The sequence below is a fragment of the Phyllobates terribilis genome, unplaced genomic scaffold, assembly GCF_046119375.1.
Source record: "Phyllobates terribilis strain yellow unplaced genomic scaffold, ASM4611937v1 Scaffold_35__1_contigs__length_13245226, whole genome shotgun sequence".
Classification (NCBI taxonomy): Eukaryota; Metazoa; Chordata; class Amphibia; order Anura; family Dendrobatidae; genus Phyllobates; species Phyllobates terribilis.
The window spans coordinates 9,543,296-9,683,066 of NW_027362795.1; the positions used below are offsets into that span (position 1 = coordinate 9,543,296).

The 139,771-nt window shown below is 46.5% G+C and overlaps 1 protein-coding gene and 1 pseudogene across 1 annotated transcript; both read left to right on the plus strand.

Annotated features, from left to right (window-relative positions):
• Nucleotides 1-9,647: 9,647 nt before the first annotated feature.
• Nucleotides 9,648-116,739, plus strand: LOC141182642 (uncharacterized; annotated as a pseudogene).
• LOC141182684 (zinc finger protein 667-like) lies at nt 107,104-107,692 on the plus strand. Its single transcript, XM_073660835.1, has 3 exons — nt 107,104-107,277; nt 107,355-107,478; nt 107,571-107,692. The coding sequence occupies exons 1-3, from the start codon at nt 107,254-107,256 to the stop codon at nt 107,690-107,692; spliced, it is 270 nt and encodes an 89-aa protein (XP_073516936.1). The 5' UTR covers nt 107,104-107,253.
• Nucleotides 116,740-139,771: the final 23,032 nt, after the last annotated feature.

Here is a 139,771-nt window from a genome sequence, read left to right on the forward strand (position 1 = left end):
GTGTCTCATCATCGTCCACCTCTTGTGACAGTTTCCCACCGTCGCCTTCGTGTGACCGTGGCTGCTCAAATATTTGGGCATCGCTACACGTGATCTCCTCTTGCCCCGCTTCAAGTGGACCGGGCGAGAGGCCCGAATCTATAAATGGAAAAGTGAACAGCTCTTCAGATTGTCCAAGTGTGGGATCAGTTGTCTCTGGGTACTCGGCATGGTGGGAGGAAGGAGGATCAGGGTGAGGAATATGAGGTCCAGACTCATGGCTACTGAGACTTGACCGTGTGGAAGACAGGGTGGTGGTGGTGGTGGCTAAGTGACTGGAAGCATTATCCGCTATCCAACCAACAACCTTTTGACACTGATCTGGGTTCAATAGTGGTGTGCTGCGGTCCCCTAGAAATTGGGACAGGAAGGTCAGGCGAGAAGATGTGGGTGTTTGTTGTGGCACAATTTCGGCTTGCCCACGGCCTTGTCCTCGGCCTCTGCATGTACCATTACCATCACGTCTAGTTCCCCGTCCCTTGCCACGTGCCTTGCCCATTTTAAATGGAGGATAGTATCTTCCACGCTCACTACAAATGACTGAGTTTGAAGCGAAGTTATATGTGATCGGTGTGATGGAGAAAACAGAGTTTTAAATACCTGGCCTGTAGGTAAGTAGTGTGAACAGCAAACTGCTGTGAATTGCTTCACTGACACACTGAAAAATGGAGGCCAGAAATGGCAGTATTTTCTGACAACGTATATGTGATCCGTGTGACGGAGAAAACACAGTTTTAAATAGCTGGATTTCTAGCGCTCTAATATGGAAAGGACCTGGCTGTATTCTGCAGTGCCAACAAGCAAATGGCGCAGAAAAACGGTGTTCTCTGGATTGCTTTATAAGCAAATAATGAGGATTAAGATCCAAAGAAAAGTATTCCTGGCCCCTGAGACCTGGGCCTTTGTATAGAAATATCTAACAGCAGCAGAAGGCAGAATTGGAATGGAGCCTCTTGTGCTATATGCACTGCAGTCTGCTATATACACTGCCTGCCTATACACACTGCCTGCCTGATATCTCTGCAGATGGATTAGTCCTCAGAAGGACTGTTTGTTGAGATGGATATGTGTAATGTGCTGTTTTTCTCCCTACACTACCTAATGCACGATCAAATCTCTCCCTAACGCAGCAGCAGCTCTCCCTACACTGTCTGATCCGGAGTGACTGTGATGAGCATGGCGGCGCCAGGTCAGATATAGACCTGATGACGCTGTGCGGCCAGCCAATCACTGTAATGCCCACAACCAACATGGCTATGGCATTACAGTGCATGGCAGGCAATCCCTGCATGTTCATTGGCTCTGTAAAGAGCGCCAAACATGCAGGGAGGGGACCCGACTTCCCTCTCGACCAACCCGGAAATACTCGGTGAGCGCAGAGCATCTCGAGCAGTGAGATACTCGGGCAAGCACCGAGCAGTAGCGAGCATGCTCGCTCATCACTAGTTGTCATTAAGATTTAAAAAGAGAAAACACAGAAATGTGACAGTAAATGGCTTCACCCAACCAATAACCATGAGTGGAGAAAAAGTGTTTTTGTTATCATTCATTTTCTCTGAAACAAGGCCAAGAAAGGAAAAATTCTGCCGGGGTATGTAAACTTTTGAGAACTGTATATGCGCCAGCCCCAGTGTCTCCTATTCTATATACTCCAGCCCCAGTGTCTCCTATTCTATATACTCCAGCTTCTTCTGTGATGTATATGCTCTAGCCCCAATGTATCCTGTGATGAATATACGCCAGCCCCAGTGTCTCCTATTCTATATACTCCAGCTCCAGTGTCTTCCGTGACGTAGCTAATGTTGCCCTAATGTCTCTTATGCAGAGGCGTCGCATGATAAAGCAGTGGGACACAAGCTCCCTGCCCTATCACTATCTCTTTCATATGCCACAGATCGCCATAGGCCTGTGGTTAACGAGATGTCAGCATACTCACGCAGGTGGCTCGGTGACATCATTGCATCGCTCTGCTCTGCAGTCCCGCCATGGAAGAGGAGACAGAGGCCGTGATGTAGGGAATCAGGATTAAGTGAGAATAAACTTTATTTTTTTAAATGATCGGGCAGTGGAGCCATCCTACTATATATCTGGAGTAGTGGGTCCATCATACTACATATGGAGTAGTGGGGCCATTATACTATAAGTATGTGGGGCAGTGGGAACATCATAGTATATACAGGTGCATCTCACTAAATTAGAATATCTTCAAAAAGTTAATTTATTCCAGTTCTTCAATACTGTTTCAGTATGCTCCACAATCATGAGGAAGACTGCTGACTTGACAGATGTCCAGAAGGCAGTCATTGACACACTCCACAAGGTCCTAGAGTTCCAATTTTCATTTGGAAATCAAGGTCCCAGAGTCTGGAGGAAGAGTGGAGAGTCCACAATCCAAGCTGCTTGAGGTCTAGTGTGAAGGCTCCACAATCAGTGATGGTTTGGGGGGCCATGTCATCTGCTGGTGTAGGTCCACTGTGTTTTATCAAGACCAAAGTCAGCACAGCCGGCTACCAGGACATTTTACAGCACTTCATGCTTCCCTCTGCCGACAAGCTTTTTGGAGATGGAAATGTCATTCTCCAGCAGGACTTGGCCCCTGTCCACACGGCCAAAAGTACCAATACCTGGTTTACACATAACAGTATCACTGTGCTTGATTGGCAGCAAACTCGCCTGACCTTAACCCCATAGAGAATCTATTATAGAGAATCTATGGGGTATTGTCAAGAGAAAGATGAGAGACACCAGACCCAACAATGCAGATGAGCTGAAAGACAGCTTTTGTATTGAAGAACTGAAATAAATTAACTTTTTGATGATATTCTAATTTAGTGAGATGCACCTGTATATGGAGCAGTGGGACCATCATGCTATATATATGGAGGAGTGGGGGCATCCTACTAAATATAGAGCAGTGTGTGTGTGTCACCCCAGGCCTGGATGCCACAAACAATAATCTGTTTCTGAAAGCAGGAGGGAGGTCCCCTGGTTAGGGACAATTAGCGTACAGCACCTCCTGTCCCAGGCCAGCAGGGGGAGCTGGCTGCCCCTATAAAAGCTGGAACTGGGGGCAGGGTTAGAGAAAACTGGACGACCTAGCTCAGGAGTGAGACTAGTCCCAGAGAAGGAAAGACAGTTCAGCTGTAGCTGAGGAGTCCGTGAGGCAGAGGAGAAACTGCAAGCCAGGGACAGAGGCGACGAGAGCCGGTCCTGGCAGAGAACCAATCTACCGGACATTGGGGTCCGAGGCTGTCAGGGTTACAAGCCCAGCAGCAGAGAACCAACCTGCGAGGGATTTCAGGTCCCTTGGCCTAAGAAGCCTGGAGGCTCCGCCACACAGAGGGACCAGTACATCGAGGAGCAAGCAACAGGTACCCAAGGCCTGAGTCGCAAGCCATACAGGAGAGAAGTACACGGCCAGTTCAGGGACGTGGGCTATTACACCACGAAAAGGGGGATAGTCAGAAAGAGCATAGAGAGAACGGTAGGCCTACACACTCACCCTGACCAGTGGGGCTCGCCCGAATGCTCTCAGACACCCAGGCCCATTCCTAACCGGTACTGTTGGGTCATTAATAATATCTATAATAAAGACCCTGAACTGTTTGAAGCGGACTCTGAACTCTTACTATTGCGACCTGCACTATCACCTCAAACATCCACCTACACTGCCCTGAGGCTACACTCTTCCCGTGGGGAGTTATCCTACCCCTGTGCTGCACACCAACACCATCCTCAGCGGTCTGCCTTGCAGCGGCGGTTATCTCCAACCGTAATCCACGGGTGGCGTAGTCGGACATTCAAAACACTGATAAATAGACTGCCACCATTTGGTCTGACCACCCTGAGCCACGGGATCGGGTTGCCACTACTACCCCCATCAGCACCGTACACTAGAAGGCCCGGTTCCGGGTACCCCATGGCCCAGGGGGCGAGTCAGCTTTGGCATAGTCGGCAGAATTGTGACCAACCCGCCACAAACGGGTATTGCGTGCCTGGAAAAGACTCTATACATATCTGAGTGAAGTTTCCCGCCATTCGGGGCCATTTCCCGCCAATCGGAGCCATTTCCCGCCATCGGGCGCCATCTTCGGGACGCCGCGCGGGAAGAAGAGGGGCGTGGATGTCCAAAAACGCGTGAGACCTGAAGCCCCGCCCTACGCTGAGATGCTGCGCAAGGTCCTGGAAGGAGATCCAGCGGATGCCAACGTCATCACCGAGCAACGCAAGGTCCTCGCCCAGAGCATCGCGAGCGGAGCCGCGGCCTACAGAAGAGGATCGCCAGAAGGTAGGCCACGGTTAACTAGGGGGGAGGAAGATGTCGGACGCGGAGGGACCCTCTACCACCAGCGTAGCCGCTGCAGCTGTGATGCCGTTTTCCATGCCCTATATTCATAGGCGGATTATAATGAGGGCAATCCGGGCGACCGCCCAGGGCCCCGAGCCTGCAGGGGGCCCGCGGCTCCAGGCGGGGTGTCTAATGCCGGATTGCCCTTATTATATGTGCGGGCTGCCGCGGCACATAGCGGTAGCAGTGGCGGGAGGGGGGGGCCCGGACTGCTCCCCTAGCAGCGGCCGCCGCTACTTCTTCATCGGCCGGGCCAGCACTGCAGCAGTTAACTTCCCTGTGCTGGCCCGGCCGCGTCACTGCTAGGAGACACGGCCCTGTGCGCGGCTGTGTCTCCTAGCTGTGACGTCACGCAGTGCGCCCCGGCCTGCAGTGCTGCACCGGAAAAGAGAGAGAGCAGGCAGGAGGAATTGAGCCGGGGGATGGTGAGTGTGTGTGTGTGTGGGCAGATGTGTGTGTGGGCAGGTGTGTGTGTGTTTGTGGGCAGGTGTGTGTGTGTTTGTGGGCAGGTGTCTGTGGGGGAAGGTGTCTGTGTGGGCAGGTGTGTGTGTGTGTGTGTATATATGTGTGTGTGTATATGTGTGTGTGTGTGTGTGGCGGGGGGGGGGGTGCAGAAATTCAATGAACAACTCAGGTAGCTAACAACTTTTATCTTGTATTTCTCTGCAGGATGTTTTGCTGATCTAACCATGGCCTCTACATCTCGCAGAAGACAGTGCTCAAATGATCCAAATATTTTTTGTTACATCTGTGGAAACTTTACTGTGAAGACTCAGAGGCGCAACATTACTGACTTTGTTAAGAGGGTGTATTTTGGGAACTTCAAAGTAAAACTTGGAGACCAAGACAAGCATTGGGCTCCTCACAAAGTGTGTAAAACCTGTATTGAGAGCTTGAGATCATGGTCTCAAGGAAAGAATGCTAAACTTCAGTTTGGAGTTCCTATGGTTTGGAGAGAACCAAGCAATCATTTAGAAGACTGCTATTTCTGCCTTGTTGATGTAAAAGGTTTCAATAAGAAAAACAAGCAATATTTGCAATACCCAAGTATGTCTTCAGCTATTCGACCAGTTGCCCATAGTGAAGACATACTTGTTCCAAAATTTACTGCGCTTCCAGAAAACGTTGACACAGATCGCTCCTCACATTGTTATACTGATGAAGAAGACAGTCCAGATATTTTTCAGCCATGTGATGAAGATTGTGACAAACCAATTCTGTTTACTCAGTCTGCTTTGAATGATCTGGTTAGAGATCTTTATCTACCAAAAGAGTCTGCTGAACTATTGGCTTCAAGACTACAAGAGAATCGAATGTTGAAACCTGGTACAAGTGTCTCATTTTATCGCAACAGGGAAGCAGAACTGCGGAAGTCCTTCCATTCAGATGGCCAGCTTGTCTATTGTACTGATGTTGAAGGGCTACTTCTCTTTATGGGACTTCCAGCAAATGATTCAAGGGATTGGAGGCTTTTTATTGATAGTTCCAAAAGAAGTTTAAAATGTGTTCTGTTACACAATGGAAATAAGTATGGCTCTGTACCAATAGGTCATTCTGTAAAACGTAAAGAAGAATATAAAAACATCAAGATTATTCTAGAAAGGTTACAATATAATGTTCATGGGTGGTTAATTTGTGTTGATTTGGAAATGGTTAACTTTCTTTTGGGTCTGCAAGGAGGGTACACAAAACACCCTTGTTTTTTTGTGCTACTGGGACAGTAGAGCTACAGCAGAGCATTGGGTGAAAACTGAATGGCCTCAGCGACAGAGTTTGGCATCTGGCGATAAGCATGTCATCCATGATCCTCTAGTGGATAGGAAGAACATTGTCTTTCCTCCCTTGCACATAAAACTTGGATTGATGAAGCAGTTTGTCAAAGCTCTCAATCACAGTGGAGAATGCTTTAACTATATACGTTCAAGTTTTCCTGGTCTTAGTGAAGAGAAGAAAAAGGCTGGAATATTTGATGGACCTCAAATAAGAACACTTATGAGAGACCCAAATTTTATCACATCAATGAATGAGACAGAAGAAAGAGCTTGGAACGCATTTTGTAATGTGGTGCAGAATTTTCTAGGGAATAAGAAAGCAGACAACTATGAAGAGATTGTGGAAGAGCTACTAATGAGTCTGCGAAATCTTGGATGTAGAATGAGTATCAAGATTCACTATTTACACAGCCATTTGGACTTTTTTCCAGAGAAGCTTGGGGATGTGAGCGAGGAACAAGGTGAGCGTTTTCATCAGGACATTAAAACAATGGAAGAACGGTATCAAGGCCGGTGGGACTCACATATGATGGCTGACTATTGCTGGAGCTTGATGAGAGACAACCCAGAAGCTGTACATCACAGATCAGCCAAGATAGAAAGTTCAAATAACTGCCATTTGCCATTCATCTGTGTGCCATATATATGTGTTTTTATATTTTGTAGCTTCATTCTGTAAGTATATTTGATTTGCTGTACATAGACTTTGTAATCTTTGTTATTCCTTGATTAAAAATATACAAAATGTAGTACCAAAAATCACGTGTTTTTATCAAAAAACATTCAATAGGAGTAATTTTCATCAAAAATTGAAAATATCTCGAAATCCTGATGTGATAGCCAAAAACGGAGTTCGTATTCGTAATCAGCAGCCAAAATTGACTTAAAATAGGTTTTAAAACCTTTTGCCAGAAAAATTGCGTTGACCAGTGAATCAGTTATTTTTTTTATTACATTTTTTAAAGGGAAATTACAATAAAATGTCCCCAATCCCTTTTTCCCTTCTCCCAATCCATAATGCTGGGGTAAGATTATCTCTACAAAGACCCCTGTACAGGAATATTAGGGCTCCAGCGACATCACATCTATTATACAGAGAATAGCGCTATCTCCATAGCTCTGTACACAAGGACATAGAGACCAGACAAAGTCCTCATATTCAGGCAGCTTCTATTCTACTCCAACCCTCTTTATAAGAACAAGATCAGAGTCTCATTATACCGAGCAGAGAAGCTCCAGGGACAAAGACCCCGTCTGCTCCTAACACGCTGGGGGGTCCGGAGTATCCAGCCACGGGGCCCGGATTCTCTCATTTGTGGCCCCAGCGTTTCTTGTAGAATAAATCCCTTTCTCATCCAGTCCTGTAGTAATGACTTTGTTATCAGGTTTTGTAGGAGGGTTCGTCTGACTCCATCTTATGTTATCAATATCTGTGCGAGAAACAAGAGACGTCCGAGTGCAGTTTTACCGAGTGTCCAGTGTCAGTTCTTCTACATCTGATAAAGAGCCGCGGTGTCTCCCACCGAACCTAGGAGTATACAGCTGTATACAGCGTACACACACGGCTCCGCTCCATACACACGGCTCCGCTACATACATACCCGGCTCTGTACACACACAGCTCCGCTCCGTACACCTCGTACACACACGACTCCATATACACACGGCTCAGTACACACGCGGCTCCGCTCCGTACACCTCGTACACACACGGCTCCGCTCCGTACGCCTCGTACACACACGGCTCCGCTCCGTACGCCTCGTAAACACACGCGGCTCCGCTCCGTACGCCTCGTAAACACACGCGGCTCCGCTCCGTACGCCTCGTAAACACACGCGGCTCCGCTCCGTACGCCTCGTAAACACACGCGGCTCCGCCTCGTAAACACACGCGGCTCCGCCCCGTACGCCTCGTAAACACACGCGGCTCCGCTCCGTACGCCTCGTACACGCGCGGCTCCGCTCCGTACGCCTCGTACACGCGCGGCTCCGCTCCGTACGCCTCGTACACGCGCGGCTCCGCTCCGTACGCCTCGTACACGCGCGGCTCCGCTCCGTACGCCTCGTACACGCGCGGCTCCGCTCCGTACGCCTCGTACACGCGCGGCTCCGCTCCGTACGCCTCGTACACGCGCGGCTCCGCTCCGTACGCCTCGTACACACGCGGCTCCGCTCCGTACGCCTCGTACACACGCGGCTCCGCTCGGTACGCCTCGTACACACGCGGCTCCGCTCCGTACGCCTCGTACACACGCGGCTCCGCTCAGTACGCCTCGTACACACGCGGCTCCGCTCAGTACGCCTCGTACACACGCGGCTCCGCTCCGTACACCTCGTACACACGCGGCTCTGCTCCGTACGCCTCGTACACACGCGGCTCTGCTCCGTACGCCTCGTACACACGCGGCTCCGCTCAGTACGCCTCGTACACACGCGGCTCTGCTCCGTACGCCTCGTACACACGCGGCTCTGCTCCGTACGCCTCGTACACACGCGGCTCTGCTCCGTACGCCTCGTACACATGCGGCTCTGCTCCGTACGCCTCGTACACATGCGGCTCCGCTCAGTACGCCTCGTACACACGCGGCTCTGCTCCGTACGCCTCGTACACACGCGGCTCCGCTCCGTACGCCTCGTACACACGCGGCTCCGCTCAGTACGCCTCGTACACACGCGGCTCTGCTCCGTACACCTCGTACACACGCGGCTCTGCTCCGTACACCTCGTACACACACGGCTCTGCTCCGTACACCTCGTACACACACGGCTCTGCTCCGTACACCTCGTACACACACGGCTCTGCTCCGTACACCTCGTACACACACGGCTCTGCTCCGTACACCTCGTACACGTGTGGCTCCGCTCCGTACACCTCGTACACACACGGCTCTGCTCCGTACACCTCGTACACACGCGGCTCTGCTCCGTACACCTCGTACACACGCGGCTCCGCTCCGTACACCTCGTACACACGCGGCTCTGCTCCGTACGCCTCGTACACACACGGCTCTGCTCCGTACGCCTCGTACACACGCGGCTCCGCTCCGTACGCTTCGTACACGCGCGGCTCTGCTCCGTACACCTCGTACACACGCGGCTCTGCTCCGTACACACGCGGCTCTGCTCCGTACGCCTCGTACACGCGCGGCTCTGCTCCGTACACCTCGTACACACGCGGCTCTGCTCCGTACACACGCGGCTCTGCTCCGTACACCTCGTACACACGACTCTGCTCCGTACACCTAGTACACACGCGGCTCCGCTCCGTACACCTCGTACACGCACGGCTCCGCTCCGTACACCTCGTACACACATGGCTCTGCTACATCCACACTGTAAACCCCTCCTGACCCCACACATAAACTTCAGCTCATCCAGCACCATGACAACCAGCACAGCAGAGTCCTGCATCCACTGAGGCCCCTGATCATGTGACCCCTGACTCCTCCCCTCCTGTGACCTCATCACAGCTCCTGTGCGCACGGAGCAGCCATATATGTGGTGGCGGCTCTGCAGGTGGAGGTATGTGGAGACCCCATTACTGGGCGCAGGGGGCATTAACCCCTTCAGCACGGAGACTCTTTTGGGGTCTTGTGTTGCCCCTTTATAAGAATCATAAGGTTTTTGTTCTGTTTCCTGTAATAGATACATACGACCCAACTATGGAGACAGGAAGGAGGAAACGTATTGTTCTCATAGTACAGAACCCCTTTACTGCCCCCACAGTGTAATGCCCCCATTATGCCCCTTATGCAGGATGTATGATGCCCCCCACAGTGTAATGCCCCCATTATGCCCCTTATGCAGGATGTATGATGCCCCCCACAGTGTAATGCCCCCATTATGCCCCTTATGCAGGATGTATGATGCCCCCACAGTGTAATGCCCCCATTATGCCCCTTATGCAGGATAGAGCCTAGAGAAAATGGAGTAGGACACCCAAACAATCAGAAACAAGGAAAAACTTATTTCAATTTAAAAACACTTTTATTAGATAGAAAAATTAAAAGAGTTTCCTTTTCAATATATATATGTGACACTAATAGAAAGAGGTCATACAGGGTAAGAGAAACACACATAGCAGTTACGGCAACTCGTTTGTGGGTCCCCCGGGAGAATAATGCAAAAAAACCCCGTCAAAGGGTACAAGATAGCATAGTGTGTATGCAATGTATACCATTATAGGGCGTAAGTAAGAGTTCAGAGTCAAAAAACAAGAGAAAAATGGCCACCACTCAGATAAGAGAAATAATGGCCAGGATACAGAGACAATGCATAGTATAGGACTCACCCATGGGGACTAGGGTAACCACGTGGCCGTACTGCAGCCCCGACGCGCGTTTCGCGTGGCTTCCTCGGGGGACTGTGGTTGTGGATGGGGTGGGCACCTTTAAATATACCTCAGGATGCAGCGCTGATTAGTGCAGCGCATGTGGAGCGACAACATCCCCCCATACCGCGTCACGTCCGGCCAATTTCCCGGAGAAGCGCGGGCAGCGACATACTAAAATGACGTCACCGCCCACACCTCCCACGTACGGAAGCCCGACGGGACGCGGCCAAGGGAGGGCGGCGCTGCACATGCGCCGCTCAGCCGCCGCCATGGCGGGTGAGGGCAAAGAAAAGGGCAAAAAACATACATTGCTGCGAGTTGGATGTGGGACAAGATATGGACACGGTGAGTGTCCCATTCATGCCTAAACAGCACAATAATATCACCATAAGTATGCATCAGTGTGAATAAAACAGGGAGCATATTTGCCCATACATAGCGCAGCAGTGGTTATCACATTTACACAGAACGACAGGGACAGGCAAGTTTAAATGTATAGTGTAGTATATATTGCCAAATTGAAGGCATGTGGAGAGTCCAGTAGTTGCACAGTTGTCACCATTCACGGGAATCGTGTCATCAAGAGCTGGGGTGCATGATAAGTAACAATAAATTGGCTCCTAAGAATTATTTGTAACGATGAATATTCATAAGCACTATAGGTGCCCATCCCACATTCGTCCGAAACTCATCCTAAATAGTGCGGAGGTATAGATGGTGGTGCCTAAATATGAAGAAATGATAAAGAGAACAGAAAAATAAATAAAAAAATAGAAACATATATAATACTAAAATGAAAATCCACATTTAAAAACGAAGGAGAGGAGAACTCACAAGAATGAAGAGAAACTGTTGTATTCATTGAGACCGCCAGGGGTCACCGTATCCAAAATCGCAATCCAGCGGCACTCCAACTGCGCCAAGATGCGTTTGTAATCGCCTCCCCTAGTACCCAAATGTACCATATCGATACCAATAAACTTAAGGAGGGAGGGGTCGCAGTTATGGCGCAGTCTGAAGTGCCGCGGGACAGTCTTAAGTGTTGACACATCCAACACATCCTTTGCGGCCACCACATCCCTAACGTGTTCCCTAACACGAACCCGGAATTCACGAGACGTGAGTCCCACATAGTTCAAATTACATGGACAAGTGGCCATATAAATAACGTGTGTAGAACTGCAAGAGATGTGATGGGTGATTTTAAATTCCCTGCCATGATTGGTGGAAAAAGATTTAGCCCTAGTGATATTACGACAGGCCATGCATGATCCACAAGGATAACATCCCCCATCGCGATTTAGTTATCCCAAATGGGGTTGGCGTAGGGACCACATAGTGGCTCCTGACTAGTGAGTCCTTCAAACTTTTTCCTCTTCTGGCTGTCATTAAAGGTCTGTCAGGTAGGATCCTGCCAAGCACCGGTTCCGTTTTGAGGATGGACCAGTGCTTCTCAAGGATCCCCCGAATGGTCTGCCAGTGGCTGTTATACGTTGATATAAATCTTAATGGAGGATCTCTTTCATACGATCTACCAACACTAGTCAAGAGGAGATCACGTGGGGTCCCCTTATCACGTCTGTAGCCTCTCTTAATGCTCCGTGCACTGTAGCCCCGTTCCTGAAATCTTTGGCGCAGGTCCCGAGACTGAGACTCAAACGCCATATCGGTAGAACAAATGCGTTTGGTTCTAAGATACTGTCCAACAGGAATGGCCCGAATAGTAGCCGGTGTATGGGCTGATGTTGCATGCAAAAGTGCATTGACCGATGTTTTCTTACGAAACACGTCGGTCTGAAGTAGGCCATCCTGCTGGACAGTAATACCGATATCCAAAAAGTCTATGTGGGTAGAGTTCCATGTATACGTAAGTCTGATGTTCATTTGATTAATATTAAGAAAAGTAATGAAGTTGTGAAGCTCAGCCTCGGAACCCTGCCAAATAATAAAAATGTCGTCTATGTATCTATACCAGCACTGCGCATGGGAGGCGGCGCACGCGCCATCGCCGAGAGCCTCCCTCTCCCAAAAACCGAGAAAGAGGTTGGCGTAAGATGGCGCACATGCCGCACCCATCGCAGTGCCACGTTTCTGAAGAAAAAAACGGTCTTTAAATGTGAAAAAGTTGTGGGTAAGTATGAATTCCAGTAGTTCAAGGACCAGTGCACGAAGTGAGGCATCCAGACTGCTAGTCTCAAGAAAAAAACTTACTGCACGCAATCCATCTGTGTGGCCAATGCTGGTATATAATGATTCAACGTCAACAGCCACCAGCAGACTACCCGGATCAAGATATACACCATCAATTTTACCGAGGACATCTCCAGTGTCCCTGACATAGGAGGGCAACGTCTCCACAAGTGGATGTAAATAATGCTCAATAAATTTACAGATAGGGTCACATAGCCCTCCAATGCCAGAGACAATGGGACGTCCCGGTGGGTCCAAGAGATTTTTATGAACCTTAGGGAGTAGGTAGAACGTGGGAACTATTGGGTGTTTGGTACAAAGGCCATCAAAAACTTTTTTAGGGATAATGCCCTGTTCATATGCCCGCTCCAAAATGTCGAGAAGGTCGGCACTGAAGGATATCATGGGATTATTAGGTAAAGTATCATAGGACGCACGGTCCCTAAGGAGTTTGAAGGCCTCCTTTTCATACTTCACAACCGGCCAGATCACAACATTTCCCCCCTTGTCCGCAGGTTTAAAAACTACATCTTTAAAAGATTGTAGTTCTTTCAAAGCTTCTTTCTGTTGGATTGTAAGGTTGTGGTGTTTGGGTCCACCCGATAGGGCCCTAAGGTCCCTACTAACCAATTTATTAAATATCTCCACCTGTGGGCAGAGGGAGAAGGGGGGAAATGTGGTAGATCTGGCCAGAATAGAACACGGGAAAGTACCTGTGTTAACGGAGTTGCCCTCTCCCTCTAGCTCTTCCAGAGCCGATAGAGCCTCTCTCTCCAGGGTCGTGTCAGGATTCATATCAAACGTTGGTTTCATGTGTAATCTACGTAGAATTACTTTTCTAAGGAAAAGCTGTAAGTCCTTCAATACTGTGAAGAAATTATAACCGTTAGTCGGAACAAAAGTCAATCCCAAAGAGAGTACTTCAATCTGGCAGTCAGAAAGAGTGTGTGTGGACAAATTAATTACCTCTAATTTATTTGGTTTTGATTTTTTCTCCAGAGAGTGGGGGGGTGTCAATTTACGTTTTGAGTAGGTTTTACCCCTTAATTGTCCATGCTGTTTGTCATTCACAAATTTAGTGCCACCGACATTGGATTGATTACTTGTGGAGGTCCCTTCATCCATAGAGGATAATGATGACACTGAGTTCCACCGATTCTCCCATGTTTGTCTATTGGGGCCCTTGTGTCCTCTCCACTTGTAGACCCGTTTGGAATTAAAATCAGAGAGATCCCTCTGATATTTTTTGGTTTTGGTAGCCACTATTTCCTTTTCCCACTTCACAAAATCAGAATCCAAATCAGTATTGAATTTATTCCATCCCTCAGGGGTCAATTTAGTAGATATCAAATTTTGGAGACGATCAATCTCTGTCTCAATAATTTGTAAAGAAGACTCATTAGATTTGATCAAAAGCTCCATAAAGCCCTTGGAGCATACCGAGGACAGTTTTTCCCATTGGGTCTTTAGTGCATCATCATCAAAGTTATGTGCTGGAAAAACCTGGATCCGTAGACCCCTGGGGATCAGTCCCCTAATGATGTAGCGCTCAAGAAACGCTTTGTTCCACCAAAGGCGGATTTTTTTGTTATACAGGGTTCTCAATTCATCAAGTAAGTCCTCATTCTCCCTCGTATTTAAAACCACGGTGGTTTCCTCCCCGAAGACCTTATTAAGTTGCGTGAGCCACGTCTGCTCACGTATTTTGTGATCCATCTGTTCAGCTCCACACGCTGTGAAAAGACACAGTATCAGCAAATGACAAAAAATCCTGAGGTATATTTAAAGGTGCCCACCCCATCCACAACCACAGCCCCCCGAGGAAGCCACGCGAAACGCGCGTCGGGGCTGCAGTACGGCCACGTGGTTACCCTAGTCCCCATGGGTGAGTCCTATACTATGCATTGTCTCTGTATCCTGGCCATTATTTCTCTTATCTGAGTGGTGGCCATTTTTCTCTTGTTTTTTGACTCTGAACTCTTACTTACGCCCTATAATGGTATACATTGCATACACACTATGCTATCTTGTACCCTTTGACGGGGTTTTTTTGCATTATTCTCCCGGGGGACCCACAAACGAGTTGCCGTAACTGCTATGTGTGTTTCTCTTACCCTGTATGACCTCTTTCTATTAGTGTCACATATATATATTGAAAAGGAAACTCTTTTAATTTTTCTATCTAATAAAAGTGTTTTTAAATTGAAATAAGTTTTTCCTTGTTTCTGATTGTTTGGGTGTCCTACTCCATTTTCTCTAGGCTCTATGTTCGATTAAGGAGTACCCTGTTTATTGTACTATGCATCATGGTGTTTGATCCAATTTTTTGCCCTTATGCAGGATGTATGATGCCCCCACAGTGTAATGCCCCCATTATGCCCCTTATACAGGATGTATGATGCCCCCACACAGTGTAATGCCCCCATTATGCCCCTTATGCAGGATGTATGATGCTCCCACACAGTGTAATGCCCCCATTATGCCCCTCATGTAGGATGTATGATCCCCCCACACAGTGTAATGCCCCCATTATGCTTATGTATTATGTATGATGCCCCCATTATGCCCCTCACAATGTGATGCCCCCATTATGCCCCTTATGCAGTATGTATGATTCCCCCCCACACAGTGTAATGCCACCATTATGCCCCTCACACAGTGTGATGCCTCCATTATGCCCCTTATACAGTACTAGATGGTGGCCCGATTCTAATGCATCGGGTATTCTAGAATAGGTATGCGGCCGACCGGGCGCAGTCAGCAGAGCTGTGTTTAAATTTTGAGCCAAAATCGCTGATTGGTCGAGGCCGGCAACCGTGACCAATCAACAAAGCGGTGTTAAAATTTGGCGCCTATATCGCTGATTGGTCGAGGCCGGCGGCCGCGACTAATCAGGAGAGCGGGATTTAAATTTGGCGCCAATAATGCTGATTGGTCGCGGCCAGTAAACGTGACCAATGAGCAGAGTGGTATTTAAATTTGGCGCCAATTATGGTGATTGGTCTCGGCCGAGACCAATTAGCACAGCGGTGTTTAAATTTGGCACTAATAATGCTGATTATTCGAGACCGGTAACCGCGACCAATCAGCAGAGCGGTGTTTAAATTTGGCGCCAATTTCGCTGCTTGGTCGCGGCCGGCCACCGCGACCAATCATCGAAGCGGTGTTTAAATTTGGCACCAATATGGCTGATTGGTCACGGCCGGTGGTTGCGACCAATCAGCAGAGCGGTGTTTAAATTTTGCGCCAATACTGCTGATTGATCTCGGCCGGCGTCCTCGACCAATCAGCAGAGCGTTGCTTAAATTTGGCGCCAAAATCGCTGATTGGTCGAGGCCGCCGTCCGCGACCAATCAGCAATTTTGGCGCAAAATTTAAACAACGCTCTGCTGATTGATCGCGTCCGTCAGCCGCGACTAATCCGCGATTTTGGGGCCAAATTTAAATTGGGCACCAATAATGCTGATGGGTCGCGGCCGGCGACCGCGACCAATCAGCAGAGCGTTGTTTAAATTTGGCACAAAAAACGCAGATTGGTCACGGCCGGTGGTTGCGACCGATCAGCAGAGTGAGGTTTAAATTTGGCGCCAATACTGCTGATTGATCTCGGCCAGCGACCGCGATCGATCAGCAGAGCGGTGTTTAAATTTGGCGCCAAAATCGCTGATTGGTCGCAGCTGGAGTCCGCGACCGATCAGCAGAGCGTTGTTTAAATTTTGGGCCAATCTCGCTGATTGGACGCGTCTGGCGTCCGCGACCAATCAGCAGAGCGTTGTTTACATTTTGCACCAATACTGCTGATTGATCTCGGCCAGCGACCGCAATCAATCAGCAGAGCGGTGTTTAAATTTGGCGCCAAAATCGCTGATTGGTCACAGCTGGAGTCCACGACCAATCAGCACAGCAGTGTTTAAATTTGGCGCCAATCTCGCTAATTGGTCGCCGATGGTGTCCGCGACCAATCAGCAGAGCGTTGTTTAAATTTTGCGCCAAGCTCGCTGATTGGTCGCGGCTGGCGTCCGCGACCAATTAGCACAGCAGTGTTTAAATGTGGCGGTAAGATCGGTGATTGGTCGCGGCCGCTATTTAAATGTAGCGCCCAAATCGGTGATTGGTCGCGGGCAGCGGCCGCGACCAATCAGCAGAGCGGTGTTTAACTTTAGCGCCAAGATCCCTGATTGGTCGCGCTCTCCGCACGCGACCAATCCGCGAATCGTATTGGTGAGGAGCAGGGAGCGGAATCGTATTAGTGAGGACCGGGGAGCGCCGCTGCCTGTGCGGGTACTTCCGCTGCGAGAACCCGGGACATGAGCGGGCGCTCGGAGCAGAAGTATCCCGACCCGCAGCGCCGCTCCCCGGTACTCTCTTCACACCCTAGCCGCTGATGTCCCCACAGTATCCTCATGGTGTTACAAAGGTCCGGACATTTGTTTTAAAAATCGGTGATTGGTCGCTGGCGCTACCCGCGACCAATCACCGATTTGGGCGCCAAATTTAAATATCGGCCGTGACCAATCAGCACAGCGGTGTTTAAATGTGGAGCCAAGATCGGTGATTGGTCGCGGCCGATATTTAAATTTAGCGCCCAAATCGGTGATTGGTCGCGGGCCAAGACAGTGACCAATCACCGATTTGTGCGGCAGATTTAAATAGCGGCCGCTCCCTGGTCCTCCCTTCACACCCTAGCCGCCTGGATGTCAGCGGCGCTGCCTGTGCGGATACTTCCACTCCGAGAACCCGGGACATGAGCGAGCGCTCGGAGCAGAAGTATCCCGACCCGCAGCGCCGCTCCCCGGTCCTCCCTTCACGCCCTAGCCGCTGATGTCCCCACAGTATCCGCATGGTGTTACAAAGGTCCGGACATTTGTGTTAAAAATCGCTGATTGGTCGCAGGCGCTGCCCGCGACCAATCACCGATTTGGGCGCTAAATTTAAATATCGGCCGCGACCAATCGCTGATCTTGGCTCCACATTTAAACACCGCTGTGCTGATTGGTCGCCGACGCTGTGCGCGACCAATCACCGATTTTGGCGGCACATTTAAATAGCGTCTGCGACCAATCATTACAGCGGTGTTTAAATCTGGAGCCAAGATCGGTGATTGGTCGCGGCCGATATTTAAATTTGGCGCCCAAATCGGTGATTGGTCGCGGGCAGCGCCCGCGACCAATCACCAATTTTTAACACAAATGTCCGGACCTTTGTAACACCATGCGGATACTGTGGGGACATCAGCGGCTAGGGTGTGAAGGGAGGACCGGGGAGCGGCGCTGCGGGTCGGGATACTTCTGCTCCAAGCGCCCGCTCATGCCCCGGGTTCTCGGAGCGGAAGTATCCGCACGGGCAGCTGCGCTGACATCCATGCGGCTAGGGTGTGAAGGGAGGATCGGGGAGCGGCGCTGACATCCAATTGGTCGCGGCCGCTATTTAAATCTGCCGCACAAATCGGTGATTGGTCGCTGTCTTGGCCCGCGACCAATCACCGATTTGGGCGCTAAATTTAAATATCGGCCGCGACCAATCACCGATCTTGGCTTCACATTTAAACACCGCTGTGCTGATTGGTCGCGGCCGATATTTAAATTTGCTGCCCAAATCGGTGATTGGTCGCGGCCGATATTTAAAGTTAAGCACCCCTGTGCTGATTGGTCGCCGACGCTGCCCGCGACCAATCACCGATCTTGGCTCCACATTTAAACACCGCTGTGCTGATTGGTTGCGGCCGATATTTAAATTTGGCGCCCAAATCGGTGATTGGTCACGGGCAGCGTCGGCGACCAATCTGCACAGCGGTGCTTAACTCAGTGATTGGTCGCGGTCTTCGGACCCGACCAATCATCGAATCGTCTTGGTGAGGACCGGGGAGCGGCGCTGCCTGTGCGGCTACTTACGCTGCAAGAACCCGGGACATAGCGGGCGCTCGCAGCAGAAGTATCCTGACCCGCAGCGGCGGGTCAGCGGCGCCGGCGGTCCTTCTGCTGCTACCGGCCGGGAGATGAGCGCCTCGCGGCGCTCATCTCCCGGCTGCATCTCCGTCCCGCAGATGGGTCCAGCGGTCGGGTTCCTTCTGCTGTTGCCGGCCGGGAGATGAGCTCCTCGCGCCGGTCATCTCCCGGCTGCATCGCCGCTCAGCTCCGTCCCGCAGATGAGCCACTAACGGCCGCCATCTTTTTTCAGAAATCCCGCGGCGCTGATTGGCCGCTGGCGGACCAATGAGCGACGCGGGATTTCCTGGACAGACAGACAGACACACAGACAGACAGACGGGATAAGACAATTATATAGTAGATGTATGATGCACCCACACAGTGTAATGCCCCCATTATGCCCCTTATGCAGTATCTATGATGCCCCCACACAGTGTAATGCCCCCATTATGCCCTTTATGCAGTATGTATGATGTCCCCACACAGAGTAATGTTCCTATAGTACCACCTTCCCCCCACACACACAGTATAATGTTCCCATAATATCGCCTGAGGTCCTGCAGTTGGAATAAGTCCTGAGGTCCTGCACGTGGAATGATTCCTCTGGGATTGGTTTTCCCTTTGCCTGCTCCCCTACATGTAAACCCTCAAGCATGTATGCATGCATGTAGGGGAGCAGGCCTTACCAGATATCGAGGCTTTGTACAGTAATATACCGCATGAGGATGGTATCAGAGGAGTAAGACATTTCTTGAAATCGAGATCAATAGAGTGTAGCAGACATAATGACTTCATGGAGGATCTTTTAAAATTCACTCTTGTTCATAACTTCTTTCTTTTTGACAGGAAGTTATTCACTAGCTCAGGGGTACTGCGATGGGGAGCCCCTGTGCCCCCTCATATGCTAACCTAGTTTTGAGCTGGTGGGAGAAAACCACAATATTCTGGGATGATCATAAGTGGTAGCAACCATATATTGGGGTATGGTATAGATATATTCACGACATTTTTATCATCTGGTCAGGGACGAGTGAACAATTTCTTGAATTTGTCAAGGAACTCAATGTCAATAGCGATGGCCTTAGAGGTACATCAGAGGTTAATTATAACCAGTTGCTTTTCCTGGATGTACTAATCAAGAAAGAACTGGATGGGACCCTAGGGACATTCATCTACCATAAACCGACAAGCACTAATGGTCTATGGAAGTGGGATAGCCACCGCTCCATCCCCCTTAAAAAAGGAATACCCAAGGGCCAATTTTTACAGTTGAGAAGGCACTGTACTAATGTCACAGATATTAATATACAGGCAATAGACATGAACACCAAATTCAAGGAAAAAGGTACCCACAGTACATTTTGGATTTCACACAATTGTTTGCAGAAAATTGGGAGAGACAGACACTCCTCCATACCTAACCAAGAGACCAAGAAAAATTTAGGATAACACAATTAATAGGAAGTTGTGATAATCAGAGTGACCATATCTTTAACCCCTTAACAACATTAGACGTACTAACACGCATCTGTGCCCTGGGACTTAAGAGCCAGACCCCTATTAGTACGTCATCGCGATCACGCGCGCACACAGGCTGTGCGGGCGCGATCGCCGCTTGGTGTCAGCTGACACCCGGTACTATGTGCAGGGAGCGGTCCCGCACCGCTCCCAGCACATTAACCCCCGCAATGCTGCGATCGAAGTCAATCGCAGCATTGCGGTGGCAAGGGGAGGTGATCGCAGATACTCACCTCCTCTTCCGGCCTCCAGCTCTGTCTGCCGTGGCTTCCAGGATGTTGCCATGACGACCCGATGACAACATCCGGGTCACCAGACAACAGGAAGATTGTTTGGACATGCGCAGTGCATCTCCAAACTATCTTCTCCCTGTCCAGCGCTGACAGCCTGCATAGCACAGGGATGGTGCTGCATTCCTGTGCCATGCAGGCGATCAGAATAAAAAAAGTGAAAGTCCCAGAGTGGGACAAAGTAATAAAGTATAAAAACTATCAGAAAGTGAAAAAAAAAATAAAAAAAAAATTGTAAAAATATATAAAAAAAAAATCCACCAAAAATAAAAATAGAATGTACCCATCAATAAATGTTATTATAAAAATAAAAAAAACAATAAAAGTACACATATTTGGTATTGCCGCGTCCGGAACAACCTGACCTATAAAACTTTCCCACTAGTTAACCCCTTCAGTGAACAAGGGAAAAAAAATAAATAAAAATGAAGCAAAAAACAATGCTTTATCATCATACCGCCAAACAAAAAATGGAATAACACGTAATCAAAAAGACGAATATAAATAAAAATGGTACCGCTGAAAACGTCATCTCGTCCCGCAAAAAACAAGCCACCATACAGCTCCATCAGCCGAAAAATAAAAAAGTTATAGCTCTCAGAATAAAGCTATGCTAAAAAATATTTTTTTCTATAAAATTGCTTTTATTATGTAAAAGTGCAAAACATAGAAAAACGATATAAATGTGGTACCGCTGTAAACGTACTGACCCAAAGAATAAATCTACCTTATCAATTTTACCACACGCGGAACAGAATAAAAAAAAAAACAATTCCTGAATTGTTGGTTTTTGTTTGTTCTGCCTCCCAAAAATCGGAATAGAAAGCGATCAAAAAATGTCACGTGCCTGAAAATGGCACCAATAACAACGTCAACTCATCCCGCAAAAAACAAGCCGTCACATGACTGTCTGCCAAAATCTGGGAAAAATTATAGCTCTCAAAATATGGCGATGCAAAAACTAGATTTTACAAAAAATGCGTCTTTTAGTGTGTGACAGCTGTCAGTCATAAAAACTCCATATGATTCTGGTATCACTGTAATCGCACGGACCCGAAGAATAAAGTCGTCTAATCACTTATACCGCATGAAGAACGGCGTAAAAAATAAACTCTCGGGTTAGGGTTGGGCTAGGGTTAGGGCTGGGTTTGGGGTTAGGGTTGTGATGGGGTTGGGATTTTTTTCAAAAGTAAGAAAAAAAGATGACGATATGGCGACTAGTGTTGAGCTCAAGTGCTCGCTACTTGAGTTTGCATCGGGTGCTCGGGTATGCATTGAGTATCGTGGGTATTTGAGTGACATGCTCGAGTCTCCGCCCCATATGCTTCGCGGCCAAAAAAACTTCGTGGGGATTGCCTGCCATGCACGAGCGATCCCCGCATGTTTTTTTTTGGGTGTCTAATAACATTGAAACATGCAGGGCAGGGACTCGAGCATGTCACTCGAGCACACACAGTACATGGTGCATACCTGAGTACCCGATGCAAACTCAAGTAGCGAGCACTTGCGCTCAAGACTAATGACAACTTATTCAATATGATGACCTAATGTTATCAAATTCTGTGTCGTACCTCTGGGTTCAAAATGTTCACTATACACCTTAACAAAATCCTTGAGGGGTATAGTTTCCAAAATGGGGTCACTTGGGGGGGAGCTCCACTGTTTAGTCACATCAGGGGCTCTCCAAACGCGACATGGTGTCCGCTAACAAATTGAATGGAAAATCGGCTCAAATTGTTAGCGGACACCATGTTGCGTTTGGAGAGCCCCTGTGTGCCCAAACATTGGAGCTCCCCCACAAGTGACCCCATTTTGGAAACTAGACCCCCCAAGGCACCTATCTAGATGCATAGTGAGCACTTGGAACCCCCAGGTGCTTCACAAATTGATTCGTAAAAATGAAAAAGTGAAAAAAAAACACTTTTTCATTTTTACGAATCAATTTGTAAAGCACCTGGGGGTTCCAAGTGCTCACTATGCATCTAGATAGGTGCCTTTGGGGGTCTAGTTTCCAAAATGGGGTCACTTGTGGGGGAGCTCCAATGTTTAGGCACATCAGGGGCTCTCCAAACGCAACATGGCGTCCGCTAATTATTCAAGCAAATTTTACAATCAAAAAGTCAAATGGCGCTCCTTCCCTTCCAAGCCCTGCCGAGCGCCCAAACAGTGTTTTTTCCCCACATATGGGGTATCTGCGTGCCCAGGGGAAATTGCACAACAAATTTTGGGGTCCATTTTTTCTTGTTACCCCTGTGAAAATAAAAAAAATTGGGTCTAAAGTAACATTTTTGTGAAAAAAGTTAAATGTTCATTTTTTTCTTCCACATTCCAAAAATTCCTGTGAAGCACCTGAAGGGTTAATAAAGTTCTTGAATGTGGTTTTGGGCACCTTGAGGGGTGCAGTTTTTAGAATGGTGTCACTTTTGGGTATTTTCTGTCATAAAGACCTCTCAAAGTGACCTCAAATGTGATGTGGTCCCTAAAATAAATGGTTTTGTAAATTTTGTTGGAAAAATGAGAAATCGCTGGTCAACTTTTAACCCTTTTAGCTCCCTAAGAAAAAAAAATTTTGGTTCCAAAATTGTGCTGATGTAAAGTAGACATGTGGGAAATGTTATTTATTAACTATTTTGTGTGACATATCTCTCTGATTTAAGGGCATAAAAATTCAAAGTTTGAAAATTGCAAAATTTTCAAAATTTTTGCCAAATTTCCGTTTTTTTCACAAATAAACGCAAGTGATATCGAAGAAATTTTTCCACAATCATGAAGTACAATATGTCACGAAAAAACAATCTCAGAATCAGGGGGATCCGTTGAAGCGTTCCAAAGTAATTACCGCATAAAGTGACAGTGGTCAGAATTGTAAAAATTGGCCTGGTCATTAACGTGCAAACCACCCTCAGGGGTTAAGTGGTTAATATCCTCAGAAAACACTGCTATATACTTGTGGTCGACCCGGACCTGAGGGTGCTGTGGGATGTACTGTCAAAACAACTTTCAGAAAGGGTCGTTTAATTAGGGACCGTTTAGTGCATAGTTTCTATTAAAAAAAACTCCACCGAAGGGGACTTGGCTAGATAGAACAGTTTGCGGTTTCTTTAGATGTGGAGAACGTTGTACATGTAATTGGATGAGACCATGTAAATCTTTCTCGAGCTCCTCCACGGGTAAAACCTTTTTTCAGAGGGATTATTCCAACTGTAAAACGTCAGGACTTATATATATGGCCACATGCACTTGCCCCCTAGATTATGTATGCAGGACCAAGAGGGAGTCTAGGAGGAGGGTGTGGGAGGGGGAATTTGGGTGATATACACCATGGTCGGGACACTCCATTAGTGAGACATATGAACAGTGTACATCGATGTGAAACCGGAGACATCTTATGTATCATTGAGATGGTTAAACCTAATGTGAGAGGAGGTGATCACAATAGATGTATCCTCAAAAAGGAAAGTGAATTTTTAGATGTTATTCACTAGCCACTCAATGAGCAAATTCCCTATGCCTGTTTTGTATGAATACAGCCCCATTCTGGATTACATTTTTGGATTTTATACTCTACCCATTGCTACTCCGTTCCCTGTGAATGGGGTTCACATATTGTTGTACTTCATCGAGATATTTGAGCTTTTATATAAGAATTATTTCTTATCAGTTATATCACACACATATACTATTTAGTAACTAACAAGTGTGGTGTTCCTTGTGTATCTCTAATTATACAATAGGGATCAAATTTGACCATTTAGGAATATACTGTGGTCCATCATCCCTATTTTATGTAGTGATATTGTAGATCTACATGCTTATTGCATGATGGGAGGATGAGCTATTCTTGTTTTTAGTCTCCTATCATGCTGATCTCAGAGATGGGACTTTTCTATATTGCTGGAACGCAATCCAAATTCATTATGCACTCCAGCATGGAACTCATGCACAGTCATACATAGGAGACCGTAATGCTCTCCAGCATAGAATACACACATCCAGGCATGCGCAATCGCTGACAATGACCCTAGATGCGCTCTGGCATGGAGTGCATAACTACGGCCATGCGCAGTGTTAGACATCAGGCGTTTGCTGGATCTGAAATTGGGTCAGAATCATCAGTGGATTCTGTGGTCTCCCATTCTGGTCCAGCCAGGGCAGATGCTGCTCAGCATCACCATCAGTCCCAACGCCTAGCTAGTGCACGAGATGTACAAGCTGTCTCTCGGGTCTTTGTTCCTAGTAGTGTTAAGAATAGGTTGCGGAGGGGAACATGGCTGCTACAGCCTAAGTCCAGGGTGAACTGCACTGAGCATGCCCGTGACATGGCGGACTGTGATTGGTGGTTGGATGTCAGGTGATCCGGTGACCTGGCACCGCCTGATTGGTCGCGGGTGACGTCATCAGTAGTGCGACCAATAATACGACTGTGGGCAGGGCTTAGTCTTTAAATAGCCCGACCACAAACATGGTGCTCTCTGATCATTCCATTTAGGTTGTGCTCTTGTGTGGACGCTTGTCTGTTTGGGCTCCACGTGCTCCCTAGCTGCTCTCTCCGTGACCTTCCGATGCCAGAGTTCGCTCGGGTGATTAGCACAGGTCGCTTAGGCAGGCTTAGCTGTGTTTAGGGAGGTAGTTCCCGTTTGGCATTCTGGCTCCGGCAAGGGGGTTGCTATACACCCCGAGCAGACTGCGGGGTCCGTATCCCTGGCACTGCCTGCTAGCCACTTGGAGAGTTAATCCGCAGGCTGGTCACACACCGGCTGGGAGCACGTACACTCCGGCGTGAGTCATACACACCTCCTAGCGCCTGCTGCGTAGCCTCTGTGCAGTCAACAGAGCTACGGCTACGTTATTTGTCGCACATCTATCGTGCAGTTAACGGAGATAGTGCGAATCCCTTTTCCCGTCCCGGTGTGTAGTAACACTGGAGGGATTTATACTTTAGTTGGTTGTTTTACATTCTTACCCGGTAGGTGTTCGGCTGCAGTCTTCTAGGCTGCATCACGGACCCCGGGTTCGGTTGCTTTCCATTTTAATAAAGTTGTTGCAACCGTCCCCTTAACATGCAGTCCCAGGTACGAGTGGCACGGAGGCAATCAGTTTATCTGGCGTTTCAGTGTAAAGTGCGTCACTTCCGGACATGAACACTAGGGGATGGACATTATCAGACCTCTAGCGCATGAGAAGTAGCGCAGCCACAATACATTATTATAGACATACTCCATTCTATATATCCTATGACAATTCACCTCTAGGAATGGGAATGGGTCTCCTAGTCTGGGGAGGGGTTTTGGATGAAGTGGGATATTTATACATGGACATATGGCTATTAGGCACACTATGCTGAACATCATGAATTATCATCCCTGTATCAAGCCTCCTGATGAAACTAGTGGGGAAATGCACTGAGGTGGATTATTGAAGCATTCTCTGGTGAGTACCATACCCTTTCCATTTATATATAGCTTGAGACATATCTGATCCTATTTAATGTATCAGTGTATTTTTTATATATATCAGGGTTAACTAGGGCTTCTGAGGTACAGCCACCAGTGAGCACAGGTGCCATTGTCGTTCCTTAGAGTGCCAACCTCCGTGGCTAGGCAGTATCAGCTTTGTTTAGGTACAGGATAGGGTAAGGTAGTGACTGTATCAATTATTCAGCAGCATCATTGCTTACATCTGTTTATATAGATCCACAACAGTATCTCGGACCTCCCTCTCCTTCCCCATCATCACAGTTTCAGCGAGATCCACATTCCCGTGACGGTGATACCATTGAATAGAATAGTGAATCAGGAGTTGAAAGCTCCCTGATCCACCATTCAGCATTTGTCTGTGAGTCTGAGACTCCGTGCACTGCAGCCACAAACACGTCACTACATCACGGCTGTATTGTGGAGACTCAGTTTGACCAAGGTTTCTGACCTTAATTAGCCGTTGTGTTTTTGCTGCCAAGAGATTCAGAAATGTTGCCGACATTTCTGCACCAAATACTCAATGTGCACACATACCTTAGGGTTATGGCTTGTTCACTATCATCATAAGGAAAGACCAGGTGATGCAAATTTCCCAGATTTATAAAAAGCCAGCCTCCTCTAACCTTGTGCCCAAAAAAACGCAGCCATGGGTTCTTCTAAGCAGCTGCCGAGCACTCTGAAAATGAAAATGGTGGAGGCCACAAAGCAGGAGAAGACCATAAGAAGATAGCAAAGCTTTTTCAATTTGCCCTTTGTTACAGGGCTTTATTCCGTATATTAATTATTAATGCCAGCCTTGGCTATCAATAACCAATATCCGGCTAATACCTCACATGTTACGTACACTGATTCACATGCTATAAACTATACTGAACGGCGACTAACTGAGATGAAACCGCGTACCAATGAAAGATATTTATTACACACAAGTCTTCAGTTATTATACTACTAATTACCGCACTAACACAGTACAAATAATAATATATAATTAGCCCCACAGTACCCTAATTATACTTCCCACCCACTTACCTAAAAACATACATACATTAATAAGAGTCCACCGCCCATCACTAACTATTCCTACAGAGAACAAGGGGTTAATAGCAGCGATATTTAACAGAGTCCAGGTACTGTGAGGCTGAAGATCCTGCTTGAGGGTGACCACAGTTGCTTGATGGTAGGAGAGTGGGTGCTGCAGCCTGAAGGAACGCTGGGGTCATGTGGGGTGAAGAGAGGCAGAAGATCAGGTCAGAAGGTGAGCAGCAGAGTGTGACAGGCTGCCCGCTGCGGCACACAGAGAGGACATGGAGAGAGGAGGAGGAGGAGGCCATGGATGAAGGTGCTGCTGCGGAGTACAGTGCAGGACAGGAGCAGAGCTGAGGCTGGAGAGCAGAGGAGATGAAGCGACTGCAGGCAAAGGATGACACAGAGAGGAGGAGGAGGCCATGGATGAAGGGGCTGCTGCAGAGTACAGTGCAGGATGGGAGCAGAGCTGAGTCTGCTGAGCAGAGGAGATGAAGGGACTGCGGGCAAAGGATGACACAGAGAGGAGGAGGGGGCCATGGATGAAGGGGCTGCTGCAGAGTACAGTGCAGGATGGGTGCAGGGCTGAGGCTGGAGAGCAGAGGAGATGAAGCGACTGCAGGCAAAGGATGACACAGAGAGGAGGAGGAGGCCATGGATGAAGGGGCTGCTGCAGAGTACAGTGCAGGATGGGAGCAGAGCTGAGTCTGCTGAGCAGAGGAGATGAAGGGACTGCGGGCAGAGGATGACACAGAGAGGAGGAGGGGGCTATGGATGAAGGGGCTGCTGCGGAGTACAGTGCAGGACGGGAGCAGGGCTGAGACTGGAGAGCAGAGGAGATAAAGGGACTGCAGGCAAAGGATGACACAGAGAGGAGGAGGGGGCCATGGATGAAGGGTCTGCTGCGGAGTACAGTGCAGGACGGGAGCAGGGCTGAGGCTGGAGAGCAGAGGAGATGAAGGGACTGCGGGCAGAGGATGACACAGAGGAGGAGGGGGCCATGGATGAAGGGTCTGCTGCGGAGTACAGTGCAGGAAGGGAGCAGGGCTGAGGCTGGAGAGCAGAGGAGATAAAGGGACTGCAAGCAGAGGATGACACAGAGAGGAGGAGGGGGCCATGGATGAAGGGGCTGCTGCGGAGTACAGTGCAGGATGGGAGCAGGGCTGAGACTGGAGAGCAGAGGAGATGAAGGGACTGCGGGCAGAGGATGACACAGAGAGGAGGAGGGGGCCATGGATGAAGGGGCTGCTGCGGAGTACAGTGCAGGATGGGAGCAGGGCTGAGGCTGGAGAGCAGAGGAGATGAAGGGACTGCGGGCAGAGGATGACACAGAGGAGGAGGGGGCCATGGATGAAGGGTCTGCTGCGGAGTACAGTGCAGGACGGGAGCAGGGCTGAGGCTGGAGAGCAGAGGAGATAAAGGGACTGCAAGCAGAGGATGACACAGAGAGGAGGAGGGGGCCATGGATGAAGGGGCTGCTGCGGAGTACAGTGCAGGATGGGAGCAGGGCTGAGACTGGAGAGCAGAGGAGATGAAGGGACTGCGGGCAAAGGATGACACAGAGGAGGAGGGGGCCATGGATGAAGGGGCTGCTGCGGAGTACAGTGCAGGATGGGAGCAGGGCTGAGACTGGAGAGCAGAGGAGATGAAGGGACTGCGGGCAGAGGATGACACAGAAAGGAGGAGGGGGCCATGGATGAAGGGGCTGCTGCGGAGTACAGTGCAGGGCTGAGGCTGGAGAGCAGAGGAGATGAAGGGACTGCAAGCAGAGGATGACACAGAGAGGAGGAGGGCGCCATGGATGAAGGGGCTGCTGCGGAGTACAGTGCAGGACGGGAGCAGGGCTGAGGCTGGAGAGCAGAGGAGATGAAGGGACTGCGGGCAAAGGATGACACAGAGAGGAGGAGGGGGCCATGGATGAAGGGGCTGCTGCAGAGTACAGTGCAGGACGGGAGCAGGGCTGAGGCTGGAGAGCAGAGGAGATGAAGGGACTGCGGGCAAAGGATGACACAGAGAGGAGGAGGGGGCCATGGATGAAGGGGCTGCTGCGGAGTACAGTGCAGGACGGGAGCAGGGCTGAGGCTGGAGAGCAGAGGAGATGAAGGGACTGCGGGCAAAGGATGACACAGAGAGGAGGAGGGGGCCATGGATGAAGGGGCTGCTGCGGAGTACAGTGCAGGACGGGAGCAGGGCTGAGGCTGGAGAGCAGAGGAGATGAAGGGACTGCGGGCAAAGGATGACACAGAGAGGAGGAGGGGGCCATGGATGAAGGGGCTGCTGCGGAGTACAGTGCAGGACGGGAGCAGGGCTGAGGCTGGAGAGCAGAGGAGATGAAGGGACTGCGGGCAAAGGATGACACAGAGAGGAGGAGGGGGCCATGGATGAAGGGGCTGCTGCGGAGTACAGTGCAGGACGGGAGCAGGGCTGAGGCTGGAGAGCAGAGGAGATGAAGGGACTGCGGGCAAAGGATGACACAGAGAGGAGGAGGGGGACATGGATGAAGGGGCTGCTGCGGAGTACAGTGCAGGACGGGAGCAGGGCTGAGACTGGAGAGCAGAGGAGATGAAGGGACTGCGGGCAGAGGATGACACAGAGAGGAGGAGGGGGACATGGATGAAGGGGCTGCTGCGGAGTACAGTGCAGGACGGGAGCAGGGCTGAGGCTGGAGAGCAGAGGAGATGAAGGGACTGCGGGCAGAGGATGACACAGAGAGGAGGAGGGGGCCATGGATGAAGGGGCTGCTGCGGAGTACAGTGCAGGACGGGAGCAGAGCTGAGGCTGCTGAGCAGAGGAGATGAAGGGACTGCGGGCAAAGGATGACACAGAGAGGAGGAGGGGGCCATGGATGAAGGGGCTGCTGCGGAGTATAATGCAGGACGGGAGCAGGGCTGAGGCTGGAGAGCAGAGGAGATGAAGGGACTGCGGGCAGAGGATGACACAGAGAGGAGGAGTGGGCCATGGATGAAGGGGCTGCTGCGGAGTACAGTGCAGGATGGGAGCAGGGCTGAAACTGGAGAGCAGAGGAGATGAAGGGACTGCGGGCAGAGGATGACACAGAGAGGAGGAGGGGGCCACGGATGAAGGGGCTGCTGCGGAGTACAGTGCAGGACGGGAGCAGGGCTGAGGCTGGAGAGCAGAGGAGATGAAGGGACTGCGGGCAAAGGATGACACAGAGAGGAGGAGGGGGCCATGGATGAAGGGGCTGCTGCGGAGTACAGTGCAGGACGGGAGCAGGGCTGAGGCTGGAGAGCAGAGGAGATGAAGGGACTGCGGGCAGAGGATGACACAGAGAGGAGGAGGGGGCCACGGATGAAGGGGCTGCTGCGGAGTACAGTGCAGGACGGGAGCAGGACTGAGGCTGGAGAGCAGAGGAGATGAAGGGACTGCGGGCAAAGGATGACACAGAGAGGAGGAGGGGGCCATGGATGAAGGGGCTGCTGCGGAGTACAGTGCAGGACGGGAGCAGGGCTGAGGCTGGAGAGCAGAGGAGATGAAGGGACTGCGGGCAAAGGATGACACGTGGAGCTAGAGAGGAGGGGAACAGCGGCAGGTCAGGTGGAGGCAGGCAGGGAAGTAGAAGAGTAGAGCGTGCAAGCACTGCCATTTTGCGATGACCTCCGCCCTCCTCCTGCTATGCATGCTGGACACGAGTGCCAGCATGGCGTTATGATGACATTGCATACACAGGCATCCCTGTATGCACCTGTGCGCACCCGGCGGCAGGGCGCTTTGAAGTGCGGGGCGCCCACACTGATATGATTATATCAGTGCTGGCGTCTGGACCCCTGCAGGCAGCGGCTATTGCCAGGACAAGGATCTCTTTGATCCTTTTATCCTAGCAGTGTGACTCTCTACTGACATGGTAATTAACCATGTCAGCCTATAGTCACAGGCAATAGATGGACATCTGTCCATCTTCTTTTGACATGCCCAGACTTTTCTTGTCCTGGGCATATCTGAACAGTGGGGGGATTATTATAAAGGGGGCCAACTATGTATGTGTGGAGGCACAATTATATTTATGTGCATGTGGACATATATAAGTGTGGGGACACATGGGGACATAGGCACATAAGGCAATACACTGTGTGCCAAATTATTAGGCAAATGAGTATTTTGATCACATGATATTTTTTATACATGTTGTCCTACTCCAAGCTGCATGGGCTTGAGAGCCAACTACCAATTAAGTAAATCTGATGATGTGCATCTCTGTAATGAGGAGGGGGTGCTGACTAATGACATCAACACCCTATATGAGGTGTGCTTATTTATTAGGCAACTTCCTTTCCTTTGGCAAAATGGGTCAGAAGAGAGATTTGACGGGCTCTGAAAAGTCCAAAATTGTGAGATGTCTTGCAGAGGGATGCAGCAGTCTTGAAATTTCCAAACTTTTGAAGCGTGATAACCGAACAATCATGGGTTTCATGGCAAATAGCCAACAGGGTTGCAAGAAGCGTGTTGGCCAAAAAAGGCGCAAAATAACTGCCCATGAATTGAGGAAAATCAAGCGTGAAGCTGCCAAGATGCCATTCGCCACCAGTTTTGCCATATTTCAGAGCTGCAACGTGTGCGATACTCAGGGACATGGCCACAGTAAGGAAGGCTGAAAAACGACCACTTTTGAACAAGAAACATAAGATAAAATGTCAAGAATGGGCAAAGAAATATCTTGACTGATCTTTTCAAAGGTTTTATGGACTGATGAAATGAGAGTGACTCTGGATGGGCCAGAGGCTGGATCAGTAAAGGGCAAAGAACTCCACTCCGACTCAGACACCAGAAAGGTGTAGGTTGGGTACTGGTATGGGCTGGTATCATCAAAGATGAACTTGCGGGACCTTTTCGGGTTGAGGATGGAGTGAAGCTCAACTCCCAGACCTACTGCCAGTTTCTGGAAGACAACTTCTTCAAGCAGTGGTACAGGAAGAAGTCGGTATCGTTCAAGAAAAACATGATTTTCATGCAGGACAATGCTCCATCACATGCATCCAACTACTCCACGACGTGGCTGGCCAGTAAAGGTCTAAAAAAAGAAAAAATAATGACATGGCCCCCTTGTTCACCTGATCTGAACCCCATAGAGAACCTGTGGTCCATCATAAAATGTGAGATCTACAGGGAGGGAAAACAGTACACCTCTCGGAACAGTGTCTGGGAGGCTGTGGTGGCTGCTGCATGCAATGTTGATCGAAAACAGATCAAGCAACTGACAGAATCTATGGATGGAAGGCTGTTGAGTGTCATCATAAAGAAAGGTGGCTATACTGATCACTATTTTTTTGTTTTGCATGTCAGAAATGTTTATTTCTAAATTTTGTGCACTGATATTGGTTTTCCTGGTGAAAATAAACAAGTGAGGTGGGATTATATTTGGTTTTTATTAAGTTTCCTAATAATTCTGCACAGTAATAGTTACTTGCACAAACAGATATCCTCCTAAGAGAGCAAAATCTAAAAAAAAAAACACTCCAACTTCCAAAAATATTAAGCTTGGATATTTGAGTCTTTTGGGTTGATTGAGAACATAGTTGTTGATCAATAATAAAAATAATCCTCTAAAATACAACTTGCCTAATAATTCGGCACGCAGTGTATATGCACATGCATATACAGGTACTTCTCACTAAATTAGAATATCAAAAAGTTACTTTATTTCAGTTCTTCAATACAAAAAGTGAAACTCATATTATATAGCGTCATTACAAACAGAGTGATCTATTTCAAATGTTTATTTCAGTTAAGGTTGATTATGGCTTACATCCAATGAAAACACACAAGTCATTATCTCAGTAAATTAGAATATTTTATAACACCAGCTTGAAAAATTATTTTAAAATCTGAATTGTTGGCCTACTGAAATGTATGTTCAGTAAATGCACTCAATACTTGGTCGGGGCTCCTTTTGCATCAATGCGGCGTGGCATGGAGGCGATCAACTGTGACACTGCTGAGGTGTTATGGAAGCCCAAGTTGCTTTGATAGCAGCCTTCAGCTCATCTGCATTGTTGCGTCTGGGGTCTTTCATCTTCTTCTTGACAATACCCCATAGATTCTCTATAGGGTTAAGGTCAGAAGAGTTTGCTGACCAATCAAGCCCAGTGATACTGTTGTTTGTGAACCAGGTATTGGTACTTTTGGCAGTGTGGACAGTTACCAAATCCTGCTGGAGAATGAAATTTCGATCTCCCAAAAGCTTGTCAGCGGAGGGAAGCTTGAACTGCTCTAAAATGTCCTGGTAGACGGCTGCGCTGACTTTGGTCTTGATAAAACACAGTGGACCTTCGCCAGCAGATGACATGGCTCCCCAAACCATCACTATTTGTGGAAACTTCACACTAGACCTCAAGCAGCTTGGATTGTGACCCCTCCATTCTTCCTCCAGACTCTGGGACCTTGATTTCCAACACCTTGGAACACTGAGCAAAAGTCCAGGTCTTTTTCTCCTTGGCCCAGGTAAGACGCTTCTGGCGTTGTCTGTTGGTCATGAGTGGCTTGACACAAGGAATGCGACACTTGTAGCCCATGTCCTGGATACGTTTGTGTGTGGTGGCTCTTGAAACAATGACTCCAGCAGCAGTCCACTCCTTGGGAATCTCCCCCACATTTTTGAATGGCCTTTTCTCAACAATCCTTTCAAAGTTGTGGTTATCCCGGTTGCTTGTGCACCTTTTTCTACCACACTTTTTCCTTCCACTCAACTTTCCATTAATATGCTTGGATACAGCACTCTGTGAACAGCCAGCTTCTTTAGCAATGGCCTTTTGTGGCTTAGCCTCCTTGTGTGGTGTGTCAATGACTGCCTTCTGGACATCTGTCAAGTCAGAAGTTTTCCCCATGATTGTGGAGCCTACTGAAACAGACTAAGGGACCTTTTTAAATGCTTAGGAAGCCTTTGCAGATGTTTTTTTGTTAATTATTCTAATTTTCTGAGATAATGACTTTTTTTGTGTTTTCATTGGCTTTAAGCCATAATCATCAACATTAACAGAACTAAACAATTGAAATAGATCACCCTGTTTGTAATGACTCTATATAATGAGTTTCCTTTTTTTTTATTGAAGAACTGAAATAAATTGACTTTTTGATGATATTCTAGTGAGATGCACCTGTGTATATATATGAATTCGCATACATGGTAGTATGAAAAAACATACAGTACAGACCAAAAGTTTGGACACACCTTCTCATTTAAATACTTTTCTGTATTTTCATGACTATGAAAATTGTACATTCACACTGAAGGCATCAAAACTATGAATTAACACATGTGGAATTATATACTTAACAAAAAAGTGTGAAACAACTGAAAATATGTCTTATATTCTAGGTTCTTCAAAGTACCCACCTTTTGCTTTCATGACTGCTTTGCACACTCTTTGCATTCTCTTGATGATCTTCAAGAGGTAGTCACCGGAAATGGTTTTCACTTCACAGGTGTGCACTGTCAGGTTTAATAAGTGGGATTTCTTGCCTTATAAATGGGGTTGGGACCATCAGTTGTGTTGTGCAGAAGTCTGGTGGATACACAGCTGATAGTCCTACTGAATAGACTGTTAGAATTTGTATTATGGCAAGAAAAAAGCAGCTAAGTAAAGAACAACGAGTGGCCATCATTACTTTAAGAAATGAAGGTCAGTGCGAAAAATGAAGGTCAGTGCGAAAAATTGGGAAAACTTTGAAAGTGTCCCCAAGTGCAGTTGCAAAACCCATCAAGCGCTACAAAGAAACTGGCTCACATGAGGACCGCCCCAGGAAAGGAAGACCAAGAGTCACATCTGCTTCTGAGGATAAGTTTATCCGAGTCACCAGCCTCAGAAATCGCAGGTTAACAGCAGCTCAGGTTAGAGACCAGGTCAATGCCACACAGAGTTCTAGCAGCAGACACACCTCTTCAACAACTGTTAAGAGGAGACTTTGTGCAGCAGGCCTTCATGGTAAAATAGCTGCTAGGAAACCACTGCTAAGGACAGGCAACAAGCAGAAGAGACTTGTTTGGGCTAAAGAACACAAGGAATGGACATTAGACCAGTGGAAATCTGTGCTTTGGTCTGATGAGTTCAAATTTGAGATCTTTGGTTCCAACCACCGTGTGTTTGTGCGATGCAGAAAAGGTGAATGGATGGACTCTACATGCCTGGTTCCCACCGTGAGGCATGGAGGAGGAGGTGTGATGGTGTGGGGGTGCTTTGCTGGTGACACTGTTTGAGATTTATTCAAAATTGAAGGAATACTGAACCAGCATGGCTACCACAGCATCTTGCAGCGGCATGCTTTTCCATCCGGTTTGCGTTTAGTTGGACCATCATTCATTTTTCAACAGACAATGACCCCAAACACACCTCCAGGCTGTGTAAGGGCTATTTGACCAAGAAGGAGAGTGATGGGGTGCTACGCCAGATGACCTGGCCTCCACAGTCACCAGACCTGAACCCAATCGAGATGGATTGGGGTGAGCTGGTCCGCAGAGTGAAGGCAACAGGGCAAACAAGTGCTAAGCACATCTGGGCACTCCTTCAAGATTGTTGGAAGACCATTTCTGGTGACTACCTCTTGAAGCTCATCAAGAGAATGCCAAGAGGGTGCAAAGCAGTCATCAAAGCAAAGGGTGGCTACTTTGAAGAACCTAGAATATAAGACATATTTTCAGTTGTTTCACACTTTTTTGTTAAGTATATAATTCCACATGTGTTAATTCATAGTTTTGATGCCTTCAGTGTGAATGTACAATTTTCATAGCATAGTCATGAAAATACGGAAAATCTTTAAATGAGGTGTGTCCAAACTTTTGGTCTAATATATATATATATATATATATATATATATATATATATATATATATATATATATATATATATATATATTATATTTATATATATGTGCATACATATTTTAGGACACTTATCTTTACACTCTTTCCTCAGTTCGAAATGTAATTAAGAAATGGCAGTTAACAGCAACAGCAAGGAAGACCAAGCTAAATTTCAGTGAGAGCTGCTCGTAGGATTGCTGGAGAGGCAAATCAGAAACCTCCCTTTACTGCAAAAGACCTTCAGAAAGATATAGAAGATTCTTTAGTTGTTGCACATTTTTCAACTGTTCAGAGACACCTGCTCAAATATGGCCTTCATGAAAGAGTCATCAGAAGAAAACCTCTCCTGAGTCCTCACCATAAAATTCTGTGTCAGAAGTATGCAAAACAACATCTAAATAAGCCTGATGCATTTTGGAAACATGTTCTGTGGACTGATGAGGTTAAAATAAAACTCTTTGGCCACAATGATCAAAGGTATGTGTGGAGAAAAAAGGGCACAGAATTTCAAGAAAAGAACACCTTGCCAACCATTAAGCCTGGAGGTGGATCAATCATGCTTTAGGGTTGTGTTGCAGCCAATGGCATGGGATTATTTCATGGGTAGAGAGAAGAATGGATTCAATGAAGTTTCAACAAATTCTTAATGCAATAACACCATCTGTAAAAAAAGCTGATGTTGAAAAGAGGATGGCTTCTTCAAATGGATAATGGATTCTAAACATATTTCAAAATCCACAATAGACAACCTCAAAGGCACAAGATGAAGGTTTTACAATGGCCCTTGCAGTCCTCTGATCTGAACATAATTGAAAATCTGTGGCTAGACGTCAAAATAGCAGTGCATGCAAGACGACCCAGGAATCTCACAAAACTGGAAGAATTTTCCAAGGAAGAATGGATGAAAATCCCTCAAACAAGAATTTAAAACCTCTTGTCTGGTTACAAAAAGCGTTTACAAGCTGTGATACTTGCAAAAGGTGGTGCTACTAGGTACTAACCAATCAGGGTGTCCAAACTTTTGCATCGGCCCATTTTCCATTTTGTAATTTTGACCATGGATGTTTCAACCTTTACATGCCACTGTGAGTAAAGGGAATTAAGGAAGGATTCCTTATCTTAGACAAACAAGGGCTGTAACGACACATCTCAACCTGTATGGTCCTCACAGGGATGATGGACCTTCCCATAATGGCTTGCTATACTGTTGTAGCTTTTAACAAAAGTTATGTAACGCCACATGTAACCATAAAGTTCTTGACTGCATAATTCAGGAGAAACATTCATAAAGTGTTGTGCCTGTTATCTGATATATATACTTGTCATCAAGTTCTTGTTAAGTAAAGTAAAGTTTATTTTTGGACTTTGGTCTCCTTCATTTATCTCCATACCATCTGGACTGGGCCTGCCAAGTACAGTGGCAGCATACGGTCTTCAGAGTCGGGAAATATGACTCCACCAAATTAAAGTCTGTGTTGCAATGCGGCATTGGTGGATGGAACAAGACATGATGTCTCAGATGTGCTCGATTGGATTCAGGTCTGGGGAATGGACAGGCCATTCCAAAGCATCAATGCCTTCATCATGCAGGAACTGCTGACACACTCCAGCCACATGAGGTCTGGCATTGTCCTGCATTAGGAGGAATCCAGGGCCAACCGCACCAGCATATGGTCTCACAAGGGGTCTGAGGATCTCATCTCGGTAACTAATGGCAGTCAGGCTACCTCTGGCGATCACATAGAAGGCTGTGTGGCCCTACAAGGAAATGCTTCCCCACACCATTATTGACTCACTGCCAAACCGGTCATGCTGGAGAACGTTCTCCACAGCATCTCCAGACTCTGTCACGTCTGTCACATGTGTGCAGTGTGAACCTGCTCTCATCCGTGAAGAACACAAGACGTCAATGTGGAATCTGCCAATCTTGGTGTTCTCTGGCAAATGCCAATGACCCTTTACCATGTTGTACTATAAGCACAACACCTACTTGTGGACTTCAAGCCTTCATACCACCCTCATGGAATCTGTTTCTGACAGTTTGAGCTGACAAATGTTAGTGGCCTGTTGAAGGTCATTTTGCAGGGATCTTGCACTGCTCCTCCTGTTCCTCCTTGCACAAAGGAGGAGGTAGCGGTCCTGATGCTGGGTTGTTGCCCTCCTACGGCCCCCTCCACATCTCCTCGTGTACTGACCTGTCTCCTGGTACAGTATATGCTCCATGCTTTGGACACTGTGCTGACACACAGTTACCCTTCTTGCCACAGCTCTCATTAATGTGCCATCCTGGATGAGCTGCACTACATGAGCAACTTCTGTGGGTTGTAGACACCGCCTCATGCTACTGTACCTCTAGGAGTGAGAGCAATGATAAAATGCAAAAGTGACCAAAACAGCCAAAAAGGATGAGAACAGAGAAATGTTTTGCAGAACCACTCCTTTATTGGGGGTATCTTGCTAATTGCCTATCATTTCTACCTGCTGTCTGTTCCATTTACACAACAGCAGGAGAAATTGATTCACAATCAGTGTTGCTTCATAACTGGACAGGTTGATTTCACAGAAGTGTGATTGACTTGGAGTTACATTGTGATGTTTAAGTGTTCCCTTTACATTTTTGAGTAGTGTACTTAACAGCCCCATACATAAGATAAGTGTTGGCTGAACGGTCATTTGGCAGATGGCTATTTTTCCCGACTCCCCCATACACACAAATATTCCAGCTTTCTTGGGGTCTGTATGAGAGAGTCACCTCCAGACTCCTCTAGCGGAGGATTATCTACAGGAAAAACAAACAATTAGCCTCCAAAATTGAGGATGCCAGATCCTTCTCTGCCCTGACATCATCTGTCGCGAGGCCCCCAAATACATTATATAGTCAGCCAACCCCCAATTCATTACATGCAACTTTAGTCTAATGTGTATGGGGGCTTTAAAATGTAACTCATTTGACGCTGCCTCTGTCCCGGCCTAATAGACTTTCGTACATTGCAGGTTAAGACACCATTATTAGGTATTTAAGTATCATAGTAACTAGGCAGCCTTATACTATCGAGTACTTGGGGGAGGAGGGGCATTCAGCTGAACTCTGTCACACCTTCCGAGATGCCATGTTTGCTTTTGACAGCAGCAATTGGTTAAACTGCCAGGGTTTATGTTGCAGTGGCATCTGTGCCATCCCTGCGGTGTACATCTATGTTCTGCTGCTCAAAGGATTTAATTATTTTAAAACAAATGTTTAATGTGTTAGAAAATAACAAAATTTGTCTTATGCTGTTTGCTTGTTTTTTCTTTTTATAAAAATTGTTGGTGCCAATTTTCTTTTGAAAAATTTTAATTTCTGCTTTTTTTCTGGTGTTTTTCTTGTAATATAGGAAAGCCTAAGGCCAGAAATAAACCCCATAAAAAACTGTACATGGAGACTTTGGTATCAAATAATTTCTGTCCGCAATATTTGTGTAAACAAAAAAGGTTTTCTAAATACATCAAACTTCTGTGTGTGAATCAGACATGAGATCTAACGTGATAGAAGATTACAGTCTGGGGAAGACGGGAAACATTCATATAGACGGCCGGTGGTGATGTAGTCAGTGACGGACTCTGGCCAAATATGTTTCTGGAGCCGTAGTAGAAGATGAAGATGTCGTCATCATCATGAAGTAGTTATTTCTCATGTTACGTGTAATGAATATCTCCTGCAGTTTTGCTAATGCCGATTCCAGTGTCCGTAAATGAGACGACAATTAGCAATAAGGAAGATGAGTCTATAAGAAACGTGTTCAGCTGCAGACTCCGAGGAAGAAACTGCTTGTTGGCTGTGTTCTAAAATATATTTGTTTTATTAGCAGATATAAAGAAGAAAACTAAATAGTGTAAAATAATAAATCTCCTCATATGTTTCCCTAATTATCTCCAGTAATTGTATTATTACACAGGATTTTTATGATGTTACATCTTCTTTTCATTCAGGTCTCTACAATATTCGATCTGCTTAGTGACAATCTTCTATATAAGAGAATTTTCCTTATGGACCCATCAAAACTGGATATGGATAAGGACAAGATGGCAGAGAAAATATTACACCTCACCCTAGAGATCCTCTTCCGTCTTACTGGAGAGGTGAGAGATTCTGATGACGTCACATTACATCATTCTTATCTATGGGAATAACAGATGGACAGAACTGGAGAGGTGAGGACTCTGGAAATGTCTGTAGTGAGATTTATTAATGTGTCTCTCCATAACCAGGATTACACAGTAGTGAAGAAGACCTCTAGTGAGCGCTGTCAGGACCCTGTGTCTGAGGAGTGGGCGAGACCCCTGAGCCCAATCACAGGACCTCCATCTCACCCCCTGATACATGAGGTCATCAATGACCAGAAGATCCTAGAACTCACCTACAAGATGATTGAGCTACTGACTGGAGAGGTGACACTGCTGGGACATTATACAGTAACGCTATGAAGGGATTGCAGTGATGACATTATTATTGTATGTGTCAGGTTCCTATAAGGTGTCAGGACGTCACCATCTATTTCTCTATGGAGGAGTGGGAGTATTTAGAGGGACACAAAAATCTGTACAAAGACATCATGATGGAGGTTCCCCAGCCCCTCACATCTCCAGGTAATAGACAGGACTAAATACACACGGCCTATAATTATCTGTATGTAAAGAATGAATTCAGTCCCTGTATGTGTTTCCTCCAGATCTATCCATTAAGAGGACAACACCAGAGAGATGTCCCCGTCCTCGTCTTCCACAGGACTGTAAACAAGAAGATCCCAATGTTCCTCAGGATCATCAGGTAGATGGAGAGAAGGTGTCATGAGATCTCCCCTATGATGTGTAGACGGCTGTGAAGGTCTTGTGCTCAGTCTTGTGTTATCCACCAGTATTATATGCAGGGCCGGCGTCAGCACCCAGCACACCCAGGCAAATGCCGGGGCCCTGAGCAGGCGGAGGGACCCACTCGCCGTCGGGCTCCCCGCTGCCCTATGGGAGCCGTGAACGGAGGAGAGCGGTGTCAGCGCCTGCTCTCCCCCCGCTTGCTCAGGGCCCCGGCACAATACTTACCCCTCCCCTTGCCTCCGCAGCAGCTCCTGCATCCTCCGCAGCTGCTGCACTGTGGCGTCTCAGGTCAGAGGGCGCGGTGATGTCTCAGGTCAGAGGGCCCGGTGACATCTTTACACCGCACTCTCTCCTGCGCAGTCACAGCGCAGAGCGGGATGAGGCCGCTGACGCTGGAGTCCGAAGCAGCGGCCGCAGGTGAGGAGTGAGGTGTGTATTTGATTTTTTTTTTTAATTGAATGGAGGCCTGTGGCAGTATAAGGGAGGGGGGTGAGGTGGGGGTGTGTGACATCCTGCATGGGGCATTATATGGGGAGGGTGAGGTGGGGGTGTGTGACATCCTGCATGGGGCATTATATGGGGAGGGTGAGGTGGGGGTGTGTGACATCCTGCATGGGGCATTATATGGGGGGGGTGAGGTGGGGGTGTGTGACATCCTGTATGGGGCATTATATGGGGGACTGAGGTGGGTGTGTGTGACATCCTGCATGGGGCATTATATGGGGAGGGTGAGGTGGGGGTGTGTGACATCCTGCATGGGGCATTATGTGGGGGGGGGTGAGGTGGGGGTGTGTGACAACCTGCATGAGGCATTATACGGGGGGGTGAGGTGGGGGTGTGTGACATCCTGCATGGGGCATTATATGGGGGGGTGAGGTGGGGGTGTGTGACATCCTACATGGGGCAATATATAGGGGGGTGAGGTGGGGCTGTGTGACATCCTGCATGGGGCATTATATGGGGGGGTGAGGTGGGTGTGTGTGACATCCTGCATGGGGCATTATATGGGGAGGGTGAGGTGGGGGTGTGTGACATCCTGCATGGGGCATTATATGGGGGGTTGAGGTGGGGGGGTGACATCCTGCATGGGGCATTATATGGGGAGGGTGAGGTGGGGGTGTGTGACATCCTGCATGGGGCATTATATGGGGGGGTGAGGTGGGGGTGTGTGACGTCCTGCATGGGGCATTATGTGGGGGGGGGTGAAATGGGGGGGTCTGACATCCTGCATGGGGCATTATGTGGGGGGGGTGAGGTGGGGGGGTCTGACATCCTGCATGGGGCATTATATGGGGGGTGAGGTGGGTGTGTGTGACATCCTACATGGGGCATTATATGGGGGGGGGGTGAGGTGGGGGTGTGTGACATCCTGCATGGGGCATTATAAGGGAGGGGGGTTGTGACAGCATGCATGGGGCATTATAAGAGAGGGGGTGTGTGTGACATCCTGCATGGGGCATTATAAGCGAGAGGGGTGTGTGACATCCTGCATGGAACATTATAAGGGAGGGGGGGTCTGACATCCTGCATGGGGCATTGTAAGCGAGGGGGGGTGACATCCTGCATGGGGCATTATAAGGGAGAGGGGGTGTGACATCCTGCATGGGGCATTATAAGGGAGGGGGGTGTATGACATCCTGCATGGGGCATTATAAGGGAGGGGGGGTGTAGGACATCTTGCATGGGGCATTGTAAGGGAGGGGGTCTGTGTGACATCCTGCATGGGGTATTATAAGGGGGGGGTGACATTCTACATGGGGAATTATGTGGGGGGAACAGCCTGCGTGGGGCATTATATGGGGGGAACAGCCTGCATGGAGTGTTATATCGGGGCCAGTATTCTGTATGGAGCGTTATATGGGGGCCAGTATCCTGCATGGAGCGTTTCATGGGGGCCAGTATTCTGTATGGAGCATTTTATGGGGGCCAGTATGGAGCATTATATGGGGGCCAGTATTCTGTATGGAGCGTTATATAGGGGCCAGTATCCTGTATGGAGCGTTATATGGGGGTCAGTATCCTGTATGGAGCGTTGTATGGGGGCCAGTATTCTGTATGGAGCGTTATATGGGGACCAGTACCTGTATGGAGGGTTATATGGGCGCCAGTATTCCGTATGGAGCTTTATATGGGGGCCAGAATTCTGTATGGAGCATTTTATGGGGGCCAGTATTCTGTATGGAGCATTATATGGGGGCCAGTATTCTGTATGGAGCGTTATATGGGGGCCAGTATCCTGTATGGAGGGTTATATGGGCGCCAGTATTCCGTATGGAGCGTTATATGGGGACCAGTATTCTGTATGGAGTGTTATATGGGGGCCAGTATTCCTTATAGAGCTTTATATGGGGCCAGTATTCTGTATGGAGCATTTTATGGGGGCCAGTATTCTGTATGGAGCGTTATATGGGGGTCAGTATCCTGTATGGAGCGTTATATGGGGGCCAGTATCCTGTATGGAGCATTTTATGGGGGCCAGTATACTGTGTGGAGAGATTCACTGTTTTCTGAGCTATTGTGGAATTTACAATAGATATCACTCATGTAATGTAAGAAGTGAAATCTTCGGCATTGTACTATATATATATTTCTCTGCGGTATCTGTGCATCATGAATCGTGGTATGTATTAAAGGGGCCCACTGAGACTCTTTCCCCCGGGGCCCAGAAAAACCTGGAGCCGGCCCTGATTATATGTTTTATACTTTTGTAATGAGAACGGTGGAGATGGCAGGATTAGAGCTGATCATAGATGGGACTTCTCCATCAGTCTGTGACTTTTACAATATTTGTTTCAGGGTGAAGATCTGACCCATATTAATACTACAGAGACATATGTGAGGGGTGATGAGCGGTGTAAAGAGGAGATTCCTACATATGACTACCCAGGTGAGTAGTAACCACTAAATGCAGAGAAGTCACAGATTTTTCTCTGTCACTGGCTGTGGCTGCTTTATCGGTGGTGTAGTCCGACCGTATCACAATCGTGTGATCACCATTCTTCCTCTAGACCACAACATTCTCCCCTACACAAAACTGTTAACCCCTTTCTGACATTGTCCTTAAGGTCCCTGTGCCCTGGACCTTATGGACCAGGTACGTATTATTACTACATGGCCATCGCACCCGCACACAGGCTGTGCGGGCGCAATCTCCGCCCGTGTCAGCTGATTCTGACAGCTGACACTCGGCACGCAGTGCCCGCACCGCTCCCAGCACTTTAACCCCCTAAATGCTGCAATCGATGTGATTGCAGCATTTAGCGAGTGAGCAGAGGGACAGCAGCGGGGTCACAACATCCGGGTCATGACAACATCCGGGTCACCAGCCTCAGCAAGTTAGTTTGATCATGCGCAGTGCATGATCAAAGTAACTTGTGTCTGCAGAGCTGACAGTTTATTAGTTATAGCAGTGATCCTGCACTGCTATGTCTTATAACTGCGATCAGCCTGTTGTAAAAATATATTTAAAAAATATATTTTTGCAACATATATTAAAAATAATATATGAAAAAAACCAAAACAATAAAAGCACACATATTTGGTATTTCAGCGTCCAGACGACCTGACCTATAAAGCTGTCCCACTAGTTAACCCCTTTAGTGAACACCGTAAAAGAAAAAAAAATAAGCAAAAAACGGTGCTTTATCATCATATTGCCAAACAAAAAATGGAATAAAACGCGATAAAAAAGCCGCCATACAGCTCCATCAGACGAAAAATAAAAAAGTTATAGCTCTCAGAATAAAGCGATGCAAAAAAAAAAAAAAATCATTTTTATTGTGTAACAGCGCCAAAACCTAAAAAACAATATAAATGTAGTGCGGCTGTAATCGTACTGACCCGAATAATAAAGCGATCTTATAAATTTTTCCACACGTGGAACGGCATAAAAAGAACTCCAATAAAACAATTCCCGAATTGGTGTTTTTTGTTTATTCTGCCTCCCAAAAATCGGAATAGAAAGCGATCAAAAAATGTCACGTGCCCAAAAATGGTACCAATAAAAACATCAACTTGTCCCGCAAAAAACAAGCCATCACATGACTCTGTTGGCCGAACTATGGAAAAATTATAGCTCTCAAAATATGGCGATGCAAAAACTTTCTGTGCTGCTGAATGTGCTCATATGGTCCCTACAAGACCAGGTCCAGTCTTTCTGGCCAAACTTAACATTTATGATCTACAACATTAAATGTGCAGTGAGGGCCAACTACACAAAAATTATTACACCTGCGCCATGATATATCTCTAAGCTGTGCGTGGCTGATGGCTGTAATATACATTTATTCACGCCTGCAGGAGATGTGTTGGCTCCAGTCCTGGTTTCATGGATTCACTCCACTTCATAAATTCCATTATGTTTTCGGTCCTAATGAATTCAGATTACTGCACAATCTCTCCTGAAATGGAGGCGCTAATACTTTCTCTACTCTCCTGGTCAGGACTCATAGTAGCTCCAATGGTCCACCATAAATGAGTGCAATTCTGGTTTAATGTTGGAGTTCTCCCATCATACATACGTTGTTGTTGGGGATGTAACATAGAATAAAAAAATATGTCTTTTTTTTATAGGTTTATTCTGTATGAAAGTTTGATTTGTGGTTGCATCAGCCTGCCTCACTTATGTGAGTCTGTAACTCCCTGGTAGTCTTTAAAAAATAGATCTCCATTGTCTCTTCCAAATGCCCGAGATCTAAATTTAAGACACCTCAGCTCTGCACTATTATAAAAAGTTATTTTTAAATGTCTAATATTTCTTCTTGAAACTCATCAGACAGAAAATATTGTCCCTTAGGCTGAGTTCACACAATGCGTTTTTAATGCGTTTCCGCGGCGTTTTTGCAGTTGCGGAAACGCATGAAAAACGCATGGTAGAAGGGCAGCAATGTTCCCCAATTGAAATCCGCATGTGCTGTGCCCATGATGAGGATTTTTCCGCAGCTTAAACGCTGCGCTCAAAAATCCGCAGCATGTCAATTAATTTTGCGGAAACGCTGCTCTTTTGCCGCCATTGACTTGCATTAGACCGCATGGAATCCGCATCACTGTATATGTTGATGCGCTTTTCATGCGGTCTAATGTGCGGATGGTACCCGGGTGTGGATGAGACGACTCGCATCCAGACCCAGGTACCATTAAAAAAAAAAAGAATAAAATAAAAAATATATATTCTCACCTTCTGACGGCCCGCGCTGCGCTCCTGCTTGGTTCCCGGCACTTTGCGGTTGAATGAAGAAGGACCTTCGCTGACGTCAGAGTCATGTGACGGGTCACGTGACGCTGACGTCGGCAGGTCCTTCAGTCTTCACTGCCTGTAGCCGGACCAAGCGAAGCAGGACACTGGGGGCCATCAGAGGGTAAAGTATATATTTATTTTTTGACATTCACACACTATATAAATCCATGCCGGTTGCCGGTTGCATGGATTTATATAGTGTGAAGTTGACAAGCACTTTCCAAGTGATGCTAAAATCGCTTGGGAAGCGCTTGTCAACCCGCATGCGGAAATGAAAGTGAACACCGCTTCATTTCCGCATGTCCCTGGCAGGAAACCGCATGTACAATCCGCATGTACAATCCGCATGCGTTTTTTCCTGCCAGGGAGATGCAGAAACGCTCAGGAAAAAATCCTGAGCATTTCTGCATCGTGTGCACATACCCTTACGATAGTTTAGATTCCCAAGAGCCACCGAGCCCCATACTCCAATTACCCCAGAGAGGTTTCACCACTAGTTACTCATTTTTCTCTGATGAAGACTATTGAGTTCGATCATTTCAGTAGATGTGTTATTGTCTATAGTCAGTTTTTGACTTCAGTAGTTAGTGCCCAAAATACTCTGATTTAACTCCTTCCTGCAGACAGTTTTCTGTTCCTAATCAGGGCCATTTTTCAAATCTGACGTGTGTGACTTTATCTGGTGATAACTTTGGAATTCTTCACAAAGGATAATAAGAAACAAATGGACCTTACAAATTATTTTCCTTGAATCCCACAATCCCCTATATACGGTTGTACACTACTATCTGGGCACATGGCAGGTTAAGAAGGGAAGGAGCGACATTTAGCTATTTGAATGCAGATCTTGCTTGAATAGTTTGCAGGCACAATGTATTGGGGAAACTGTTCATGGTCACCTGCCAGCTCAAAAGATGGCTACCACAAACAGGCTTGGCGCTATCTACTCCATTTTCCAGATCCCAGATATTGCCTTGCTCATCACTATTTAACCCCTCTACATGGATCTGGACTTACACAGAGACCCCCTAGGCTTGGGCCACAGTGTTACCTGCTATTCTGTGGAGTGAGATGGGATGAAGAATAGTCAGATAGCCGGGTCAGAACCAGGAGGGCAGAGAAAATACAAAATCAGAAGACACAAGAGTAGTCAGTAAACGGGCCGGGATCACAACAGGAAACAAATACACAAGCCGGGAGCTGAGCACAGAGGACTGAACCAGAGGAGAACAAGGCTGTATCTGGCAGCTTCCGGCAATATGCTTCCAGCTTTAGTAGGGTGCGGTGCTCTCCAAATGGCTGAAGCAGGGAGCAGATTACTCCAGCTGGACAGCACACACCCATACTGCCAGACTGGATGGTACTACTGGTCCCAGGCTCCCTAATCTTAGTGGCTGGACAGAGCCAGCACCGCCCAGAGCTTCTGGTTCTGACGTCTCCTCCATCACCAGCGCCACCTGCAGGATGAATAAGGAGGTGAGAGAAGCAGACGTCACAGGAGAAGATCCCAGAGGAGATGGGACCCACCATTTACAGAAGCCCTAATGTGACAAAATGTCAGAAAAACAGAGCAGTAGAAATCCCCATAAAGTGACTCCATTTTGGAAATTATAACCTTGAATGATATAATCTTTAGAAGTAGTGTGATTATTTTGATTCCACATCCTAAAAAAAAAAAAGAAGAAAAGCGAGGCGCTCCTGTGTATACCCGGTGATCTTTGAGGGGAGGAAACCGGAAAATAGATTGACTAACCTTGTGTGGTTGCGCACCCCTGCACAGCCACGGATTAAGGCTCCGGCGTGAACCGCACCCCGCACGGGTCTCAGGCTGACCGGCTGACAGAATCACATGGGGTGTGACATCACCGCGGGTCCTTGTAAACGGTTAATAAGCCAATATCTGCAGCCCCCAACCGCCCACCCAAGAGGGAATCAAGAATACAAAGTACAAAGTCGCTGCGGATTTCAATGGGGCGCAAGGTGACAGCAGGCCGGGGTATTTGTTACTCCATCATTTTTTTTATTAATCAAATGGCTTCACAACATGTTTCGGCTAATGCCGCCTTCATCAGGTGATGGCCAATATTACCACACAAGCACTTTATATAGAAGTTTAAAGAATTAACCAGCAGGTGCCAACAATTGACCAGTTAACCCTCAAATCCCCTTTCTAAGGGCCAACCTGACTTGGCTGATAACAGAGACAAAACATCAACACTAAAATAAAACTACATGAAAAAAACTATATATACAAATAAAAGAAGAATATAAAAAGAGTAAAGGCTGCATATATTCATAATTACACTCATATTAAAAACCTAATAAAAATAAATATCCACTAGATTTTTCAATTCTACATAAATTATATAACTTACTTAATAATATTTTCAAGTCAGAGATTCAGACCTTCCGGGGATAAAGTTCCCAACTTATAGATCCAATAATTTTCCCGGTTTCCAACCTTTTCTATCTATCATGCACCGTGTCAGATATATGATCAATAATCGTAAGGTGCAGATATTTTGGATCTTTCTGATCTTCTAAGAAGAAGTGCTTTGACAACTATGGAACAAATCTCCATTTCTGATATTCTGCCGATGTTTATTTAGCCTGGCGCGCATTGGTTGTATGGTGCGACCTACATACTGTAGGCCACATGTGCACTCCAACAAATATATCACACTAGATGGTGGCCCGATTCTAACGCATCGGGTAATCTAGAATATGTATGCGGCCGACCGGGCGCAATCAGCAGAGCGGTGTTTAAATCTGGCGCCAAAATCGCTGATTGGTCGCGGCCGGCAACCGCGACCAATCACCAAAGCAGTGTTTAAATTTGGCGGCAATATCGGTGATTGGTCGCAGGCGGCGGCCGCGACCAATCAGCAAGCCGTGTTAGTGAGGACTGGAGAGCATGTTTAAATTTGGCACCAAAATCGCTGATTAGTCGCGGCCGGCAACCATGACCAATCAGCAAAGCGGTGTTAAAATTTGGCGCCTATATCTCTGATTGGTGACGGCCGGTGGTCGCGACCAATCAGCAGAGCGGTATTTAAATTTGGCGCCAATAATGGTAATTAGTCGCGACCGGCCACCGCAACCAATAAGCTAAGCGGTGTTTAAATTTGGCGCCAATAATGCTGATTGGTCGCGTTCGGCGACCGCGAGCAATCAGCAGAGCGGTGTTTAAATTTGGCGCCAATACTGCTGATTGGTCGCGGCCGGCGACTGCGACCAATCAGCAGAGCGGGGTTTAAATTTGGCGCCAATACTGCTGATTGTTTGCGGGCGGCGGCCGCAACAATCAGCGAACCGTGTTAGTGAGAACTGGAGAGTGTGTTTAAATTTGGCGTCAAAATCGCTGATTAGTCGCGGCCGGTGGTTGCGACTAATCAGCAGAGCGGTGTTTAAATTTGGCCCCAATACTGCTGATTGTTCGCTGCCGGCGACCGGGACCAATCAGCAGAGCGGTGTTTAAATTTGGCGCCAATAATGCTGATTAGTCGCGGCCAGCATCCGCGACCAATTAGCAGAGCGGGGTTTAAATTTGGTGCCAAAATAGCTGATTGGTCGCGGCTGGCGGCCGCGACCAATCAGCAGAGCGTTGTTTAAATTTGGCGCCAATAATGCTGATTGGTTGCGGCCGGCGACCGCGACCAATCAGCACAGCAGTGTTTAAATTTGTCATCAAGATCGTTGATTGGTCGCGAGCAGCGTCCGCGACCAATCAGCACAGCAGTGTTTAAATTTGTCGGCAAGATCGCTGATTGGTCGCGCTCTCCGGCCGCAACCAATCAGCGAATCATATTGGTGAGGACCAGGGAGTGGAATCGTATTGGTGAGGACCGGGGAGCGGAGTTGCCTGTGCAGCTACTTCCGCTGCGAGAAGCCGGGAGATGAGCGACTGCTCGCAGCAGAAGTATCCCGACCAGCAGCGCCGCTCCCCGGTCCTCCCTTGACACCCTAGCCGCATGGATGTCAGCGCCGCTGCCTGTGCGGCTACTTCCGCTGCGAGAAACCGGGATATGAGTGGCTGCTCGCAGCAGAAGTATCCCGACCCGCAGCGCCGCTACCCGGTCCTCCCTTCCGTATGGAGGTCAGCGGCGCCGGCGGTCAAGGTCCTTCTGCTGCTACCGGCCGGGAGATGAATGCCTCGCGCCGGTCATCTCCCGGCTGCATCTTCGTCCCGCAGATGAGCCGCTAACGGCCACCATCTTTTTTCTGAAATCCCGCGTCGCTGATTGGCCTCTGCCGGACCAATGAGCGACGCGGGATTTCCTGGACAGACAGCCAGACAGACAGATGGGATAAGACGATTATATATATAGATATGACGACTGGTAGTCTGTCCGGCATCTAATCTGAAAAGTCTCCCCCGTGGTGGGCAAACTAAAAGATTTTGTTCCATTATTAATGATCCCCCAAATGACACATCTTGATGTTCTACATCTAAAGCACCCATCCCCCCTTCCTTGGTTTATATTTTTATACTTTATATAATTCTTAGTCAATGATGTGGAGCTAGGCGCTAACACATTTTTCAGATTCTGACACCTCTAATATATAATCCTTGGTTTGGCCGGCAGTTGCTTGCCCAAAATCGGATCACCGGATAAAATGAACCAATACGTCTTCAATAGGTTATGAAGAATAACTATATTGGCTAAATGTTGTAACGAGACTATACTCAGCACTCAATGGTTTAATAGTCTCATTATTTACCACAGTGGTAGGTCGGGCCAGATTCCCCTTATTGTTTATCATTTCCAAGCATTTTTCTTGGGATAAACATTTGGCTTTCTTATATGCATCACTTAATAATTTGTCAGGATATCCCTTTTCCCTGAATCTCATCTTTAAAATCCTAGATTCATTAATAAAATCCACATCTCTACTACAATTTTTCCTAATTCTCCAATACTGTCCATAGGGAATATTACGCACCCAGGCTGGAAGATGGCTGCTATCATATGCTAGGTAACTATTCACATCCACCTGAAATGCTTGATGGTGATTATCTTTCCTTCTGGGTTTTTTTGAATCAGGACGTCAAGGAATTGAATACTTAAACTGGATATATTAGATGAAAAACTAAGACCCCGGGTATTATTATTTAATTCAGATACAAATATAGATGCTTCCTCATGGGTACCGGTCCTGACAAAGAAAAAATCATCTATAAATCTCCTAAAGAGACATATATGTCTAGTATATAGATGGGACTGTACGATGAAGACAGACTCAAACCTCCCCATAAATAAATTTGCATAGCTAGGGGCAAATCTCGTCCCCATCGCACAACCTCTCATCTGTTTATATGTGGTCCCTTCAAATGAAAAAATATTATTGTTTAAGATAAACTCAATACTTTCTAATAAGAACCTTTTCTGTTCCAAAAATATAGAGGTATCTGAACACAAATAATGATCAATAGCCTCTAAACCCAAAATATGTGTAATGTTGAAGTATAAGGAACTCACAAAAAACATAATAATGATAATCTTTTTATTTATATAGTGCCAGTATATTCCGCAGCACTTTATAACTCAGACAATTTACAGACATTATCATCACTGTCCCCATTGGGGCTCACAATCTACATTCCCTATCAGTCTTTGGAGTGTGGGAGGAAGCCGGAGAACCCGGAGGAAACCCACACAAACACCGGGAGAACATACAAACCCCTTGCAGATGTTGTCCTTGGTGGGATGTGAACCCAGGACCCCCGTGCTGCAGTGCTAACCACTGAGCCACCATTCCGCCCTCCTCCTAGGGAGGTAAATCCCTCAACAAGCTAATAAAATGTGAAGAATATTTTAAATAAGATTCAAGCCTAATCACATATTTTTGTAAAAACAAATCGACATAATTTGATAAATTAGCTGTAATAGATTTTATCCCCGAAATGATGGGGTGACCAGGGGGATTGGTAGTACTTTTATGGATCTTGGGTCGGAAATAAAAATAAGGGGTCTGAAAAAATTATATATCCAAAAATCTTTTCTCTCTCACATCCAAGATCCCCTCCCTAAGGGCTCCCTTAGTTAAGTTTTTATATTCCATAAGATGGTGACAGAATTATCACAATCTAATTTATTATAATAATCAGTATCACTGAGTATCCGCAAACCTTCTCCAGTGTACTAACCCCGATTCCTCACCACAATACCACCGCCTTATCAGCTTCCTTAATAATTATTCCTTTATTCTTCCGTAAACTAGAGATGGCTTGTCTTTCTGGAGTCGTCAGGTTATCCCTCTTTTTAATACGAGTAAAAGTGCGAATGTCTTTTAAAATCTATTGCTGAAAAGTCTCGAGATGACTTCCCTTATGGTGAGTAGGATAAAAATGAGATTTACCACCTAGTGGAACATGGTGGAAACCCATAGCGGGCACATGATTTTCGACTCCATTATTAGCAAGGGGTATACTTGCGTTTATTGATTTACGTTTTTCTTCAATAATAAAGTGACGTTTTAACATCAATTTCCTAAAGTACTCATTCAAATCTACATATAAATTGAAAACATTCAAACTTGAAACAGGTCAAAAAGAGAGTCCTCTACTCAATAGTGAGATCTGACCCTCAGATAAGGTGTGGTGAGACAGGTTAAAACTGCATACCATTTTCTGCTTCTCGTCTTTTTCTCTTTCCTCAATATTTACCCTAATGGCTTTGTCTTTTTAATTAGCAAATCCTACAGGGCTGCTATTTTTTGGGATGGCTCTACCTCGCCCCCTACATCCCCGATATTTCTTTTTCTTTTTGGTTGGCGAGCTTGGGCCGGCTGAAAAAATTGGGATTTTTGTATCATAAAGGAGCGGTGTGTTTTTTTACCATTGAGAGGCGGTGCAGTTTCATTAGTTAATATTACAGCTGGTGATATCAATTATATTGAAGAAGTTCTATTTTGTGGAGGTGGTAGCTTCACTGATTTATCAGTGGAACCTTCCTCTAATGATGTATGCCCTACACTTAATGATTGAGATATTGTTGGTAAGGAATTTTGGGAATCAGGATGGATAGTTAAAATAGAAAAATCCAATGCACTAACACCCTGCATTGAGGTTGCACCAATTTAATTCATTTAACCCAAAATCAACTAGTGATGATTGCTCTGTATCATTAGAAACACCACTATCCTTATTCACCACTGGTAAGATAGAATTACTAGCTCCACCAGTGTTTGCTTGATTCTCCCCAATAGGAGAAGGACACAAAGTAACTATTGCACTGTTAGTTTCCATATCCATAGTTTGATTCCACAGGCACTTTCTGCACTGTGGATGTTGGAGAGTGAAAATTGCAAATATTCCATTTTATTACCCAACACATTGTCTCCTGGAGCACAATCTGGGCACTCACATACCATAAATTAAGTGGGTTCTTCTCACTATAGTAATGCCAAATACATGGATGCTAAATGTGGTTTGGACACACTGCAAGGCTCAGAAGTGAGGGGGAGATCTGACTTTGGGAGAGCGGATATTGCGGGATTGGTGTATGGAAGCCATGTTGCTTTTCTAGAACCTTTGAGCCACTAATAATGTGGAAACCTCTGTTATTACACTGGCAGATGATGGACCTGAGTTGGGGGCTTGTTTTTTGTGAGATGAGTAGAAGTTTTTATTGATATTATTTTCACCTACAATGGTGGAAATAAGTATTTGATACACTGCTGATTTTTCAAGTTTTCCCACCTACAAAGAATGGAGAAATCTGTAAATTTTATCGTAGGTGCACTTCACCTGTGAGAGACAGAATCTAAAAAAAAATCCAGAAAATCACATTGCATGATTTTTACTTAATATTTGGTACAGAAATCTTTGTTTGAAATTACAGAGGTAAGATGTTTCCTTTAGTTCTTGAACAAGTTTGCACACACTGCAGCAGGGATTTTGGCCCACTCCCCCATACAAATCTTTTCCAGATCTTTCAGGTTTTGGGGCTGTCGCTGGGCAACATTGACCCTGAAATGCTTCTTATGATATCACTTCTTAGTTGCCCTGGCTGTGTGTTTCAAGTCATTGTCATGCTGGAAGGACCAGCCACGACCTATGTTCAAGGTTGTTGGCCAAAATCTTGCGATACATGACCCCATCCATCCTCCCTTCAATATAGTACAGTCGTCATGTTCTCTTTGCAGAAAATCACCCCCAAATTATGTTCCTCCCACCATGCTTCACAGTTGGGATGGTGTTCTTGGGTTTGTACTCTTCCTTCTTCTTCCTCCAAACCCGGCGAGTGGAGTTGATACCAAAAAGTTCTATTTTGGCCTCATCTGACCACATTACCTTCTCCCATGCCTCCTCTGGATCATCCAGATGGTCATTGGAGAAGTTCAAACGGGCCTGGACATGTGCTGGTGTGAGCAGGGGGACCTTTTGTGCCATGCTGGATTTTAATCCATGACAGCGTAGTGTGTTACGGTAATGTTTTAGACTGTGGTTCTAGCTCTCTTCAGGTCATTGACCAGGACCTCCCATGTAGTTCTGGGCTGATTCCTGACCTTTTTCAGAATCATCCTTACCCACGAGGTGAGATCCTGCATGGAGCCCTAGACCGAGGAAGATTCAGAGTCATCTTGTGTTTCTTCCATTTCTTAATAATTGTGTCAATAGTTATTCCATTCTCGCTAAGCTGCTTGCCTATTGTCCTGTAGCCCATCCCAGCCTTGTGCTGATCTACAATTTTGTCCTTGGGATCTTTAGACAGCTATTTGGTCTTGGCCTTGGTGGAGAGGTTGGAGTGTGATTGATTGAGCGTGTGGACAGGTATCTTTTATACAGGTAACGAGTTCAAACAGGTGCAATTAATACAGGTAATGAGTGTAGAGTAGGAGGGCTTCTTAAAGAAAAACTTAACATGTCTGTGAGAGCCAGAATTCTTGCTGGTTGGTCGGTGATCAAATACTTATTTCATGCAATAAAATACTAATTAATTATTTTAAAAATCATACAATGTGATTTTCTGGTTTTTATTTTTAGATTCTGTCTCTCACAGGTGAAGTGTACCTACGATAAATATTACAGTCCTCTCCCTTCTTTGTAGCTGGGAAAAATTGCAAAATCACTAGCGTATCAAATACTTATTTTCCCCACTGTACATAACATTGTTTGGCTTTTTATTTCATATTTGGGAGGCAGAATGAACAAACAGTTGAACACCACAGTTTACTGGTTCACGCTATGAGGTTTTCTATTAGACTGTGAACTGTCATTGTCTTGGTGAATAATTCAATATTTTTACATAACTTGCCATTTTTACACACAGTTTAAGTAGAAATTTTCAAAACTATAAAATTCAAAGATATTTAATTCAAAAATAATAATTGGTTTTATTCTTGGTAGATGACTGTACTAGGAGATCAGACGGACAGCTGATATCTTCAATTTTTAAATCAGATGATCTTGAGATCCCACAGGATACAATTGAAGTGAATTCTATTACTCCAGATAAACCATCATCCCTTCACAGCAAAGATCTGTCATCTGATCCTTTGAAACACGTCCTGTCTTCTGATTCATTACCGACCACTATGGAAAATCAAAGTCACAAAATAAGCATTAAAAAACGAGTTGCTCCTAAAGCAAAGAAGCCATTTTCACATTCTGAATATGGAAATAGTTTTCCTCTCAAAATGTCTCTTCTTAAACATCAAAAAATTCAATCAGCAGAGAATATATTTTCTTGTTCCAAGTGTGGGAAATGTTTTAACCAGAAATCAAATCTCGTTAGTCACCAGAGAACTCACACAGGGGAGAAGCCTTTTTCATGTTCAGAATGTGGAAAATGTTTTACAGAGAAATCGAGTCTTATCAAACATCAGAGAACTCACACAGGGGAGAAGCCTTTTTCCTGTTCAGAATGTGGGAAATGTTTTAACCAGAAATCAAATCTTGTTAGTCACCAAAGAACTCACACAGGGGAGAAGCCTTTTTCATGTTCAGAATGTGGAAAATGTTTTACTATAAAATCAAATTTTGTTAATCACCAAAGAACGCATACAGGGGAGAAGCCTTTTTCATGTTCAGAATGTGGAAAATGTTTTACACAGAAATCAAATTTTGTTAAGCACCAAAGAACTCACACAGGAGTGAAGCCATTTTCATGTTTAGAATGTGGGAAATTTTTAACCGGAAATCAGATGTTGTTATACACCAAAAAACCCACACAGGGGAGAAGCCTTTTTCATGTTCAGATTGTGGGAAATGTTTTAACCGAAAATCAGATGTTGTTATACACCAGAGAACCCACACAGGGGAGAAGCCTTTTTCATGTTCAGAATGTGGGAAATGTTTTTACCGGAAATCAGATGTTGTTATACACCAGAGAACTCACACAGGGGAGAAGCCTTTTTCATGTTCAGAATGTGGGAAATGTTTTAACCAGAAATCAAATCTTGTTAGTCACCAAAGAACTCACACAGGGGAGAAGCCTTTTTCATGTACAGAATGTGGGAAATGTTTTAACCGGAAAGCAGATGTTGTTATGCACCAGAGAACCCACACAGGGGAGAAGCCTTTTTCATGTTCAGAATGTGGGAAATGTTTTAACCGGAAATCAGATGTTGTTATACACCAGAGAACCCACACAGGGGAGAAGCCTTTTTCATGTACAGAATGTGGGAAATGTTTTAACCGGAAATCAGATGTTGTTATACACCAGAGAACCCACACAAGGGAGAAGCCTTTTTCATGTTCAGAATGTGGAAAATGTTTTACCAAGAAATCAACTCTTGTTACACATCAGAGAACTCACACAGGGGAGAAGCCATTTTCATGAAAAATGTTTTGCAAATAAATCATCTCTTCTTACTCACCAGAGCAGTCACACAAGGAAGAAGCCTTTTTTATATTCTTAATGTGGGAAATATTTAATTTGGAAAGACACACTTAGGCTGTGTGCCCACTATGCGTTTTTGGTGCGTTTTTTGGTGCAGATTTGCAGCGCGGAAACGCTCCAGAAATGCATTGCATACCTTATCCCATGACTTCCTATGACATTCTGCAAGTTCTGTGGACATGGTCAGGATTTTTTCTGCACAGATTTTACTCGCAGAAAAAATCCGGACATGACCAATTCTTGTGCGTTTCCACATGCGTATTTGCCTATACAATGCATTGTAAAAACGCAAGGCAAATCCGCATGCAAAAACGCATCAAATACGCGTCAAAAACGCATATAAAAACCGCATGCGTTTTTCTGCCAAGGAGGTGCAGAAATGCTCAGGAAAATTTCTGGTTCATTTCTGCATCGTGGGCACTAAGCCTCATTAGCAAGAAAAAATCTTTCTAATAAGTGAGTGCGTCTTAGGGTATGTGCACACGATGCAGAAATGAAGCAGAAAATTTCTGCATCATTTCTGCATCTCCCTGGCAGAAAAAACGCATGCAGATTGTGCATGCGTTTTTCCTGCAGAATACATGCGGATCCACATGCAGATTGACATGCGTTTCCGCATGCAGATTGACAAGCGCTTTCCAGGCGATTTTAGCATCACCTGGAAAGTGCTTGACAACTAGGTCACACTATATAAATCCATGCAAACAGCATGGATTTATATAGTGTGACCCGAGAGAGTGTATATACTTACCTCTGATGGCCCGCGCTGTCCTGCTTTACAAAGTTCCCGGCTGCCGGCAACTTTGAATTGAAAGACCTGCCGACGTCAGCGTCACGTGACCCGTCACATGACTCTGACGTCACCGCAGGTCCTACAACTCACTGCAAGCGCCGGGAACCAAGCGGGAGCGCTGCGCGGGCCGACAGAAGGTAAGAATACATTTATTTTTTATTTTATTCTTTTTTTTACAGCTTTTTTAATGGTACCTGGGTGTGGATGAGACTCTCCTCTCCTCCACACTCGGGTACCATCCGCATATTAGAACAGCACCCTATACAAGCCTTTTTGTGTGCAATTCAAATACTAAGCAGTCACCCCTCCATGAAATGGTAGGTTGTGATTGTCTCATCAGTATTCTGCACCTGTGTAGCCACCATCTTTATGTGGGTTTGCTGCACCCTGCACCTTAGCTATTTGGAATTCCAAATTTCCATCCACAATGACCAGAGATGGCGGTAGCGCTGATGGTACAGAGGACGCAACATATTTTTGGGGTAGAGACTGATGAAACATTATGGATCCTAAAGGTGGGCAGCAAAGCAAGGTGGAATGCTACGGGATTGATGACTGCCACAATCTTATAAGAACCAGTGAACCTGGGACCCAGTTTCCAAGATGGAATCTTCAACTTAATGTTCCTTGAGGACAACCACACCAAGTTGTCATCACACAGGTCCGGACCCACCACAAGTCTCCAATCAGCCACACTCTTATATTTGGACCCCATCTTCTTCAAGCAATCAAGAACCCTTTGCCACACAGACATAATTGAAGATGGAAAACATTCTTCAGGTATTCCTGAAGAATGATTTCCGTTAAATGAGCTGAACTGAGGATGAAACCCGTATGCCCCGAAGAACGGGGACTTACCAGTGGATTCATAACAACGATTATTCACTACAAATTCAGCAAGAGGCAAGTAAGTAACCCTATCCTCCTGATTCTCAGACATAAAACCCCTAAGATAAGTCTCAAGATTCTTGTAAACATGTTCAGTTTGCCCATTAGACTGCGGAAGACTGCTGAAGAGAACAACAGATGGATCCTCAAATGAGTGCAATATGCCAGTCAAAATTTGGAAATAAACTGCACCCTTCAATCAGAAAAAATATCAGTAGGGATCCCATGTAATTTTACGATCTCTCTGATGAAAATCTGCATCAAAGTCTTGGTGTTAGGTAATGCGGGTAGCGCAATGAAATGTGACATCTTACTGAATCTGTCCTCCACCACCAAAATTACAATATTACCTACTGACACGGGTAGATTAGTGATAAAATCGACCAATAAATGAATCCACGGTCTACTGGGAATCGCCAATGGATGGAGAGACCCAGATGAACAAGTATCATAGAGCTTAGAACACGCTCAGACACTGCAGGTGGCTACATACTCGTGAACATCCTGAAAACGCAGAGTAAGGAGATCTGTAGTGTCTTTATTACCGGGATGTCTGGCCAAGACCGAATCATGATGTTCACTGAGAACTCTAAGATGGAGGTTCACATGTACAAACTGTTTACCTAATGAACAGGCAGGTGCATCCACCTGAGCCTCAACAACCTCCTTCTCAAGATAGGAGCATATAGATGCAGTAACCACCCATTTTTGCAGTATAGGAACCGGTTCACAATTATCTCCACCCCCGGAAAAGGCATCCACCTTATTGTTCTTGTTCCCTGGCCTATATGTAACGAAAAAGTTAAACTTGGTGAAGAATAACGGCCATCTTGCCTGTCTAGGTGTTAGACACTCTAGATATACCAGATTCTTATGGTCCGTGATTACCATAATCGGATAAACTGCCCCTTCCATAAAATGACGCCACTCTCCAAAAGCCCACTTGATTACCAAGAGTTCCCTGTTACCAATGTCATAATTTCTCTCAGCAGGTGACAGTTTTTTTAGAAAAGTATGCACATGGATGCCATTTACCAGGAGACGCACCCTGCGACAAAACAGCCCCCACACACACTTCTGACACGTCAACTTCTGCAATGAATGGCTGAGTGACGTCAGGCTGCATGAGAATCAGCACAGATGCAAAACACTCCTTAAGGTATTGAATGCTTCCCTGGCCGGACTGTACCATTTAGAAAAGTCATATCCGCCAGAGGTTTGGCCACTACCGAAAAGTTTTTATGAATTTGCGGCAGTAGTTGGCTAAACCCAAATACCTTTGTAACGCCTTTAAATCCTCAGGACAATCCCAATCCTGTTCCGCCTGGACTTTTGCTGGATCCATGTAAAAATCGTTGGACGATAAAATATTGCCTAGAAAAGGGATCTCCTCGAGAGAACATACACTTCTCTGGTTTAACAAATCATTTATTGCCTCTGATTATCTGTAAGACCTGCCTGACATGTACCTGATGTGACTCAAGATCAGGCGCATAAATTAATGTAATCTAGATAGATCATAACAAATATACCTGCCAGGTGACTAAAGATGACATTTACAAAATGCTGAAAGACGGCAGGAGCATCACTCAACCCAAATGGCATGACAAGGTTCTCATAGTGTCCCTCAGGCATATTGAAAGCTGTTTTTCACTCATCCCCCCCTTTAATACAAATGAGATTATATGCCCCCCTGAGAACCAGTTTAGAAAACCATTTTGCTGCCACGATCTGATTAAATAGGTCCGGGATGAGAGGGATCAGATACTGTTCCCAGACCATGATCGGATTTAGTTTGCGGAAATCTAGATAGGGGCGTAACCCCCCTGTCTTTCTTTACAAAGAAAACTCCCGCAGCAACGGGGGATGACAATGGTGTGATATGACCCTTTGCCGAAGTTTCCGCGATATAGTCCTTCATGGCCCGCTTCTATGGACCAGAGATTTTACAAAGTCTGCTCTTAGGCAGCTTGGCCCCAGAAAAAAGATTAACGGCACAGTCATAAGGTCGATGGGGAGGGAGTTCTTGACACCCTTGCTCCGAGAACACATCCTCAAAGTCAGGTGCCCAAACAGTGTCCTTGACAATACTTGATCCAATTTGCTACCTCCCGAGTCTGCCAATCTACCACAGCGTTGTGCAGCACGAGCGTCTCAGAACTACAGGAGAGGGCAGACCTTCTAGTACATAAAAGTCAATACATTCTGAGTGCATGGCCAACCTGTAGATGTAACCCTTGGATGACTTGAGTAAAACACCCCTGGCTCAAGGATGCAGAGTTGATGGTGATTATAGGTATGTATCTGGACAATGTATGTGGTTTGAGGCCCTGGACCTGGACGAAACTAGCGTTTTTCAAATTAAACCCGCCCCACTGTCCAGAAAGGCAGAAATTATCACCTTATTTTTGCCCAGATGGATTTCATACTCCCCTTTTACGCTGAACTCGAGTTTGATCCACAGAACGAGTCACCCCACCCAACTGCATAGGCTCCTCAGATGACTCAGACCAGGGTTCCCTTGGAGCTGGACCTCTCACATATTGGGGTGTTTCTTTATGTCTCTGGTGAAGACTGTGATCCACCCGGATAGCCAGAGACATGGCTGCTTCAAGAGAAACTGGAGTCTCCTATACGACAAGGGCATCAGTCACCCGTACTGATAGCCCTTGACAAAACTGGATACGTAGTGCGGGATCATTCCACTGAGTGTCAGTGTATCACCTCCGAAACTCAGAGTAACCCACCTCCGCTGGCTGGTCTCCCTGCTGAAGCTGACGTAGCATGGTCTCAGCCAGGGAGATGCGGTTGGGATCGTTGTATATATGACTCAGGACTAGAAGAAATTCCACCACCGTCCGGAGCAATTGGGAGTCTGGCGGGAGAGAAAATGCTCATGCTTGGGGGTCACCCTGAAAAAGCGAGATTACTATCCCCACCCATTGCTCCTCGGTTCCTAAGGAGATAGGACATAACCTGAAGTACAGCTTACAGGCCTCCCTGAAGAAAACAAACATGTCACGCCCCCCAAAGAACCTGTCAGGCAAAGCAAACCGGGGGTTGCCTGGGAGTCATGGTCCCCGGACCCAGGGCCGGCTCAAGGTTTTTCTGGGCCCCGGGCGAAAGAGTCTCAGTGGGCCCCTGTAACACATACCACGATTCATGATGCAGAGATACCGCAGAGAAATATAGGTACAGTACAATGCAAAGATTTCACTTCTTACATTACATGAGATATATCTATTGTAAATTCCACAATAGCACAGAAACCGGCGAATCGCTCCACACAGTATACTGGCCCCCATAAAATGCTCCATACAGAATACTGTCCCCCATATAACGCTCCATACGGAATACTGGCCCCCATATAACGCTCCATACAGAATACTGGCCCCCATATAATGCTCCATACGGAATACTGGCCCCGATATAACGCTCCATACAGAATACTGGCCCCCATATAACGCTCCATACGGAATACTGGCCCCCATATAACGCTCCATACGGAATACTGGCCCCCATATAACGCTCCATATGGAATACTGGCCCCCATATAACGCTCCATACGGAATACTGGCCCCCATATAGCACTACATACAGAATACTGGCCCCTATATAATGCTCTATACAGAATACTGGCCCCCATAAAATGCTCCGTACAGGATACTGGCCCCCATATAATGCTCCGTACAGGCTGTTCCCCCCCACATAATGCCCTATGCAGGCTGTTCCCCCCTTATAATGCCCCATGCAGGATGTCACCCCCCATATAATGCCCCATGCAGGATGTCACTCCCTTCCCATATAATGCCCCATGCAGGATATCACTTCTCCCCCCATATAATGCCCCATGCAGGATGTCACCCCTCATATAATGCCCTATGCAGGATGTCCCTCCCCCCCATATAATGCCCCATGCAGGATGTCCCTTCCCCCCCATATAATGCCCCATGCAGGATGTCACCCCTCATATAATGCCCTATGCAGGATGTCCCTCCCCCCCATATAATGCCCCATGCAGGATGTCCCTTCCCCCCCATATAATGCCCCATGCAGGATGTCACCCCTCATATAATGCCCCATGCAGGATGTCACTCACCCCCATATAATGCCCCATGCAGGGTGTCACTTCTCCTCCCCCATATAATGCTCCATGCAGGATATCACTTCCCCCCATATAATGCCCCATGCAGGATGTCACCCCTCATATAATGCCCTATGCAGGATGTCCCCCCCCCATATAATGCCCCATGCAGGATGTCCCTTCCCCCCCATATAATGCCCCATGCAGGATGTCACCCCTCATATAATGCCCCATGCAGGATGTCACTCACCCCCATATAATGCCCCATGCAGGGTGTCACTTCTCCCCCATATAATGCTCCATGCAGGATATCACTTCCCCCCATATAATGCCCCATGCAGGATGTCACTTCTCCCCCCCATATAATGCCCCATGCAGGATGTCACTTCTCCCCCCCACATATAATGCCTCATGCAGGATGTCACTTCTCCCCCCATATGATGCCCCATGCAGGATGTCATCTCTTCCCCCCCATATAATGCCCCATGCAGGATGTCACCCCCCGATATAATGCCCCATGCAGGCTGTCACCCACCCATATAATGCCCCATGCAGGATGTCACCCCCCATATAATGCCCCATGCATTATGTCACCCCCCATGTAATGCCCCATGCCTCCATACATTAAAAAAAAAAAATTAAATACTCACCTCGCTTCTCACCTGCTGCCACTGCTCAGATCCAGACTCCAGGGTTGCCGGCGTCTTCCCACTCTGTGCTGCCTGTGATGGCTCAGGGGAGGGCGCGGTGGAAAAATGTCACCGCACCCTCTGACCTGAGACGTCACATGGAGCGCACAGCAGGAAGACAGCGGATCTGCGGAGGCACGGGGAGCGGTAAGTATCCAGCTGCCGGGTCCCTGAGCAAGCAGGGGGAAGCGGGTGCTGACACCCTCTCCTCTGCCCATAGCCCGGCGGGGTGCCCGACCGCGAGTGGGCCCCCCGCCTGTTCAGGGCCCCGACACTTGCCCGGGTGCTGATGCCGGCCCAGCCCGGACATGATGTGTTAGGGAGCTGCAACACGACAGTGCGTAGATCTACAACCTCTAGGCTAAGTTGCTGCAGTTGCCCTGTCAGAGCTGTGATAGGATTCATGATGGATCAGAAAACAGTTTCGGCCAGAGCTAATGTCATGACTCTGTTGTCGGGTATCCCAGTACCAGGGCCTCCTTCCCTGTTCCTATCGCTAGGGGCGTCCTAGCTTGCCCATGTTCCCCGAATTACTTCTGAAGGTGAAAATGCAAGGAATTGATAATGCCAGTCAGCAGCGTTCAAACTGTGATTAACAAATGGAAAATTAGGGGCTCTGTAAAAACCAAACCATGCTCAGGTAGACCAAAAAAAATTTCGGCCACAACTGCCAGGAAAATTCAGGACTCTCTGTAAACTAGCGGTGTGGCTGTTTCAAGATGCACAATAAGGAGGCACTTGAAGAAAAATGGGCTGCATGATCGAGTCGCCAGAAGAAAGCCATTACTGCGCAAATGCCACAAAGTATCTCGCCTACAATACGCCAAACAGCACAGAGACAAGCCTCAAAACTTCTGGAACAAGGTAATTTGGAGTGATGAGATCAAAATGTAACTTTTTGGCCACAACCATAAACGTTACATTTGGAGAGAGGTCAACAAGGCCTACGATGAAAGGAACACCATTCCTACTGTAAAGTAAGGAGGTGGATCGCTGATGTTTTGGGAATATGTGAGCTACAAAGGCACAGGAAACTTGGTAAAAGTTGAAGGAAAGATGAATGCAGCACATTATCAGCAAATACTGGAGGCAAATTTGCACTCATCAGCCCGGAAGATGTGCTTGGGACGTACTTGGACGTTCCAACATGACAACAATCCAAAACACAAGTCCAAGTCAACCTGTCATTGGCTACAGCAGAACAAAGTGAAGGTTCTGGAGTGGCCATCTCAGTCTCCTGACCTCAATATCATTGAGCTACTCTGGGGAGATCTCAGGCACGCAGTTCATGCTAGACAGCCTAGGAATTTACAGGAACTGGAGGCTTTTTGCCAAGAAGAATGGGCAGCTTTACCATCTGAGAAAATAAAGAACCTCATCCACAACTACCACAAAAGACTTCAAGCTGTCATTGATGTTAGAGGGGGCCATACATGGTATTAAGAACTGGGGTATGTGAACTTTTGATCAGGGTCATTTGGATGTTTTTGGTCATTAAGATTTAAAAAGAGAAAACACAGTAGTTTGACAATAAATGGCTTCACCCAACCAATAACCATGAGTGGAGAAAAAGTTTTTTGTTATCATTCATATTCTCTGAAACATGGCCAAGAAAGGAAAAATTCTGCCGGGGTATGTAAACTTTTGAGCACAGCTGTATAGGAGCATGGAGTGGCTAACAGTGAACAGCTGCGAGCATTAGGGCAGGAAATCTTCCAGGAGCTCTCAACTGCGCAGATTAACCCCTGCACTGCTAGAAAAAACCTGCACCTTATAACATTAAGGTGAAAGTCTTAAAGAGTGCAGGAGTTGGAGGAATCATGTTGCAGTCTTCTGGATCCTGTCTGTAGGACTAGAGAAAGAAAAACTACTATAAAAACTACTATATACCAACTATCCTTGTGTTTTTTTCCTGTTCTTTTAAAGAATACACACACTGTTTTATGTTGTGAATATAGCAGTTTTTAAAGTTTTTCTTTCTCTAGTCCTACAGTGCCTCACCGAGAAATAAATTCATTACCTTCTCTCCCCCTTTTTTCTGCTTTCAAAGTATTCAGTTTCATTTGACTGGTACTTGGCATATCTACCTCACATCCACATCTATAATTTGATAGTCACTTGTCACTGTGACATAGCATCATATGATCTCAGGGGTCCGTTACGGAGCGCCTTTTTTTTAAAATTGTCCATATATTCCAGTACTTTTGAATTGTAATCCTTACTATGGTTTTGTCCTGATGAAGAGGTTTGTAGACCTTGAAACACGTTGACGCAATAAACTGCAATCATACCACATCTGCGTCTATGATCACACTTTGGATACTTGGCAGCGTGGATTTTGAATCAACAGATTCCATATTCTATTGCATCAAACCCCATTGGTGATCCTGCAGCAGCCTTCACATGCTTTACACAGCGATTGTGACTGTCACAACCCCATCAGGTGAGCGGATTTCTTAACTCCCTACACCCTTTTCCGACAAGATAAGACCCTATCTTGTATTTCTTGTCTTTCCAGTTTATCCATTTTTATTTACCAAAAGGACCTAGAAAGAGATCTCCAAATGGCAGAAGAGACCGGGTACTTAGCTAAAATGGAATAGTGTATTTCATTAAGAAGATCTACACTTAAAGAAGGTGGAACATAAAGTTTATTTATAGATAAACCTTCCGGCACACTGAATGCGCTGGCTGATATCTACCCCCAAAGCACTAAACACCACCCCCTCAATAAGAATCTAGACTGGACTTTCGTCCATCAACTCTGCGACTAGACTAAGTGACAAAGCTTCAGCCAGGCAAAATGGTCCCACCAAGCCTGTCTGGTGCTTAAGCACTTAGCAGCGTCACTATGCAACAGGTTCTTATGATCGGTAGAGACAGTCACCTCATGTCTTGCCCCCTCCAACCAATTTCTCCATTCCTCAAAGGCTCTTTTAACTGCCAGAAGCTCTCGGTCACCTATATCATGAATAGATTCTGCTTGAGTGAACTTCTGGGAAAGAAAAGCACAAGGATGTAGATACCCAATTTTTTTTCTGTGAAAGAACAGCTCACATACTAATAGCGGAAGCTTCTACCACGACAAAGAAAAGCAGATTGACCTCAGGTTGGCTCAGAACAGGAGCCCTAGAGAAAGCTGTTTGAGAGGATGAAAAGCATTTACCGCCTCAGCTGACCAAGAAGAAAAACCTATTCCTTTCTTAGTCTGTCAGTAAAAGGCTTGAGAAGGCAGAGCACTTACTGACTGCTCCACTGACTCAGCTAGCCGAGGGTGGAAAGCAGTGTCAAGTAAGGTGGACAGCAAGAGACGTGGGAGGAGAAATCAGTAATGGAAGAGGTGGGGGAGGCCGACCAGTGGGAGGCGAGAAGGAGATGAATTAGTAAAGCCATCAGTAAGTTCTTTCTCTTCTCTGTCAAATTATTTTTATTGAGTTTTTTTAGAACGGGAGGATATACATTACACACAAAAGGATCTATATAATATACTAACAGCCTGAAGAAAATAGGGGAAAGGGAACAAGGGAAAGAATAAAGAATTATAAAGAGTAAAGTATACATAGTTACACGTCCTCTGCTGTCTGGTTGTCTCGTACGTCTTTTGCATAAGATGAGACATCGGTGTATTCACCGGGACTTTTTGATACAAATTTAAGGATTTCATCCTTTATTTTTTTTATCAGGATCTGAGGAAGTGTCTTCAGAAATATTGCTTTCTTCATCCACAGGCAAATGACAGTAAATGTTATTGGAGTAAAACTCACTATATGATTATCAGGTGATCGGGATTCCTTCATCATTAATGGCAGTGTAGGACTCCTTGTATACTGGTCCTCTGTATTGTACTCACAGATATTGTAATCATATGTGTTACACGCACTCCGCCTAAGTTCAGATAGGGGCGAGACCGGTTACATGAATTTGTTGGAATCCTGGGGGAATCATTATTCCAGGTTACCATAGGCTGCGGCTTCTCTCAGGCACAGGAAAGATTCAATTGCTGACCAGACACATTTGACAAGAGTCCTCATAAACGGTAGAACAGTAACATTTAATGAGGCACAGCCAGTGCAATGTAAATGTCTCATTGAGCAAGAGGCTCCAGTAATAACAGTACAGTCTCCTTTGCAGCACAGCAGTACACAGTCTATTATCCGGTAGCACAGTACAGCACAGTTTTAATGCATACACAACCACAGGCTTTTCCTTCACAAGGACTCAATTGTACACAGCATTCTTTATCCTGCATGGAGATGGAGGGGAGGTGGGTTTGATGAGGAAGATGATCTCTGTGACACAATTCCTTCCAGTCCTTATCTTCCTGCCCAATGATAGACTTCCTGAACTAACAGTGCAGGGTATCTGACCTGAGTTGAGCTTCACCCTGGACTTGAATCCTGTTCTCTTTCCTGCACTTCTGTGAGATACAGATCACACACACCACTTCTTTCTTTGGCTGCAGCCAGAATAGTAAACAAGTTCCCCACAATCCTCCTGGGGCTCTGCTAACCACTCCCTGTCTCTTGTGATTGTGTTAACCCCTCTAGATGCTTTTGAAGCAACAGCACTACTTCTGCATGCCACATATGATTATCAGGTGATATGGATTCCTTCATCATAAATGGCGGTGTAGGACTCCTCGTATACTGGTCCTCTGTATTGCACTCACAGATATTGTAATCCCGTGTCTGCAGTCATTATTACTGGATGAGGGGACATAGATGTAAAGTTGTTTCCTATTGTTATCTGTGTCCCTGAGAGAGGTGTTATCCTCTACCTGGGTTCACATTCTGCACTTTCCCAGCCCTGGTTTACATGTGGCTTATGAATATTCCTGTCACTCATTGACTGCAGGGAAGGTCTGAGACATACCTGTGCTGGAGCCAGAATTGCTGGTGACCTGTCCTGTATGTCTGTGGGAGGACAATGTCCTAAGTCTGTGCGTTCCTCCATGTATTATCAGGATTAGAGCCAACACTCAGCTGTTTTCCAGCAGCCGCCATTGATAGAAAACACCTGCCTGAGTGAGGACAGCCGAGGCAAAGGGACTTCACACTTCACAGCGGCTGTTAGTCAGCTGGATGAGATCCGGCAGGCTGACGGGCGGAGGGATCCAACCTGCATTGGAGAGGGAAAAGCGCATGCTCGGCCTCTAGAGATGGCTAGAAGGATGGACATAAATACCAGTAATGCTATCACTAGGGGGCGCCATACTGATCATCAGAGGAACATATATTTTGAATGTGGCATCATCTGTAATAGGTTTAATTTACAAAAGCATTTCTTTACATGATACTTACAGGATTACCTATATGTTCTATGGTGGCACCACCCCTTTAAGGAGACAGCTTTAATTGCTCTTTGGAGAGTCCGTCCTCCTAATGTATACCAATACTCCTGTTTTTCGTCCACATTCTCTTCTTTGTGGAGAAATGATTTGTCTCTTGGAAATGAACTGATGCAGGGTCTTATATCTGACATCAGCTCCTGCCCAGAGCGCTATCCCATCATTCTCCTCTGTGTCTCCCTAAGCTTAATCCCCCAATGCAGTACAGACCCACAGGGAAATTAACCCCTTTTGGTTACAAGTTATAGACCTTAAGGGGAAAATTAAAGGGGAACTAAAGAAGTATCTTGTGATTAATAAAAATACAACTTCTATTTTCTATGTATGGGAAGCCATGAAGGCCGACCTTAGAGGAATATTTATAACAGAAATCTCAGCAGCTAAATCCCGAACTAAGCAGCAGGATCAATTGGTGTTTCAGGAATTGGGAGATGCAGAGAGTGCGATGATTACAGATCCAACGCCGGCTGCGCAAAACAGGCTGAAACCAGCTCAGGACCTGCTGAATCAGGGAACATTGCAGCTGCAGGAAGGAAGAAGCTGTTTCATAAGGTACAATATTGTGAAGAGGGGGATAAAGCAGGTCACGTATAATCTGTGATAGCTGCCACCCAGAGGGACTACGCTTTTATATCCAGTCTGCAGACTAGGGAGGGTAATGTGGTACAGTCCACAGTGGACATACTGAAAGTGTTGGAGGAATACTATGCAAGCTGTATACTTCTCAGGTTCAACCCTCAGAAGAACAGACCCAGACCTTCCTAGATAAAGCTCAGCTCCTGGTCCTTTCCTTAAACTCTTGGAATTTATTAGATGAACCGCTTGATGTAGAAGAGCTAGAATGGGAACTGGCTCAATGGCCAACGATAAAGCATCGGGAATGGATGGTCTTCCAGTGGAAGTATATAAGAGATATAAGGAAATATTACTACCAGTGTTATTGGATGTATACAATTTATGTTTTGAAGGTGGATCATTGCCCACGTCCATGCAGGAAGCCATAATTACAGTGTTACCTAAACAAGGCAAGACCCCCAGCTTGCTGGCATCATATAGACTCATCTCTCTTTTAACAGTAGACGTCAAACTTCTTGCTAACAGACTCTCAAAAGTAATCTCAATAATACAGCCCAATCAGTCTGGGATTATGCCAAATAAGTCCACAGCGATCAATCTCAGAAGGCTTTATATTAATATACAAGCAAGGACTGATAATATTGGTCAGAGAGTGATCCTGTCTTTGGTCCCAGCTAAGGCCTTTGACAGTGTAGAATGGCCATATTTGTGACCTACATTGCGGCAGATGGGCTTTGGTGACAAATTTATATAATGGGTGCAATTGCTTTATTCGGACTCAAAGGCCAAAATAAGAGCGAATGGCTCTATGGCTAACCGATTTTTGTTGTACAGAGGTTCCCCCTGTCTCTTATTGTTTTCAATAGCAACTGAACCTCTTGCGGCAGTAATTAGTAAAATGTCTGAGATAAATGGATTTAAATATGGGACCAAGGAAAAGAAGGTGGCATTGTTTGCCCATGATTTACGATTATTCCTTGGGGATGCTCGGGGGTCTCTGGAGAGCATGATGGCGACTATCTCTAGCTGACTTATTCCTTCCAAAGACCATACTAAGGACTAGGTAGCACTTATTAAGGGTGGAGAAATGGCCATTTGGGCAAACAGGAAAAAGAAAGGAAAATTCAAAATAATGGGGATGATCACCATAATTACAATAAAACGGCGAGGTTCCAGCAGACTGACTGATCCAACTGTTAGGCCACGGCCCCACTATCAGTATTTGGTCAGTATTTTTCCTCAGGAGTGGGAGCCAAAACCAGGTGAGGAACAACCAGAGAAAAGGTATAATAGAAACAAGTCACCAATTCTACATTTATCACCCACTCCTGGTTTTGGCTCCCACTCCTGAGAAACAATACTGCCCAAATAGTAATAGTGGGGCGGTGGCACTCAGCAAGAAGTAAGAATGAAGTCGCAACAAAACACTGAGCTGCAACAAAACACCTTAAAATTTGAGATTGATTAGTCCTTTCTGTCTGACCATTGGTTTCAGGGTGGCAGGCACAGGAAAATAAATGAATTCCCAGTTTATTACAAAAAGCTCTGCAGAATTTGGAGACAAATTACACTCCCCTATCAAACACAATGTTAATAGGGATCCCATGTAGCCGTACTTTATGAGAAATAAAAAACCTGGAGAATGTCTCTGCATTAGGTAATCCTCTGACAAAGGAACAAAATGAGCCCGTTTAATGAATCGGTCAACAGCCACCCAAAGACAGTCTTCCCACCAGACAGAGGCAAATCTGTGATGAAATCCATGGACAGATGACTTCACTGTCTTTCTGGAATTGCAATGGAGCCAATACTCCACCTGGACTGTTAAGACAGACTTTAGCGTGTGCGTAAACTACACAAGCAGATACAAAATCTTTAAATACTTATTCATAGATGGCCACCAAAAAAGCCTAGTAATAGCTTTCTGCATAGCTGTGAACCGCGGATGACCACTCATGATTAAATCATGAAGCTCCTGCAACAGACGCAATCTTAGGTACCCAACTACAAATAATTTGGACCTAGGCATGGCGAAAGGAGACGATTGGACTTTACAGATCTCAGCTTCAACCTCCAAGGATATCACAGAAACCACAATGCCCTCAGGGAGAATGGAGGTTTTGGAGGAGAAACAGAACTAAAACTGCTTGGACCCCGGCCTGAAAGTGATAGAGAAATTGAATCTAGAGAAAAATAAGGACCCTCTGGCCTGTCTAGAAGTTAGCCATTTACCTGATTCAATATACGCTAAATTCTTCTGGTCAGTGACCACAGTGATTTGATGAGCTTCTCCCTCCAGAAAATGTCTTCAAACCTTAAAGGACAATATAATAGTGAGTAACTCACAATTCCCAACAGCATAATTTCTTTCAGCAGATGAAAATTTTTTCGAGAAAAAAGCACATGACCCCAGATTGGTCAGAGTTTTGGAACCCTGAGATAAAACGGCCCTTACCCCGACCTCCGAAACATCCACCTCCACAATGAATGGTTCTTGGACATCGAGTTGGATTAGAAAAGGAGCAGACATAAAACACTTCTTCAATTTTTCAAAAGCCCCAATAGCATCCGGTGGCGAAACCTTGAGATCTGCACCCTTACGTGTGAGGCCAGTAATCTGAGAAAAAAAACCCTAAAGAATTTCCTATAATAGTTGGCGAATCCTACAAAATGTTGCAACACTTTCAGGTCACTAGGTTGGACCCAATCTATTATGGCTTTCACCTTCCCAGGATCCATCGTAAACCCATCAGCCGATAAAATGACCCAGGAATGAAACTTCCTGAACAGAAAAAAAAACATTTCTCAATTGTAACAAAGAAAGAATTCTCCCTCAACCTTTCTAATACAACACGGACATGTTCCTGGTGAGAATCCAAATCAGGAGAGAAGATTCTATATCATCAAGATAAATCACAAGAAATCTCCCAAAGTAATCAGAGAAATATCATTCAGATAGTTGTGAAATCCTGTTGGTGGATTGGAGAATCCAAATGGCAGAACAAGATTATCAAATTAAACCTCCGCTCCGTACACCTCGTACACACACGGCTCCGCTCCGTACACCTCGTGCACGCGGCTCCGCTCCGTACACCTCGTACACGTGCGGCTCCGCTCCGTACACCTCGTACACACGCGGCTCTGCTCCGTACAACTCGTACACGGGCGGCTCTGCTCCGTACACCTCGTACACGCGCGGCTCTGCTCCGTACACCTCGTACACGCGCGGCTCTGCTCCGTACACCTCGTACACGCGCGGCTCTGCTCCGTACACCTCGTACACGCGTGGCTCTGCTCCGTAAACCTCGTACACGCGCAGCTCTGCTCCGTACACCTCGTACACGCGCGGCTCTGCTCCGTAAACCTTGTACACGCGCTGCTCTGCTCCGTACACCTCGTACACGCGTGGCTCTGCTCCGTAAACCTCGTACACGCGCAGCTCTGCTCCGTACACCTCGTACACGCGCGGCTCTGCTCCGTAAACCTTGTACACGCGCTGCTCTGCTCCGTACGCCTCGTACACGCGCGGCTCCGCTCCGTACACCTCGTACACACGCGGCTCCGCTCCGTACACCTCGTACACACGCGGCTCCGCTCCGTACACCTCGTACACACGCGGCTCCGCTCCGTACACCTCGTGCACGCGGCTCCGCTCCGTACACCTCGTACACGTGCGGCTCCGCTCCGTACACCTCGTACACACGCGGCTCTGCTCCGTACAACTCGTACACGGGCGGCTCTGCTCCGTACACCTCGTACACGCGCGGCTCTGCTCCGTACACCTCGTACACGCGCGGCTCTGCTCCGTACACCTCGTACACGCGCGGCTCTGCTCCGTACACCTCGTACACGCGTGGCTCTGCTCCGTAAACCTCGTACACGCGCAGCTCTGCTCCGTACACCTCGTACACGCGCGGCTCTGCTCCGTAAACCTTGTACACGCGCTGCTCTGCTCCGTACACCTCGTACACGCGCGGCTCTGCTCCGTAAACCTTGTACACGCGCTGCTCTGCTCCGTACGCCTCGTACACGCGCGGCTCCGCTCCGTACGCCTCGTACACGCGCGGCTCCGCTCCGTACGCCTCGTACACGCGCGGCTCCGCTCCGTACGCCTCGTACATGCGCGGTTCCGCTCCGTACGCCTCGTACACGCGCGGCTCCGCTCCGTACACCTCGTACACACGCGGCTCCGCTCCGTACACCTCGTACACACGCGGCTCCGCTCCGTACACCTCGTACACACACGGCTCTGCTCCGTAAACCTTGTACACGCGCTGCTCTGCTCCGTACACCTCGTACACGCGTGGCTCTGCTCCGTAAACCTCGTACACGCGCGGCTCTGCTCCGTACACCTCGTACACGCGCGGCTCTGCTCCGTAAACCTTGTACACGCGCTGCTCTGCTCCGTACGCCTCGTACACGCGCGGCTCCGCTCCGTACACCTCGTACACACGCGGCTCCGCTCCGTACACCTCGTACACACACGGCTCCGCTCCGTACACCTCGTACACACACGGCTCCGCTCCGTACACCTCGTGCACGCGGCTCCGCTCCGTACACCTCGTACACGTGCGGCTCCGCTCCGTACACCTCGTACACACGCGGCTCTGCTCCGTACAACTCGTACACGGGCGGCTCTGCTCCGTACACCTCGTACACGCGCGGCTCTGCTCCGTACACCTCGTACACGCGTGGCTCTGCTCCGTAAACCTCGTACACGCGCGGCTCTGCTCCGTACACCTCGTACACGCGCAGCTCTGCTCCGTACACCTCGTACACGCGCGGCTCTGCTCCGTAAACCTTGTACACGCGCTGCTCTGCTCCGTACGCCTCGTACACGCGCGGCTCCGCTCCGTACACCTCGTACACACGCGGCTCCGCTCCGTACACCTCGTACACACACGGCTCCGCTCCGTACACCTCGTACACACACGGCTCCGCTCCGTACACCTCGTGCACGCGGCTCCGCTCCGTACACCTCGTACACGTGCGGCTCCGCTCCGTACACCTCGTACACACGCGGCTCTGCTCCGTACAACTCGTACACGGGCGGCTCTGCTCCGTACACCTCGTACACGCGCGGCTCTGCTCCGTACACCTCGTACACGCGCGGCTCTGCTCCGTACACCTCGTACACGCGCGGCTCTGCTCCGTACACCTCGTACACGCGTGGCTCTGCTCCGTAAACCTCGTACACGCGCAGCTCTGCTCCGTACACCTCGTACACGCGCAGCTCTGCTCCGTACACCTCGTACACGCGCGGCTCTGCTCCGTACGCCTCGTACACGCGCGGCTCCGCTCCGTACGCCTCGTACACGCGCGGCTCCGCTCCGTACGCCTCGTACACGCGCGGCTCCGCTCCGTACGCCTCGTACATGCGCGGTTCCGCTCCGTACGCCTCGTACACGCGCGGTTCCGCTCCGTACACCTCGTACACACGCGGCTCCGCTCCGTACACCTCGTACACACGCGGCTCCGCTCCGTACACCTCGTACACACACGGCTCCGCTCCGTACACCTCGTACACGCCCGGCTCTGCTCCGTACACCTCGTACACACAAAGCTCCGCTCCGTACACCTCGTACACGCGCGGCTCTGCTCCGTACACCTCGTACACACGCGGCTCCGCTCCGTACACCTCGGACACACGCGGCTCTGCTCCGTACACCTCGTACACACGCGGCTCTGCTACATCCACACTGTAAACCCCTCCTGACCCCACACATAAACTTCAGCTCATCCAGCACCATGACAACCAGCACAGCAGAGTCCTGCATCCAGTGAGGCCCCTGATCATGTGACCCCTGACTCCTCCCCTCCTGTGACCTCATCACAGCTCCTGTGCGCACAGAGCAGCCATATATGTGGTGGCGGCTCTGGAGGTGGAGGTATGTGGAGACCCCCATTACTGGGCGCAGGGGGCATTAACCCCTTCAGCACGGAGACTCTTTTGTGGTCTTGTGTTGCCCCTTTATAAGAATCATAAGGTTTTTGTTCTGTTTCCTGTAATAGATACATACGACCCAACTATGGAGACAGGAAGGGAGGAAACGTAATGTTCTCATAGTACAGGACCCCTTTACTGCCCCCACAGTGTAATGCCCCCATTATGCCCCTTATACAGGATGTATGATGCCCCCCACAGTGTAATGCCCCCATTATGCCCCTTATGCGGGATGTATGATGCCCCCCACACAGTGTAATGCCTCCATTATGCCCCTTATGCAGGATGTATGATGCCCCCCACAGTGTAATGCCCCCATTATGCCCCTTATGCGGGATGTATGATGCCCCCCACACAGTGTAATGCCCCCATTATGCTCCTTATGCAGGATGTATGATGCCCCCACACAGTGTAATACCCCCATTATGCCCCTTATGCAGTATGTATGATGCCCCCACACAGTGTAATGCCCCCATTATGCCCCTTATGCGAGATGTATGATGCCCCCCACACAGTGTAATGCCCCCATTATGCCCCTTATGTAGTATGTATGATGCCCCCCACACAGTGTAATGCCCCCATTATGCCCCTTATGCGGGATGTATGATGCCCCCACACAGTGTAATGCCCCCATTATGCCCCTTATGCGGGATGTATGATGCCCCCACACAGTGTTATGCCCCTTATGCGGGATGTATGATGCCCCCACACAGTGTAATGCCCCCATTACACCCCTTATGCAGTATGTATGATCCCCCACACAGTGTAATGCCCCCATTACACCCCTTTTGCAGGATGTATGATGCCCCCACACAGTGTAATGCCCCCATTATGCCCCTTATGCAGGATGTATGATGCCCCCACACAGTGTAATGCCCCCATTATGCCCCTTATGCAGGATGTATGATGCCCCCACACAGTGTAATGCCCCCATTATGCCCCTTATGCAGGATGTATGATGCCCCCCACACAGTGTAATGCCCCCATTATGCCCCTTATGCAGGATGTATGATGCCCCCACACAGTGTAATGCCCCCATTATGCCCCTTATGCAGGATGTATGATGCCCCCACACAGTGTAATGCCCCCATTATGCCCCTTATGCAGGATGTATGATGTCCCCACACAGTGTAATGCCCCCATTACACCCCTTATGCAGGATGTATGATGCCCCCACACAGTGTAATGCCCCCATTATGCCCCTTATGCAGGATGTATGATGCCCCCACACAGTGTAATGCCCCCATTATGCCCCTTATGCAGGATGTATGATGTCCTCACACAGTGTAATGCCCCCATTATGCCCCTTGTACAGTATGTATGATGCCCCACACAGTGTAATGCCCCCATTATGCCCCTTATGCAGGATGTATGATGCCCCCACACAGTGTAATGCCCCCATTATGCCCCTTATGCAGGATGTATGATGCCCCCACACAGTGTAATGCCCTCATTATGCCCCTTATGCAGGATGTATGATGCCCCCCACACAGTGTAATGCCCACATCATGCCCCTTATGTAGGATGTATGATGCCCCCACAGTGTAATGCCCCCATTATGCCTCTTATGCAGGATGTATGATGCCCACACCATGTAATGCCCCCATTATCCCCTTATACAGGATGTATGATGCACCCACACAGTGTAATGCCCCCATTATGCCCCTTATGTAGGATGTATGATGCCCCCACAGTGTAATGCTCCCATTATGCCCCTTATGCAGGATGTATGATGCCCCCACACAGTGTAATGCCCCCATTATGCCCCTTATGCAGGATGTATGATGCCCCCACACAGTGTAATGCCCCCATTATGCGCCTTATGCAGGATGTATGATGCCCCCACACAGTGTAATGCCCCCATTATGCCCCTTATGCAGGATGTATGATGCCCCCACACAGTGTCATGCCCCCATTATGCCCCTTATGTAGGATGTATGATGCCCCCACAGTGTAATGCCCCCATTATGCCCCTTATTCAGGATGTATGATGCCCCCACACAGTGTAATGCCCCCATTATGCCCCTTATACAGTGTGCATGATGCCCCCACACAGTGTAATGCCCCCATTATGCCCCTTATACAGTGTGTATGATGCCCCCACACAGTGTAATGCCCCCATTATGCCCCTTATGCAGGATGTATGATGCCCCACACAGTGTAATGCCCCCATTACGCCCCTTATGCATTATGTATGATCCCCCCCACACAGTGTAATGCCCCTTATGCAGGATGTATGATGCCCCACACAGTGTAATGCCCCCATTACGCCCCTTATGCAGTATGTATGATCCCCCCCACACAGTGTAATGCCCCATTATGCCCCTTATGCAGGATGTATGATGCCCCCCACAGTGTAATGCCCCCATTATGCCCCTTATGCAGGATGTATGATGCCCCCCACACAGTGTAATGCCCCCATTATGCCCCTTATGCAGTATGTATGATGCCCCCACACAGTGTAATGCCCCCATTATGCCCCTTATGCGGGATGTATGATGCCCCCCACACAGTGTAATACCCCCATTATGCCCCTTATGCAGTATGTATGATGCCCCCACACAGTGTAATGCCCCCATTATGCCCCTTATGCGGGATGTATGATGCCCCCCACACAGTGTAATGCCCCCATTATGCCCCTTATGTAGTATGTATGATGCCCCCCACACAGTGTAATGCCCCCATTATGCCCCTTATGCGGGATGTATGATGCCCCCACACAGTGTAATGCCCCCATTATGCCCCTTATGCGGGATGTATGATGCCCCACACAGTGTAATGCCCCCATTACACCCCTTATGCAGTATGTATGATCCCCCACACAGTGTAATGCCCCCATTACACCCCTTATGCAGGATGTATGATGCCCCCACACAGTGTAATGCCCCTTATGCAGTATGTATGATGCCCCCACACAGTGTAATGCCCCCATTATGCCCCTTATGCAGGATGTATGATGCCCCCACACAGTGTAATGCCCCCATTATCCCCTTATGCAGGATGTATGATGCCCCCACACAGTGTAATGCCCCCATTATGCCCCTTATGCAGGATGTATGATGCCCCCACACAGTGTAATGCCCCCATTATGCCCCTTATGCAGGATGTATGATGCCCCCACACAGTGTAATGCCCCCATTATCCCCTTATGCAGGATGTATGATGCCCCCACACAGTGTAATGCCCCCATTATGCCCCTTATGCAGGATGTATGATGCCACCACACAGTGTAATGCCCCCATTATGCCCGTTATGCAGGATGTATGATGCCCCCACACAGTGTAATGCCCCCATTATGCCCCTTATGCAGGATGTATGATGCCCCACACAGTGTAATGCCCCCATTATGCCCCTTATGCAGGATGTGTAATGCCCCCATTATGCCCCTTATGCAGGATGTATGATGCCCCCACACAGTGTAATGCCCCCATTATGCCCCTTATGCAGGATGTATGATGCCCCCACACAGTGTAATGCCCCCATTATGCCCCTTATGCAGGATGTATGATGTCCTCACACAGTGTAATGCCCCCATTATGCCCCTTGTACAGTATGTATGATGCCCCACACAGTGTAATGCCCCCATTATGCCCCTTATGCAGGATGTATGATGCCCCCACACAGTGTAATGCCCCCATTATGCCCCTTATGCAGGATGTATGATGCCCCCACACAGAGTAATGCCCTCATTATGCCCCTTATGCAGGATGTATGATGCCCCCCACACAGTGTAATGCCCACATCATGCCCCTTATGTAGGATGTATGATGCCCCCACAGTGTAATGCCCCCATTATGCCCCTTATGCAGGATGTATGATGCCCACACCATGTAATGCCCCCATTATCCCCTTATACAGGATGTATGATGCACCCACACAGTGTAATGCCCCCATTATGCCCCTTATGTAGGATGTATGATGCCCCCACAGTGTAATGCTCCCATTATGCCCCTTATGCAGGATGTATGATGCCCCCATTATGCCCCTTATGCAGGATGTATGATGCCCCCACACAGTGTAATGCCCCCATTATGCCCCTTATGCAGGATGTATGATGCCCCCACACAGTGTAATGCCCCCATTATGCCCCTTATGTAGGATGTATGATGCCCCCACAGTGTAATGCCCCCATTATGCCCCTTATTCAGGATGTATGATGCCCCCACACAGTGTAATGCCCCCATTATGCCCCTTATACACTGTGTATGATGCCCCCACACAGTGTAATGCCCCCATTATGCCCCTTATACAGTGTGTATGATGCCCCCACACAGTTTAATGCCCCCCTTATGCCCCTTATGCAGGATGTATGATGCCCCACACAGTGTAATGCCCCCATTACGCCCCTTATGCATTATGTATGATCCCCCCCACACAGTGTAATGCCCCCATTATGCCCCTTATGCAGGATGTATGATGCCCCCACACAGTGTAATGCCCCCATTATGCCCCTTATGCAGGATGTATGATGCCCCCACACAGTGTAATGCCCCCATTATGCCCCTTATGTAGGATGTATGATGCCCCCACAGTGTAATGCCCCCATTATGCCCCTTATTCAGGATGTATGATGCCCCCACACAGTGTAATGCCCCCATTATGCCCCTTATACAGTGTGTATGATGCCCCCACACAGTGTAATGTCCCCATTATGCTCCTTATGCAGGATGTATGATGCCCCCCACACAGTGTAATGCCCACATCATGCCCCTTATGTAGGATGTATGATGCCCCCACAGTGTAATGCCCCCATTATGCCCCTTATGTAGGATGTATGATGCCCCCACACAGTGTAATGCTCCCATCATGCCCCTTATGTAGGATGTATGATGCCCCCACACAGTGTAATGCCCCCATTATGCCCCTTATGCAGGATGTATGATGTCCTCACACAGTGTTATGCCCCTTATGCAGGATGTATGATGCCCCCACACCGTGTAATGCCCCCATTATGCCCCTTATGCAGGATGTAAGATGCCCCCATTATGCCCCTTATGCAGTATGTATGATGTCCCCACACAGTGTAATGCCCCCATTATGCCCCTTATGTAGGATGTATGATGCCCCCACAGTGTAATGCCCCCATTATGCCCCTTATGCAGGATGTATGATGCCCCCACAGTGTAATGCCCCCATTATGCCCCTTATGCAGGATGTATGATGCCCCCACACTGTGTAATGCCCCCATTATGTCCCTTATGCAGTATGTATGATGCCCCCACACAGTGTAATGCCCCCATTATGCCCCCTATGCAGGATGTATGATGCCCCCACACAGTGTAATGCCCCCATTATGCCCCTTATGCAGGATGTATGATGCCCCCACGCAGTGTAATGCTCCCATCATGCCCCTTATGTAGGATGTATGATGCCCCCACACAGTGTAATGCCCCCATTATGCCCTTATGCAGGATGTATGATGTCCTCACACAGTGTTATGCCCCTTATGCAGGATGTATGATGCCCCCACACCGTGTAATGCCCCCATTATGCCCCTTATGCAGGATGTATGATGCCCCCATTATGCCCCTGATGCAGGATGTATGATGTCCTCACACAGTGTAATGCTCTCATTATGCCCCTTATGCAGTATGTATGATGCTCCCACACAGTGTAATGCCCTCATTATGCCCCTTATGCTGGATGTATGATGCCCCCACACTGTGTAATGCCCCCATTATGCCCCTTATGCAGGACGTATGATGTCCTCACACAGTATAATGCCCCCATTATGCCCCTTATGCAGGATGTATGATGCCCCCACACAGTGTAATGCCCCCATTATGCCCCTTATGCAGGATGTATGATGCCCCCACAGTGTAATGCCCCCATTATGCCCCTTATGCAGGATGTATGATGTCCTCACACAGTGTAATGCCCCCATTATGCCCCTTATGCAGGATGTATGATGTCCTCACACAGTGTAATGCCTCCATTATGCCCCTTATGCAGTATGTATGATGCTCCCACACAGTGTAATGCCCTCATTATGCCCCTTATGCAGGATGTATGATGCCCCCCACACAGTGTAATGCCCCCATTATGCCCCTTATGCAGGATGTATGATGCTCCCACACAGTGTAATGCCCCCATCATGCCCCTTATGTAGGATGTATGATGCCCCCACACAGTGTAATGCCCCATTATGCCCCATTATGCCCCTTATGCAGGATGTATGATGTCCTCACACAGTGTAATGCTCTCATTATGCCCCTTATGCAGGATGTATGATGCCCCCACAGTGTAATGCCCCCATTATGCCCCTTATGTAGGATGTATGATGCCCCCACAGTGTAATGCCCCCATTATGCCCCTTATTCAGGATGTATGATGCCCCCACAGTGTAATGCCCCCATTATGCCCCTTATACAGTGTGTATGATGCCCCCACACAGTGTAATGTCCCCATTATGCCCCTTATGCAGGATGTATGATGCCCCCCACACAGTGTAATGCCCACATCATGCCCCTTATGTAGGATGTATGATGCCCCCACAGTGTAATGTCCCCATTATGCCCCTTATGTAGGATGTATGATGCCCCCACACAGTGTAATGCTCCCATCATGCCCCTTATGCAGGATGTATGATGCCCCCACGCAGTGTAATGCTCCCATCATGCCCCTTATGTAGGATGTATGATGCCCCCACACAGTGTAATGCCCCCATTATGCCCTTATGCAGGATGTATGATGTCCTCACACAGTGTTATGCCCCTTATGCAGGATGTATGATGCCCCCACACCGTGTAATGCCCCCATTATGCCCCTTATGCAGGATGTATGATGCCCCCATTATGCCCCTTATGCAGGATGTATGATGTCCTCACACAGTGTAATGCTCTCATTATGCCCCTTATGCAGTATGTATGATGGTCCCACACAGTGTAATGCCCTCATGCCCCTTATGCTGGATGTATGATGCCCCCACACAGTGTAATGCCCCCATTATGCCCCTTATGCAGGATGTATGATGTCCTCACACAGTATAATGCCCCCATTATGCCCCTTATGCAGGATGTGTAATGCCCCCATTATGCCCCTTATGCAGGATGTATGATGCCCCCACAGTGTAATGCCCCCCTTATGCCCCTTATGCAGGATGTATGATGTCCTCACACAGTGTAATGCCCCCATTATGCCCCTTCTGCAGGATGTATGATGTCCTCACACAGTGTAATGCCTCCATTATGCCCCTTATGCAGTATGTATGATGCTCCCACACAGTGTAATGCACTCATTATGCCCCTTATGCAGGATGTATGATGCCCCCCACACAGTGTAATGCCCCCATTATCCCCTTATGCAGTATGTATGATGCCCCCACACAGTGTAATGCCCCCATTATGCCCCTTATGCAGTATGTATGATGCCCCCACACAGTGTAATGCCCCCATTATGCCCCTTATGCGGGATGTATGATGCCCCCCGCACAGTGTAATACCCCCATTATGCCCCTTATGCAGTATGTATGATGCCCCCACACAGTGTAATGCCCCCATTATGCCCCTTATGCGGGATGTATGATGCCCCCCACACAGTGTAATGCCCCCATTATGCCCCTTATGTAGTATGTATGATGCCCCCCACACAGTGTAATGCCCCCATTATGCCCCTTATGCGGGATGTATGATGCCCCCACACAGTGTAATGCCCCCATTATGCCCCTTATGCGGGATGTATGATGCCCCACACAGTGTAATGCCCCCATTACACCCCTTATGCAGTATGTATGATCCCCCACACAGTGTAATGCCCCCATTACACCCCTTATGCAGGATGTATGATGCCCCCACACAGTGTAATGCCCCTTATGCAGTATGTATGATGCCCCCACACAGTGTAATGCCCCCATTATGCCCCTTATGCAGGATGTATGATGCCCCCACACAGTGTAATGCCCCCATTATCCCCTTATGCAGGATGTATGATGCCCCCACACAGTGTAATGCCCCCATTATGCCCCTTATGCAGGATGTATGATGCCACCACACAGTGTAATGCCCCCATTATGCCCGTTATGCAGGATGTATGATGCCCCCACACAGTGTAATGCCCCCATTATGCCCCTTATGCAGGATGTATGATGCCCCACACAGTGTAATGCCCCCATTATGCCCCTTATGCAGGATGTATGATGCCCCACACAGTGTAATGCCCCCATTATGCCCCTTATGCAGGATGTATGATGCCCCACACAGTGTAATGCCCCCATTACGCCCCTTATGCATTATGTATGATCCCCCCCCACACAGTGTAATGCCCCCATTATGCCCCTTATGCAGGATGTATGATGCCCCACACAGTGTAATGCCCCATTATGCCCCTTATGCAGGATGTATGATGTCCCCACACAGTGTAATGCCCCCATTACACCCCTTATGCAGGATGTATGATGCCCCCACACAGTGTAATGCCCCCATTATGCCCCTTATGCAGGATGTATGATGCCCCCACACAGTGTAATGCCCCCATTATGCCCCTTATGCAGGATGTATGATGTCCTCACACAGTGTAATGCCCCCATTATGCCCCTTGTACAGTATGTATGATGCCCCACACAGTGTAATGCCCCCATTATGCCCCTTATGCAGGATGTATGATGCCCCCACACAGTGTAATGCCCCCATTATGCCCCTTATGCAGGATGTATGATGCCCCCACACAGAGTAATGCCCTCATTATGCCCCTTATGCAGGATGTATGATGCCCCCCACACAGTGTAATGCCCACATCATGCCCCTTATGTAGGATGTATGATGCCCCCACAGTGTAATGCCCCCATTATGCCCCTTATGCAGGATGTATGATGCCCACACCATGTAATGCCCCCATTATCCCCTTATACAGGATGTATGATGCACCCACACAGTGTAATGCCCCCATTATGCCCCTTATGTAGGATGTATGATGCCCCCACAGTGTAATGCTCCCATTATGCCCCTTATGCAGGATGTATGATGCCCCCATTATGCCCCTTATGCAGGATGTATGATGCCCCCACACAGTGTAATGCCCCCATTATGCCCCTTATGCAGGATGTATGATGCCCCCACACAGTGTAATGCCCCCATTATGCCCCTTATGTAGGATGTATGATGCCCCCACAGTGTAATGCCCCCATTATGCCCCTTATTCAGGATGTATGATGCCCCCACACAGTGTAATGCCCCCATTATGCCCCTTATACACTGTGTATGATGCCCCCACACAGTGTAATGCCCCCATTATGCCCCTTATACAGTGTGTATGATGCCCCCACACAGTTTAATGCCCCCCTTATGCCCCTTATGCAGGATGTATGATGCCCCACACAGTGTAATGCCCCCATTACGCCCCTTATGCATTATGTATGATCCCCCCCACACAGTGTAATGCCCCCATTATGCCCCTTATGCAGGATGTATGATGCCCCCACACAGTGTAATGCCCCCATTATGCCCCTTATGCAGGATGTATGATGCCCCCACACAGTGTAATGCCCCCATTATGCCCCTTATGTAGGATGTATGATGCCCCCACAGTGTAATGCCCCCATTATGCCCCTTATTCAGGATGTATGATGCCCCCACACAGTGTAATGCCCCCATTATGCCCCTTATACAGTGTGTATGATGCCCCCACACAGTGTAATGTCCCCATTATGCTCCTTATGCAGGATGTATGATGCCCCCCACACAGTGTAATGCCCACATCATGCCCCTTATGTAGGATGTATGATGCCCCCACAGTGTAATGCCCCCATTATGCCCCTTATGTAGGATGTATGATGCCCCCACACAGTGTAATGCTCCCATCATGCCCCTTATGTAGGATGTATGATGCCCCCACACAGTGTAATGCCCCCATTATGCCCCTTATGCAGGATGTATGATGTCCTCACACAGTGTTATGCCCCTTATGCAGGATGTATGATGCCCCCACACCGTGTAATGCCCCCATTATGCCCCTTATGCAGGATGTAAGATGCCCCCATTATGCCCCTTATGCAGTATGTATGATGTCCCCACACAGTGTAATGCCCCCATTATGCCCCTTATGTAGGATGTATGATGCCCCCACAGTGTAATGCCCCCATTATGCCCCTTATGCAGGATGTATGATGCCCCCACAGTGTAATGCCCCCATTATGCCCCTTATGCAGGATGTATGATGCCCCCACACTGTGTAATGCCCCCATTATGTCCCTTATGCAGTATGTATGATGCCCCCACACAGTGTAATGCCCCCATTATGCCCCCTATGCAGGATGTATGATGCCCCCACACAGTGTAATGCCCCCATTATGCCCCTTATGCAGGATGTATGATGCCCCCACGCAGTGTAATGCTCCCATCATGCCCCTTATGTAGGATGTATGATGCCCCCACACAGTGTAATGCCCCCATTATGCCCTTATGCAGGATGTATGATGTCCTCACACAGTGTTATGCCCCTTATGCAGGATGTATGATGCCCCCACACCGTGTAATGCCCCCATTATGCCCCTTATGCAGGATGTATGATGCCCCCATTATGCCCCTGATGCAGGATGTATGATGTCCTCACACAGTGTAATGCTCTCATTATGCCCCTTATGCAGTATGTATGATGCTCCCACACAGTGTAATGCCCTCATTATGCCCCTTATGCTGGATGTATGATGCCCCCACACTGTGTAATGCCCCCATTATGCCCCTTATGCAGGACGTATGATGTCCTCACACAGTATAATGCCCCCATTATGCCCCTTATGCAGGATGTATGATGCCCCCACACAGTGTAATGCCCCCATTATGCCCCTTATGCAGGATGTATGATGCCCCCACAGTGTAATGCCCCCATTATGCCCCTTATGCAGGATGTATGATGTCCTCACACAGTGTAATGCCCCCATTATGCCCCTTATGCAGGATGTATGATGTCCTCACACAGTGTAATGCCTCCATTATGCCCCTTATGCAGTATGTATGATGCTCCCACACAGTGTAATGCCCTCATTATGCCCCTTATGCAGGATGTATGATGCCCCCCACACAGTGTAATGCCCCCATTATGCCCCTTATGCAGGATGTATGATGCTCCCACACAGTGTAATGCCCCCATCATGCCCCTTATGTAGGATGTATGATGCCCCCACACAGTGTAATGCCCCATTATGCCCCTTATGCAGGATGTATGATGTCCTCACACAGTGTAATGCTCTCATTATGCCCCTTATGCAGGATGTATGATGCCCCCACAGTGTAATGCCCCCATTATGCCCCTTATGTAGGATGTATGATGCCCCCACAGTGTAATGCCCCCATTATGCCCCTTATTCAGGATGTATGATGCCCCCACAGTGTAATGCCCCCATTGTGCCCCTTATACAGTGTGTATGATGCCCCCACACAGTGTAATGTCCCCATTATGCCCCTTATGCAGGATGTATGATGCCCCCCACACAGTGTAATGCCCACATCATGCCCCTTATGTAGGATGTATGATGCCCCCACAGTGTAATGTCCCCATTATGCCCCTTATGTAGGATGTATGATGCCCCCACACAGTGTAATGCTCCCATCATGCCCCTTATGCAGGATGTATGATGCCCCCACGCAGTGTAATGCTCCCATCATGCCCCTTATGTAGGATGTATGATGCCCCCACACAGTGTAATGCCCCCATTATGCCCTTATGCAGGATGTATGATGTCCTCACACAGTGTTATGCCCCTTATGCAGGATGTATGATGCCCCCACACCGTGTAATGCCCCCATTATGCCCCTTATGCAGGATGTATGATGCCCCCATTATGCCCCTTATGCAGGATGTATGATGTCCTCACACAGTGTAATGCTCTCATTATGCCCCTTATGCAGTATGTATGATGGTCCCACACAGTGTAATGCCCTCATGCCCCTTATGCTGGATGTATGATGCCCCCACACAGTGTAATGCCCCCATTATGCCCCTTATGCAGGATGTATGATGTCCTCACACAGTATAATGCCCCCATTATGCCCCTTATGCAGGATGTATGATGCCCCCACACAGTGTAATGCCCCCATTATGCCCCTTATGCAGGATGTATGATGCCCCCACAGTGTAATGCCCCTTATGCAGGATGTATGATGTCCTCACACAGTGTAATGCCCCCATTATGCCCCTTATGCAGGATGTATGATGTCCTCACACAGTGTAATGCCTCCATTATGCCCCTTATGCAGTATGTATGATGCTCCCACACAGTGTAATGCACTCATTATGCCCCTTATGCAGGATGTATGATGCCCCCCACACAGTGTAATGCCCCCATTATCCCCTTATGCAGTATGTATGATGCCCCCACACAGTGTAATGCCCCCATCATGCCCCTTATGTAGGATGTATGATGCCCCCACACAGTGTAATGCCCCCATTATGCCCCTTATGCAGGATGTATGATGTCCTCACACAGTGTAATGCTCTCATTATGCCCCTTATGCAGGATGTATGATGCCCCCACACAGTGTAATGCCTCCATTATCCCCTTATGCAGTATGTATGATGCCCCCACACAGTGTAATGCCCCCATCATGCCCCTTATGTAGGATGTATGATGCCCCCACACAGTGTAATGCCCCCATTATGCCCCTTATGCAGGATGTATGATGTCCTCACACAGTGTAATGCCCCCATTATGCCCCTTATGTAGGATGTATGATGCCCCCACACAGTGTAATGCCTCCATTATGCCCCTTATGCAGTATGTATGATGCTCCCACACAGTGTAATGCCCCCATTATGCCCCTTATGCAGGATGTATGATGCCCCCACAGTGTAATGCCCCCATTATGCCCCTTATGTAGGATGTATGATGCCCCCACAGTGTAATGACCCCATTATGCCCCTTATTCAGGATGTATGATGCCCCCACACAGTGTAATGCCCCCATTATGCCCCTTATACAGTGTGTATTATGCCCCTTATGCAGGATGTATGATGCCCCCCACACAGTGTAATGCCCCCATTATGCCCCTTATGCAGTATGTATGATGCCCCCACACAGTGTAATGCCCCCATTATGCCCCTTATGCAGGATGTATGATGCCCCCACACAGTGTAATGCCCCCATTATGCCCCTTATGCAGGATGTATGATGCCCCCACACAGTGTAATGCCCCCATTATGCCACTTATGCAGGATGTATGATGCCCCCACACAGTGTAATGCCCCCATTATGCCCCTTATGCAGGATGTATGATGCCCCCACACAGTGTAATGCTCCCATCATGCCCCTTATGTAGGATGTATGATGCCCCCACACAGTGTAATGCCCCCATTATGCCCCTTATGCAGGATGTATGATGTCCTCACACAGTGTTATGCCCCTTATGCAGGATGTATGATGCCCCCACACCGTGTAATGCCCCCATTATGCCCCTTATGCAGGATGTATGATGCCCCCATTATGCCCCTTATGCAGTATGTATGATGTCCCCACACAGTGTAATGCCCCCATTATGCCCCTTATGTAGGATGTATGATGCCCCCACAGTGTAATGCCCCCATTATGCCCCTTATGCAGGATGTATGATGCCCCCACACTGTGTAATGCCCCCATTATGCCCCTTATGCAGTATGTATGATGCCCCCACACAGTGTAATGCCCCCATTATGCCCCCTATGCAGGATGTATGATGCCCCCACAGTGTAATGCCTACATTATGCCCCTTATGCAGGATGTATGATGCCCCCACAGTGTAATGCCCCCATTATGCCCCTTATGCAGGATGTATGATGTCCTCACACAGTGTAATGCCCCCATTATGCCCCTTATGCAGGATGTATGATGCCCCCCACACAGTGTAATGCCCCCATTATCCCCTTATGCAGAATGTATGATGCCCCCACACAGTGTATTGCCCCCATCATGCCCCTTATGTAGGATGTATGATGCCCCCACACAGTGTAATGCCCCCATTATGCCCCTTATGCAGGATGTATGATGTCCTCACACAGTGTAATGCTCTCATTATGCCCCTTATGCAGGATGTATGATGCCCCCACAGTGTAATGCCCCCATTATGCCCCTTATGTAGGATGTATGATGCCCCCACAGTGTAATGCCCCCATTATGCCCCTTATTCAGGATGTATGATGCCCCCACAGTGTAATGCCCCCATTATTCCCCTTATACAGTGTGTATGATGCCCCCACACAGTGTAATGTCCCCATTATGCCCCTTATGCAGGATGTATGATGCCCCCCACACAGTGTAATGCCCACATCATGCCCCTTATGTAGGATGTATGATGCCCCCATTATGCCCCTTATGCAGTATGTATGATGTCCCCACACAGTGTAATGCCCCCATTATGCCCCTTATGTAGGATGTATGATGCCCCCACAGTGTAATGCCCCCATTATGCCCCTTATGCAGGATGTATGATGCCCCCACAGTGTAATGCCCCCATTATGCCCCTTATGCAGGATGTATGATGCCCCCACACTGTGTAATGCCCCCATTATGCCCCTTATGCAGTATGTATGATGCCCCCACACAGTGTAATGCCCCCATTATGCCCCCTATGCAGGATGTATGATGCCCCCACACAGTGTAATGCCCCCATTATGCCCCTTATGCAGGATGTATGATGCCCCCACGCAGTGTAATGCTCCCATCATGCCCCTTATGTAGGATGTATGATGCCCCCACACAGTGTAATGCCCCCATTATCCCCTTATGCAGAATGTATGATGCCCCCACACAGTGTAATGCCCCCATCATGCCCCTTATGTAGGATGTATGATGCCCCCACACAGTGTAATGCCCCCATTATGCCCCTTATGCAGGATGTATGATGTCCTCACACAGTGTAATGCTCTCATTATGCCCCTTATGCAGGATGTATGATGCCCCCACAGTGTAATGCCCCCATTATGCCCCTTATGTAGGATGTATGATGCCCCCACAGTGTAATGCCCCCATTATGCCCCTTATTCAGGATGTATGATGCCCCCACAGTGTAATGCCCCCATTATGCCCCTTATACAGTGTGTATGATGCCCCCACACAGTGTAATGTCCCCATTATGCCCCTTATGCAGGATGTGTGATGCCCCCCACACAGTATAATGCCCTCATCATGCCCCTTATGTAGGATGTATGATGCCCCCACACAGTGTAATGCTCCCATCATGCCCCTTATGCAGGATGTATGATGCCCCCACGCAGTGTAATGCTCCCATCATGCCCCTTATGTAGGATGTATGATGCCCCCACACAGTGTAATGCCCCCATTATGCCCTTATGCAGGATGTATGATGTCCTCACACAGTGTTATGCCCCTTATGCAGGATGTATGATGCCCCCACACCGTGTAATGCCCCCATTATGCCCCTTATGCAGGATGTATGATGCCCCCATTATGCCCCTTATGCAGGATGTATGATGTCCTCACACAGTGTAATGCTCTCATTATGCCCCTTATGCAGGATGTATGATGCCCCCACACAGTGTAATGCCCCCATTATGCCCCTTATGCAGGATGTATGATGTCCTCACACAGTATAATGCCCCCATTATGCCCCTTATGCAGGATGTATGATGCCCCCACACAGTGTAATGCCCCCATTATGCCCCTTATGCAGGATGTATGATGCCCCCACAGTGTAATGTCCCCATTATGCCCCTTATGTAGGATGTATGATGCCCCCACAGTGTAATGTCCCCATTATGCCCCTTATGTAGGATGTATGATGCCCCCACACAGTGTAATGCTCCCATCATGCCCCTTATGCAGGATGTATGATGCCCCCACGCAGTGTAATGCTCCCATCATGCCCCTTATGTAGGATGTATGATGCCCCCACACAGTGTAATGCCCCCATTATGCCCTTATGCAGGATGTATGATGTCCTCACACAGTGTTATGCCCCTTATGCAGGATGTATGATGCCCCCACACCGTGTAATGCCCCCATTATGCCCCTTATGCAGGATGTATGATGCCCCCATTATGCCCCTTATGCAGGATGTATGATGTCCTCACACAGTGTAATGCTCTCATTATGCCCCTTATGCAGGATGTATGATGCCCCCACACAGTGTAATGCCCCCATTATGCCCCTTATGCAGGATGTATGATGTCCTCACACAGTATAATGCCCCCATTATGCCCCTTATGCAGGATGTATGATGCCCCCACACAGTGTAATGCCCCCATTATGCCCCTTATGCAGGATGTATGATGCCCCCACAGTGTAATGCCCCCATTATGCCCCTTATGCAGGATGTATGATGTCCTCACACAGTGTAATGCCCCCATTATGCCCCTTATGCAGGATGTATGATGTCCTCACACAGTGTAATGCCTCCATTATGCCCCTTATGCAGTATGTATGATGCTCCCACACAGTGTAATGCACTCATTATGCCCCTTATGCAGGATGTATGATGCCCCCCACACAGTGTAATGCCCCCATTATCCCCTTATGCAGTATGTATGATGCCCCCACACAGTGTAATGCCCCCATCATGCCCCTTATGTAGGATGTATGATGCCCCCACACAGTGTAATGCCCCCATTATGCCCCTTATGCAGGATGTATGATGTCCTCACACAGTGTAATGCTCTCATTATGCCCCTTATGCAGTATGTATGATGCTCCCACACAGTGTAATGCCCCCATTATGCCCCTTATGCAGGATGTATGATGCCCCCACAGTGTAATGCCCCCATTATGCCCCTTATGTAGGATGTATGATGCCCCCACAGTGTAATGCCCCCATTATGCCCCTTATTCAGGATGTATGATGCCCCCACAGTGTAATGCTCCCATTATGCCCCTTATTCAGTATGTATGATGCCCCCACACAGTGTAATGCCCCCATTATGCCCCTTATACAGTGTGTATTATGCCCCTTATGCAGGATGTATGATGCCCCCCACACAGTGTAATGCCCCCATTATGCCCCTTATGCAGTATGTATGATGCCCCCACACAGTGTAATGCCCCCATTATGCCCCTTATGCAGTATGTATGATGCCCCCACACAGTGTAATGCCCCCATTATGCCCCTTATGCAGGATGTATGATGCCCCCACACAGTGTAATGCCCCCATTATGCCCCTTATGCAGGATGTATGATGCCCCCACACAGTGTAATGCACCCATTATGCCCCTTATGCAGGATGTATGATGCCCCCACACAGTGTAATGCCCCCATTATGCCCCTTATGCAGGATGTATGATGCCCCAACACAGTGTAATGCTCCCATCATGCCCCTTATGTAGGATGTATGATGCCCCCACACAGTGTAATGCCCATTATGCCCCTTATGCAGGATGTATGATGTCCTCACACAGTGTTATGCCCCTTATGCAGGATGTATGATGCCCCCACACCGTGTAATGCCCCCATTATGCCCCTTATGCAGGATGTATGATGCCCCCATTATGCCCCTTATGCAGTATGTATGATGTCCCCACACAGTGTAATGCCCCCATTATGCCCCTTATGTAGGATGTATGATGCCTCCACAGTGTAATGCCCCCATTATGCCCCTTATGCAGGATGTATGATGCCCCCACAGTGTAATGCCCCCATTATGCCCCTTATGCAGGATGTATGATGCCCCCACACTGTGTAATGCCCCCATTATGCCCCTTATGCAGTATGTATGATGCCCCCACACAGTGTAATGCCCCCATTATGCCCCCTATGCAGGATGTATGATGCCCCCACACAGTGTAATGCCCCCATTATGCCCCTTATGCAGGATGTATGATGCCCCCACGCAGTGTAATGCTCCCATCATGCCCCTTATGTAGGATGTATGATGCCCCCACACAGTGTAATGCCCCCATTATCCCCTTATGCAGAATGTATGATGCCCCCACACAGTGTAATGCCCCCATCATGCCCCTTATGTAGGATGTATGATGCCCCCACACAGTGTAATGCCCCCATTATGCCCCTTATGCAGGATGTATGATGTCCTCACACAGTGTAATGCTCTCATTATGCCCCTTATGCAGGATGTATGATGCCCCCACAGTGTAATGCCCCCATTATGCCCCTTATGTAGGATGTATGATGCCCCCACAGTGTAATGCCCCCATTATGCCCCTTATTCAGGATGTATGATGCCCCCACAGTGTAATGCCCCCATTATGCCCCTTATACAGTGTGTATGATGCCCCCACACAGTGTAATGTCCCCATTATGCCCCTTATGCAGGATGTGTGATGCCCCCCACACAGTATAATGCCCTCATCATGCCCCTTATGTAGGATGTATGATGCCCCCACAGTGTAATGTCCCCATTATGCCCCTTATGTAGGATGTATGATGCCCCCACACAGTGTAATGCTCCCATCATGCCTCTTATGCAGGATGTATGATGCCCCCACGCAGTGTAATGCTCCCATCATGCCCCTTATGTAGGATGTATGATGCCCCCACACAGTGTAATGCCCCCATTATGCCCTTATGCAGGATGTATGATGTCCTCACACAGTGTTATGCCCCTTATGCAGGATGTATGATGCCCCCACACCGTGTAATGCCCCCATTATGCCCCTTATGCAGGATGTATGATGCCCCCATTATGCCCCTTATGCAGGATGTATGATGTCCTCACACAGTGTAATGCCCTCATTATGCCCCTTATGCTGGATGTATGATGCCCCCACACAGTGTAATGCCCCCATTATGCCCCTTATGCAGGATGTATGATGTCCTCACACAGTATAATGCCCCCATTATGCCCCTTATGCAGGATGTATGATGCCCCCACACAGTGTAATGCCCCCATTATGCCCCTTATGCAGGATGTATGATGCCCCCACAGTGTAATGCCCCCATTATGCCCCTTATGCAGGATGTATGATGTCCTCACACAGTGTAATGCCCCCATTATGCCCCTTATGCAGGATGTATGATGTCCTCACACAGTGTAATGCCCCCATTATGCCCCTTATGCAGGATGTATGATGCCCCCCACACAGTGTAATGCCCCCATTATCCCCTTATGCAGTATGTATGATGCCCCCACACAGTGTAATGCCCCCATCATGCCCCTTATGTAGGATGTATGATGCCCCCACACAGTGTAATGCCCCCATTATGCCCCTTATGCAGGATGTATGATGTCCTCACACAGTGTATTGCTCTCATTATGCCCCTTATGCAGTATGTATGATGCTCCCACACAGTGTAATGCCCCTTATGCAGGATGTATGATGCCCCCACAGTGTAATGCCCCCATTATGCCCCTTATGTAGGATGTATGATGCCCCCACAGTGTAATGCCCCCATTATGCCCCTTATTCAGGATGTATGATGCCCCCACACAGTGTAATGCCCCCATTATGCCCCTTATACAGTGTGTATTATGCCCCTTATGCATGATGTATGATGCCCCCCACACAGTGTAATGCCCCCATCATGCCCCTTATGCAGTATGTATGATGCCCCCACACAGTGTAATGCCCCCATTATGCCCCTTATGCAGGATGTATGATGCCCCCACACAGTGTAATGCCCCCATTATGCCCCTTATGCAGGATGTATGATGCCCCCACACAGTGTAATGCCCCCATTATGCCCCTTATTCAGGATGTATGATGCCCCCACACAGTGTAATGCCCCCATTATGCCCCTTATGCAGGATGTATGATGCCCCCACACAGTGTAATGCTCCCATCATGCCCCTTATGTAGGATGTATGATGCCCCCACACAGTGTAATGCCCCCATTATGCCCCTTATGCAGGATGTATGATGTCCTCACACAGTGTTATGCCCCTTATGCAGGATGTATGATGCCCCCACACCGTGTAATGCCCCCATTATGCCCCTTATGTAGGATGTATGATGCCCCCACAGTGTAATGCCCCCATTATGCCCCTTATGTAGGATGTATGATGCCCCCACAGTGTAATGCCCCCATTATGCCCCTTATGCAGGATGTATGATGCCCCCATTATGCCCCTTATGCAGGATGTATGATGTCCTCACACAGTGTAATGCTCTCATTATGCCCCTTATGCAGTATGTATGATGCTCCCACACAGTGTAATGCCCTCATTATGCCCCTTATGCTGGATGTATGATGCCCCCACAGTGTAATGCCCCCATTATGCCCCTTATGCAGGATGTATGATGCCCCCACACAGTGTAATGCCCCCATTATGCCCCTTATGCAGGATGTATGATGCCCCCACACTGTGTAATGCCCCCATTATGCCCCTTATGCAGTATGTATGATGCCCCCACACAGTGTAATGCCCCCATTATGCCCCCTATGCAGGATGTATGATGCCCCCACACAGTGTAATGCCCCCATTATGCCCCTTATGCAGGATGTATGATGCCCCCACACAGTGTAATGCCCCCATTATGCCCCTTATGCAGGATGTATGATGCCCCCACACAGTGTAATGCCCCCATTATGCCCCTTATGCAGGATGTATGATGCCCCCACACAGTGTAATGCCCCCATCATGCCCCTTATGCAGGATGTATGATGCCCCCACACAGTGTAATGCCCCCATTATGCCCCTTATGCAGGATGTATGATGCCCCCACACAGTGTAATGCTCCCATCATGCCCCTTATGTAGGATGTATGATGCCCCCACACAGTGTAATGCCCCCATTATGCCCCTTATGCAGGATGTATGATGTCCTCACACCGTGTAATGCCCCCATTATGCCCCTTATGCAGGATGTATGATGCCCCCATTATGCCCCTTATGCAGTATGTATGATGTCCCCACACAGTGTAATGCCCCCATTATGCCCCTTATGTAGGATGTATGATGCCCCCACAGTGTAATGCCCCCATTATGCCCCTTATGCAGGATGTATGATGCCCCCACAGTGTAATGCCCCCATTATGCCCCTTGTGCAGGATGTATGATGCCCCCACACTGTGTAATGCCCCCATTATGCCCCTTATGCAGTATGTATGATGCCCCCACACAGTGTAATGCCCCCATTATGCCCCCTATGCAGGATGTATGATGCCCCCGCACAGTGTAATGCCCCCATTATGCCCCTTATGCAGGATGTATGATGCCCCCACGCAGTGTAATGCTCCCATCATGCCCCTTATGTAGGATGTATGATGCCCCCACACAGTGTAATGCCCCCATTATGCCCTTATGCAGGATGTATGATGTCCTCACACAGTGTTATGCCCCTTATGCAGGATGTATGATGCCCCCACACCGTGTAATGCCCCCATTATGCCCCTTATGCAGGATGTATGATGCCCCCATTATGCCCCTTATGCAGGATGTATGATGTCCTCACACAGTGTAATGGTCTCATTATGCCCCTTATGCAGTATGTATGATGCCCCCACACAGTGTAATGCCCCCATTATGCCCTTATGCAGGATGTATGATGTCCTCACACAGTGTTATGCCCCTTATGCAGGATGTATGATGCCCCCACACCGTGTAATGCCCCCATTATGCCCCTTATGCAGGATGTATGATGCCCCCATTATGCCCCTTATGCAGGATGTATGATGTCCTCACACAGTGTAATGGTCTCATTATGCCCCTTATGCAGGATGTATGATGCCCCCACAGTGTAATGCCCCCATTATGCCCCTTATGCAGGATGTATGATGCCCCCACACATTGTAATGCCCCCATTATGCCCCTTATGCAGGATGTATGATGTCCTCACACAGTGTAATGCCCCCATTATGCCCCTTATGCAGGATGTATGATGTCCTCACACAGTGTAATGCCTCCATTATGCCCCTTATGCAGTATGTATGATGCTCCCACACAGTGTAATGCCCTCATTATGCCCCTTATGCAGGATGTATGATGCCCCCCACACAGTGTAATGCCCCCATTATCCCCTTATGCAGGATGTATGATGCCCCCACACAGTATAATGCCCCCATTATGCCCCTTATGCAGTATGTATGATGCCCCCCACACAGTGTAATGCCCCCATTATCCCCTTATGCAGTATGTATGATGCCCCCCACACAGTGTAATGCCCCCATTATGCCCCTTATGTAGGATGTATGATGCCCCCACAGTGTAATGCCCCCATTATGCCCCTTAAGCAGGATGTATGATGCCCCCACACAGTGTAATGCCCCCATTATGCCCCTTATGCAGTATGTATGATGCCCCCACACAGTGTAATGCCCCCATTATGCCCCTTATGCAGGATGTATGATGCCCCCACACAGTGTAATGTTTCCATTATGCCCCTTATGCAGGATGTATGATGCCCCCCACACAGTGTAATGCCCCCATTATGCCCCTTATGCAGTATGTATGATGCCCCCACACAGTGTAATGTCTCCATTATGCCCCTTATGCAGGATGTATTATGTCCTCACACAGTGTAATGCCCCCATTATGCCCCTTATGCAGGATGTATGATGCCCCCACACAGTGTAATGCCCCCATTATGCCCCTTATGCAGGATGTATGATGCCCCCACACAGTGTAATGCCCCCATCATGCCCCTTATGAAGGATGTATGATGCCCCCACACAGTGTAATGCCCCCATTATGCCCCTTATGCAGGATGTATGATGTCCTCACACCGTGTAATGCCCCCATTATGCCCCTTATGCAGGATGTATGATGCCCCCATTATGCCCCTTATGCAGTATGTATGATGTCCCCACACAGTGTAATGCCCCCATTATGCCCCTTATGTAGGATGTATGATGCCCCCACAGTGTAATGCCCCCATTATGCCCCTTATGCAGGATGTATGATGCCCCCACAGTGTAATGCCCCCATTATGCCCCTTGTGCAGGATGTATGATGCCCCCACACTGTGTAATGCCCCCATTATGCCCCTTATGCAGTATGTATGATGCCCCCACACAGTGTAATGCCCCCATTATGCCCCTTATGCAGGATGTATGATGCCCCCATTATGCCCCTTATGCAGTATGTATGATGTCCCCACACAGTGTAATGCCCCCATTATGCCCCTTATGTAGGATGTATGATGCCCCCACAGTGTAATGCCCCCATTATGCCCCTTATGCAGGATGTATGATGCCCCCACAGTGTAATGCCCCCATTATGCCCCTTGTGCAGGATGTATGATGCCCCCACACTGTGTAATGCCCCCATTATGCCCCTTATGCAGTATGTATGATGCCCCCACACAGTGTAATGCCCCCATTATGCCCCCTATGCAGGATGTATGATGCCCCCGCACAGTGTAATGCCCCCATTATGCCCCTTATGCAGGATGTATGATGCCCCCACGCAGTGTAATGCTCCCATCATGCCCCTTATGTAGGATGTATGATGCCCCCACACAGTGTAATGCCCCCATTATGCCCTTATGCAGGATGTATGATGTCCTCACACAGTGTTATGCCCCTTATGCAGGATGTATGATGCCCCCACACCGTGTAATGCCCCCATTATGCCCCTTATGCAGGATGTATGATGCCCCCATTATGCCCCTTATGCAGGATGTATGATGTCCTCACACAGTGTAATGGTCTCATTATGCCCCTTATGCAGTATGTATGATGCCCCCACACAGTGTAATGCCCCCATTATGCCCTTATGCAGGATGTATGATGTCCTCACACAGTGTTATGCCCCTTATGCAGGATGTATGATGCCCCCACACCGTGTAATGCCCCCATTATGCCCCTTATGCAGGATGTATGATGCCCCCATTATGCCCCTTATGCAGGATGTATGATGTCCTCACACAGTGTAATGGTCTCATTATGCCCCTTATGCAGGATGTATGATGCCCCCACAGTGTAATGCCCCCATTATGCCCCTTATGCAGGATGTATGATGCCCCCACACATTGTAATGCCCCCATTATGCCCCTTATGCAGGATGTATGATGTCCTCACACAGTGTAATGCCCCCATTATGCCCCTTATGCAGGATGTATGATGTCCTCACACAGTGTAATGCCTCCATTATGCCCCTTATGCAGTATGTATGATGCTCCCACACAGTGTAATGCCCTCATTATGCCCCTTATGCAGGATGTATGATGCCCCCCACACAGTGTAATGCCCCCATTATCCCCTTATGCAGGATGTATGATGCCCCCACACAGTATAATGCCCCCATTATGCCCCTTATGCAGTATGTATGATGCCCCCCACACAGTGTAATGCCCCCATTATCCCCTTATGCAGTATGTATGATGCCCCCCACACAGTGTAATGCCCCCATTATGCCCCTTATGTAGGATGTATGATGCCCCCACAGTGTAATGCCCCCATTATGCCCCTTAAGCAGGATGTATGATGCCCCCACACAGTGTAATGCCCCCATTATGCCCCTTATGCAGTATGTATGATGCCCCCACACAGTGTAATGCCCCCATTATGCCCCTTATGCAGTATGTATGATGCCCCCACACAGTGTAATGCCCCCATTATGCCCCTTATGCAGGATGTATGATGCCCCCACACAGTGTAATGTTTCCATTATGCCCCTTATGCAGGATGTATGATGCCCCCCACACAGTGTAATGCCCCCATTATGCCCCTTATGCAGTATGTATGATGCCCCCACACAGTGTAATGTCTCCATTATGCCCCTTATGCAGGATGTATTATGTCCTCACACAGTGTAATGCCCCCATTATGCCCCTTATGCAGGATGTATGATGCCCCCACACAGTGTAATGCCCCCATTATGCCCCTTATGCAGGATGTATGATGCCCCCACACAGTGTAATGCCCCCATCATGCCCCTTATGAAGGATGTATGATGCCCCCACACAGTGTAATGCCCCCATTATGCCCCTTATGCAGGATGTATGATGTCCTCACACCGTGTAATGCCCCCATTATGCCCCTTATGCAGGATGTATGATGCCCCCATTATGCCCCTTATGCAGTATGTATGATGTCCCCACACAGTGTAATGCCCCTTATGTAGGATGTATGATGCCCCCACAGTGTAATGCCCCCATTATGCCCCTTATGCAGGATGTATGATGCCCCCACAGTGTAATGCCCCCATTATGCCCCTTGTGCAGGATGTATGATGCCCCCACACTGTGTAATGCCCCCATTATGCCCCTTATGCAGTATGTATGATGCCCCCACACAGTGTAATGCCCCCATTATGCCCCCTATGCAGGATGTATGATGCCCCCACACAGTGTAATGTTTCCATTATGCCCCTTATGCAGGATGTATGATGCCCCCCACACAGTGTAATGCCCCCATTATGCCCCTTATGCAGTATGTATGATGCCCCCACACAGTGTAATGTCTCCATTATGCCCCTTATGCAGGATGTATTATGTCCTCACACAGTGTAATGCCCCCATTATGCCCCTTATGCAGGATGTATGATGCCCCCACACAGTGTAATGCCCCCATTATGCCCCTTATGCAGGATGTATGATGCCCCCACACAGTGTAATGCCCCCATCATGCCCCTTATGAAGGATGTATGATGCCCCCACACAGTGTAATGCCCCCATTATGCCCCTTATGCAGGATGTATGATGTCCTCACACCGTGTAATGCCCCCATTATGCCCCTTATGCAGGATGTATGATGCCCCCATTATGCCCCTTATGCAGTATGTATGATGTCCCCACACAGTGTAATGCCCCCATTATGCCCCTTATGTAGGATGTATGATGCCCCCACAGTGTAATGCCCCCATTATGCCCCTTATGCAGGATGTATGATGCCCCCACAGTGTAATGCCCCCATTATGCCCCTTGTGCAGGATGTATGATGCCCCCACACTGTGTAATGCCCCCATTATGCCCCTTATGCAGTATGTATGATGCCCCCACACAGTGTAATGCCCCCATTATGCCCCCTATGCAGGATGTATGATGCCCCCGCACAGTGTAATGCCCCCATTATGCCCCTTATGCAGGATGTATGATGCCCCCACGCAGTGTAATGCTCCCATCATGCCCCTTATGTAGGATGTATGATGCCCCCACACAGTGTAATGCCCCCATTATGCCCTTATGCAGGATGTATGATGTCCTCACACAGTGTTATGCCCCTTATGCAGGATGTATGATGCCCCCACACCGTGTAATGCCCCCATTATGCCCCTTATGCAGGATGTATGATGCCCCCATTATGCCCCTTATGCAGGATGTATGATGTCCTCACACAGTGTAATGGTCTCATTATGCCCCTTATGCAGTATGTATGATGCCCCCACACAGTGTAATGCCCCCATTATGCCCTTATGCAGGATGTATGATGTCCTCACACAGTGTTATGCCCCTTATGCAGGATGTATGATGCCCCCACACCGTGTAATGCCCCCATTATGCCCCTTATGCAGGATGTATGATGCCCCCATTATGCCCCTTATGCAGGATGTATGATGTCCTCACACAGTGTAATGGTCTCATTATGCCCCTTATGCAGGATGTATGATGCCCCCACAGTGTAATGCCCCCATTATGCCCCTTATGCAGGATGTATGATGCCCCCACACAGTGTAATGCCCCCATTATGCCCCTTATGCAGGATGTATGATGTCCTCACACAGTATAATGCCCCCATTATGCCCCTTATGCAGGATGTATGATGTCCTCACACAGTGTAATGCCCCCATTATGCCCCTTATGCAGGATGTATGATGTCCTCACACAGTGTAATGCCTCCATTATGCCCCTTATGCAGTATGTATGATGCTCCCACACAGTGTAATGCCCTCATTATGCCCCTTATGCAGGATGTATGATGCCCCCCACACAGTGTAATGCCCCCATTATCCCCTTATGCAGGATGTATGATGCCCCCACACAGTATAATGCCCCCATTATGCCCCTTATGCAGTATGTATGATGCCCCCCACACAGTGTAATGCCCCCATTATCCCCTTATGCAGTATGTATGATGCCCCCCACACAGTGTAATGCCCCCATTATGCCCCTTATGTAGGATGTATGATGCCCCCACAGTGTAATGCCCCCATTATGCCCCTTAAGCAGGATGTATGATGCCCCCACACAGTGTAATGCCCCCATTATGCCCCTTATGCAGTATGTATGATGCCCCCACACAGTGTAATGCCCCCATTATGCCCCTTATGCAGGATGTATGATGCCCCCACACAGTGTAATGTTTCCATTATGCCCCTTATGCAGGATGTATGATGCCCCCCACACAGTGTAATGCCCCCATTATGCCCCTTATGCACTATGTATGATGCCCCCACACAGTGTAATGTCTCCATTATGCCCCTTATGCAGGATGTATGATGTCCTCACACAGTGTAATGCCCCCATTATGCCCCTTATGCAGGATGTATGATGCCCCCACACAGTGTAATGCCCCCATTATGCCCCTTATGCAGGATGTATGATGCCCCCACACAGTGTAATGCCCCCATCATGCCCCTTATGAAGGATGTATGATGCCCCCACACAGTGTAATGCCCCCATTATGCCCCTTATGCAGGATGTATGATGTCCTCACACAGTGTAATGCCCCCATTATGCCCCTTATGCAGGATGTATGATGCCCCTTATACAGTATGTATTATGCTCCCACACAGTGTAATGCCCTCATTATGCCCCTTATGCAGGATGTATGATGCCCCCACACAGTGTAATGCCCCCATTATGCCCCTTATGCAGGATGTATGATGCCCCCACACAGTGTAATGCCCCCATCATGCCCCTTATGAAGGATGTATGATGCCCCCACACAGTGTAATGCCCCCATTATGCCCCTTATGCAGGATGTATGATGTCCTCACACAGTGTAATGCCCCCATTATGCCCCTTATGCAGGATGTATGATGCCCCCACACAGTGTAATGCCCCCATTATGCCCCTTATGCAGGATGTATGATGTCCTCACACAGTGTAATGCCCCCATTATGCCCCTTATGCAGTATGTATGATGCCCCTACACAGTGTAATGCCCCCATTATGCCCCTTATGCAGGATGTATGATGCCCCTTATACAGTATGTATTATGCTCCCACACAGTGTAATGCCCTCATTATGCCCCTTATGCAGGATGTATGATGCCCCCACACAGTGTAATGCCCCCATTATGCCCCTTATGCAGTGTGTATGATGCTCCCACACAGTGTAATGCCCCCATTATACTCCTTATGCAGGATGTATGATGCCTCCACAAAGTGTAATGCCCCCTTTATGCCCCTTATGCAGTATGTATGTCCATCCCTATGCTATACAGGCGATCAGAGTAAAAAAAGTGAAAGTCCCATAGTGGGAAATAGTATAAAAGTAAAAAAAAGTGTTTAAAAGATGAAAAAAAAAAAAAAATTTTGTAAAATATTTTAAAAAATCAAAAAAGAATCCACCAAAAATAAAAATATAATGTCCCTATCAATAAATATTATTATGAAAAAAAACAAACATAAAAGTACACATATTTGGTATCGCCGCGTCCGGAACGACCTGACCTATAAAACTGTCCCACTAGTTAACCCCTTTAGTGAACACAGTAGAAAAATTAAATAAAAAACTAAGCAAAAAACAATGCTTTATCATCATGCTGCAAAAACAAAAATTGGAATAACACACGATCGAAAAGACGAATATAAATAATAATGGTACCGCTGAAAAGGTCATCTTGTCCCACAAAAAATAAGCCACCATACAGCTCCATCAGCTGAAAAATAAAAAAGTTATAGCTCTCAGAATAAAGCGATGCAAAAAAATGTTATTTCTATAAAATAGTTTTTATTGTGTAAAAGCGCCAAAACATAGAAAAACGATATAAATGTGGTACCGCTGTAAACGTACTGACCCGAAGAATAAAGCTGCCTTATCAATTTTACCACATGCGAAACGGCATAATTTTTTTTTTAAAAAAAACCAATTCCTTGCGCTCAAGACTAATGACAACTTATTCAATATGATGACCTAATGTTATCAAATTCTGTCGTACCTCTGGGTTCAAAATGTTCACTATACCCCTTGAGGGGTGTAGTTGCCAAAATGGGGTCACTTGTGGGGGGTTTCCACTATTTAGGCACCCTACTATTTAGGCATCCGCTCTCAATTCCAGCCAATTTTGCGTTCAAAAGGACACGCACTGCTCCTTCCCTTCTGAACTCTGTCGTGCGCCCAAACACTGTATTTTCCCCACATATGGGGTATTGGTGTACTCAGGAGAAATTGCAGAAAAGTTTTTGGGGTCCATTTTCTCCTCTTAACCTTGTGAAAATAAAAAAATGGGGTTAAAACATAATTTTTGTGGAAAAAGTTTGATTTTTTTATTTTCACGGCTCCATGTTATAAACTTCTGTAAAGCACTTGGGGGTTCAGGGTGCTCACCACACATCTAGATAAGTTCCATGAGGGGTCTAGTTTCCAAAATCGTGTCACTTGTGGGGGGTTTCCACTGTTTAGGCACATCAGGGGCTCTCCAAATGCAACATGGCGTCCGCTAATTATTCAAGCAAATTTTACATTCAAAAAGTCAAATGGCGCTCCTTCCCTTCCTGCCATGAGCCAAAACGGTGGTTTTTCCCCACATATGGGGGAAATTGCACAACAAATTTTGGGGTCTATTTTTTCCTATTACCCTTGCGAAAATAAAAAAAATTGGGTCTAAAGTAACATTTTTGTGAAAGAAGTTAAATGTTAATTTTTTTCTTCCACATTCCAAAAATTCATGTGAAGCACATGAAGGGTTAATAAAGTTCTTGAATGTGGTTTTGAGCACCTTGAGGGGTGCAGTTTTTAGAATGGTGTCACTTTTGGGTATTTTCTGGCATAAAGACCACTCAAATTTACTTCAAATGTGATGTGGTCCCTAAAAAAATGGTTTTGTAAATTTTGTTGGAAAAATGAGAAATCGCTGGTCAACTTTTAACCGTTATAGCTCCATAATAAAAATAAATACATTTTGGTTTCAAAATTGTGCAGATGTAAAGTAGACATGTGGGAAATGTTATTTATTAACTATTTTGTGTGACATATCTCTCTGATTTAAGGGCATGAAAATTCAAATTTTGAAAATTGAAAAATTTTCAAAATTTTCACCAAATTTCCATTTTTTTCACAAATAAACGCAAGTGATATCGAAGAAATTTTACCACAATCATGAAGTACAATATGTCACGAAAAAACAATCTCAGAATCAGGGGGATCCGTTGAAGCGTTCCAGAGTAATTGCCTCATAAAGTGACAGTGGTCAGAATTGTAAAAATTGGCCTGGTCATTAACGTGCAAACCACCTTGGGTTGTAAAGGGGTTAATGAGAAAAAAATGAACTTTTTAGAATTTACCAAATGGCTGCAATGAAACAAAGAGTGAACACTTTAAAGGGGTCTGAATACTTTCCGTACCCACTGTATATGTATGTCCCTTATCCTAGGCCCCATCCTGATATATGTCCTCCGTTCTGCCTCTGTTCTTTAGTGTATAGAAAAAAAATAAACTATTACACTCACCAGGGGCAAACATAGAAGTAATGGGGCCCCATAACAGAAGTATAATGCACTCCCCATAATCCTCCATACAGTATAATGCACAGCCTATAGTCATCCATGTAGTATAATGCACAGCCCATAGTCATCCATACAGTATAATGCACAGCCCATAGTCCGTACATGTAGCGTAATGCACAGCCCATAGTCTGTACATGTAGCGTAATGCACAGCCCATAGTCCATACATGTAGTATAATGCACAGCCCATAGTCCGTACATGTAGCGTAATGCACAGCCCATACATGTAGTATAATGCACAGCCCATAGTCCGTACATGTAGTATAATGCACAGCCCATAGTCCATACATGTAGTGTAATGCACAGCCCATAGTCCGTACATGTAGCGTAATGCACAGCCCATAGTCCGTACATGTAGCGTAATGCACAGCCCATAGTCCGTACATGTAGTATAATGCACAGCCCATAGTCCGTACATGTAGCGTAATGCACAGCCCATAGTCCGTACATGTAGCGTAATGCACAGCCCATAGTCCGTACATGTAGCGTAATGCACAGCCCATAGTCCGTACATGTAGCGTAATGCACAGCCCATAGTCCGTACATGTAGCGTAATGCACAACCCATAGTCTGTACATGTAGCGTAATGCACAGCCCATAGTCTGTACATGTAGCGTAATGCACAGCCCATAGTCCGTACATGTAGCGTAATGCACAGCCCATAGTCCGTACATGTAGTATAATGCACAGCCCATAGTCCGTACATGTAGTATAATGCACAGCCCATAGTCATACATGTAGTATAATGCACAGCCCATAGTCATACATATAGTATAATGCACAGCCCATAGTCATACATGTAGTATAATGCACAGCCCATAGTCCGTACATGTAGCGTAATGCACAGCCCATAGTCCGTACATGTAGCGTAATGCACAGCCCATAGTCCATACATGTAGTATAATGCACAGCCCATAGTCCGTACATGTAGTATAATGCACAGCCCATAGTCCGTACATGTAGTATAATGCGCAGCCCATAGTCCGTACATGTAGCGTAATGCACAGCCCATAGTCTGTACATGTAGCGTAATGCACAGCCCATAGTCCGTACATGTAGCGTAATGCACAGCCCATAGTCCGTACATGTAGCGTAATGCACAGCCCATAGTCTGTACATGTAGCGTAATGCACAGCCCATCCTCTTACATGTAGTATTATGGCCAAGGGCTCCATGTACTCGCTGATTTAAAAAAAAAACATTATACTCCCCTTCACTCCGCTCCCTCGCCGCGTGGTGTCTTTTTTTCTGGAAGCGACAGGAGAGGATGATGTCACTTCCATGCGCCCCTAATGACGTACATGCCGATGTCACATTCTATCTCCTGATATATTTCCCTTATTGTCTCCAGTAATTGTATTAATACACAGAATTCTTTATGATGTTATATCGGCTCATCTTCTTCTCATTCAGGTCTCTACAATATCGGATCCTCTCAGTGAAGATCTTCTATATTAAGAGAATTTTTCTGAATCACCTATTAAGGATGGATATGGACAGAGACAAGATGGCGGAGAGGATATTACACCTCACCCTAGAGATCCTCTTCCGGCTTACTGGAGAGGTGAGAGATTCTGATGACGTCACATTACATCATTCTTATCTATGGAAATAACAGATGGACAGAACTGGAGAGGTGAGGACTCTGGAAATGTCTGGAGTGAGATTTATTAATGTGTCTCTCCATAACCAGGATTACACAGCAGTGAAGAAGACCTCTAGTGAGCGCTGTCAGGACCCTGTGTCTGAGGGATGGGGAAGACCCCTGAGCCCAATCACAGGACCTCCATCTCACCCCCTGATACATGAGGACATCAATGACCAGAAGATCCTAGAACTCACCTACAAGATGATTGAGCTGCTGACTGGAGAGGTGACATTGCTGGGAATGCTGGGACATTATACTGCTATGAAGGGATCGGGGGATGACTGTATCATTGTATGTGTCAGGTTCCTATAAGGTGTCAGGATGTCGCTGTCTATTTCTCCATGGAGGAGTGGGAGTATTTAGAAGGATACAAAGATCTGTACAAAGACGTCATGATGGAGGTTCCCCAGCCCTTCACATCACCAGGTAATAGACAGGACTAAATACACACAGCCTATAATTATCTTATCTAATTATGTGTAAAAAATGAATTCAGTCCCTGTATGTGTTTCCTCCAGCTCTATCCAGTAAGAGGACAACACCAGAGAGATGTCCCCGTCCTCTTCTTCCACAGGACTGTAAACAAGAAGATCCCAATGTTCCTCAGGATCATCAGGTAGATGGAGAGAAGGTGTCATGAGATCTCCCCTATGATGTGTAGACGGCTGTGAAGGTCTTGTGTTCAGTCTTGTTTTATCCACCAGTATTATATGTTTTATACTTGTGTAATGAGAACGGTGGAGATGGCAGGATTAGAGCTGATCATAGATGTGACTTCTCCATCTGTCTGTGACTTTTACAATATTTGTTTCAGGGTGAAGATCAGACCCATATTAATACTACAGAGACATATGTGAGGGGTGATGAGCGGTGTAAAGAGGAGATTCTTACATATGACTACCCAGGTGAGTAGTAACCACTAAATGCAGAGAAGTCACAGATTCTTCTCAGTCACCGGCTGTGGCTGCTTTATCGGTTGTGTAGTCCGGCCATATCACAATCGTGTGATCACCATTTTGCTTCCAGATCACAACATTCTCATCCACCCAAAACTGTTCAAATGACTTTGGGTAATGAAAGCCCTTTTCTACAGAACTTACAACCTGGAGGATCCACCTACCCCCTGGAATTAGGAGACGCTGACCCTTACCTGTCTATATCTATAAAATACAAAGCCAAATGACAGCTTATGCAGAATGTGCTAACAAGTGAGAAAATCACTTGCAGAAAAATATTCTGATGGGCCTCTAATAGAAAGCGGAGAGTAATGATACTGTTGGCTTCCTAGATCCCTGATATCTCTCCTTTCTGTGCCGCTGAATGTCCTCATATGGTCCCTACAAGACCAGGTCCAGTCTTTCTGGCCAAACTTCACTTTTATGATTGAAAATATTAAATGTGCAGTGAGGCCAAGTGTGAATTTCTGTACAATAACAGCAGAGTTTCCCTTTATCCTGACTTTTCAATTTCTTTTTAAACCAACTAACTTTAAACAGGATTGTGATAAACTATACAGAAAACATTACACCTGTGCCATGATATATCTCTAAGCTGTGCGTGGCTGATGGCTGTAATATACATTTATTCACGCCTGCAGGAGATGTGGTGGCATGGCTCCAGCCCTGGTTTCATGGATTCACTCAACGTCATAAATTCCATTATGTTTTCAATCCTAAGGAATTCAGATTACTGCTCAATCTCTCCTGAAATGGGGGCGCTAATACTTTCTTTACTCTTTTGGTCAGGACTCATAGTAGCTCCAATGGTTTATCATAAATGAGTGCAACTCCGGTTTAGTGTTGGCATTCTCCCCCCAAACATACGTTCTTGTTGAGGATGTATCATATTTTTTTATGTCTTTTTTTAACAGGTTCATTCTGTATGATAGCTTGATTGTGATGGGATCGGCCGGCCTCACTTATGTGAGTCTGTAACTCCCTGGTAGTCTTTAAAAAAGGTCTCCATTTCCTCTTCCAAATGCCCAAGATTTAAATTTAAGACCCCTCATCTTTGCACTATTATAAAAAGTTCTCTTTAAATGTCTAATATTTCTTCTTAAAACTCATCTGATAGAAAATATTGGCCCTTACAATGGTTTACATTGCTAAGAGCCACCGAGCCCCATACTCTTAATTACCCCAAAAAGGTTTCACCACTAGTTACTCTTTTTTTTTCTGAAGAATACAGTTGAGCTTCATCATTTCAGTAGTTATGTTATTGGGTTTGGTCACAGTTTTGCCCATCATCCTTTAACTTTTTTAACCCCTCCATATGGATCTGGACTTACTCAGAGACCCCTACACTTGGGCCATGGTGCTACCTGATGTTCTGTGGAGTGAGATGGGAAGAAGAATAATCAAGTAGACGGGTCGTTACCAGGAGGGCAGAGAAAATACAAACTCAGAAGACACAAGAGTAGTCAGTAAACGGGCCGAGGTCACAACAGGGAACAAATACTCAAGCCGGGAGCTGAGCACAGAGGACTGAACCAGAGGAGAACAAGGCTGTATCTGGTAGCTTCTAGCAATATGCTTTGAGATTTAGTAGGGTGCGGTGCTTTCCCATTGGCTGAAGTAGGGAGCAGATTACTTCAGCGGACAGCACATACTGCCAGACTGGATGGTACTACTGGTCCCAGCAACCCTAATCTTAGGGGATGAAGGGAGCCCGTCTTGCCCAGAGCTTTTGATTCTGTCTTCTCCTCTATCACCAATGCCGTCTGCTGAGAGAAGCAGACGTCGCAGGAGCTGATCCCAGAGAAAATGGGACACACCAATTGCTGAAGTTCTAATACAACAAAATGGCAGAAAACCAGAGCAGTAGAAATCCCCATAGAGTAGTGACGAATTTGACTTCACAGCCACTTTCTGGAAATTAGCACGCCATGGATGTTGGAGAGTGAAAATAGCAAATCTGCCATTTTATTACCCAACACATAGTGCCCAGATTGTGCTCCAGGAGACACACACCGTAAATTAAGTGGGTTCTTCTCACTACATCAATGCCAAATACATGGTTGCTAAATGTTCTTTGGACACAGTCTATTAGACTGTGAACTGTCATTGTCTTGGTGAATAATACAATATTTTTACATAACTTGCCATTTCTACGGACAATTTAAGTAGAAATGTTCAAAAATATAAAATTCAAGGATATTTTATTAAAAAAAATAACAATTGGTTTTATTCTTAGCAGATGTCTGTGCCAGGAGACCAGAGGGACAGCTGACATCTTCATCATCATCATCATGTTGGGATGAGCTTGATATCACACAGGATACAACTGAAGTGAATGCCATTACTCCAGATATACCATCGTCCCTTCACAGCAAAGATCTGTCTTCTGATTCATTAGCGACTACTAAGGAAATTCAAAGTCACAAAATAAGCATTAAAAAACAAACTACTCCTAAAGCAAAGAAGCCATTTTTATGTTCAGAATATGGAAATAGTTTTCCCATCGAAAAGTCTTTACTTAAACATCAAAAAATTCACACAGCGGACAATAGATTTTCTTGTTCCAGGTGTGGGAGATGTTTTAACCAGAAATCAGATCTTGTTAAGCATCAGAGAATTCACTCAGGGGAGAAGCCATTTTCATGTTCAGAATGTGGGAAATATTTTACCCAGAAATGGAATCTTGTCATACACCAGAGAACTCACACAGGGGAGAAGCCTTTTTCATGTTCAGAATGTGGGAAATGTTTTAACCATAAATCAGTTTTGGTTAATCACCAGAGAACTCACACAGGGGAGAAGCCTTTTTACTGTTCAGAATGTGGGAAATGTTTTAACCAAAAATCCGCTTTGGTTAAGCACCAGAGAACCCACACGGGGGAGAAGCCTTTTTCCTGTTCAGAATGTGGGAAATGTTTTAACCAGAAATCAGATTTGCTTAGTCACCAGAGAACCCACACAGGGGAGAAGCCTTTTTCATGTTCAGAATGTGGGAAATGTTTTGTATGCAAATTACACCTCGTTAGTCACCAGAGAACTCACACAGGAGAGAAGCCTTTTTCATGTTCAGAATGTGGGAAATGTTTTGTATGCAAATCACACCTTGTTAGTCACCAGAGAACTCACACAGGGGAGAAGCCATTTTTATGTTCAGAGTGTGGGAAAAGTTTTAACCAGAAGTCAGATTTCATTAAGCACCAGAGAACCCACACAGGGGAGAAGCCTTTTTCATGTTCAGAATGTGGGAAATGTTTTGTATGCAAATCACACCTTGTTAGTCACCAGAGGACTCACACAGGAGAGAAGCCTTTTTCATGTTCAGAATGTGGGAAATGTTTTGTATGCAAATCACACCTTGTTAGTCACCAGAGAACTCACACAGGGGAGAAGCCATTTTTATGTTCAGAGTGTGGGAAAAGTTTTAACCAGAAGTCAGATTTCATTAAGCACCAGAGAACCCACACAGGGGAAAAGCCTTTTTCTTGTTCAGAATGTGGAAAATGTTTTAACCAGAAAGCGCATCTTGATAGCCACCAGAGAACCCACACAGGTAAGAAGTCTTTTCCATGTTCAGAATGTGGGACATGTTTTAACGACAAATCAGATTTTGTTAAGCACCAGAGAACCCACACAGGGAAGAAGCTTTTTTCATGTTCAGAATGTGGGAAATGTTTTATCCAGAAATGGAATCTTGTTATACACCAGAGAACCCACACAGGAGAGAAGCCTTTTTCATGTTTAGAATGTGGGAAATGTTTTAACCAGAAATCGCATTTTGTTAGACACCAGAGGACCCACACAGGAAAAAAGCCGTTTTCCTGTTCATAAAATCATAGAATGTTAGAGTTGGAAGGGACCTCCAGGGTCATCGTGTCCAGCCTCCTGCTCATTGCAGGATTTACTAAACCAGCTCAGACAGATGTCTGTCCAGACTCTGTTTTGAAGACTTCCATTGAAGGAGAGCTCACCATCTCTTGTGGCAGCCTGTTCCACTCATTGAACACCCTCACTGTCAAAATGTTTTTTCTAATATCTAGTCAGTATCCTCTCCCTTTCAGTTTCATTCCATTGCCTCTCGTGTTTCCATGTGCAAATGAGTGTAAGGATGTTCCTGCTACATTCTGACATCCCTTCACATATTTGTAGACCGCTATTAAGACTCGTCTTAGCCTTTTTTGCTAGCTAAACATTCCTAAATCCTTTAACCTTTCCTCATAGGACATAGTTTGTAGTCCTCTCGCCATTTTGGTCGCTCTTCTTTGAACTTGCTCCAGTTTTTCAATGTCTTTTTTAAAATGTGGTTCCCAGAGCTGGACACTATTCCAGATGAGGCCTGACCAAGGAGGAGTACAGAGTGATAACTACTTCACGTGATCTAGACTATGCTTCTCTTAATACATCCCAGAACTGTATTTGCCTTTTTTTGCTGCTGCAGCAAAATGTTGACTCAAGTGTTAAAAAAGGGCTGTTGCTTAGTTCTATTTCTCCAGATCTGTAACTGTAATTTTCCTTTTTCTTGCCCAGATGTTGGATCTTGCATTTCTCCCTGTTAATTACCATTTTATTAGTCGCTGTCCATTGTTCAAACTTATCTAGATCCTTCAGAATCCTTTCTCTGTCTTCTGTAGTGTTAGCTATCCCTCCTAGCTTTGCATCATCTGCAAATTTGATTAGTTTACCTTCAGTTCCCTTATCTAGATCATTTATAAAAATGTTGAACAACATTGGGGCCAGGACAGAGCCTTGTGGTACCCAACTTGAAACACTCTTCCAATTGGATGACCAACCATTTATTACCACTCTTTGCGTAAGATCACTGAGCCAATTATGAATCCACCTAACTGTAGCCTTGTCAATCTCATAATTGGTCATTTTTCAATAAGGATAGTATGAGATACTTTATCAAATGGTTTGCTGCAGTCGAGATTTACTATATCTACCGCATTTCCCTGATCCAGCTTCTCAGTGATTTCATCATAGTAGAAAATTAGATTAATCTGGCATGACTTGGTTGCTACAAAGCCATGCTGGCTCTGGTTAATTACTGTATTCTTATCCAAGTACTTGCATACATGCTGTTTAATTATTTGTTCAAAGATCTTTGCTGGTATAGAAGTAAGGCTCACTGGCCTGTGATTTCCAGGCTCCATCTTCTTTTCTTTTTTGAAGATAGGAACAACATTTGCCCTTCTCCAATCTTCTGGGATGTCTCCTCCAGGATTTTTCAAAGATTCTGGCTAGTGGTTCTGCAATTTCCTCTGCTAATTCTTTAATACCCTAGGATGTAATTTATCTGGACAACTAGATTTATATTCGTATAACTTAGCTAAGTGTTCCCTCACTGTGATGACACAGCTTCTAATCTTAATTAGCCAGACGTTAAGATTTGTTAAGCCAGGAGAAATACAATATTATCTTTGACTTTTGAATGTGTGTGTTTGTTTGGTTAATAATAACAATAATTTTTATTTATATAGCGCCAACATATTTCACAGCGCTTTACAATTCAGTAGGGACATGTACAGACAATAAAACAATACAATGTATCATAATTCAACAGTACAGGAGAAGTGAGGGCCTTGCTCGCAAGCTTGCAATCTATATGGAAATAGGGGGACACAATAGATAGAACATTGTCTTCCTTCAGCCAGTATCAGTATCTAGGTGCAGTTACTGTGTGCTATTGGGTGCATGAAGGATGTGGAGACAGAGGAATAGGCAGGAGCAGATTAAGACTAACATTTAGGAGGGAACAGGGGAGAGTTATGTTAGTGAGCTGAGGTCATAGGCTTGTCTAAACAGATGTGTTTTTAAATCACGTTTAAAACATGGGGGCTAGATATTCGTCAAATTGTTTGAGGTAGTGCATTCCAGAAAACTGGCGCAGCATGAGAGAAGTCTTGGAGACGGAGTAAGCGAGGTTCGGATTAAGGAGGATGTTAGTCTTAGATCAGTTGCAGAACGAAGGGCACGGGAAGGGTGATAGACAGAAATGAGGGAAGAGATAAAGGGCGGTGCAGAATTGTGGAGAGCTTTGTGGGTGAGAGAGATGAGTTTGTATTGTATTCTGTAGTAAATGGGTAACCAGTGCAATGACTGGCACAGGGTAGAGGCATCGGTGAAGCGGCCTGATAGAAATACGACCCTGGCTGCTGCATTCAGAATGGACTGGAGAAGAGCAAGTTTGTTTAGAGGGAGGGTTGGTCAAGAAGGACAGTGACTCAGTGTTTGGGACACTGATGTTTGTTACTATGCTAATTGAATATTGTACTAGCCCAGCTAGTTTATTTACAAGAGCAGAGGGATTAGCTCAAACAGTGAGACCTGAGTGAGCCCTGCACCTTCCCCCCCCCAACTTGTGACTAATAACCTTAGCCACATATGTAAATATAAAAAGGGTTTTCTATGCTGCTGCAAAGAGAATCAAGGAGAATCAGAGAGACCTTCCTCGGGACAGAAGATGGATAGCATCCTCAGATTTGGATTCTACACAATAGGGACACAATAGGTTTCCAGCCTAAAAGTATATAGTTCTGACTGGAAGGATACAGATCGGCTTCATTGACCATCAGAGAATTCATGGATACAACTAGGTATCAGGGTTGCTACAATGAGGTCACCTGGCACTGTGGCTATTTTGTTTGGGGTTGCCAGGTGGGACCCTCCATCGCCTGGAAACCATGGAGACATTCGGAGAAGCCAGATTGGGACCAGCCTGTCATCTGGCCCAATAGAAACTCTCGGAGAGGCCAGGGTGGGACCCTCGGGTCTCCTGGCCTTGTACCTCGATGGACTGTCAGCTTCATAAGCTTACCGCTACCTCTTCTCTGTGGGGACCCGCCAAAAGTGAGGGGCCACTAGTTGAGGTAGTTGACGCTGGAAGTCCCAAAGTCGCAGCTGCTCTAATCTTGAAAGGCCAGCAGAAGGGTGAGACTGTAATTTTGCACCATCTCGGATATTTTCTCAGACTGTTCTATATGTTTATTGTCTGTTTAGTGGTTCAATAAAATATTGCCACACTGTTTTACCCTCACCCTGTCTTGTCTGAGTAGTATTATGCCCACGGAAGACCCTCGGGTCTTCACACTCACCATCTTTCTGTTTATAGATAATGTGGATTCTTGTATTCCTTCGATAGCACCATGAAGATCAGTTGATGTTGCAATTTCTTTCTTAAAGAAGACAGCCTTCTCAATGTAATTTTTGACCAATTCACCCTGTTCATCCTGTAAAAATTCTATAGCATCTGACTTTTCTTTTGCTTTTGACATCCCCCCCCAAAATCCATTTTTATTGATTTTGGTCTCCCTTGCAAGCCTCACTTCATTACTGGCTTTAACTCTTCTAATTCTTGCTCTGCATTACCTGCAAACAGCATTACATTCTTCTTTAAATATGCCCCCCTCTTTCCATTTAATATACACTTCTTTTTTCCTTTTTAACAAGTGTTTCAGTTCTGTGTATATCCATCCTGGTCTCTTTAAATGCTTCCAATTCTTCCTTCTTTTCGGGATTGTTACTGTGCAGTGAGAATTTCATTTAGCAAAATCTCCCCTCATTGGACATTTGTCCTTTAGAACATGGAGTCATTGAACCTTCCATTAAAATCTGCCTTTCTGATGTCCAACCTTAAAGTCTGAGTCCTCGCTGTATTCCATTCATGTGTATCATCCCACCAACTTTCAGTGATGTCTATGACATCATATCTCTCTTCCTTTGTTAGCAGCTCCAATTCTCCTTGTTTGTTTCTCATGCTCTGTGTATTTGTATAGACACATTTTAGTTTGTAGTCGGTTTCTCTTGCTCTTCTATTTTCATTCAGAATTTGTTGTTTTTGTTCTTTATTTCCATTTCTAATAGCAGGTTCTCAAAAGAATTCTTATACTGCATATTTTTTTCTGGTCATGTATTCCCCATCCCATATTAGTTTAGAATGTGGAAAATGTTTTATGAAGAAATCATCTCTTTCTAGTCACACAGGGGAGAAGCCATTTTCATGTTCAGAATGTTGGAAATGTTTTACCTGAAAATTGTACCTTCTTAAATGAGTTGCCCACTTCTAGGACAACCCTTTGTCATTCCTCATATTTGTCATTGTTAAAAGTGATGCCAGCGATGATTGAGCGCAGGGCTCACATGGCGTAACAACTTAACATGAGCCCCGGGAAGACACATGCTGATACCGCTGGAATGCCACCAGCATTGCAAGATTATAATAATAATAATCGTTATTTTTATATAGCGCCATCATATTCTGCAGCGCTTTACATACAAATTATTGTTAGAATTATGATAAGGTGTTAAAAGAATATTATTTATCCATTATGAATATATTCAATGTGTTCAATACTAGAGATTTAAAACCTTAGTTATATATAAATTATAAATATGTTTACCAAAAGATCATAGCATGACTGAAAAGTAGACAGATGGTATCTTTGCGGTCAGAAACAATTGACATTCTGAGATGTGTAGAAACAGTAACCGTATCTTTTGAATCACAGTATGCTTAGAATATTATCTATAGTCGGCAGCGAGTATTAGTTTTAACTGCCTCTCATATCTGATTGTGTATATTTTGCATTGCCTATGTAAATATTATCAAAATGTATTTGCATCAGACAGCCTGCTGAGTATCTCACTTGTTGTCTCTTTGTTAACAAACAAAATAAACAGAGTTTTACGCCGGAATTCAGATGATCTCCTATCTCACATGGTAAAAGGTGAAATTCTCCTGTCAAGAATTGTTTTTATTTTAAAGGGAATCTGGCACCACTTTGGAGTTATCAGACCTCTACTACGGGCATACAGGGAATAGAAAAGTAAATCTATACATACCTGTATGTCCCATGGTAGAGGTCTGAATGCAGAGAAATGTAGTTTTATCTCCTTGGTTTTTCACAGGTTTGGTGTCCCCCGGACGCCAAGCTATCCCCGTCCATCTGCTTATTATTCCACCAATTCCCCATCTATGTCCACGTTTACCATATCTCCCCCCCCCTCCCTGTACGTCACAGGTCCCTGTGACGTGCGCTTTTTTCCCTCCCCTCCCTGTGCATGAGCAAAGTGTGGCTCACAGGGAGTGCGCTTTGTTTTCTCCCGGGCCCGTTTGGCTGAGCACAGTGCCGCAGTGTTCTATTGCGCAGGCGCCGGGGAGTCCACAGTGCCTCCCCGGCACCTGCGCAATACAGCACTGTGGCACTGTGCTCAGCCAAACGGGCCCAAGAGGAAACAAAGCGCGCTCCATGTGCCGGGAGGTGAGGGAAGAAAGTGCACATCACAGGGACCTGTGACTTGCGGGGAGGGGGGTAAATATGGTAAACGTGAATATAAGTGGGGAATTGGTGGAATAATAAGCAGATGGGCGGGGATAGCTTGGCGTCCGTGGGACGCCAAGCCTGTGAAAAACCAAGGAGATAAAACTATATATCTCTGCATTCCGACCTCTACCATGGGCCATACAGGTATGTTTAGATTTACTTTTCTATACCCTATATGCCCATAGTAGAGGTCTGATAACTCCAAAGTGGTGACAGATTCCTTTTAACAGGATAAAACATATAAAAATGTTTGTCCACTACTTAGACAACCCCTTTAAACATCAATAATCCCACACAGGGAGCCATTAACATACCAAGAGTGTGAAGAATTAATTATTGGAAAATCGTATTTTGTTGACCATCAAAATTAACTCAGACAGGGAGAATCTATATATGTTATTGACAAATTGTACAAAAACATACAACAAACAGTCATACAATTAAATGAGAAAGGGAAATTACTTTAGAACTTACCATATTTGTTGGACTTTAAGACACACTTTTAGCAAGAAAAAAGTGTATCTTATTGACTTGAGACAGCTTACTGTGACAGTGGCGAACGCTGAGATAGTGTCCTTCCTGATCACTGAGATAAGTTCCCTCTCTCCTTCAGCCTTATGCTTATCTGATTGGTGCAGAGCAGGAGAGAAAGGTACCTGGACCTGCACAGAGGCTGCACATCCTGAGTGAGCAGCTGAAAAACCTTCCACCTGACCAATTACTCCAACCAGAAGCCCCCTCTTTTGGTGGGCATCTACAAAGAGGAGGTAGTGGCAAGCTTAGGAAGCTGACCGAGCACAGCGAGCTATGTGGCCAGGTGACCGAATTGTCCCAACCTGGATTATCCAAATTAATTTGTGGGCTCTGTGTTGGGCAGTGGAGGAGTTCTGTAATCCAGCAGCTGGAACCATGGTCCCTAGGCTGAAGTCCTGTGGAATCACACCGGTGACAGGACTAGACCCTTTTTATAACTGTCAGCTTCCATAGCAGGTCATTGCCTTACAAGAATGGGGGGGGGTGGTCATGGCTATTCCTTCATTGTTCAATTGTTTAATTAGACTGCATTATTATCCTCCAAATGATGCAGTCTAGTACACCGCCAGGCGACGATATTCCACCAATTAGCATACAAAAAGGTGCACCGGACAGTCTTGCATGAAACAACGGCTCATGTCCCTTGACTTACTGAACAAAAGAATAGTACCTCTGGCATAATTAAGAGTAGTTCACACCCCTCCACCTACAAGTGGCCAGATTTTAATTTGTCGTCACACACGAGTACACACACCAGTACTACACTTAACACCATCAGTTAAGATTTAATTAGTAGAAAAAATGTTTTTCCTTTTTTCTGCTGTCTAAACTTTCTATGCGTCTTATGATTAGGTGTGCTTTACAGTCTGAAAAATACAATATATTAGAATTAAAAATATATGCAGTTACTAAATTATTTAATTCAAATAACAATAAAAATCAATATCTAATGTGCAGTTAATATTTCACATTATTATACTGCGGGTGAAATAAGTATTAAACACGTCACCAATTTTCTAAGTAGATATATATCTAAAGGTGCTATTGACAAATTCCCACCAGAATTCCACAAAGGAAGCATCTTGATGGGTAAAACCAGTGAGCTGTCTCAAGACTTTTGCAGCCTTATTATTGCAAAACATACTGATTGCATTGGTAACAGAAGAATTTCTAAACTGCTGAAGGTTTTAGTGAGTACTGTTGAGGCAATTATCCGGTAGTTGAAAGAACATAATTTCACCATAAACCGGCCACAACCAGGTTTTAGACAATTTTAGACAGAGGAGTGAAAATTATCCAAAAAATTGCCCTAAAGAAAGGGTTACCTGAGAGCCACAGAAAGACCTGGAATCAGTAGGTACAATTGTTTCAAAGAAAACTATAAGTAATGCATTCAACCTCCATGGCTTGTATGCACACTTGCCACGCAAGACTCCATTGCTGAACAAAAAGCATGTTCAAGTGCGTTAACGTTTGTTCAACAACATTTAGACAAGAATGTGAAATACTGGAAAAATATAGTCTTGTCAGATGAGACTAAAAATTGAACTCTTTGGATACCATAATACACACCATGTTTGGAGGCCAAAGGGCACTGCATATCACCCTAAAAACACCATACCAATAGTGAAGTTTGGAAGTGGGAACAGCATGATGTGGGGCTGTCAAACGGTAAACTTCATATAATTGAAGGAAGGTGTGAAGACACGGAGTCTTCTGTGGGCAGAACACTACTCGGACAACACAGGGTGATGGTAAACAGTGTGGCAATAATTTATTGAACCACCAGCAATTAATAACATAAGACAGTCCCAGCAAATACACAAGATGGTGCAAAATTACACAGTCTCACCCTTCCGCTGGCCTGCCGGGATTAGAGTCGTGAGATATGTGGCCAGGTGACCTGATTGTCCCAACTTGGATTCTTCACATCATCTCAGAGTTCAGCAATGATCAATGGAACAGTTCTGTATCTTTCCAGCCAGGCCTGTGGTCCCTTAGGCTCTCATCCTGTAATGTCTACCCTGAACAGATGCAGAGACCCCTTTTTGTAGTTCACATTTGTCCTTTCAAGCCATCATTCACAGGTCAAGGGTCAGGGATCATGATATTAATTTACGATGCTAGAATATCCACAGCTCATCTCCCCCCCCAATGTTGGCTGTAAAACACCCTACAATGGTATTTAACATATCTTAGCAAACATTCATTGTTCAGAGCAGGGCTGTAGAGTCGGAATCGGTGTCCATTTTGGTGGACTAACTCCAACTCCTAAAATATATAATAAATTGGGTACAGCAGTTCAATGCAGTGGGGAATATTTTTTCATAAGAATTTGGGAAAGTTATGAAATGTCCTATAAATGTCTGTCCTATTCCTGATCTAAGGGTCTAGACTTTTACATGAGATGAATCTGTACAGTAAATTTATCACTTAAACATGAGCCATGTATGAGGGAGTAGGAGTCATGGAAATTGAGGAGTCGGAGTCAGAGGTTTGACTTACTGACTCCACAGCCCTGGTTAAGAGTCCCTGTTTGGCAGACGATACATTGTAAAAGCTCATAAAAGATGTAGATAACAGACATTCATCAATCACCAATATCACCTCAAATGATCAGCATTCAGATTTATACAAACAATAGTCTGTAAATTGGGAAGAAGAAGTGAAAGCCAGCACCAAGTACTGTTATAGAGTCTATAATCAGTTGTCATTTAAGTTAAGCTGAGGCACCTCATCCTGTGGAGACCCGATGCTACTCCAAGTGCAAAAAGTGAGTACAACAAGCAACAATACGGAGAAAAACGAGAGCACTCACCAGTCTAAAAAAGCCTCCTTTATTTCATCAGTTAAAAATCCATAGCCATAGTAGGAGGTTGGTGGTACGCATTAAAGGACAATGTGTACCATCAACCCCCCTGCTATGGATTTTTAACAGATGAAATAAAGGAGGATTTTTTAGACCGGTGAGTGCTCTCTTGTTTTTCTCTGTATTGTTACTTGTTAAACAATAGTCTGTGTTGAGCAACCAAAGAAGAACAAAGGTTAAAAAAAAAGTCAACATAAAATATAGGTATATTGCTCCTGGCCATCAGAAAGTATGTCTGGCATAATTAAGAAAAAAAAGCTGTGTCATCACAGAAGGATGAATGGACAAATGTACTGAGACATTCTTGATAAAAGTCTGCTGCCATCTACCAGGATGCTAAAGCTGAAATAAGGCTATGTTCACACATGTTGGGTTTTGCAGCATATTTTGCTGCAGATTTTTATGCAAATTTTAAGGTGCATTTTGCAATACCAGCAAATTCTATGAGAAACCAGAATTCTCTGTTCACGCATGTTTGTTTTTTTTTACTGCGTGTTTTGTGACTTGGTTGTGTTTTTGGAAAATAGAGCATGTCACTTCTTTAAGTGTTTTTGCAGCAGAAAATGAACCTATGTTTTTTGCTGCATTTTTGCATTGTTTTTTCAGCAATACAGTGATTCCAAACACACAGCCAAGGAAACTCTCAATTGGTTTCAGATAAAAAATAAAGCTGCTAGAATGACCCAGCCAATCACTTGACCTTAATCCAATAGAAAATTTATGGAAGTAACTAAAACTCAGAGTTCAAAGAAATAGCTCACGGGACCTTCAGGATGTGAATAGTGCTTGTGTGGAAGAATGGGCCAAAATCACACCTGAGCAATGCATGAGACTAGTTTCTCCATACAGAAGACGTATTGAAGCTGTCATCACCTTTTGTACGGAGAATTTAAAAAAATTGCAGACAGCGAGTTCAATACTCTTTCCCTGTCATTTCTCATAACTTAATTTACAGACATCTATGGTTTGATTTCTTTGCCTGTTTGGATTGCATTGGTTGTTACCGTCATCTGCTGAGAATTTCATATCAATAGCACCTTTAGTTGGGTCCGCTAAATATTTGGACAGTGACACAAGTTTTGTCATTTTAGCTGTTTACCAAAACATATTGAAGATACATATGTACAAGAGAGGAGGAATCCAGCAGTGACAGATCATTCCAGGTAAGTATATAAAGCTTTTCTTGTATTTCACCATTAAAAACATCCAGAAGCAGTACCTGGCTCGTCAGCAAGATAAAATAGGTATCGGGACAGACCTTTGCATTTTGGCAATAAGCCTTATTCATGGTCTGAACATGATACTTCTAGCTCCCTATATATATGATATGTCTATGCACTCTTTGGATGTGACCCATGTCATGGGCTAATTGGAGGTTAATTGTCAGCTGGTACCTAAAATTAAAAACACAAAAAATATATACCCAAAAATACAATATATAGATGATTGGGGTGACAATGATCCCAGTCATCTATTCATGAACATTAGGGATTTTTTACAGAGACAAGAAGTTAGAATCAGAGACAGATTTTCACCTTCCCAGGCTAATATAGTCATGTTCAAATGGGATGAACAATTTTTATATGGAGACTGTAAATTTTCAATCAAGTATCATATGGTACGCCTGTTTTATTGATGACATTTTGATATTCTGGTAGGGTACACGAGAGGAAATAGAGAACTTTGGTCACTACATTAATAACAAGCCTTTCAATTCAAGGTTCACTCATTTTTCTCATTAAAAAAAAAAAAAAATTCTTGATATTAATCTTACTGTTAAACAAGGTAGTGGAATATATTTCGCACCATACAGAAAACTTGTGAATATTCACATAAATCTAAAAACATTTATCCCCTTAGTGACTGAGTCAAATTTCACCTTCCTAACCAGGCCTAATTTTTGAAATTTGACCAGAGTCACTTTATGTGATAACTCTGGAACGCTTCAACGGATCCTAGTGCTTCTGAGACGGTTTTTCGTGACACATTTTACTTTATGTTAATGGTAAATTTGGGTCCATATATTTTTGCGCTTATTTGTGAAAATATCGGAAGTTTGGGGAAAATTTTCAAACTTTCAATTTTTATATCCTTAGACCAGTTAATCCTGCTGTACAAAAGAATTAATAAATAACATTTCCCATATGTCTACTTTACATCTGCATAATTTTTCAAACGTCATTTTATTTTGTTAGAATGTTAGAAAGGTTAAAAGTTTATCAGCAATTTCTCATTTTTTCAAGAAATTTTCAAAACCATTTTTTATGGACCTATTCAGATTTCAAAGAACTTTAAGGGGCCTATACATCGTAAACTCCCCAAAAGTGATGCCATTTTAAGAACCACATCCCTCAAATATTTCAAAATCGCTGTCAGGAAATTTTTTAACCCTTCAGGTGCTACACAGGAATTAATGCAAAGTGGAATTAAAAAAATATTAATTTAAATCTTGCCTCTGAAATATTACTTTAGCCCCAATTTTTTACTTTACAGGGGATAGCACGACAAAATAGACACCAAAATTTGATTTGTTACACAGTTTATGTGGGCAAAAACCTCTGTTTGGACAAATGGCCGGGTTCGGAAGGGAAGGAGCACTATTTGAATTTTGGAACACAAATTTGGGTAAAATAAATTGTGGGCACTGTGTCGCATTTGCAGGGACCCTGAGGTGCCCAAACAGCAGAAATCCCCCACAAGTGACCCCATTTTGGAAACTACACACCTCAAACATTTTTTTACAGGGGTATAGTGAGCATTTTGAACCCACAGGTACCACACAGATAACATTAGGTTGACATATTGAAAATTTTCATTTTAATTTTTTCAATGTTGTTTTAGTTCCAAATTTGTAATTTTCACAATGGATAATAGGAGAAAACAGACCCCATAATTTGTAATGCAATTTCTACTGAACGCGATGATACCCCATATGTGGTCAAAAACTACTGTTTGGGCATATGGCAGGGCTAGGAAAGGAAAGAGAGCTATTTGTCTGGAATAGATGAATGCCATGTCGCATTTGGAGAGCCCCTGGCATAGAAAAACAGAAGAAACCTCCCAATGAATTCATCTAGGGGTGTACTGAGCATTTGTAACCTACAAGTGATTCACAAAACTTTATAACATTTAGATGCGAGAACAAAAATTATATTTATTTTTCCGCTAAAATGCTGTTTTAGCACCAAATTTATAATTTACACAAGGGATAATGGGAGAAACTGGACCCCACAATTTCTCCAGAATGTGGCAGTACCCCATATGTAGTTGTACACTAGTGTTTGAGCACACGGCAGGGATCGGATGGGATGGAGCGCTGCTTGGCTTTTAAAACAACAAAAACAAAAAAATGGAGCAAATAATATATATCAAACCAAAGGAAAGTATCTACGTATCAGACAATTGTCTAGTACCAATAAGATGGTGACATATCTATGCTAGGATATGAATGGCAGACCATTTGGGAATAATCAGAAACCCAAAGCAGAAACACCAAACATGAGTTTGGTCAAAAACCTTTATTTCACAAGCAATTGGTTACATGGTGGCACTGCACATATTTGGCATATTTACACACACACGTGTGATCCTGAACCACAAAGGAGCAAGTACGTACAAGTAGAATGAGGACAAGCGTACAAAGCAATATGCATAGTGCAGCATGTCAATGATACTGGGGTAGCCTAAAAAAAATAACATATAGATGAGCTTAACTGTATAGCATAAGATGATTATAGATATAAAGTGACCCCACACAGGCGGCGAGCAAACTGGTGGGACCAGGGAATGAATCCCTCTTGTGAAGATACAGAGTCAATGACAAATGAAGGAAGTGTAATGTAAGGTACGGAGTATTCCAAAGAGAGGGAAGGGGCAGGGGAAACAATGGACACAACACTAGATCAATGGCAGACAGCGTTATATATAAGAAAGGGGCTTAATGACCGGCTGTGGAGAGAAGTGCCCAGAAGATGCTGGTTAGATGTTAGAGGTCGTGTTCAACATGAGGGTCAGGTCAAAACTTGTAGACAAGACAAGATAGGTAATATGCCTTATACTTCTGCTCTAAGTGGTCCAGGGTACCGAGTGTGGCGCAAAAGCTAAAAGCTAAAACCCAAAACCTAAAAGCCAAAACCCAAAGCAGAAACGTCTTCCATGACGTCATGTTCAGTGTTTCTGCTTTGGATTTTGGCTTTTAAAACGCAGATTTCATTAGAATAGATTGTGGGCTCCATTAGCTGAGCCCCTGAGGTGGCAGAACCATCCCCCCTCCCTATGTGACACCATTTTGGAAACTTCACTGCCTATGAAATCAATCTAGGAGTGTAGTGAGTATTGTGAACCCATAGGTGCCTTACAGAATTTTATAACATTGAGTCATGGAAATATGACATTTTAGTGGTAAAAATGCAATTTTTGTATTTGCTGCAAATATGTCAGGTACACAAGGGTTAATAGGGGAAACTGGACCCCATAATTTATTAAATAATATATCCTGAAAGCGGTGATGTCCCATATGTCATCAGAAATTAGTTAGTCCACACGTCAGGGGCCGATCATTGCCATGGCAACTTGATGTCATCATGACAACATCCGGGTGACCAGAGCTAACAAGTTATTTAGGTCATGTGCAGTGCACGATCTACCTAACTTGTCTCAGTGCACCACTGACTGTTATAAAGCATAGCTATACCCCTGCTAGGCTTTATAACTGCAATCACAGCTGTGAAAGTGAACATCACATAGTGGGACTAAGTAAAAAAAAAAGTACAAAACAAAATAGTAAAAACTTTTTAAAAAAAATTGCAAAATAATAGTACTAAAAAATACATGCATATATATATACTGTACATACAACTATATTGTACCGATAAATATTTTTTATGAAAAAATAAATATAAAAAAGTACACACATTTGGTATGGTCGCATCCAGAATGACCCGACCTATAAAACGGTCCCACTAGTTAACCCCTTCAGTGAACACCGTAAAAAAATAATTAAAAAACAAGGCAGGGGCTGTGGCCTGAGGCTTTATGTGAGCTCCCGCTAATAATCCTGTAATCCCAGTCTGCACCGACTAAAAGATTTATACCGCTGATCCTACCTCCTAACACACTCCAGGACCTGTAAGGAGTTGATATCGGGGGCCCTTGAGAAGACTGACCCGTCAAAAGAGCCGCACTGTCAAGGAGGACAGCCAGCCCAACAGGGAGATAAGATGTCGGAGGCTGCATCTCGTCTGAGACGCTTTGCCCGGGTGACAGAGGCGGCCATAGAGGATTCTCCTAAAGGTCAGCCGGGGGAGGAACAGGAGGAACAAGGAGAAGCATGTGTTCCTGATATAGAGCAGATGACGCAGCAAAAAATTCAGCTGCAACTATCCTGGGTATCAAGTGAAGGAATTTACTTGGTTCTGGCAGTAAACATAGAGCATACCACAGATCAGGAACCCACCATGAGGGATGTGCTATCTGTGGTCAATATGTCCAACAAGTCCCTGACCAGCATTACCACCCATATGAGATTTATGAAGGAAGATATGTCATCTATAAGGAGAGACATTCAAAGGGTGTTTGAAAGAATTAAAGAAACAGAGGGCAGAATTAGTAATATTGAGGATCAATTGTCTCCTATGCAAAAGGATATGAAAACATACAAGCATAATCTGATTAATAAAACGGATGACTTGGAGAAGACACCCTGTAGAAACAATCTACTCCTTATAGAAGTCTCAGAAAGAGCTGAAGGCAAAAACCCAGTTGAATTTATGAAGACCTGGCTTGGGGATGTGTTTGGAAGAGAGGTTCTGTCTCCTATGTTGGCAATAGAGCGTGCTCATAGGACGCCTTTTAGACCCCCTCCACCAGGAGCTCCACCACCGCCCTTTGTATTGAAGTTACTGCTCTATTGAGATACAATCACGTGACTATCCTAACTTATCCAAGACCAAAGGTGGCCATCTTTCCTGACTTCTCTGCTGAAGTGCAGAAACGCAGAGCACCATTTACATCTGTAAAGAAAAGAATGCGAGACTTACTACTCCCATATTCTGTGATGTATCCGGCACACCTGAGGATCGTAGTCTCAGGAAAGGTGCTCATTCATGAATCTCCCCGGGAAACTACACAATGGCTGGACATCAGTGAAGGTAAATTGAAAGCGGATAAATCCGGACCTCCATAAAAATCAAAAACACTTTTGCTTTGGTGGTTTTTGAATCTTGATGCCATTTGATATGGACAGCGGGAATCTCTGAAAAGGTTTTGAAGAACAGCTTTTGTTTTTAGGTCAGGCTTTGGACTTATAAAGGCTCCCAATCTACTCTCCGGGGAGAAATGTCTGTAATGTTTGATTGGTTGTATTGCAATGTTAGAAGTTATTTATGTTATGTGTTAAAAAGGGGTACATGCAAAAAAGAAGGGAGGGTGGAGGAACAGCTCAAAACGGTCTACTGGTTATTCTGTTTCCCTGCGCACATATGGCTAAGCTTGTAAATATAGCGTGGAACGTGCTGGGCATGGGAGACCCAACCAAGAGGTGGCTGTATATACTTGTTACATCAATACCAACCAGCTATTGTCTGCTTGTTGGAAACACATTTGACCCATGAAACAAAACAAATTAATAGGGTGTGGATAGGCTATGCTTTTCATTTGGTATTTTCTTCTCATGCCAGAGCGGTATCTGTTTTGATTCATAAATCAATCCCATTTAAATCCCTTAAAATTGCAATGGATACTGAAGGACGGTATATTGGTATAATAGGCTATATATACGGAATTAAAATAATTTTGGTAGCTTTATATAAACCCCCTCCATATAAGGATACAGTTATTAAAAAAAATCTTATACTTTACATTTGAATCTCCTAAGACTCCAGTTTTGTTGGTTGGAGATTTAAATAATTATTTCCACCCTCATTGGGATAGACTACATACGGGTAACATACCTGACTCGACCTCCTCTACGGGGATGGCTAGATTATTTTCAGAAATTGGGTATGTGGATATTTGGAGACAGCGAAATCCCTCAATTAGACAATATTCATGATACTCAATGTCACACCATTACTTGTCAAGGATTGACTTGGCAATTGGAACAATCTCGGATTCCGTTAATTCACGAAATGAAATATTTACCCAGGGGAATCTCAGACCATTCTCCGATATGTGCGCAATTGAGAACAGGTGGCATAGAGGGGACAATGAAATGCCTGTGATGATTGAATCCATATTGGCTAATGTTGGTGGGTAATTCTTTAAAAGACAATCTGATAGAATTTTTAGAAATAAACGAGGGATCAACATCAAAAATCAAGATGGATAAGGATGGGTGAGTTGATTGAAAAATTTCATCTAAGCCCTAATCAGACATTACAAATTAGACGCTCTATCATGAGTCACCTGAAAGACACCTCCCTAGAAATTACTACTAATGACTTTGATTGCTTAGTGTGGGCCATGAGGATGTCATCATCTATCTCTTTCTTATACAATGCAATGAGGGATGTGATGTTGGGAGTAGTGTTGAGCCACCCCCGTAGTGTTCGAGTTCGGTTCGTCGAACACCTGTATGTTCACCGAACTGTTCGTCGAACACCTTCTAACACCGTTGAAACCAATGGCAGGCAAACAAAAACACATAGAAACACATAGAAAACACATAGAAAACACTTCAAAGGTGTCCAAAAGCTGAAAAACTGCTCAGAAGACACAACTAACACATGGAAAAGTGACAAGTACATATAGTCATGCGAAAAGATATAGGCATGTCATGCCCTTCTAAAATCAAGAAAGGCTGGAGTAAAAATCTAAAATCAGCCTACCAACACCGAGACGTCGTGACAAGAAAATTAAAAAAAGAAATATCTTCAGGTAGAATGGCGGTTCCATTCAGAACACTTTGCGTACAAGACGTAGTGGTATCCCCGTTGTGAGTTGTGCCAAAAACGGAACCCAATACATTCGGACTAATCCACCATTTGTCATATCCAAGGGGCAGGTCAGTAAACGACAACATCGACGCGGAACCAAGTACAGTAGTATATACTGTATATCCTTTGACAAGGCAATAAGGCGGATCAAGAAGTTGGGAAGGGTCACCCTAATGGTCAAAACAGACATTGATGTGGCGTTCCGGTTACTTACTACCTGTGCCTCCGAATAGTGTCCACCTATTGGGCTGCTTCTGGTAAGAAGCATACTATATAGATCGCTGTTTGCCCATGGGGTGCTCCAGATCCTGCTCACTATTTGAGGCGTTTAGTTGCTTCCTCGAATGGGTTGTAATGGACGTTTCTAAGGGGGCACATATTATCCATTACCTCGACAACTTCTTATGCCTGGGCCCAAAAGATTCGCCACAGTATGAATACACGCGATAGTCCACCTGTGAGAAGGAGAGAGCTGCAGGGAGCGCGGACACCACAGAGCCGAGGGGTTAGATGGAGAACGGAAGAAGGAAAGAGAGCGAGGGAGGTAAGGGAGTACAGTGGAAGGCTGACCTGAGCTCCCCCACGTTCCTGCTGGGCGGGGAACAGCCCTGGGAAGAAGAGCCGCTTGCGCATCCCTTTGAGGTTACGGGCGCGAGTGGACAGAGGGACTACGCTGGAGTGTGAAGCTGACACGGCCAGTCGGTTCCTGCCCGTGCGACCTCCGTGTCGCCGAGTTTGTGCCAGAGCCGCGGTGGACCCTGACGGCCAGCCCCCCTCTCCCAATACTGGTGCCTGTCCGCTGGTGGGTCGAGTACCCCCACGGTGGGGGGGGGGGGGGTAACCTCTGCAGAAGAAAGACCATCTTCCAGCCAAACAAAGATGTCTACTTCTTTTCGTGGACAATGTGATACGATCCCTTTCTTACGGACACGCCCATCGCTACAAATTCCAGATGAGGCACAAAAACAGCAGGTGCTTCAACGGATATCAAGTGCTCCTTCAAGTGGGCTCTCCTCCACCTCAACTTCAACATCACAAATACGCCAGTCCTCAGAGGTGTCACCCAATCGCACTTGCTTCCTCACAGCTCCCAAGTCTCCAGCTGCCCGTCTGAGTATGGGGTAGCACAGATGGTTGAGTCTGCACAGCTGTTTACTCATACTATAGCCTGGGAAACGGAGGTCTGCTCCAGAGCTTCTGTTAATCCAGACGAAATGATCTGCACTGATGCCCAGAATCTTCATGAGTCAGATCCAGGACCAGATGAAGAAGGTTCTGAGCATAATGTAGACCCTCGTTCCCAAACTGTAACTCCTGTTGGTGGAGACAATGATGAAGACGATGATGAGACTCAAATACCTGATTGGAGCGACAACTTGACTTTTCGGTCAGGGCAGGAAGAGGTTGGCTCTGAGGACGACGGGTGTGAGAATACACAGGGTGATGATGACGAGGTTGGAGATCCCACTTACTGTCAACCCACAGTCAGCCAGTCGATGAGGTCAGCAGAGGAGGTGGAGGAGGATGTGACTAGCCCAGGGGATGGGGATTACTTGGTACCCGGGCCTTTGCCTGTCCTTGGTGATGTCGCGGTGGTCGGCTCCCAGGCCCGTACCCTGGGGTCACTCTTTAAAAGGGTGGATAATTGTTAATTTTATAAGAGTTCGTGACGCCACCTGTGGTATCTGGTGCGAAGCACCAGCGCTGCCGCAGTCCATTGAGGCCAGTGATATGGCAGCTCGATGGTATAGCTCCCCACAGGTGGAGCTAGGCCTCAGAAAAGCGTATGCAAGGGGAATGCAGGACAGGCGAGACCCAGCTGGGCCAGAGCAAAAACGGGAACGGACACGGTAGTCACTTCAGTACCTTTTACTGGTGGAAATTCAGGCACATCCCGGAGCACTGTAGGGTGAAGGGTGCATATCAGGATCCTCTCCAATGAGCGGGTGTAGGGCCTCCTGTTTCTTGCCTCTGCGTAGTAAGTTTCTGACCTGCCTGGAGCTAGGCCTAACTTTGTCTCTGTCCTGCGCTGGCTGACCTTGTGGTAGGGCCTTGTCTTGGAGTTCACGCTCCCAGTATACGGGGCCTAAGCGTCTCCTGGCTCTGTTACGTATCAGGACCTTAGCGATCCTGGGACTTGTAGTTCTCCAGGGATTCTGGTTATGCCTTACTGGGTCATATAGATCCCGGTAAGCTCGGATCCGGTGTCCGGTAAATGCTTCGGGGTGAGCTGGTTAAGCTCCTCTGCCCCCTATGTACTAACTCTCCTCTCGCCTTCGGCCTACTCGGGCCCTCTCTAGGCTATACACAATAATGGCAGCTTGCCGCGCTTCACCGATCTTATGGCGCCGGCACACCTTAAGCTCTAACTGGGCTCCCTGAATCTAGCTAGCAGGAGCCTCGTGCTCCACTGCTGAACTATTAACTGAGTTCTCTAGACTAGACTGAGCTCCACTGCAGATTGATCTCTCTTAGGCTACTCTACTGCAGGAACTCTTCAGAGGAACTGAACTGCCTAGCTCCACCTTCCCTATTTATATCCCTAACGGGCTCCCTCTGCTGGTCTGAGGTGGAAGGTGGAGATGTGTGAATGTTTGTCGGGGCCTCTTGTGGAGGATTCCATCAATGCACTCTTCTAGGATCTATGATACCAAGCGCAGCTGGGCGTCACAGATGCTATTGACGACGAGGTTAGGTTGCGCCTTCCTGGACAGAGACGGAGTACTGGAAGCACGTCAACAACTGCATCCTCAACCACAACTCTGCCTCTGACCACAAGTCGTAGTGGCTCTTCAGGTCGCATGGGCTCTAAGCCTTGCATAGCCTGGGCATTTTTTCAGATCGATAAGGATGACCCAACTCGTGTTATCTGTAATATTTTTCACCAAAAGCTAAGTAGAGGCCAAAAAATCCGTAGTTTGAGTACTTCATGCATGAACCGTCACATGGATATGAAGCATAAGTTGCAGTGGGAAGCTCACTGTGCTACAATGCGACCTAGCGGGCCGGGCCAACCCCCGTCTGCCCCATCTTATGCATCCGCGGCCTCTTCATCCTCTGTGACTGGGGGGACAGCAGTCACACATGTTTTTGGACGCAGACCTGCCACCTCTTTACCCGCAACAGCCAGTGTGATTGGCAGGTCATCATTTGATTTGGAAGTAGAAACAGTTGCTGGTGTTGAGCGCTCTGCGACATTGAGAGCACCACCTTTGGGTCAAAGCAACCTAACTTTTCCGCCTGCATCTTCCTCACAGACCGGCAGTTTGCCGGGGACACCCTACTCAACCCCGTCTAAGCACAGCAGCCAGCCCTTGGTCCCTCAGATGTGGACAAGTAAAAGACCATTTCCTCCTAGCCATGAGAAAGCTAAGAGGTTGAATTTCACCATCTGCAAGCTGTTGGCTACAGAAATGCTGCCTTTCCGCCTGGTGGACACAGAGGATTTTCGAGACCTTATGTCCGTCGCAGTGCCCCAGTACCAGATGCCCAGTCGGCACTACTTCTCAAAGAAAGGTGTGCCTGCGCTACACCAGCATGTCGCACACAACATCACCGCTTCTTTGAGAAACTCTGTGTGACAGGGTGCATTTCACCACAGACACTTGGACGAGTAGGCATGGACAGGGGCGTTACATGTCGCTGACTGGGCACTGGGTAACTATGGTGACAGCAGGACAAGGGGCTGCTGTCCAAGTCTTGCCGTCCCCACGAGTTGTACATCAACCCTCTTTATCTAGAAGTTCCTCCACTGCTTCTGCCTCCTCAACCTCCTCTCGGTCCTCCACCTACACCCAAAGCCTGTCTGACTGCCATCCGCTTTCTAACTGCGCAGAAGGAATCCTGCACACCTTCTTACTATGCTGGCAGTAGGGCTCAACGGCATCAGGCGGTGTTTACTTTGAAATGTCTGGGAAATGTGAGTCACCAGATGATGAGTTGTGGTCAGCTCTGGAGACCCAGTTTCATGAATGGTTGTCTCCACTGAACCTGCGACCAGAGAAAGCCGTGTGCGACAATGCTGAAAACCTGGGTGCGGCCCTTCGCCGGGGCAATGTCACACACGTGCCTTGTATGGCTCACGTGCTGAACCTGGTTGTCCAGCAATTTTTAGCCCACTATCCCCGACTAGATGGCCTTCTGCAGAGGGCACGGTCGCAGTGTGCTCACTTCTGCCATTCACATCTCACAGCTCAACGACTTACATCTCTACACAAGTCGTTGGGCCTGCCAGTTCACCGGCTGAAATGTGATGTGCCGACATGGTGGAATTCAACTCTGCACATGTTGCAGCGACTGTGGCAGCACCGACAAGCCCTGGTGCAATACGTTCTGACGTATAGCCTGGGCCAACGAGATCCAGAGGTGGGGCAAATCATGCTGCAGGAGTGGTCTCAGATCAGGGACCTATGAAGTTGACGCGCTCCCTGGGCCGTGGCGTACCCGGAGCCGGGCCGGTATACGCTGGGGGTTGTAATCACTGTGGCGGTGACCCGGTCCGTGACCCAGGGCGGTCAATTCAAAGGTAATTTGTATATATGGGTTTTATAATGTCCGACTACGCCACCTGTGGAGTGCGGCCAAAGGGGCCGCCGCTGCGGAACAGTCCTCTGAAGCTGGTGGTTTTGCAGCAATGGTATTATTACTCCCCACAGTAAGAGTATAGCTTCAGGGCAGTGTGAGTGGATGATGGTGGTTGTAGTGCAGGGAGTCAGTAATGAACACAGAGTCCGTGTGATGCAGCCCCAAGATCTTTACTCACAGTTGTTACAGTCCAGATTACAGTTACCAGAGCAATCTTCTCCGTCGTGCTGTGCGTACTCAGTGAGGGGCTCAGTCCACCCTCAGATAGCTCCGGAGTACTTAGCAGGACCCCCTTCTGTGTGTCCTTTCTCTGGCCTTCTCCCTGCACCTCACACCCAGTGACACTTCTATCCGGTATCCTCGGGCCTTGGCGGGCGACGTGTGTTCCGTCCCCTGGGTCCTATGTAGCTACCTTCTTAGTGAGACTGGTGTGGACTTTGGCCTGCAGTACATGAAATGCTGCAGCCTCCGGTTTGTAGTTGAGCCTTGCTGTTTCTCTGCTAGTTGAGGGACCGGTTCCCTTTATCTAGCCTGACCCCTCTACCTCCTGGTAGCAGCAGGTGCACGGGTGGCCTTCTGCACGGCCCATACCCCTAGGGTCCCTTCGGTTCCTGGAGCCTTCCTGCTCCCACTCCTTTCTTCTCTCCTTCAGTCCTGGGCCTCCCAGGCTAGGCCCGCCTCCGGAGCAGAGCTCATACAGAGCCTCTGCTCCTGTCACTTCTCCTCCTCTGACTGGCTTGCTCTTTCTAAGATGGCTTCCTATTTATACTTTGCCTGTCATGTGCTCCCCTAAGCTGCTTTCTCCACCCACACCCACCACATAGGACCCTCCCTCTAGCTAGGGACCTGGGACTGTGCTCTCCCTTAGGAGCAATCTCGCCCTACCCCCACTGCGGGTATGTGTTGGATGCAGGTGTTGGGGTCCCGAGCCATACTCCTTCCTTACCTGAGGGTGAGATACCACACCTCTGGGGGAGATGCAGTACCTCTGTGGCGACTGAACCCTCAAGGGGCGCCACACACCCTTCTGCACAGTTTTGAAATGGCGACGAAGATGTTTAGCGCTGACGATGCCATTATCAGCATGACTATTCCGGTGATTTACATGCTGCAGCACACGTGAAACAGAATTCAGAGTCAGGTGGTGGGACAAGAGGAGGTGGAGGAAGTAGAGGAGTCGTATGCGGAAGGGATAACATCTCCAAGGTCCAGACAGTCTGCAGCACCAAGGCGGCAGGCATGGGAGGGTGGGGGAGAGGGATTAACCAGGGCGCATGGTAGCAGCCAAACTGTTGAGGAAGGTGCAGGAGCCGAGGAAGAAGTGGAGGACGAACTGGCGATGGGCATGTAAGACTCCTCAGATGAGGGAGACCTTGATCACATTTCTGTTGTGTGAGGTTGGGGGGGAGAGGGCAGAGGAAGGAAGCGTGATTCTTACTTCGCTACCAACACAACAAGGACTTGGTCCTCCTGGATGCGCAAGGCACATGAGTGCCTTCTTGCTGCACTACCTGCAACATGACCCTTGGATTGTCAGAATTCGAAGTAATCCCGACTACTGGGTTGCCACACTCTTAGATCCCCGGTACAAAAGTAAATTTGCTGAAATAATTCCTGCCATAGAAAGGGATGCACGCATGCAGGAGTATCAGCAGAGGTTGTTGCAGAATCTTACATGTGCTTTTCCACAAAACACCAGTGGTGCACGTAGTGAATCTCACAGTTCTAACTTGCAAACCGTGGGACTGTCGAGTCTTCATCACTCAAACCATAACAGTAACACAGTATCTGCTGGTAACAGCAATTTTGTGGAATCGTTTCACCACTTTTTTAGACCATCCTTTGCAAGGCCACAGGAGACAAGAAGTCTGACACATAGTCAACGCCTAGAGAGGATGGTACAGGAGTATCTCCAAGTGAACATCGAAGCCATGACTGTGTCACTGGACCCTTGCTCATTTTGGGATTCCAATCTGGAAAAGTGTCCGGAGCTCGCCACTCACTCCTTGGAGATCTTGTCATGCCCTGCAGCCAGCGTTCTCTCTGAATGTGTGTTCAGCACTGCTGGTGGTGTGCTGACAGATAAGCGCACGTGGCTGTCCACTGAGAATGTAGACAGACTCACGTTCATAAAGATGAACAAATCATGGATCCGCAGGGACTTTTCTACCCCTGTGTCATCCTGGGGAGACTAAAAGCTTGAGGATTTGGTAAAATCACCTCACCAACCATTTTAAGCAACTCTGGGGCAATTGATGTCACTTAAGTGATGTCTGTGCCAAAATTTTTGGAAAAAATGGAGACTTTTTTTTGGAGTCCCCTTGCTGTGTTTTACGTGACATTGGCATCGTTAATTCCAGGTGGGTTGGGTCGCCCCCCCCCTTTTAACTGTAAGAAACTACATACACTATGGCTTGGGGTAACACAGATGGTTGAGTCTGAAGAGCTATTTACTCAGAGGTCTGCTCAAAAGCTTCAGTGTCTGCTAGTCAGCGTAGAATTTTTAACTGCATCTAGCCTAGGCAATACTTTGGGCGTAGTAGCCCAGCTGCGAAGCAAGCTGCACCGCCTGTGTATCTAATAAGAATTTTTAAGTGCATCTAGCCTAGGCAGACTGTGGGGACCCCCAACCAAACCCAGACGCTCAGCCCCCCTACCGACCCCCTTTCCTTGACAATAGAATAATGTAACTCTTACAACTGGATGGGTGAGGATCGGTCACAGCTTTATTAACTCTTTATACTCATTCCATTAGAAAGGCATTTTATTTCTAACATAATTCAGCTTGTTGCAGCATGCCCTGGGTCTCCACACCGGCAAGTTGGCCAACAAGTGTAACTCTCCAACATGTCCTTTCTATTTCCAGGCCACGGAGGATCCTGCGTACTCGTATGCAGGACTCTGACCCCCATCCATCACTCTTAACGCTTGTTCCACTCCGTCCTAGTGTCCTGACAGGAATATGTCCAGTCCAATATCCATTAAGTGAACACTGTCGGGCCGTATGAGGCCTGCTTTATCTCCTTCCAGTTGTCGGTGTTGTATCACTACACCGCCTCTGTCTCTTCTAAATTTTGCCATTCGAATATTTATTACCCGCCTTGTCCGTTCGATGGCCGTGATGTCTCGCGGACCTTGCCATACCGCTATCGGCACAATCTCTGACCATACTATAGTTAGTTTTGTGAAAAATTCTCTGAAGCGCTCAGTGTCTAGTTTCATTATTGCCATTATTTATGCACTCTTGTGATGACCTAGGTCGTTTCCCCCGGCCTGTATAACTAAGATGACCGGACCTCTTGCTTCTCTCCTTACCTTGATTACCTCCATTAGTACCTGTGGCCATAGCAGGCCTCTAATACCTCTCCAGTTGAAATATGTGTTATGAAACTATAATTTCCTCCCGCCTGGGAGGACTTTTGCCCTTTTTTCTGCCCAATATATATACGAGTGGCCTATCACCCACACTGTTGGCTTAACGTCACCTGTAAAAGAAACAAACCACGTTAGGATAACAAGTCCGGTCTTATGTATCTCGCCAAACACGTGGATCGCCATCTCCCTATCCTCTGAATTCCGTTTCTGACAGTCCTGCTCTTGCTGCGATGTTATGTATTTATTAAATATAGCTTGGAACTGGTATCTTGATAATCGCATTCCATCAATGTGGGATAGGAAGAAATTACTTTGTGATGGTTATATATGTTTTTACTATTGTTACCCGACTCAGTGTACCGTTTGTGGGTTGTAGAAGTACCCAAGTGCCCCTGCCCGCTGGAACCGTTTTCGATTGGCGTATGCGTAGACGTATTGCATTATTGGGTATGACTACGTCCTGGTGTAATAAGCCTCCACTGGTGGTAATTTTGGATTGAGGGACTAATTCGCTTATGCATAGCGCCCCGAAGAAGGCGATCGCAAATGCAGTAGACAGTAGTGTTGCTTCAAATTGTGAGTGTCATGTTAATGGTGTTAGGGATATGATGTGAGAAATCAGTTTTAGTGACACGGGACGGGACGTCTACACTCCTGACTTGGCTGACCCCTTTTCCACCCTTTTATGGATTGTCTGATGATGAATCTCTTTGTCACATCTCCCCAATTCAGTAGTTGGAAGTGAAATGCTACTCCGGTCAGACACCGCTGCGCTGAAGCCCCTGATATGCCCCTCATCATTAGCTGGTGGAGAAATTCTATGGTGGCTTGTAATCTGGCTTGTTCACATTGGTCAACCCGTCTGCCTGCTACTAGTCGTGTCCACTCTTCCCATGCCTTACCGTATGCTTGCCACGTCGACGGGGCAACTGACGCTCTGATTAATGGCATCAACTATTCACCACTAGATCCCATAGGGAGGGTGGGCAACTATTGCCCTATGGGTGGGCGTTGGGGAGGAGCTCTATGAAAATCTGCCAATTGAATTGTGATAAAGCGTTAGCAGCAGCTTTAGACCCCTCAGCATCGTGGCTAGTGCGGACCCATACATTGTGTTTTAGGCACAGGAATGCTAGCCGGCATAGTAGGCCTAGCACTGGGAGAGACGATGATGCCATCTTATTAATGCAGTGCGCTAGGCTGGTGTTTTTTGTTATGAAGCGTATATTTTTGTTAGCCAGGCGCGCGCCCCATATTTCTATTGCTACCACTATTGGGAAGAAAAATTATTTTCCGGGCTAGATGCAGCTAAAAATTATTAGTAATTTGAAAGCTGGTGGAGCTTGGTATAGATGGTCTAATAGAATGAGTACCACACACTGCTAATATGCCCAAAATTATTTTACAGGCAAGATGCAGCTAAATATTATTAGTAATTTCAAAGCTGGTGGAGCTTGGTATAGATGGCCTAATACAATGAGTACCACACACTGCTACTATGCCCAAAATTATTTTACAGGCAAGATGCAGCTAAAAATTATTAGTAATTTGAAAGCTGGTGGAGCTTGGTATAGATGGTCTAATAGAATGAGTACCACACACTGCTAATATGCCCAAAATTATTTTACAGGCAAGATGCAGCTAAATATTATTAGTAATTTGAAAGCTGGTGGAGCTTGGTATAGATGGTCTAATAGAATGAGTACCACACACTGCTAATATGCCCAAAATTATTTTCCGGGCTAGATGCAGCTAAAAATTATTATTAATTTCAAAGCTGGTGGAGCTTGGTATAGATGGCCTAATACAATGAGTACCACACACTGCTACTATGCCCAAAATTATTTTACAGGCAAGATGCAGCTAAAAATTATTAGTAATTTGAAAGCTGGTGGAGCTTGGTATAGATGGTCTAATAGAATGAGTACCACACACTGCTAATATGCCCAAAATTATTTTACAGGCAAGATGCAGCTAAATATTATTAGTAATTTGAAAGCTGGTGGAGCTTGGTATAGATGGCCTAATACAATGAGTACCACACACTGCTACAGGCCCAAAAGGTTTTACTTGGCTAGGTGCAGTAAAAAATTTGTATTACATACACAGGTGGTGTAGCTTGCAACACAGATAGGCTACTCCACTGACTAACACACAGTGCAAGAGGCCCAAAAGGATTTGCTTAGCTAGATTTAGCCAAATGCTGTGAAAAACACTTGCACAGCACTAAAACAGACCTGCCTGACAAAAAGTGCTAGGAACTGCTGTAACCTAGCCCTCAAAAGGGCTGCAATTACAAACTAGTCCCTACTCCCTACACCTTTCTGTCTATTTAAGAGAAAATTCGCTTGCAATTCAGTTACACAATATAGCGCTAACAGCAGCAGCAGTGCCGTCTAACACTCAGCTGCAGCAGTGAGAAAATGGTGGCGATGGGGAAAATGGCTGGGTCTTATAGGGCAAGGACATGTGACATACACAGCCAATTACACATGCCTTTGCTTGTGTGAAAAAAAGCACTTCGCTCCGTGTGTGCGCTGCTGATAGGCTGACAAGATTGCACCTCCCCACTGTAAATGCGGGAAAGAGAAAAAAAAAATGGAGATCTTCATTATTTCTGCAGAGATCCATTCCCTGCCCCTCCCCCGCCCCACTGTACACTCAAATTGCGTATTAACATTGATTATCAGCATTACTGTGAAAAAAAAATCCAGTTATGATTTGGGTGCTCGAACAGTTATCGAACATAACCTCGAACAGCCGGATTTTTTTCAAATCGTTCGGGTTCGTCGAACGGCTCGAACACCGCCCAAAACAGCTCGAATTTGAGATTGGCGAACAGTTCAATTCGAACAACGCTCATCTCTAGTTGGGAGTAAATCCTGAATTTTTTTTCAAACACTGGGAGGAATAATTTAATCATCAAGACATTGGAGTTAAGATAAGAGAAGGTTGGGGAAAAACCTGTAAAGCAATAACTAATAAGATGTGGAGGGAAACCCAATTTAAGATCATTCATAAAGCAAGATATGCCTTTGATCTCCCCAAAACGCCCCTTAAACCTGATAGAATTACTTATTGTCCTAAATGTAAAACCCTTTCTATGGTCTTGTTACATGGGCTTTTGCTGTATCCAGAATTATGCAT

What these genes read in the sequence shown, in the direction of transcription:
- LOC141182684 (XM_073660835.1), top strand. Translation starts at nt 107,254, where the DNA reads ATGATTGAGCTGCTGACTGGAGAG. An exon ending in TTGAGCTGCTGACTGGAGAG is followed by an intron (nt 107,278 to 107,354) that starts GTGACATTGCTG and finishes TGTATGTGTCAG; the next exon opens with GTTCCTATAAGGTGTCAGGA. An exon ending in CCAGCCCTTCACATCACCAG is followed by an intron (nt 107,479 to 107,570) that starts GTAATAGACAGG and finishes TGTTTCCTCCAG; the next exon opens with CTCTATCCAGTAAGAGGACA.